Source organism: Triturus cristatus, chromosome 5_1 (assembly GCF_964204655.1).
Source record: "Triturus cristatus chromosome 5_1, aTriCri1.1, whole genome shotgun sequence".
Lineage (NCBI taxonomy): Eukaryota > Metazoa > Chordata > Amphibia > Caudata > Salamandridae > Triturus > Triturus cristatus.
The window spans coordinates 114,420,584-114,564,762 of NC_140587.1; positions in this window are offsets into that span (position 1 = coordinate 114,420,584).

Genomic DNA, 144,179 nt, shown 5'->3' on the forward strand with positions numbered 1-144,179 from the left:
CGAGGGCAGGGGGCCACCAGGTGTCAATCTAGGCATCAGGGTTTGGGCCCATGATGAGTACTTCCATCTTGTTGGCATTAAGATGAAGGCAGCTGTTTTTCATCCATATGGCGACAGATTTGATACCTTCTCGAAAGTTGTGTCTGGCGGTGTTGGGTTCGTTGGATAGGGAGAGGATGAGTTTGGTGTCGTCTGCATATGACACAATGTTGTGTCCGTAAATTCTGATAATGGGGCGAGCAGAGCCATGTAGACGTTGAAGAGCGTCAGGCTGAGGGAGGACCCCTGGGAGACTCCGCAGGAGGTTGGCACAGAGTTCGAGAGTAAAGTGGGGAGTCTGACCCGCTGCGATCTTCCGGAGAGGAAGGAGCTGATCCAGTTGAGAGCTTTGTCCTGGATCCCTGTGTCGTGAAGTCTGTGTATTCGGGTGCAGTGGGAGACTGTGTCAAATGACGTTGAGAGGTCAATGAGGATGAAGGCTACTGTTTCTCCTTTGTCCAGTAGGGTGCGGATGTCTTCTGTTGTGGTGAGCAGAGCGGTTACCGTACTGTGGTTTTTCCTGCAGCCGGATTGGGAGGAGTCAAGGATGTTGCGCTCTTCGCTGAATGTGGCGAAATGGCCGTTGATGCCTTTCTCGATAACTTCCGAAGGGAACAGCAGTAGGGAGGTGGATCTGTAGTTTTTTAGGTCGGTGGGGTCTGCCGAGGGTTTCTTCAGTAGGGGTTTTGACCACGGCGTGCCTCCAGTCATTGGGGAACGAGGCGGTCGCCAGGGAACGGTTGATGGTGTAGCGGAGCAGAAACCAAGAATAAGACACTAAGATCGGAAACCTTTGTTTTTTAGAAAATTGAATTTGTAGTCTTGTTCCTCAAATCCCAAGATAATGCGACCAACGCTGCTTGCTTAAATGGGTGTTTAAGTCATTATCCACAGCATGTGTGTATATATATATATATATATATTCACTGAAAAAACCATAGGTTTCACACATGTTATAGTTAGCGGAAATTTTACTGATAAAAAACCAGTGAAATTGCCCCGTTATAGTTAGTGCAGGCAACTATAACTCACGCGACCGCAATCCTCTGCTGATGCTAATACTGTATTTAGACACTTATTTGCCCATGTCTTCTTCCATACATTTTTAGCTATACATATATTACAAATTTTTTTTTTTCATAAAGACACATATGTCATCAGCAGAAGATTGCGGTCGCGTGAGTTATAGTTGCCAGCACTAACTATAACGGGGCAATTTCACTGTTTTTTTATCAGTAAAATTTCCGCTAACTATAACATGTGTGAAACCTATGTTTTTTCAGTGAATTTGCAAGGTTTTTTAAATGCTAATTCCTAACTATAACGTGTGTGAAACCTATGGTTTTTTCAGTGAATTTGTACGGTTTTTTAAATGCTAAGTTACTTTACGCCATTCGTGGCGTGCGCGCCCACTTAACGCAGTTCGTTCCGTGCACGGTTTTTATCAACGCAAGTAAGCCCTGCAGATTTGGTGGCCTTCGGCCACCAAAAGCACAGGGGGTGGGGTCAGTGTGGATAGTGTTTTTTTTATTTGGAAATTATAATTCCATGTTTACAATATTTCGTTTTTTAACACATGTCAAATGCCCTGTACATTTGGTGGACAACGGGCAACAAAAGCACAGGGGGTGGGGTGAGTGTGGATGGTGTTTTTTTTATTCCAATTTTTTTACCGTACGCGTACGGTACGCGTAATCGGCGAAATTGCCGAAAAAATAATAATTCCGTTTTTGCTCTTGGGGGATCTTAGGGGACTCCCTCAACATGGCTATGTGGGTGGGAGTTGTCAAAACAGCCCCTTTACATGTTTTTGGGCTTCATATTTTAAAAATCACTCTCAGTGCGAGAGACAAAATGGCGGACGCCGCTTCCTGGTTTCGGCCGATTCGAATGTTTACTAAGATCTAAGAGCCAATCAGAATCGCGCTCGCGCACGCCACCGTACGCGTACGGTAAGCGTACCGTAAGCGCACCGTAAGCTGGCTCAGATATATATATTGATTTAAAGGCTATTTTCTCAGATTCTACCGAACAGATTTACACCAAACCTACAAAAGGCACTTCCTTGACCTGAGGACTACCTCTCTGCCAAATTTCAAGTAAATCTGTTCAGCCGTTCGGGCTGTAGCCCTGTCTAAAGGTCCTATGGAAAAATGCATGGGAAAAACGCGTTTTGGGACCCCCCTTTTATCTCAGCCCCCGCTTGACGAATCCCCCCGAGACTTTCAGGGTAGGAGCGGAGCATAGTGCCCCACCTATTTTGAAAAATTCGCGAGGATTCGTCGACCGGCGCCAAAGTTATTCAAAATAGAATGTTGCGGATTTCCTATGGAAAAGGGGTCCTAACTATAACTACCTACTGGCGACCGCCAGTAGGTAATATATATATATATATATATGCACTGAAAAAACCAAAGGTTTCAGGGGCGTTATAGTTAGCTGGACATTCCCCTTGTACAAAACCCTAGAAATTCCCCTGTTATAGTTAGTTCAGCTAACTATAACTCTCGCCCCGCAATGCACTGCTGATGACGTCACATATTACATCACTCATGACATGGTTAGTGACATCACTCATGACATCACTCATGACATCTCAAATGACATCACTCATGACATCACTGATGAAATCATCCAGTAGGCATGTGTTTCTGTACAGTTTTAATATGTTTAATATATATAGGGAAAGGTCTGTTGAAGAATGAGTGGGTGTACAAGTGTGTGAATGGATGATTTTGTAGGTGCGTAACTAACTCTTTAAGTGAGTCATTAAATGTATCTTACTGCAGACTAGTGACTTAACTGTGTGAATGTCTGTATGTGTCTGTGTGTAGGTGTATAAGTGGCTGCATGGTTTTGTGAATAGCTATATGAGTGTCTATATGGGTTATTGATTGGTTGTCTGAGTATCTGTATGGGTGCCTGAGTGTTTGTGTGGGTAGGGTGTGTGTGACTCTATGCATAGATGTGTGAGTCGGTGATTCTATGGGTGCATGGTTTTAAGAGTGTATCAGTGATGGACTGTATGGTTGGGTGAGTGTATGTATGGGTGTGTTAGGGATAGAATAAATATCTCAGTGGTACATGTGAGACTAACTACATATGTGAAAGGCAGTATATATGTGTGTAAGAGTATATAAGTGGGTATATGTGAGTGTGTGTGATTGTGAGAGTGGCTGTATGGATGAATGTGTGCTTGTATCAATGATTCTATTAGAGCGTAAGAATGTGGTACTATTTTTATGAGTAAGTGAACTTGAGTGTGTTTAACTGCATAGGTGAGTAAATTGGACTGTGTTTAATTACTTGCACGACTGACTAGGTGTGTCAGTACCTCAATGGATGATTGGTGGTGTGTGAGTGTCTATATAGGTGTATAAATGCATATGATAGTCTTGTACGGAGTGACTGTAAGTATGAGTGACTATACAGGTGAGTGAGTGGAGGTGTATGTAGACCTAAGAGTTAATGAGTGGGTATGTAGTTATTGGTATTGGAGTATCTATGATTTTCCAAATGGCCGTCTGAAATTTTGAGTCGGTGTATCAAAGGTTATATTAGGGTGTGAGAAGTTGAACTAATTTATCACATGGATGATGTCATCAGTGAAGTCATGAGTGATGTAATTTGAGATGTCATCAGTGATGTCATCAGTGGTGTCACTGACCATGTCATGAGTGATGTAATATGTGACGTCATCAGCAGTGCATTGCGGGGGCCCGAGTTATAGTTAGCTGAACTAACTATAACAGGGGAATTTCTAGGGTTTTGTACGAGGGAAATGTCCAGCTAACTATAACGCCCCTGAAACCTTTGTTTTTTTCAGTGAATTTCTAAGGTTTTTAAAATGCCAATTCCTAACTATAACGCCCCTGAAACCTATGGTTTTTTCAGTGAATTTCAAAGGTTTTTTAAATGCTAATTCCTATCTATAACTTATCTCTGAAGATATCATGAAAAGCATTCTTTTTTAAAAGTAGGGTGCACATTAGTTTTGTGGAAAAGCATCTTTGTGATTGGTTAAGAAAAAGCAGTTTCAACGTGGAGTACATATCAAAGGATAAAATTTACTCAGATCAACCACACCTGCTACTTGCATTTGAAAGGCACTGTTCGAACTTAAAACAATCGTCAACTTTTAACCTGCACGTGACGTTAAATATTCAAGAAAATGTTACTAAAAAATATCGTTAAGTTTTAAAAAATTGATGAACTTTTAACCTGCATGTGTTGTAGAATGTTCTAGAAAGTGTGTTGATAGAATACGTTGCACTTCTGACTTCTATGTGTTGTTCAATATTAAAAAAAACGGTTCATATGGAAAATTAAAAAGAAAACAATAGAGAAGTTTTGAAACCTAAAAGAATCAAGGAACTATTCTAATTTATTCTTTACATGTATTTATGTGTGCAGCAACAAAATTATAGACACAACAACAGTAGAAAGAGGAAGAAGGAGGGAGTGGGGGGAGGGGGGAGATGGGCAGAATGGCACACATGCACAATTAAGTACAACACACATATAGACTAACAATGGTCAAAATGAAACACACCAACAAGCAGCACAAGTCACACAACCCGCCAACGTCACACCACTGAACGAGCATAGAAGTTAAAACCACGCTGCATTCATACAGGATGTGTACAAAGGCCAGTCGTTGGTGTTGTGGGATGTCTGCGTCCGTGGTCATCATGGATGAGAGGCCCAGCATGTGGCACATGGTCGAGTTCTCTGTGTGTTATGTTGCCAAATGGCTGCACCTCCCTCTCACGAGCCCCCACACTTTTGTACGGTGCGCTGTTGTATCTCGTGCACTTGTACAGCACACCATTGTAATGCCTATTTGCGCATGTCCTGCTACATTCCAACTACAACATCACAGTGCCGTTTGGAGGTGGTGCATGCCAGTTTACAACATCAACGGCTGCGGCTCTTGTAGCAGGCCACACCAGAATACAGAGACACACTTACCGCACTTCCTGTACACGGACATGTCCGAGACACCCCTTTCCCCTTGCCGGATAGGCACACCCCTGCACTGACCTGTGAACCCCAGACCAGCCCATGCCAGTTGTGCATGCAGGAGGATGCGTGCGTAGCTACACATCCAGGCTTACTGCCAACGCTGAGGTGACAGCACACTATGATGTTGCAGGGCTGGTGCCTATCATGCTAAGACAATGACCACAGGGACACACTTACTAAGATGTTGGTTTGGGGGGCATTGGCGGTCCTGGAGTTGTTGAGATGAGTCTTCTGTCCCTCATGGGTATCCCTGTATCATGCTCATTGACTCTATGGTACCTGTGGGTGTTCTGGTGTGGCTCTTGACTGTGTTCCCTTTCATGGTGCAGGTAGTTGTCCTGCTTAACACCAGCAGAAAGCAGGTGTAAAATCCCTGGTGCTAACGTGTCTTATTGCTGGAATTTGTTTCGCATTGCAATTGGTGTGAAAGTTGTGATGGGATTTTTTTCGTGTGCGAACTGAGCAGTGTATCTCATCAAGATCCAGCACCTGACGCACTATTCCCAATCAATATAAATACAATGAGATTTCTTAATAGATTTTGTGTGTACACTGTAACTGCAGCCAATACCTAGTGCAATTCAATACAGGATTTTAGTATTTAGAATAAATCGGAAAGGTGCACCTCGTGTCTTTTTGCACGGGAACGGCTACTCTCCATTTCATTATCAGCACTTTAACGGAAGTAAAGTTGAGATAAATCTAACACACTATTCAGAACTTAGTGCAAACTGCAGATATCACCAGTATTCCAGCGATAAGTCCCCTAAAATTTAACACCGTGGTGGACTCCATCAAATAACAGTAATAAGAAAAAGAAAGAGTCACACAGCAGTTAAGAGAACAACCAAAAACGTTATTAATTTTTTTTTCAAACTTTATTTTTTATAATAATAAACACATAAACGAAAAACTATTTTCAAACTTTATTTTTTTATTAACATATATATGAACAATAAACTTATAAACAAAATGTAACAACAATAATAAAAAACAACAAGGCGGAACACTACTGTGGGGACAATGGATGTCGACGACAGACCTGGTAAATAAGAAAGATTGTTAAAAAAAACAACAACATGGTATTCTCAACAAAATACCACAAGAAACAAATCACAGATAAATAAAATTCATACAGCTAACAAAATTTTATAAGTTTAACTTACAAAAACTGTAAATGTTGCAGCTTTAAAATATTTACCAAATCTGAAGAAAATGTTTTGCAGAAGGCACCACACAAACAACGTTTTTCTTCAGTGGTGAGGAAATGTTTTACTTTTTCCAAGGAGCACACAAAGACCAATGCCACCTTCGTCACTCGTAAGATTTGCCAAAGAGTTCTGTTACGAGGAGATCCTAACAAAAAATACTTGTGCGGCACAGCAAGTATGATGAAACACCTAAGAACCCTTCATCCAAACAATCTTGCATGAGAAGAGTGCAAACAGATGAGAAACACTCCTGTTCTGTATCTGTAAAAAAGAATCACAAATAAATGTATATTAATAACTTTCAAATTTATACTATTCCATTACTGTACAAACACATTTGATATAAAAACTGACTATGAAACTATAGCCCTGAACCACAAGTGTGACGATCATTAAAAAACTACATGCATAGTGCATACTACTTTGAAGCAGTTCATGCCCTAAAGCCTACCTCACTAAAACACTACATGCTAACTGACTAAATGATTACAGTAGTATAAGGAGACACACTCGGTGACTCACAGGGTGTTTGCTAGAAGAGTATGAATACTAACTAGGGAATAGAAGGTGTGAAACACAACTGTGTAGGTGATTAGAGGACTGCATCCATACTGCATAGGCATTTAAATCAGTCCATGTGCTAAGGCCTGGCTCACTGCATGATTACTTGGGTACTGACTGAATGATTATCGTACAGCAAGGAGAGTGCCTAGGTGAATTTATAAGTGCTTGGCTTTTCGCACAGAGAATAGATTAGTACTTGGTACTGAATGGGTCACTAGAGGAGTGCAAAGACAGTCACAAGTGCTGGACTGTATGGATACTGACTAGGAAATTGAAAGTGTGAAAGACAAGTGTCTAGGTGGTTAGAAGACTGCATGTATAGTGCATAGGGGTTTGAAGCAGTCCATGTGCTAAGGCCTGGCTCAGTGTATGAATACTTAGGCACTGACTGAATGATTAGAGTACTGCAAAGATAGTATCTTGGTGAATTTATAAGTGTTTGGGTTTTAGCACAGTGAATGGATTAGTACATGGTGCTGAATGAGTCACTAGAGGACTGCAGGGAATTTCCTGGAAGTGTATGGATACTGACTAGGGAATTGAAGGCGTGAAAGACAATTATGTAGGTGGTTAGAGGACTGCATACATAGAGGATAAGTGTTTGAATCAGTCCATATACTAAGGCCTGGGTCACTGGATGAGTACTTGGGTACTGACTGAATGATTAGAGTACTGCAAGGAGAGTGCCTGGGTGAATTTATTAGGATTTGGCGCTGTGAATGGATTAGTACATGATGCTGAATGGGTCACTAGAGGAGTGCAACGGCAGTGACAGGGTGTTTGCTGGAAGTGAACGGATACTGACTGGGGAATTGAAGGTGTGAAAGACAAGTGTGTAGGTGGTTAGAGGACTGCATGAATAGTGGATATGGGTTTGACGTAGTCCATGTGCTAAGAAGTGGCTCAGTGCATGAATACTTAGGCAGTGACTGAATCATTAGAGTACTGGAAAGAGAGTGTCTAGGTGAATTTATAAGTGTTTTACTTTTGGCACAGTCAATGGATTAGTACATGCTGTTGAATGGGTCTGTAGAGGACTGCAAAGGAAGTGACAGGATGTTTCCTGGAAGTGTATGGATACTGACTAGGGAATTGAAGGTGTAAAAGACAAGTGTATAGTATGTTAGAACACTTTTATTTGAAGCAATCTATTTGGTACTTAGAAACTGACTAAATATTCAGACTACTTCTAGGACAGTGCTTAGGTAAAACTTTAACATTTTCAGTTCTGCCACTGTGAACAGAATAGTACATGGTACTGCACCTTAGTGTCAAACCCTGACTCATTTTATCAATGCATAAGCAAAGACTAGCTTCTAATGCTACTAAAACTTGACAACATGAGAGATTTTAAATTAGTTATCTGTCAGCAAATACACGATGTTACCAAAAGCTTCTCTCACAGTGGTGCTCAAATGCAAACAGACTCACAGTGTATTTCTAGACTACAACCACTATACCTAGGAGTTTAACAAAAATCATTCACTACTGTAGAAGTGGTAAGCGAACTGCACACAATCTTCATATTTCATGACTGCACTTTTGTGTCAATGCCTGACTCATATAATGAAAGCACAAGCCATAACTGTCTTCTAATGCTACTAAAACTTGACAACATGACAGGTTTTAAAACAGTTATCTGTCAGCAAATACACTATGTTACCAAATGCTTCTCTCACAATCCTTACCCAAATGCACACAGACTCACAGTGTGATTTTAGACAAGCAACACTATTCTAGGAGTTTACCAAAACTCATTCACTAGTCTGGAAGAGTTAATGGTACTGCACACAATCTACATATTTAAGTACAGCACATCAGTGTCAAAGCATGACTCATTTAATCAACATATAAGTAAAGACTGGATTCTAATGCTACTAAAACTTCTCAACATGACAGCTTTTAAAACAGTTATCTGTCAGCAAATACATGATGTTACCAAATGATTCTCTCACAGTGATACCAAATACACACTAACTCACAGTATGATTCTAGACAAGCACCACTATCCCTATGAGCTTACCAAAACTCATTCACTACAGTGCAAGCGGTAAGGAAACTGCACAAAATCTACATATTTCACAACTGCAATTTACTGTCAATGCCTGACTCATATAATGAAAGCATAAGCCATAACTGTCTTCTAATGCTCCTAAAACTTGACAACATGACATGTTTTACAACACTTATCTGTCAGCAAATACACAATGTTACCAAACACTTCTCTCACAGTGGTTCCCAAATACACACAGGCTCACAGTGTGATTCTAGACAAACAACACTATCCCTAGCAGCTTACCAAAACTCATTCACTACAGTGGAAGTGGTAAGGGAACTGCACACAATCTACATATTTCACGACTGCACTTTAGTGTCAATGCCTGACTCATTTAATCAACGCATAAGCAATGACTGGCTTCTAATGCTACTAAAACTTGACAACATGACAAGTTTTAAAACAGTTTTCTGTCAGAAAATACACAATGTTACCAAACGCTTCTTTCACAGTGGTTCTCAAATGCACAAAGACTCACAGTGTGATTCTAGACAAGCACCAGTATCCCTAGGAGTTTACCAACACTCATTCACAACACTGGAAGTGATAAGGGAACTGCACACAATCTACATATTTCATGACTGCTCTTTAGTGTCAATGCCTGACTCATTTAATCAACACATAAGCAAAGACTGGCTTCTAATGCTACTAAAACTTGACAACATGCCAGGTTTTAAAACAGTTTTCTCTCAGCAAATACACGATGTTACCAAACGCTTCTCTCACAGTGGTTCCCAAATGCACAAAAACTTACAGTGTGATTCTAGACAAGCACCAGTATTCCTAGGAGTTTACCAAAACTCATTCACTACACTGGAAGTGATAAGAGAACTGCACACAATCTACATATTTCACGACTGCACTTTAGTGTCAATGCCTGACTCATTTAATCAACACATAATCAACGCATAAGCAATGACTGGCTTCTAATTCTACTAAAACTTGACAACATGACAAGTTTTAAAACAGTTTTCTGTCAGCAAATAAACAATGTTACCAAACGCTTCTTTCACAGTGGTTCCCCAATGCACAAAGACTCACAGTGTGATTATAGACAAGCACCCGTATCCCTAGGAGTTTACCAAAACTCATTCACAACACTGTAAGTGATAAGGGAACTGCACACAATCTACATATTTCACGACTGCTCTTTAGTGTCAATGCCTGACTCATTTAATCAACACATAAGCAAAGACTGGCTTCTAATGCTACTAAAACTTGACAACCTGACTGGTTTTAAAACACTTATCTGTCAGCAAATACACGATATTACCAAATGTTTCTCTCACAGTGGTTCCCAAATGCACACAGACTCACTGTGTGATTCTAGACAAACAACACTATCCCTTGCACTATATGAAAACACATTTCTTCATCTAGAAGAAGTACTACATTTTAGTATAGAAACTAAGCCTAGGCAAAGCACTACGCTACGCTTGCGTAGTTTGCGAAGTTCGCGCTACTTCGCACTACGCGAACTGCATGTAGCACAGTGCGGACACGCGTAGCGTAGTGTTGCGTAGTGCTGCGGTCATTTTTTGCTTGCTCGCGGTCCTCAACATCAAGTTGGCGACCGCGAGCAAGCAAAATGACATCCCGGCGAGACTTTTTCCTTGTTCGCGAACAGCAACTTCAAGTTGGCGATCGCGAGCATGGAAAATAAACCTTCCGGCGAGATTTCAACGCGAGGAGGTCAGGTTTCTCATTGCGAGTGGTCGCGTATGCTCGCGACTGCTCGCGATGAGAAACTACCAGTTCGCGTTGAGAAAGCTGAAGCTCGAGCAGCAGAAAACTACAGCTTGCACTGTGCAAGATGCCATTTTCAATGATTGCACAGTGCCGGTTGCTTGTCTGCACTGTGCAATCATTGAAAACGACATCTGGCACAGTGCGAACAAGGTACTACGCAGTTTGCGAAGTGCTACGCGTAGCTCGTGTAGTGCGAACTTCACTTTGCGTAGCTTCGCGAAGTGCTACTTCGAGAACTACGCCCAGGCCTAATAGAAACATAACATAACTCATTTCACAAATTCATAAACAATGACTGGTTTCTAATTCTACCAAAATATAAAAACTGCACAGTTATCTCTCTACAAACACATGAAAAACTCAAATGCCAATCACAGAATGGTTTCTACATGCACACACATTGTAGAGAAAAAAAGTACTCCCTACACTTTAGCAGGAAAAATACATTAGTCTGATTAAAATCAAAATAGTCCACATACATCCCCTCACAATTAAATAACTCATCTTTCACGTTCTTTTGTAGATTAAGGAGTATATCAATCACTCACCATATTTTCTTATACAGAATATCTACACTGTGCACCTCTCAGCAAAAGCAAAGAATGGAAAAGTTTCCCTTTCATTTTTCACACATATACATGTAAACATCAAATCATAATCCTTCGCACATAAACTCAAAAGCAAATACACATTTCTATTGGTTAAACATTAAAACCCTTCCCAACAGAAATACATTTCAACCCTTGCCCCAATCTGCCTTCTGCCTGTTACCATAGAAACAGGTCATGGAACACTGCACTGAGCTCACAGGTCACAAGTTCAGCACACAATGTTCCTACACAAGACAGGAAGTGTGCTTGACTTTTCAACATATCGGCTTATCATATATAATTTTCCTTACAATCTGTTTTGTAACAATAACAATCATACCTTTAAAAAACAAAAATATACACCCTACCTTTCAGTGTAGAAAGTTTAAAAAACGTTGCAGTGGATCCGCGCACCCACCGCGAGAGAATCCGTGCATCCAACGCGATAGGATGCACGCACCGTGCGCGCATTTCGCTGCTTTTTTTTTTTTTTTTAAAAAGGGGGATCGCAGGGGGTCCTTCTGGGACCCCCTAAGCACCTCTAGAGGGTCAGAGTATTCCCACTCTGCCCCCTTTATATGTTTTACGCACTTATTCCCCTTGCTTCTTCAGCCTCGCTTCTACCGTGGCAGAAAATGGCCACCAACAGTTCCTGGTTTCGAATGTAGAGAGACGCTCGACAGCCAATTAGCATTCAGCGCGCGATCGGGAGGGTGCACGCTCGGTTCGGGGAGGGTTCAGGAATGGTGTGGGTTGGGTCCACGGATTGTCCGCAGCCATCGATATCACTACCTTTTTACCCTAATTATCTCAGGAACTACTGAACAGATTCACACCAAATATGCAAAAGGCACGAGTCCGAACTGAGGACTACCTCTTTGCCAAATTTGGTGTCATTCCGTTCAGCGGTTCGGGCTGTAGCTGCGACAACAGATCCCATGGGAAATTGCATGGGGAAAACGCATTTTGGGACCCCCCTTTTTTCTCGGCCCCCGCTTGATGAATCACCACAACACTTTCAGGGTAGGACCAGAGTGGAGCTGGCCAAAAGTTTGGAGAATTTGGCGAAGATAAGTCAATCGGCGCCAAAGAAATTCCCAATAGAATGTTGCAGATTTCCTATGGAAAATAGGTCCTATCTATAACTATCTACTGGCGACCGCCAGTAGATAATATATATATATATATATATATATATATATATATATATATATATATATATATATATATATATATATATATATATATATATATATATATATATATATATATATATATATATATATATATATATATATATATATATGATTGCTCCAGTTTTGCCCACAAAAAAAAAATATATATATATATATATATATATATGTTTGCGAGGGGAGAAAGGAGGCAGCGCGTAGTTGCCTGAGAAGGATGCGGACGAGGATGTGAGCTGAATTGACACATCCAGGTGGAATATGCAGTTTGAAGTCCAGCGCCATGAACTGTGGGGCATTAATAGGTGTCTGTTTTCCCGTCACTGTATGAGGTACCACGTTGGACTACCAGTACCATCATGCAGTTCTCCTGGAGCCCAGCGGCACCGTCTCACTCACCTGACTGTAGTGGGAGGAGCTGAGAGACTGCTTATCAGGACAGATCTCCAAGCAAACAGTTAAATTCACCAGCCTGTGATACCGGCACTGATGATGGCCACGGAGGCCAGAAACGCGTCTGCCATTGCTTCACGGACTGTTTAGCCAAAGCTGGAAATTTTGCTCATTAAATTCTTTTCCGCATCCGGAGCTGTGTCCTGCTTGCTTTTGTGTTTAAGGTGAGCGTTGGATTGTATATATATATATATATATATATATATATATATATATCACTTAAAAAACCATAGGTTTCACACATGTTATAGTTAGCTGGACATTTCACTCGTAGAAAACCTATGAAATTCCCCCGTTATAGTTACTGTAGGCAACTATAACTCACGCAACCGCAATCCTCTGCTGATGACGTTAGATATTACATCACTGTATTTAGACACTTATTTACCCATGTCTTCTTCCATTAATCTTTAGCTATACATATATTACAAATATTTATTTTTCATAAAGACACATATGTCATCAGTGATGTAATATCTGACGTCATCAGCAGAGGATTGTGGTCGCGTGAGTTATAGTTGCCTACAGTAACTATAACGGGGGAATTCCATAGGTTTTCTACGAGTGAAATGTCCAGCTAACTATAACATGTGTGAAACCTATGGTTTTTTAAGTGAATTTGCAAGGTTTTTTAAATGCTAATTCGTAACTATAACGTGTGTGAAACCTATGGTTTTTTCAGTGAATTTGTACGGTTTTTTAAATGCTAAGTTATGTATTAATTTTTTTTTTTCAGGTTTTTCACCGTGCGCGCACCGTGAAATTATTTTTGGCGCGCACCTCGCGATTGTTTCACAAAAAAGAGATGTTTTTGTCTCCCTTGGGGGTCCTTCTGTGACCCCCTGACCAAGGCTAGGGGGTCAGGAACTGTCCACTCTGCCCCCTTTTCACGTTCTCCTCCTTTTATTTTCACCCCCTCAAACTGCGAGAGACAAAATGGCAGCCGACACTTCCTGGTTTTGACCGATTCGAATGTTTACCGACATCTAACAACCAATCAGAATTGCGCTCGCGCACGGCAGGGTGCGCGCACGGTGCGCGCGTATAGATATTGATATGCTTTTAAATGCTATTTTCTCAGGAAATACTGAACAGATTTACACCAGACCTGCAAAAGGCACTTCATTGACCTTATGGCTACCTCTCTGCCAAATTTCACGTAATTCTGTTCAGCTGTTCGGGCTGTAGCTGTGTCTAAAGGTCCTATGGAAAAATGCATGGGGAAAACGCATTTTGGGACCCCCCCTTTTTCTCGGCCCCCGCTTGACGAATCACCCCGAGACTTTCAGGGTAGGAGCTGAGCTGAGTTTTGAAAATTTCGCGAGGATTCGTCAGCCGGCGCCAAAGTTATTCAAAATAGAATTTTGAGATTTCCTATGGAAACTAGGTTGTAACTATAACTATCTACTGGCGACCGCCAGTAGATAATATATATATATAAATTACCTACTGGCGGTCGCCAGTAGGTAGTTATAGTTAGGACCCTGTTTCCATAGGAAATCCGCAACATTCTATTTGGAATAACTTTGGCGCCGGTCGACGAATCCTCGCGAAATTTTCAAAATAGGTGGGGCGCTACGCTCCGCTCCTACCCTGAAAGTCTCGGGGGGATTCGTCAAGCAGGGGCCGAGAAAAAAGGGGGGTCCCAAAACGCGTTTTCCCCATGCATTTTTCCATAGGACCTTTAGACACAGCTACAGCCCGAACGGCTGAACAGAATTACTTGAAATTTGGCAGAGAGGTAGCCATAAGGTCAAGGAAGTGCCTTTTGCAGGTCTGGTGTAAATCTGTTCAGTATTTCCTGAGAAAATAGCATTTAAAAGCATATATATATGTGGGCGGAGCCTAACCACACATCTCATCCTGAGATCTGATTGGCTGTCAGCACTTCATCCAAGAAGTGTTGGCAGCCATCTTGGGACCAATATACATGATAGCACCTCATTAAAAAGCATTGCAGTTAATAGAAGGTTTTAAGACTTTAGTTACATTATAAATCATTTGTTGATGGTACCATACTCATTTTAGGAATTGTGGTATGTTCTAAGGTGATTTCACCATGTGAAAAAGCCTTCTGCTGGGATATCATGATTGAGAGAAAAATATTTTCTCATGCTTTTACCACAGAGGTTTGGAAGGTGATCTATAGGCTAAACTGAGAGCTTATTTTCTGTAAATTCACATTATCTTTCTCAGTCATGTGAGAATGAAGTCTGACATTCTCAGTAAAACATGTACATCCAACAAGGGCAGAGACTGTCAGTTGATTCCTCTGTGTTCTACTGCAGCTTCCCAGAGTGTTCCAAAGAACTACTAGAGCGCTAACAGTCCTACTTATGATAAACGTATGGCACACCTGAAGCCATCTTGCTTGGATTAAAGTGGTAACTCTTAAAACATTTAATTTAAAAAGGAACAAAATGAGGGGGTTCATTTTTCCATAAAAAGTATGATTAGTGCTGCAGAAAGAAAAATTAGGGCACATTTTGAGTGACTTCTCAAATCCTCTTCTATTTCATAAAAAAATTCTGACATGCAGACTGAAACATGCACTTTCAATACCAGCAGCAGTTTTCCCTGGTGAGCAGTAGTTTTACTACAGTGATCTAATTAGCAAAAAGAGTGCTAACATTCTGAATTTATGGCAAATGTGTGACACATCTGAATGCCTTCTTGATGGAATCAAAGTAAAAAACTGAAAGTATTTCCTACTGAGGAGACTGCAGTAAATGAGGAAATTAGGAAACTTCATAACAAATAAGTCTCCCAAGATGGCCACCAGAGACAAAAGAGCCCAAATGTAGCCCAAATATCACCCAGATGTAGCCCAAGTATAGCCCAATGACAGAATGTCCCAGAATGTTCTTAAAAACAACTAGAGCGCTTACTGTCTTCATTATGACAAAAGTAAGGCACACATGAAGCCATCTTGATTGGAATAAACTGGTAACACTTAAAACATTTAATTTAAAAAGGAACACAATGAGGAGGTTCATTTTGCCATAGAAATTATGATTAATGCTGAAGAAAGAAAATGAGGGCACATTTTGAGTGACTTCTCAAATCCTCTTCTATTTCATTAAAACATTCTGACATGCAGACTGAAACATGCACTTTTAATACCAGGAGCAGACTTCCATGGTGCAGTAGTTTTACTACAGTGATCTAATGAGCAACTAGAGTGCTAACATTCAGAATTTATGGCAAATGTGTGACATATCTGAATACCTTCATGATGGAATCAAAGTAAAAAACTGAAAGCATTTCCTACTGAGGAGACTGCAGTACATGAGGAAATTAGGAAACTTCATAACAAATAAATCTCCCAAGATGGCCACCGGAGACAAAAGAGCCCAAATGTAGCCCAAAATCACCCAGATGTAGCCCAAATATAGCCCAATGACAGAAGTGTGCAAAACACTTATTATTTTGTGTTTTGCAGTGTTATATAGTGCAGACTTGTCAGGTATTGGAGTGCTTTACATGAGCATTGGTTACATCACACAAGAACAAATTCATTTTGGTTGTAGACATGGGGAGACTAAGTGATTTGACCAGAATCACAGAATGTCGAGCTGAAGCAGAAACTTCAACCTGGTTCCCCAGTTGCAAAGTCTGCAGTTCTGGAAGTAACACCACATCCTCTCCCCTAAGTGCAACATTTAATCAAGTGGTCAACTGGATAAAAAAACATAAAGATAACAAATAATTTAAAAGTGCTTTGTCGCTATTTGAAAACTCAGAAAATATGTCCTTATTTTAGTCTTTTAGAGCACTAACCATAATTTTGATGCCAATAAGACCCTCTCATATATGTAATTTCTAAAGGAAATGCTCTAGGTATTACAGTTTTGATTACATCAAGATGATGTCAGGCGTTCCACACTTTTGTAATAAATATAGAATGTTAGCAATCTAGTTGTTCATTAGGATACTGTTGAGAGGCAGAGGCCAGGGGCAGGGACTCTGAAAATTGAAGGCAGGTAGGAGGGTGCAAAGGCAACAATTTAACCACACTGAGCAGGCAGGAAGGGCCGTGGAAGCACAACAGACTATGGAGGGCAGTGGAAAGGGGGGCAGGGGCAACAAACCAACAATACAGGACTTGCAAGAGAGGCTGTTGGAGGGAAGATCTATTACGGGTCAAGGAAGCTAGGGGCGGTCCCCAGATCCCCGGGAGCCACCAGAGAACTGAGCAGGAGAGTGAGTCAGGAACAAAAGGGGCACCTTAATTTGAGCCGGGGTGCCTAGGAACGCTTGCTCCAAAAATGAAGAAAACAGACATATGAGACATGGAATTGGAGGCAGAATACAATGGCAGTTTAATGAGAAGATGCAACTTCAAAGAAACCGCAGAATAGAGACATAAAGTACAAAATACAGAATCCAGATAATCATACAGCTGTCATAATATTCTCTGTATCTCAATTAATGTACTGACAGAGAGAGAGAGAAAACACATCTATAAATGCATCATGAGAAACAAGTTACACCAAGGAAAATGTTACCTAGGAACACTCACGTTTACTCTTAGAGCAAGCATTCCTGCAATTACAATACAAAATCTTTTAAATGCAAAAGTAAAGAGAACAATGGTTAAACATAACATGACATTTCATATAGGTAAAATAGAATAAGATACTTCAAGCAAAGCAGAGCAAGACATTTTAAGCAAAGGAAGACAAGAGCTCCCAGCTCTTGGGGAAAACCTGCACTGCCTGTTAACCTACATACAGACGGCGAGGTAGTCCGTCGATATCTGTGGGTGCTCCCTTTTTATATCATTTTGTGGGCTCCTTTGCACGCTACATCTACCTACGTATGCTACCCAAAAGCTTCGTCTGCAGATTTTACCAGACATTTCGTCATTTACCCACTTAATGCTGACAATGGACTGGGTGAAAAGGTCAGTCTCTCAGGCCAATCGCTTATCGTAAGTTCCATAGAGCAAGCAGAAAATAATGGGTATTGTACGGGAATTCAATATATTCATGTATAAAATCTCCTCAGTTCTCCTAACTTGACGCTCTGCGGTTGCCACTTCCTTAAAAGCGGGAAACCTGCCCAGGAAGCAAGTACCAGTCCAGGATGCAGCCTACTGTATGTCGACAGCTTCAGGGGGATGTTGAACTTTGATACCGAGCACGGAGCACTCGGGTAGGGTGGGGGCTACTAGTTTGGATCAGAAGGCCTCGCAGACCTGCCTTCAGACTGCTATACACTAAAATTGCAGAGCTATGGTCAATTTAACAAAGAGGCCTACATATTGAACAGAAGGGCCTACACAGGGGTTTTATCCTGGCTGAGTGGTAAGGATGTCTCAGGATAATTATATAGCAACACAGGACCCGCTGGTCAATTTATTACGGCCTACAAATGCAGCTGGCAGGGCAAGGACAAGGGTCTCATACTTCAGGTGTGGACAGAACGGGCCAGGGGCCCCCTGTGATACAAAATCTACCCTCCTTCAAGGCTGTGGCAATGTAATAGACCATTGTGGGCAGAAGGAAGAGGCAATGGTAGTACAACCATACATGCCAACAGACCCGATTCAGCCAGGAAATGTCCAATGTTTTTAAGCTCAAATGGGCTTTATTTGATCTGTCTCCTGTCTACAATATCCTCTTTTTCAATGTAACTCAAAGGGGAAAATCAATACCCCAGTTTTTTTTCAAAATCTCCCTCTTACCAAGTTCAAAATGTTCGCAAGTATGGTACATTGGATCATGGAAGGAAATGGGATAGGGACATGGACTTGGATAACAGAGGACAGTAGGGACATGGAGAGGTGCACCAAACTGACCCTGCAGGGCAGGCATCAGGGTTTGCAGCAGCACAATACACCACACAGGGCATGCAGGACGGGAGTGCAGCACAACAATCCATAGAAAGCAAGAGGGAGGGGACAGGACCATGCACATGGACAACAGAGAACAGAGGGGCAAGAGGCAATGGTATCTAGCTGACCATAATGGACAGACAGGAGAGAAAGCTGCAGTATAACAGACCATAAAGGGCAGGAGGGACGGATCAGGGGCATTACAATGGAACAGACAAGCCAGGAGGGAGGGAGTAGGGCTGGGGGCAAGGGGGCAGGGCAGGAGCAGCAAGATAGCCATGGAGGTCAGGCAGGATGGGCACTAGAAGCAAGACACACCATGAAGAGCAACAGTGAGACTGTGATGGCATACACACAGACCATGGAGGGAAGGTGGGAGGGGGTCAGGGGCAGCTAACTGACCACACAGGGAAGGTGGGAGGGGCCATGGCAGCACAGAAGACCATGCATGGCAAGTGGGAGGGTTAGTGGCAGCACAATGGCTATGATGGGCAAGAAGGAGGGTGGAGGGGCATGCACAAAGGACGATGGAGGATAGAAGGAAGGGTGAGGACCTGTGCACAGACAAGAAAGTTCAGGGGAAGGGACCTCGCAACAGACCACACGGGGCAGGCAGGAGGAGCAGTTGCAGCACAACAGACCAGGGAGGGCAGAAGGGTGTGGCAGTACAATGGACCATGTAGGACAGGAGGAAGAGGATAGGGGCATGGCATGTGGACAGGCAGGGTGGAGGTGGCAGGGACAGGTTACAGTCATCTGACAATGCTAGGCAGGTGGGAGGGGAGTGGCAGCTCAACAGAGCACTCAGAGTAGATAGGAGTGGCAGGTCCATGGGACATGGTGGGCAAAAAGGATGGAGCAGGGGCATGCACAAAGACATCGGAGGGCAGGGGGAAGGAGAATAGGGGCAGCAAGCTAAGCACAGAGTTTAAGCAGGAGGTCAATGATGGGGCATAGAATTGGGCAATGGAGGGCAGGAGGAGTGGACTGGTACATCATACTAAATTGAGGGCAGTGGCAGCACATCAGACCATGCATGGCAGGAGGGAGGAGGCTAGTCCATGGATTCACACAACAGAGGATAGGGAGGAAGGGGATGGGGCAGCAAGCTAACTGTTCAGAGAAGGCGGGTATTAGGAACTTTATTGTTTTTAAAACATTGTGTCTGTGCGAACTACTTAAAATATGAACAAGTATGCAGCATAATCTCACTTTTATTCAGGAAGAAGAGGACGTTTGTGACTGTGACTCCGGGCTCACTTGGCAGAAACACCCCCTGACCCTCCACCCCCTATCTCAAAATGTAATGCCCGTGAAAAGGGTAGGTGAACACAGTGTTATATAGAACATAGTCCTGAGAGCACGATTGAAAATGAAAACTAGATATAGTGTATGGTATAAACTATGCACCAAAAAGTGTGATATAAGATGAACCGGGCGTGAAATATAATATGCAATACATTGTGCGCAATGACAGATTAATTGGAGAGCGCGAGATAGCACAGGCACTAGCGCGTGCTATGCGATATGCGCCTTGGAGTGTAATATGCACAGGGCAGTGTTGTGTAACCTAACTAGTCTCTAAAGTTGTAATATAAAATATGTGCTGGGGAGTGTAACGTTGCATATGCACTGTGACAAAGATATGGATCCCAGATTGTAATATGTATGGCATAGCACTGTGCGTTATAACATAGGCATCGAGAAAGGCACGTTAGATGGGGCAATATAACCCGTGCGAAGACAAGTGTGGCATGACATATTCACGGGGTGGTGTTACAGTGCACATGGGCTAGAGAGTGTCATAGCATATGCACTAGCTAGTGGAATACAACACAGAGGTGTGTGGCACTCAGCAGGCAATGGTGGGTGTAACACAGCATTGGGCTCTGTCAGGAGCACGCTGTGACTCTCAAGTGATGTTCGTCCCCTTTCCAGAGAGTAAAATAAAAAGTATTACACATCCGGCAGTGGATGTGTGTTTTATTAACCGTGAGGGGGGTTTCTTGCATAGTTTTGGTCGAATTTTTGTCGAATCCCCTTTGAATGGCTTGGTGTGCATGTGTATTAAATGTGCCCGTCAATAGCTACCCATGTTTGTATAAATAAACGACAAGGGTGTCTACCAGGATTAGGCACGGTAGGGCATCAGACATGTCAGAGCTTCACTAGTGGTGTAAATACATTCCACGTGGATTCATTGCATGCATAGTCGCCTTTTAATGAATATCACGCAAATCGTCATGGTAATAGGTACGTACGGTTTGTCCAGCATGTCCTAGGTGTGTCTATAAATATATATTTTTTAAAAATAATAAAAAACAGTGGCCGGCCCTGGGGATTGGGGTCAAAAAAATATAATTAGGAGACAGGCCCTGGGGGATGGGGTCATCAGGGCCAATAAATTAGAATAAGAAGGGGAACCAAACAGCCCCCCTTCTTAAAAAACTAAAATAAATAAAAGACTGGCATCGTGCCGGAGGCCATGCCCCCTCCGTGCAGCACTCTGCAAACACGCCCCCAACAGGCATCTCCAGTATGCGCCACGGAGCTGCGCTGCAGCCAGGTGTTCTGAGGCCAAGCCCCTTTTTACACCTCTCTGCAACGCAGCTCTGTGGCGCTTACTGGAGGTACCTAGTGGTCTAGTTTGACCCTAGGGACCCTTAGGATTCAGGGGGACTTAATCTCTCAACTTAGAACAGCCACAGGGCGTGTTTACACAGTGGTGAAGGGAGGGGACGGGGCCTGAGGTGACGTGTGCAAACACGCACTATGGCACGTTTTAAATTGGGGATATAATTTCCCTTCAATACTGAGGGCCCCTGGGGGCTAACTAGCCCACCAAGTGCTTCCAGTAAGCGCCACTGAGCTGCATTGCAGAGATGTGGTCCAGGCCGTGCCACTTTTTACACCTCTCTGCAACGCAGCTCTGTGGCACTTACTGGAGGTACCTAGTGGGCTAGTTGGACCCTAGGGACCCTCAGGATTCAAATGAACTTAATCTCCCAACTAAAAATGGACACAGGGCGTGTTTACACAGTGGTGAAGGGAGGGGACGGGGCCTGAGTTAACGTGTGCAAAAACGCCCTGTGGCCTGTTTTAAGAGGTAGTTTTAATCCCCATGCCCTATTATACACTAGGGGCTTACAGAGGAGGTCATGCTAATCACAGGGGGACCCCAACGCATAATGTTCCCTAGTGTATGTAGGTGTTTTCACTGTATTCTAAGTGTCTTTTAACATAGCACTGGCTCTAGGACTGGTTAGTCAGACTCAGTTACCACCAGTATCCGTCTGAAAAAGTTGAGGGTACAGGATGGTTTTGCAACAAGGCTTCTTTCTGCTCTTCTTTTTGTTCTTTCTGCACGTTATCCTTCTTCCTGCACTTATCTTCGTATTTGAGGACTTCTGTTGCTTCTTTCTGCACTTCTTTTGTTTCTTTCTGTGCATTTTTTCTTCTTTCTTCACATGTCCTATCTCTGTAGGCATAGTTAGAAATTAGCATTTAAAAAACCTTTGAAATTCACAGAAAAAACCATAGGTTTCAGGCACGTTATAGTTAGGAATTCGCATTTAAAAAACCTCAGAAATTCACTGAAAAAACCATAGGTTTCAGGGGTGTTATAGTTAGCTGGACTTTTCACTTGTACAAAACAATTGAAATTCCCCCGTTATAGTTAGTTCAGCTAACTATAACTCGCGCGCCCGCAATGCACTGCTGATGACGTCACATATTACATCACTCATGACATGGTCAGTGACATCACTCATGACATCACTGATGACATCTCAAATGACATCACTGATGACATCACTGATGACATCATCCTTGTGATAGAGTGGCAGACCTCCTCTCACCCTAATATAACCTTTGATACACACATTCAAAAATAGAGACTAAAATTTTCAAAACAATGGACATACCAATACCAGTTACAACAACCTCTTCAGTAATTCTAAGATCCACATACACATCCACTCATTCACCAACAGTCCTATACAGTCACTCATACATGTACTCACTCATCATATGTACTCATACACCTATACATCCTGTTACACAATGCCACTCATCCATAGAGTTACTCACACACATAGTCACTCATGCTAATAAAGAATCAAACATACATTTACTTGCATATACAGTTATACACACACCACCATACTTACTTCTACGGAAACTTACACATACTTAGTCTTTTAAACAATCACTTATAGAAACACATACTTATTCATACAGGATCAATCTCTCACTCTCACATATACTCACATATATACACCAATAGTCACATATACTAGTTTAAAACATATGTAGTTACTCATAAAGACACTATTGAGACAGTCATTCACTCACTAACACACCCATACACACACTCATCCACCCATACAGTCCTGCACACATGCTGTGTTCAACACATACAAACAGTGAGTCACTCATTCATGCACCTATGCACTACGTAATACCCCCCACCGAACCATGCAGACACTCAGACTGATACTCAAAAAACCAACTAATAACCTATATAGACACCCATGTAGCTACTCACCAACCCATGCAGCCACTTATACACAAAGTGAGAGACTGATACAGATATTTACATATTTAAACATTACTCACTAAGCCATGTATTCACTATGATACACTTAATCAGTCAGTTACACAATCAATTTTTCAAAAACAAATCATCCATTTAGACACTTATATACCCATTTATTCTTCCATCGACCTTGAGATATACATATATAAAACATATTTAATTTTCAGAAAAACACACATTCACTGGATGATGTCATCAGTGATGTCATCAGTGATGTCATTTGAGATGTCATCAGTGATGTCATGAGTGATGTCACTGACCATGTCATGAGTGATGTAATATGTGACGTCATCAGCAGTGCATTGCGGGCGCGCGAGTTATAGTTAGCTGAACTAACTATAACGGGGGAATTTCAATGGTTTTGTACAAGTGAAAAGTCCAGCTAACTATAACACCCCTGAAACCTATGGTTTTTTCAGTGAATATATATATATATATATATGCCACCAAACCTCCTCCATTCGAGAAAAGATCAGAGGACACAGCGGGGTTTTCTATGGTCGTTTAATAAAGACTGGACGGCATGACCGGTTTCGGCTGTGCGCCTTCTACAAATGCCACAGTTCAGTGCTGGGACTCCTGATAGGTGTATTTACATAGACTCCTCCCTACCAAAATAGTGAAGGGCACACCTGCATCACGTTTGCCTGCATGGCGTTGTTACAGTCCAATGTCAAAACTGCAATTCCCAGAATGCAGCAAACTGGTAGGTATTACGATGCAGCAGGGTAGGCTCAGCAGACTTGCAGGGAATAAACGACCTTAGGTCCCCTACCTCCAACCAACCCATCAAGTCGAGCCAATGCTGGAGACATAAGGACAATGCCTGTGCCTCTCCAAGAAGTCTTGGACCTCATTCCGACAGCAGCAACTCGATTCAGCATCCGGGTGGCGGGTCGCGGACATCCGATCCCTCGGAAAATTATATATGTATATGTATTATCTACTGGCGGTCGCCAGTAGATAGTTATAGTTAGGACCGTGTTTCCATAGGAAATCTGCAACATTCTATTTGGAATAACTTTGGCGCCGGTTGACGAATCCTCGCGAAATTTTCAAAATAGGTGGGGCGCTCCGCTCCGCTCCTACCCTGAAAGTCTCGGGGGGATTCGTCAAGCGGGGGCTGAGAAAAAAGGGGGTCCCAAAATGCGTTTTCCCCATGCAATTTTCCATAGGGACCTTTAGTCCAAGGTACAGCCCGAACGGCTGAACAGAATTACTTGAAATTTGGCAGAGAGGTAGTCCTCAGCTCAGGGATGTGCCTTTTGCATATCTGGAGTCAATCTGTTCAGTAGTTCCTGAGAAAATCAAAAGTAAATTCATATATATATGTGGGCGGAGCCTAACCACACATCTCATCCTGAGATCTGATTGGCTGTCAGCACTTCATCAAAGAAGTGTTGGCAGCCATCTTGGGACCAATATACATGATAGCACCTCATTAAAAAGCATTGCAGTTAATAGAAGGTTTTAAGACTTTAGTTACATTATAAATCATTTGTTGATGGTACCATACTCATTTTAGGAATTGTGGTATGTTCTAAGGTGATTTCACCATGTGAAAAAGCCTTCTGCTGGGATATCATGATTGAGAGAAAAATATTTTCTCATGCTTTTCCCACAGAGGTTTGGAAGGTGATCTATAAGCTAAACTGAGAGCTTATTTTCTGTAAATTCACATTATCTTTCTCAGTCATGTGAGAATGAAGTCTGACATTCTCAGTAAAACATGTACATCCAACAAGGGCAGAGACTGTCAGTTGATTCCTTTGTGTTCTACTGCAGCTTCCCAGAGTGTTCCAAAGAACAACTAGAGCGCTAACAGTCCTACTTATGATAATAGTATGGATTAAAGTGGTAACTCTTAAAACATTTAATTTAAAAAGGAACAAAATGAGGGGGTTCATTTCTCCATAAAAAGTATGATTTGTGCTGCAGAAAGAAAAATTAGGGCACATTTTGAGTGACTTCTCAAATCATTATCTATTTCATTAAAAAATTCTGACATGCAGACTGAAACATGCACTTTCAATACCAGCAGCAGTTTTCCCTAGTGAGCAGTAGCTTTACTACAGTGATCTAATGAGCAAAATGAGTGCTAACATTCTGAATTTATGGCAAATGTGTGACACATCTGAATGCCTTCTTGATGGAATCAAAGTAAAAAACTGAAAGTATTTCCTACTGAGGAGACTGCAGTAAATGAGGAAATTAGGAAACTTCATAACAAATAAGTGTCCCAAGATGGCCACCAGAGACAAAAGAGCCCAAATGTAGCCCAAATATCACCCAGATGTAGCCCAAGTATAGCCCAATGACAGAATGTCCCAGAGTGTTCTTAAAAACAACTAGAGCGCTTACTGTCTTCATTATGACAAAAGTATGGCACACCTGAAGCCATCTTGATTGGAATAAACTGGTAACACTTAAAACATTTAATTTAAAAAGGAACACAATGAGGGGGTTCTTTTTGCCACAGAAATTATGATTAATGCTGAAGAAAGAAAATGAGGGCACATTTTGAGTGACTTCTCAAATCCTCTTCTATTTCATTAAAAAATTCTGACATGCAGACTGAAACATGCACTTTTAATACCAGGAGCAGACTTCCATGGCGAACAGTAGTTTTACTACAGTGATCTAATGAGCAACTAGAGTGCTAACATTCAGAATTTATGGCAAATGTGTGACATATCTGAATACCTTCATGATGGAATCAAAGTAAAAAACTGAAAGCATTTCCTACTGAGGAGACTGCAGTACATGAGGAAATTAGGAAACTTCATAACAAATAAATCTCCCAAGATGGCCACCGGAGACAAAAGAGCCCAAATGTAGCCCAAAATCACCCAGATGTAGACCAAATATTGCCCAATGACAGAAGTGTGCAAAACACTTATTATTTTGTGTTTTTGCAGTGTTATATAGTGCAGACTTGTCAGGTATTGGAGAGCTTTACATGAGCATTGGTTACATCACACAAGAACAAATTCATTTTGGTTGTAGACATGGGGAGACTTAGTGATTTGACCAGAATCACAGAATGTCGAGCTGAAGCAGAAACTCCAACCTGGTTCCCCAGTTGCAAAGTCTGCAGTTCTGGAAGTAACACCACATTCTCTCCCCTAAGTGCAACATTTAATCAAGTGGTCAACTGGATAAAAAAACATAAAGATAACAAATAATTTAAAAGTGCTTTGTCGCTATTTGAAAACTCACAAAATATGTCCTTATTTTAGTCTTTTAGAGCACTAACCATAATTTTGATGCCAATAAGACCCTCTCATATATGTAATTTCTAAAGGAAATGCTCTAGGTATTACAGTTTTGATTACATCAAGATGACGTCAGGCGTTCCACACTTTTGTAATAAATATAGAATGTTAGCAATCTAGTTGTTCATTAGGATACTGTTGAGAGGCAGAGGCCAGGGGCACGGACTCTGAAAATTGAAGGCAGGTAGGAGGGTGCAAAGGCAACAATTTAACCACACTGAGCAGGCAGGAAGGGCCGTGGCAGCACAACAGACTATGGAGGGCAGTGGAAAGGGGGGCAGGGGCAACAAACCAACAATACAGGACTTGCAAGAGAGGCTGTGGCAATGTAATAGACCATTGTGGGCAGAAGGAAGAGGCAATAGTAGTACAACCATATATGCCAACAGACCCAATTCAGCCAGGAAACGTCCAATGTTTTTAAGCTCAAATGGGCTTTATTTGATCTGTCTCCTGTCTACAATCTCCTCTTTTTCAATGTAACTCAAAGGGGAAAATCAATACCCCAGTTTTTTTTCAAAATCTCCCTCTTGCCAAGTTCAAAATGCTCGCAAGTATGGTACATTGGATCATGGAAGGAAATGGGGTAGGGACATGGACTTGGATAACAGAGGACAGGAGGGACATGGAGAGGTGCACCAAACTGACCCTGCAGGGCAGGCATCAGGGTTTGCAGCAGCACAATACACCACACAGGGCATGCGGGACGGGAGTGCAGCACAACAATCCATAGAAAGCAAGAGGGAGGGGACAGGACCATGCACATGGACAACAGAGAACAGAGGGGCAAGAGGCAATGGTAGCTAGCTGACCATAATGGACAGACAGGAGAGAAAGCTGCAGCATAACAGACCATAAAGGGCAGGAGGGACGGATCAGGGGCATTACAATGGAACAGTCAAGCCAGAAGGGAGGGAGTAGGGGTCTGCACATGTAAACAGAGGGCTGGGGGCAAGGGGGCAGGGCAGGGCAGGAGCAGCAAGATAGCCATGGAGGTCAGGCAGGATGGGCACTAGAAGCAAGACACACCATGAAGAGCAACAGTGAGACTGTGATGGCATACACACAGACCATGGAGGGAAGGTGGGTGGGGGTCAGGGGCAGCTAACTGACCACACAGGGAAGGTGGGAGGGGCCATGGCAGCACAGAAGACCATGCATGGCAAGTGGGAGGGTTAGTGGCAGCACAATGGCTATTATGGGCAAGAAGGAGGGTGCAGGGGCATGCACAAAGGACGATGGAGGATAGAAGGGAGGGTCAGGACCTGTGCACAGACAAGAAAGTTCAGGGGAAGGGGCCTCACAACAGACCGCACGGGGCAGGCAGGAGGAGCAGTTTCAGCACAACAGACCAGGGAGGGCAGAAGGGTGTGGCAGTACAATCGACCATGTAGGACAGGAGGAAGAGGATAGGGGCATGGCATGTGGACAGGCAGGGTGGAGGTGGCAGGGACAGGTTACAGTCATCTGACAATGCTAGGCAGGTGGGAGGGCAGTGGCAGCTCAACAGAACACTCAGAGTAGATAGGAGTGGCAGGTCCATGGAACATGGTGGGCAAAAAGGATGGAGCAGGGGCATGCACAAAGACATCGGAGGGCAGGGGGAAGGAGAATAGGGGCAGCAAGCTAAGCACAGAGTTTAAGCAGGAGGTCAATGATGGGGTATAGAATTGGGCAATGGAGGGCAGGAGGAGTGGACTGGTACATCATACTAAATTGAGGGCAGTGGCAGCACATCAGACCATGCATGGCAGGAGGGAGGAGGCTAGTCCATGGATTCACACAACAGAGGATAGGGAGGAGGGGGATGGGGCAGCAAGCTAACTGTTCAGAGAAGGCGGGTATTAGGAACTTTATTGTTTTTAAAACGTGTGTCTGTGCGAACTACTTACAATATGAACAAGTATGCAGCATAATCTCACTTTTATTCAGGTAGAAGAGGACGTTTGTGACTGTGACTCCGGGCTCACTTGGCAGAAACACCCCCTGACCCTCCACCCCCTATCGCAAAATGTAATGCCCGTGAAAAGGGTAGGTGAACACAGTGTTATATAGAACATAGTCCTGAGAGCACGATTTAAAATGAAAACTAGATATAGTGTATGGTATAAACTATGCACCAAAAAGTGTGATATAAGATGAACCGGGCTTGAAATATAATATGCAATACATTGTGCGCAATGACAAATTCATTGGAAAGCGCGAGATAGCACAGGCACTAGAGCGTGCTATGTGATATGCGCCTTGGAGTGTAATATGCACAGGGCAGTGTTGTGTAACCTAACTAGTCTCTAAAGTTGTAATATAAAATATGTGCTGGGGAGTGTAATGTTGCATATGCACTGTGACACAGATATGGATCCCAGATTGTAATATGTATGGCATAGCCCTGTGCGTTATAACATACACATCGAGGAAGGCACGTTAGATGCGGTAATATAACCCGTGCGAAGACAAGTGTGGCATGACATATTCACGGGGTGGTGTTACAGTGTACATGGGCTAGAGAGTGTCATAGCATATGCACTAGCTAGTGGAATACAACACAGAGGTGTGTGGCACTCAGCAGGCAATGGTGGGTGTAACACAGCATTGGACTCTGCCAGGAGCGCGCTGTGACTCTCAAGTGATGTTCGTCCCCTTTCCAGAGAGTAAAATAAAAATTATTACACATCCGGCAGTGGATGTGTGTTTTATTAACCGTGAGGGGGGTTTCTTGCATAGTTTTGGTCGAATCTTTGTCGAATCCCCTTTGAATAGCTTGGTGTGCATGTGTATTAAATGTGCCCGTCAATAGCTACCCATGTTTGTATAAATAAACGACAAGGGTGTCTACCGGGATTAGGCACGGTAGGGCATCAGACATGTCAGAGCTTCACTAGTTGTGTAAATACATTCCACATGGATTCATTGTATGCATAGTCGCCTTTTAATGAATATCACTCAAATCGTCATGGTGATAGGTACGTACGGTTTGTCCAGCATGTCCTAGGTGTGTCTATAAATATATATATTTTTTTAAATAATTAAAAACAGTGGCCGGTCCTAGGGATTGGGGTCAAAAAAATATAATTAGGAGACAGGCCCTGGGGGATGGGGTCATCAGGGCCAATAAATTAGAATAAGAAGGGGAACCACACAGCCCCCCTTCTTAAAAAATTAAAATAAATAAAAGACTGGCATTGTGCCGGAGGCCACACCCCCTCCTTGCAGCACTCTGCAGACGCGCCCCCTGGCGAGTTGTGAGTTGGGTAATTAATTCCTCTTCAATACTGAGGGTCCCTGAGGGCCAACTAGCCCAACAGGCATCTCCAGTATGCGCCAGGGAGCTGCGCTGCAGACAGGTGTACTGAGGCCAAGCCCCTTTTTACACCTCTCTGCAACGCAGCTCTGTGGCGCTTACTGGAGGTACCTAGTGGTCTAGTTTGACCCTAGGGACCCTTAGGATTCAAGGAGACTTAATCTCTCAACTTAGAACAGCCACAGGGCGCGTTTACACAGTGGTGAAGGGAGGGGACGGGCCTGAGGTGACGTGTGCAAACACGCACTATGGCACGTTTTAAATTGGGGATATAATTTCCCTTCAATACTGAGGGCCCCTGGGGGCTAACTAGCCCACCAAGTGCTTCCAGTAAGCGCCACTGAGCTGCATTGCAGAGAGGTGGTCCAGGCCGTGCCACTTTTTACACCTCTCTGCAACGCAGCTCTGTGGCACTTACTGGAGGTACCTAGTGGGCTAGTTGGACCCTAGGGATCCTCAGGATTCAAATGAACTTAATCTCCCAACTAAAAACGGACACAGGGCGTGTGTACACAGTGGTGAAGGGAGGGGACGGGGCCTGAGTTAACGTGTGCAAAAACGCCCTGTGGCCTGTTTTAAGAGGTAGTTTTAATCCCCCTGCCCTATTATATACTAGGGGCTTACAGAGGAGGTCATGCTAATCACAGGGGGACCCCAACGCATAATGTTCCCTAGTGTATGTAGGACTTTTCACTGTATTCTAAGTGTCTTTTAACATAGCACTGGCTCTAGGACTGGTTAGTCAGACTCAGTTACCACCAGTGTCCGTCTGAAAAAGTTGAGGGTACAGGATGATTTTGCAACAACGCTTCTTTCTGCTCTTCTTTTTGTTCTTTCTGCACGTTATCCTTCTTCCTGCACTTTTCTTCGTCTTTAAGGACTTCTGTTGCTTCTTTCTGCACTTCTTTTTTTTCTTTCTGTGCATTTTTTCTTCTTTCTTCACATGTCCTATCTCTGTAGGCATAGTTATAAATTAGCATTTAAAAAACCTTTCAAATTTACAGAAAAAACTATAGTTTTCAGGCACGTTATAGTTAGGATTTAGCATTTAAAAAACCTCAGAAATTCACTGAAAAAACCCATAGGTTTCAGGGGTGTTATAGTTAGCTGGACTTTTCACTTGTACAAAACCATTGAAATTCCCCCGTTATAGTTAGTTCAGCTAAATATAACTCGCGCGCCCGCAATGCACTGCTGATGACGTCACATATTACATCACTCATGACATGGTCAGTGACATCACTCATGACATCACTGATGACATCTCAAAAAAACAACTAATAACCTATATAGACACCCATGTAGCTACTCACCAACCAATGCAGCCACTTATACACAAAGTGAGAGACTGATACAGATATTTACATATTTAAACATTACTCACTAAGCCATGTATTCACTATGATACACTTAATCAGTCAGTTACACAATCAATTTTTCAAAAACAAATCATCCATTTAGACACTTATATACCCATTTAATCTTCCATCGACCTTGAGATATACATATATAAAACATATTTAATTTTCATAAAAACACACATTCACTGGATGATGTCATTAGTGATGTCATGAGTGATGTCATTTGAGATGTCATCAGTGATGTCATGAGTGATGTCACTGACCATGTCATAAGTGATGTAATATGTGACGTCATCAGCAGTGCATTGCGGGCGCGCGAGTTATAGTTAGCTGAACTAACTATAACGGGGGAATTTCAATGGTTTTGTACAAGTGAAAAGTCCAGCTAACTATAACACCCCTGAAACCTATGGTTTTTTCAGTGAATTTCTGAGGTTTTTTAAATGCTAATTCCTAACTATAACGTGCCTGAAACCTATGTTTTTTTCTGTGAATTTATATATATATATATTCACTGAAAAAACCATAGGTTTCAGGGGCGTTGTAGTTAGCTGGACTTTTCACTCGTACAAAACCATTGAAATTCCCCCGTTATAGTTAGTTCAGCTAACTATAACTCGCGCGCACGCAATGCACTGCTGATGACGTCACATATTACATCACTCATGACATGGTCAGTGACATCACTCATGACATCACTGATGACATCTCAAATGACATCACTGATGACATCATCTTTGTGATAGAGTGGCAGACCTCCTCTCCCCCTAATATAACCTTTGATACACACATTCAAAAATAGAAACTAAAATTTTCAAAACAATGTACATACCAATATCAGTTACAACAACCTATTCAGTAATTCTAAGATCCACATACACATCCACTCATTCACCAACAGTCCTATACAGTCACTCATACATGTACTCACACATCATATGTACTCATACACCTATACATCCTGTTACACAACGCCACTCATCCATAGAGTTACTCACACACATAGTCACTCATGCTAATAAAGAATCAAACATCCATTTACTTGCATATACAGTTATACACACACCACCACACTTACTTCTACAGAAACTTACACATACTTAGTCTTTTAAACAATCACTTATAGAAACACATACATATTCATACAGGAACTCTTTCAATCTCTCACTCTCACATATACTCACTTATATACACCAATAGTCAAGTCAAGTCAAGTTATTCTTTATTCGGTTATTAATACAAAATAACCATAAAAGTACAAAAACAAAATTACATTTATATAAAAATTACAATTATAGGGCCACATATAATAAAAAACCGAGTAAGTTCAGATCTCAATTGTTTTCCGTAATTTAAAAACATTTTTAAGGAATGAGGAAATAAATACGACAGTTAAAATATTATCCAGTTTCTGTACAGCTAAAAAAGCAGGGCGACAGCGATTAATTTCCATCATTTTTAGCAAAGGAACAACAATCATTTGTCTTGGTCTAGTATAAAATTTACAAAAGAAAAGTATATGCATATCTGATTGCACTGATAAATCATCGCAGGGACATTTACTCATAATTTTTGACCAATTATTCATAGTTGGAAAGCTGAGTGATCTAAATAGTAGATTAAATCTAAAACGTGTCAATAAAAACCTTTCATAATCACTCATTTGTAGCTTTAAATATGGCTGTAAACTGTTGCAAATTACAATTTGCTCATGAGCTACTACCGTAGATTTCTTAAACTCTGTTTTCGCTCTGGTCTCTTGCAAATAGGTCATACATATATCTTTTAAACATTTCCTCGAAATATTGCAAAGAGAAGGCGGATCAGTATAATAATCCCCTAGTCCCAATAGCATGAGAAAATTATTGATATAATGCAGCCATCTAATTTTCCCACACTTCTCTAGACCCATTGCATTTCCCATAATCATTCGATTTAAACCAGATTCATCTGCGGTCCATATTCTATGCCATAAAAGTACTGGTGCAGTTTTTATTGTGTCTTCTAAGTATGGTTCCCCTAGTTCGATATGGCAAGAATATGTTGAGACACTCTGTGGGACGGCCAGGAGATATTTCATAAAATTGTTTTCGACAACTTGTAATATGCTGACGTTTGCATATCCCCATAGGCCTGCTCCATAAGTGGCAATAGCTACACAAGTTGCTTTGTAAACAGTCAATATTTCCTTAATTGGTTTCCTCCCTATTTTCCGACTAAAATTTTTTAAAGCCATGATAGATTTACAGTACAACAGTTTCCTTGTCTTAATAGTATTGTTCCATAGCCCAGAGCTATCAATTAAGACCCCTAAATAGGGGAATGTTAAGGTATCCTCTACTGGGGTAGTTCCAATATAGATTACTTTTTTTCTTCCTCTGCGCACCCGTCCCACAGTGCATGGTGAATGTCTTAGAACAATTTATGCTTAAATCTAGCTGGTTCATAAAATCCGAAAAGGAAGTGACTACTCTTTGCATAGCCTGCGGTGTTCTAGCCATCAGTACCGCGTCATCTGCATATAACAGAATTGGGATTGATCTATTTCCTACCATTGGTACGTCCCTACACTCTGTTATCAGAGTCTTTTCCACGTTATTAATATAAAGTGTAAAAAGAAACGGCGCAAGGACACAGCCCTGTCTTACACCCCTTCTGATTGCAAATGATCTAGTGCATTCACCATTTTTCCCATATCTTACTCGGGCCGATGCTCCTGCATAAAGGTCTCTCAGGAAGTCAATAATCTGCTTATCCACACCCAGTTTGTCCATTACTAACCAAAGTTTACAATGTGTTACTGAGTCGAATGCTGAGGTAAGATCCACAAAAGTTAAAAACATTCGTCCCTCTTTCACTTTGGTATATTTTTCAATTAAAATATGCAAATTCAAACACTGTTCAATAGTACCAAGACCTTTCCTAAAGCCATACTGCAGGTCACTTAAAATATTTGCTTCATTAGCCCATATATGTAACCTGTCTAAGAGTACCCTTCCTAGAATCTTAATAGTAGAATCCAGGAGTGATATTGGGCGGTAACACTTGCAGTTTTCACGGTCGCCCTTTTTAAAAATTGGGACTATCAGGGATTCACACCACGATGGGAGGAGGCCTTTTTTCAGAGTGGCATTAAACATACGTGTAAGGATTGGTGCCCAGAGTTCCTTGTTATTTTTAAATAAATCAACAGGGACTCCATCAGGGCCTGGTGCTTTTCCCGCCAAACTTGCATCAATACATTTCTGCACCTCTGTTATTGTTATTTCAGGTTCAAGTTGGATACTCCTCTGTACATGGTCTCTCAATTGATTATCATCATGGGTACTAACCATATGATCCTGTACAATGGAATACAACTTAGTAAAATGTTCGGCCCACTCACTCTCAGTGATTGCTACATCTAGTGGGTCCGTATCACTGAAATTTAAAAAGGGGGCATTGACAACTCTCCAGAATGAGGCAGAATCTTTACTTAGCGAGGCGTCACATAAAGCATCCCATGCTTCTAGTTTTAGTGCATTTTTCCTATTTTTAAGGGTCTGCTTATAGACACTCCTACACTTCCTGATTAGGTCAGCATCCTTCTCAGTAGCATGTATACACCAATAGTCACATATACTAGTTTAAAACATATGTAGTTACTCATAAAGACACTATTGAGACAGTCATTCACTCACTAACACACCCATGCACACACTCATCCACCAATACAGTCCTGCACACATGCTGTCTTCAACACATACAAACAGTGAGTCACTCATTCATGCACGTATGCACTACGTAATACCCCCACCGAACCATACAGACACTCAGACACTCATTCTGATACTCAAAAAACCAACTAATAACCTATATAGACACTCATGTAGCTACTCACCAACCGATGCAGCCACTTATACACAAAGTGAGAGACTGATACAGATATTTATATATTTAAACATTACTCACTAAGCCATGTATTCACTAAGATACACTTAATCAGTCAGTTATACAATCTATTTTTCAAAAACAAATCATCCATTTAGACACTTATATACCCATTTATTCTTCCATCGACCTTGAGATATACATATATAAAACATATGTAATTTTCAGAAAAACACACATTCACTGGATGATGTCATCAGTGATGTCATCAGTGATGTCATTTGAGATGTCATCAGTGATGTCATCAGTGATGTCATGAGTGATGTCACTGACCATGTCATGAGTAATGTAATATGTGACGTCATCAGCAGTGCATTGCGGGCGCGCGAGTTATAGTTAGCTGACCTAACTATAACGGGGGAATTTCAATGGTTTTGTACAAGTGAAAAGTCCAGCTAACTATAACGCCCCTGAAACCTATGGTTTTTTCAGTGAGTTTCTAAGGTTTTTTAAATGCTAATTCCTTACTATAACGTGCCTGAAACCTATGGTTTTTTCAGTGAATTTCAAAGGTTTTTTAAATGCAAATTTCTAACTATGGCTACAGAGATAGGACATGTGAAGAAAGAAGAAAAAAAGCACAGAAAGAAAAAAAAGTAATGCAGAAAGAAGCAACAGAAGTCCTCAAAGACGAAGAAAAGTGCAGGAAGAAAGATAACGTGCAGAAAGAACAAACAGAAGAACAGAAAGAAGCCTTGTTGCAAAATCATCCTGCACCCTCAACTTTTTCAGACGGATACTGGTGTTAACTGAGTCTGACTAACCAGTCCTAGAGCCAGTGCTATGTTAAAAGACACTCAGAATACAGTGAAAACACCTACATACACTAGGTAACACTATGCGTTGGGGTCCACCTGTGATCAGCATGACCTCCTCTGTAAGCCCCTAGTATATAATAGGGCAGGTGATTAAAACTACCTCTTAAAACGCGCCACAGGGCGTGTTTGCACACGTCATCTCAGGCCCCGTCCCCTCACTTTCCGAATGTGTAAACACGCCCTGTGGCCGTTTTAAGTTGGGAGATTAAGTTCATTTGAATCCTGAGCGTCCCTAGGGTCCAACTAGACCACTAGGTACCTCCAGTATGCGCCACAGAGCTGCGTTGCAGAGAGATGTAAAAAGGGGCACGGCCTAGACCACCTCTCTGTAACGCAGCGCAGTGGCGCTTACTGGAAGCCCCTGGTGGGCTATTTGGCCCCCAGGGTCCCTCAGGATTGAAAGGGAATTGTTTCCCCAACTTAAAACGTGCCACAGGGCGTGTTTGCACATGTCACCTCAGGCCCCGTCCCCTCCCTTCACCACTGTGTAAACGCGCCCTGTGGCCGTTTTAAGTTGTGAGATTAAGTCCCCTTGAATCCTAAGAGTCCCTAGGGTCAAACTAGCCCACTAAGTACCTCCAGTAAGCGCCACAGAGCTGCGTTGCATAGAGGTGTAAAAAGGGGCGTGGCCTCAGAACACCTGTCTGCGACGCAGGTCCCTGGCGCATCCTGGAGATACCTGTTGGGCTAGTTGGCCCTCAGGGACCCTCAATATTGAAGGGGAAATAATTCCCCAACTTACAACTGGCCAGGGGGTGCATTTGCAGAGTGCTGCTAGGAGGGGGCGTGGCCTCCGGCACGATGCCGGTCTTTTATTTATTTTTTTAAGAAGGAGGGCTGTGTGGCCCCCCGTCTTTTTCTAATTTACTGGCCCTGGGGACCCCATCCCCCAGGGCCTGCACCCTATTTTTTTTGTTTAAAAAACAAATGTGGCCCTCCCAAGGCCTTAATAGGCCCCGGGGACCCCAACCCCCGGGTCACGGCCTTTTTTTTTTTGTATTCTTTAGGAGGGGGCTGCGTTGCCCCCCTCCTCAGGCCACTTATGGCCCCGGGGACCCTATCCCCCAGGGCCGGCCTTTGTTTTTTATTATTTTTAAAAAATATATATTTATAGAAACACTTAGGACATGCTGGACAATCCGTATGTACCTATCACCATGACGATTTGCGTGATAATCATTAAAAGACAACTATGCATAGAATGAATCCACATGGACTGGATTTACACCGCTAGTGAAGCTCTGACGTGTCTGACGCCCTGCCGTGCCTAATCCCGGCGCCCCCGCCGGTGGGTACTCTCCAAGTAGACACCCTTGTCGTTTATTTATACAAACATGGGTAGCTATTGACGGGCACATTTAATATACACGCACACCAAGCCATTCACAGGGGATTCCACAAAAATTTGACCAAACTATGCAAGAAACCCCCCTCACGGTTAAGAAAACACACATCCACCGCCGGATGTGTAATACTTTTTATTTTACTCTCTGGAAAGGAGACGAACCTCACTTGAGAGTCACAGTGTGCTCCTGGCTGAGCCCAATGCTGTGTTACACCCACCAGTGCACGCCGAGTGCCTCACACCTCTGTGTTGTATTCCACCAGCTAGTGCGTATGCTATGACACTCTCTAGCCCATGTGCACTGTAACACCACCCTGTGAATATGTCGTGCCACACTTGCCTTCGCACGGGTTATATTGCCCCATCTAACGTGCCTTCCTCGATGCCTATGTTATAACGCACAGCGCTATGCCATACATATTACAATCTGGGATCCATATCTTTGTCACAGTGCATATGCAACGTTACACTCCCCAGCACATATTTTATATTACAACTTTAGAGACTAGTTAGGTTACACAACACTGCCCTGTGCATATTACACTCCAAGGTGCATATCGCATAGCACGAGCTAGTGCCTGTGCTATCTTGCGCTCTCCAATGAATCTGTCATTGCGCACAATGCATTGCATATTATATTTCACGCCCCGGTTCATCTTATATCACACTTTTTGGTGCATAGTTTATACCATATACTATATCTAGTTTTCATTTTCAATCATGCTCTCAGGACTATGTTCTCTATAACACTGCGTCCACCTACCCTTTTCACGGACATTTCATTTTGCGATGGGGGGTGGAGGGTCAGGGGGTGTTTCTGCCAAGTGAGCCCGGAGTCACAGTCACAAACGTCCTCTTCTTCCTGAATAAAAGTGAGATTATGCTGCATACTTGTTCATATTTTAAGTAGTTCGCACAGACACACATTTTAAAAACAATAAAGTTCCTAATACCCACCTTCTCTGAACAGTTAGCTTGCTGCCCCATCCACCTCCTCCCTATCCTCTGCTGTCTGAATCCATGGACTAGCCTCCTCCCTCCTGCCATGCATGGTCTGATGTGATGTCACTGCCCTCCATTTAGCATGATGTACCAGTCCACACCTCCTGCCCTCCATTGCCCAATTCTATGGCCCATCATTGACCTCCTGCTTAGCCTTTGTGCTTAGCTTGCTGCCCCTATTCTCCTTCCCCCTGCCATCCGATATCTTTGTGCATGCCCCTGCTCCATCCCATGGACCTGCCACTCCTATCTACTCTGCGTGTTCTGTTGAGCTGCCACTTCCCTCCCACCTGCCTAGCATTGTCAGATGACTGTAACCTGTCCCTTCCACCTCCACCCTGCCTGTCCACATGCCATGCCCCTATCCTCTTCCTCCTGTCCTACATGGTCCATTTTACTGCCACACCCTTCTGCCCTCCCTGGTCTGTTGTGCTGCAACTGCTCCTCCTGCCTTCCCCGTGCGGTCTGTTGTGAGGCCCCTTCCCCTGAACTCTCTTGTCTGTGCCCAGGTCCTGACTCTCCCTTCTATCCTCCATGGTCCTTTGTGCAGGCCCCTGCACCCTCCTTCTTGCCCATCATAGCCATTGTGCTGCCACTAACCCTCCTGCTTGCCATGCATGGTCTTCTGTGCTGCCATGGCCCCTCCCACCTTCCTTGTGTGGTCAGCTAGCTGCCCCTGCCCCCTCCCACCTTCCCTCCATGGTCTGTGTGTATGACATCATAGTCTCATTGTTGCTCTCCATGGTGTGTCTTGTTTCTAGTGCCCATACTGCCTGACCTCCATGGTCATCTTGCTGCTCCTGCCCTGCCCCCTTGCCCCAGCCCTCTTTTTCCATGTGCAGACCCCTATTCGCTCCCTCCTGGCTTGCCTGTTCCATTGTAATGCCCCTGATCCATCCCTCCTGCCCTTTATGGTCTGTTATGCTGCAGCTTTTTCTCCTGTCTGTCCTTTATGGTCAGCTAGCTACCATTGCCTCTTTCCCCTCTGTTCTCTGTTGTCCATGTGCATGGTCCTGTCCCTCCCTATTGCTTTCTATGGATTGTTGTGCTGCACTCCCTGATGCCTGCCCTGTAGGGTCAGTTTGGTGCACCTCTCTATGTCCCTCCTGTCCTCTGTTATCTGAGTCCATGTCCCTACCCCAATTCCTCCTGCCTACCATGATCCAATGTACCGTACTTGCAAACATTTTGAAATTGGTAAGAGGGAGATTTTGAAAAAAAACTGGGGTATTGATGTTCCCCTTTGAGTTACATTAAAAAAAGAGGAGATTGTAGACAGGAGACAGATCAAGTAAAGCCCATTTGAGCTTAAAAACATTGTACGTTTCCTGGCTGAAACGGGTCTGTTGGCATGTATGGTTGTACTACCACTGCCTCTTCCTTCTGCCCACAATGGTCTATTATATTGCCACAGCCTCTCTTGCCAGTCCTGTATTGTTGGTTTGTTGCCCCTGCCCCCCTTTCCACTGCCCTCCATAGTCTGTTGTGCTGCCACTGCCCTTCCTGCCTGCCCAGTGTGGTCAAATTGTTGCCTCTGCACTCTCCTACCTGCCTTCAATTTTCAGAGTCCGTGCCCCTGGCCTCTGCCTCTCAACAGTATCCCAATGAACAACTAGATTGCTAACATTCTATATTTATTACAAAAGTGTGGAACGCCTGACGTCATCTTGATGTAATCAAAACTGTAATACCTAGAGTATTTCCTTTAGAAATTACATATATGAGAGGGTCTTATTTGCATCAAAATTATGGTTAGTGCTCTAAAAAACTAAAATGAGGACATATTTTCTGAGTTTTCAAATAGCGACAAAGAACTTTTAAATTATTTGTAATCTTTATGTTTTTTTATCCAGTTGACCACTTGATTAAATGTTGCACCTAGGGGAGAGGATGTGGTGTTACTTCCAGAGCTGCAGACTTTGCAACTGAGGAACCAGGTTGGAGTTTCTGCTTCAGCTCAATATTCTGTGATTCTGGTCAAATACCTGACAAGTCTGCACTATATAAAACTGCAAATACATAAAAAATAAGTGTTTTGCACACTTCTGTCATTGGGCTACATGTGGGCTACATCTGGGTGATATTTGTGCTGCATTTGGGCTCTTTTGTCTCTGGTGGCCATCTTGGGAGATTTATTTGTTATCAAGTTTCCTAATTTCCTCATTTACTGCAGTCTCCTCAGTAGGAAATGCTTTCAGTTTTTTACTTCGATTCCATCAAGAAGGTATTCAGATATGTCACACATTTGCCATAAACTCTGAATGTTAGCACTCCAGTCGCTCATTAGATCACTGTAGTAAAGCTACTGCTCACCACTGAAGTCTGCTGCTGGTATTAAAAGTGTATGTTTCAGTCTGCATGTCAGAATGTTTTTTATGAAATAGAAGAGAATTTTAGAAGTCAAAATGTGCCCTAATTTTTCTTTCTGCAGAACTATTCATAATTTCTATGGGAAAATGAACCCCCTCATTTTGTTCCATTGTAAATTAAATGTTTTAAGTGTTACCACTTTATTCCAATCAAGATGGCTTTAGGTGTGCCATACTTTTGTCATAAGTAAGACTGTTAGCGCTCTAGTTGTTCGTTAGAACACTCTGGGACATTCTGTCATTGGGCTATACTTGGGCTACATCTCGGTGATATTTGGGCTACATTTGGGCTCTTTTGTCTCTGGTGGCCATCTTGGGAGATTTATTTGTTATGAAGTTTACAAATTTCCTCATTTACTGCAGTCTCCTCAGTAGGAAATACTTTCAGTTTTTTAGTTTGGTTACATCAAGAAGGCATTCAGATGTGTCACACATTTGCCATAAATTCTGAATGTTAGCACTCTAGTTGCTCATTAGATCACTGTAGTAAAGCTACTGCTCACCAGGGAAGTCTGCTGCTGGTATTCAAAGTGCATGTTTCAATCTGCATGTCAGAGTTTTTTTATGAAATAGAAGAGGATTTGAGAAGTCAAAATGTGCCCTAATTTTTCTTTCTGCACCACTAATCATAATTGCTGTGGCAAAATGAACCCCCTCAGTTTGTTCCTTTGTAAATTAAATGTTTTAACTGTTACCACTTTATTCCAATCAAGATGGCTTCAGGTGTGCCATACTTTTGTCATAAGTAAGACTGTTAGGGCTCTAGTTGTTCGTTAGAACACTCTGGGACATTCTGTCATTGGGCTATACTTGGGCTACATCTCGGTGATATTTGGGCTACATTTGGGCTCTTTTGTCTCTGGTGGCCATTTTGGGAGACTTATTTGTTATGATGTTTCCTAATTTCCTCATTTACTACAGTCTCCTCAGTAGGCAAAACTTTCATTTTTTTACTTTGATTCCATCAAGAAGGCATTCAGATGCGTCACACATTTGTCATAAATGCAGAATGTTAGCACTCTAGTTGCTTATTAGATCACTGTAGTAAAGCTACTGCTCACCAGGGAAGTCTGCTGCTGGTATTGAAAGTGCATGTTTCAGTCTGCATGTCAGAATGTTTTAATGAAATAGAAGAGGATTTGAAAAGTCACTCAAAATGTGCCCTAACTTTTCTTTCTGCAGCACTAATCATACTTTCTATGGCAAAATGAACCCCCTCATTTTGTTCCTTTTTAAATTAAATGTTTTAAGAGTTACCACTTTATTCCAACCAAGATGGCTTCAGGTGTGCCATACTTTTGTCATAAGTAGGACTGTTAGCGCTCTAGTTGTTCTTTAGAACACTCTGGGAAGCTGCAGTAAAACACATAGGAATCAACTGACAGTCTCTGCCCTTGTTGGATGTACATGTTTTACTGAGAATGTCAGACTTCATTCTCCCATGACTGAGAAAGATAATGTGAATTTACAGAAAATATGCTCTCAGTTTAGCTTATTGCTCACCTTCCAAACCTCTGTGAGAAAAGCATGAGAAAATTGTTTTCTCTCAAACATGATTCATGATATCACAGCAGAAGGCTTTTTTTTTTAAGTTTAAAATAATTTTATTAAGCAAAGGAAAATGAGAATGCAATACAGAATATCAGATGTGGAGGGAAGAGGGGAGGGAGGGGAAGGAAGGGGATTGCAGAATACAACATGTCAGAGAGAGTTTACAACAAATTAAAATTTGTGAGAGAGAGACTACAACAAAATAATAATATTCATGGGCAAGTTAAAAGAAGCGAAGAGATTGCATCAATCATAACTAAACATCTAAGTACAAAAAAAAAAAAAGTAAAGACAAAACAGTATAATTGAAAAGTTATGGACACTAGAAGGGCATCATGGGGGTTTAGGAACTTCTTGTTGAGCAGGCGATGGACGAGAGGAATGAGCAACACAATTATCTAAATATAACGTAATGGGGTGCCATAAGTCTGCACGTTTGGTTGCTGAGTGAACAGAAGAAACAAAAGCATTGTCAAGTCTATGATTGTGACAGACATTGTACCACCACGCTTTGAAAGAAATATTGGTCGCATTTTTCCAATTAACCGTGATCTGCTGAAAAGCAATGGCAAATAGCAAATCAACAATACGAACATGCATATCTACATTGTCCCAGCTAGGGGATAAACTACCCAAGAAAAGTTGAGTGAGAGAAAAGGGAATACAAGTGTGGAAGATAACATTAACTTGAGCCCAAACCTGTAGCCAAAAATCATGCACATGTTTACAAAGAAATAGCATATGAGGTAATGTAGCATTAGGAGAGCCACACGACCAGCAATTGTCTGAGGTACTGGGGAATCGCTTGTGTAGTGTGGAAGGAGTGTAAAGTAGTCTGTTATAAATAAAAAATAAGGATTGTGTCAAGGAAGCTGCTCTAGAAGTTTTACGGATTTTTGTCCAAATTTTATCCCATAAAGATACCGGCCAGGTTATTCCAAGATCCAATTCCCACTGAGATTCAACCTTGGATTTAGGTCTGGGTAGCTCGTGTGCATGAAGGTGCTTATAAATAGAGGATGCTTTGGGAGTAGTACACAAGATAGAGTGAAGTTGAGAAATGGGGGTGGACGAAGCAGGAGAGGGAGGAGAAACCGAGAGCCGCTTATAAACCTCCAAAACCGCAGTCTTGAGTAGAAGATACTTAGAGAGAAAGGATAAAGGCAAATCAAAGGAAGAACGAAGATCAGGAAAAGAGAGGAAGGTAAAACCAGAGAAGAGCTGCGAGATCCAAATCAATCCTCGGCTTCTCCAAGATTTCCAATAAAAGGGCTTGCAACCAATTAAGAGAAATTTATTATGCCAGATGGTAGAAGAAAGGAAATCAGTGACAGTTGTAGGGGGACCGGGTGTAGCAGACAGTAAAAGCTTAAGGGTGTATTTATGAATAGAAGTAGGGAGCAATGAGGGTTTGCGGGAAAAAGCAAGATATTCTGCGAAAGAAAACGGAGAAAGGAGAGCACGTTCAACCTTAGTCCATAGAGGACACGGAGAAGCGGGATCTTGCAACCAGAGGGAAGCTTGACGTAACAAAAAGGCCTTCTGATAAGCAGGGAAGTCAGGGAAATTGACACCGCCCTCAGAGGTGGGACGGATCAGTCTGGCAAGGGACATTCTGGGTTTTTTAGAGTTCCATAAAAATGAAGATAACGTTGAGTTGACCTTTTTAAAGAATTTCAGTGGGATGGGTACAGGAATATTACAGAGTGTGTAAAGAATGATAGGGGAGATCATCATTTTAATAGTGTCAAGACGACCCCACCAGGACAGGTATAAGGGATGCCACCTTACAGTGAGGTCAGCAATCTTTTGTGCGCATTTGGACATACATAAAGAGACAGTGTCCGAAACAGAGGGGGTGATATATAAACTCAGGTTTTTGATATGGGAAGGACACCAAGTGAACTGAGAGTCGCTGAAATCTTGTTTGAAAGTAAATTTGGTTAGGGGATAGATCTCACATTTGTCATGGTTAAGTTTATACCCAGAAATAGAGGAGTAATTTCGGACTTCGTTCAGAAAAGCCGGAATAGATTCTGCAGGGTTAGAGAGAAAAAGTAAAATATCATCCGCATAAGCAGCAAGTTTAATGTGAGAATCTGCAATCTGAAAACCACGAATAGCAGGATTTTGACTCAATTTGGACAGGAACGGCTCTAAAGCAAGGTTGAAAAGAAAGGGGGACAAAGGGCAGCCCTGGCGAACGCCTCGACCTAAATCAAAATAGGAGGAGATTTGACCATTTGCAAAGACAGCAGCTCTGGGGTGAGAATATAACAGGGAAACTAAGGAAATAAATCAAAACCAAACCAGGTAAGGGTGTGAAAGAGATAGCGCCATTCGACCCGATCGAACGCCTTTTCGGCATCAAGGGCAATCGCTGCCAGTGAGTGTTGACAACGGGAGGACTTTGACAGGATGTTGAATAAAAGTCTGGTGTTGTCTGTAATATGTCGGCCCTTGACAAACCCAGATTGTTCTTCGCCTAGAAGATCGGGGAGGAGGTGATCTAATCGGATCGCTAGCGCTTTTGCGAAGAGTTTGTAGTCAATATTAACTAAGGATATGGGCCTGTAGTTTTTGCAATATTTTACATCTTTCCCAGGCTTAGGTATTAGGCAGATGTGGGCATCCGAAAAAGTCCCCGAAGAGGCGCCGCGATCAACAAAGGTATGAAGAAGGGAATGAAGCCGTGGAATCAATAACTTAGAGAAATGGAGGTAAAATTCGACGGTAAAACCGTCAGGGCCAGGAGCTTTATTGGGTTTGAGATGTTGCAATGCAGTGAACAATTCCCTTTGTGTGAGGTCAGATTCTAAGGAGGAAAGGTCAGGGGGAAAATTAGGTGGTGTGTGAATGGTGGAGAAAAAAATAGCAAGGGAGCTGGGAGAGGATTGAGTTTCAGATGTATATAAAGACTTATAAAAGCGTGAGAATTCAGCAAGAATATCTGCATCCGTGTGTTTCAAGGTGTCATCAGGGTCATATACAGATTCAATATTTAACGTATTATGTTTGATCTTCAAATAATTAGCTAGGAGCTTCCCTGCTTTATTCCTTCCCCCATAGAATTTAGCAGAGGACTTCAGCAAGTACAGAGAGGCGTCCTCCGTGGACTTCTCATTGAATTTCATTTTGGCAGCAACAAGGGCATTCAAGCTGTCGGCAGAGTGAGATGTAAAGTAGGCATGTTCCAATTTCTTGATGTCAGAAAGGAGCTGTTTGGTGAGGCTACGCGCAGTCTTGCGTTTATCTGCCACATAACGAATAATGAAGTCACGTGCAGCTGCTTTAAAGGCATCCCAGATAATGTGATCAGGGAGGGCATCGTCTGTATTAATCAAAAAATATTCGTCAAAAAAGGAGGTAAAAGAGGTTGTAAACTTGGGATCGGCGAGGAGGGAATTATTAAATCGCCATCTTCTGGGGGCATCAATTTTAGGAAGTATGTCTACACTAGTAAGAACAGGGGCATGATCGGAAAGTAGTATTGGCCCTATCTCAGAGTGTAGAAGTGATTGAGCGAGGTTGTGTGAGACAAAGATGTAGTCAAGTCGTGACTGGGAATGGTGACAGGGAGAGTAAAAAGTGTACTCCCGTAACTTTGGATTACAAAGGCGCCAGGAGTCTACTAGCTTATGCTGTGAAATAGCAAGGGTAAACAACTTGTGAGGTCTATTAGGAATGTGGGGGGTCGTGGACGCCCTATCAACAAAGGGGTCAAGAGGTTGATTACAATCCCCTGCCAAAATAAAATTGTGGTCCACAAATTTTGTTAAAAGTGGAGAGAAATCAGCCCAAAAAGAAGGTTCACCTGTTGTTGGGCCGTATACATTGAGCAGAGAAATTGGAACACCTCTGAGTGACAGCTTGGCATAAACCCATCGACCAGAGGTATCCGATTCGTGAGTAAGGATCTGAAAGGGGAGAGACTTGCGACATAGGATTGCCACACCATTTCGTTTGCCATCACCCTGTGAATAGAATAGTTCACCCACCCATCCACGTTTAAGCTTAGCAGATTCTACATCAGTTAAATGCGTTTCCTGGATAAATGCAATATCAACATTCAATTTGGCTAGATGTGATAAAATCCGTTGACGCTTAATCGGAGAGTTGATACCCTTCACATTCCATGACAATATATTCAATGACATAACAGATGCTTAATTTCAAAAAAGATGAAAACCAGAACCAATGAAAGAAAAACCCATGAACAAGGAGAAGAGACAAAAAGAAAGAAGAAAAACCAATAAAGATATGCTGAGATAGAGGCTCAAGAATAGAAAATCGACAATGTGAGCAATAGCAAGGAGGAAAGAATGAAAGGCAACAGTATCAAAGTTAGCCAATGAATCTGAAGGTAAACGAGGAATAAGCATAGTCAAAAGCAACAAAACAAGAACCAGCTCGACAGAAGGAGAATGGAGAATACTTACAAGGGGTAACTTAGGGAGGATACAATCAGGAACAGAGACAAGCAAGGACGGACGTGAAGACGGGGAAGGGAGGTAGGGCCAACTGGATAAGGCAGGCACTCCGGGTCAGTGAGACGTCGAACTGGAGGAACAGGCGGAACGCAGAACATTGATCTGTGAAGGAGGAATGGTAATAAGGTTAGACAACAACAGGAGACAAAGTCATGGGACAGGTGATGAGTGGAGTATAAAAAGGAACCACAACATGAATAACAAACATTTCAATGAAGAGTAAGACCCAACAAGAGAAACATGCAAATTATAAGATCCAATAAATGAGAAAAACCAGCGAACATAAGAGAGAGGACATCATAATACATCTTCGGCAATAAGTCATGTTGGGAAAGAAGATGAAGGTCCAGAAAGCTCCATGTCAGCATGGCCGCAGGAATTCAGGAAGCTTCGAAGGCGCGCAGGCTCCTCATAGGTCGTAGTCTTATTGTCGTAGGTGACTTTGAATAAACAAGGATGGAAGAGACCGTATCTGGCACCAATGGAGCGGAGGTCCGGTCTCATGTCCAAGAAGGCCTTACGACGATTCGCAGTGGCTCTGGCATAATCCTGCGCAAAGAACAGAGTGGAGCCCGACCATGCAAGACGAGGAGAAGCTCTGGCAGCTGAGAGGACTTTCAGCAGATCTGTGTATTCCAAAAAATACATTATTACCCCTCTGGGCTTTACTGATGAGGCTGAAGAGGAGTTAGCACGACCAAGTCTGTGGGCGCGTTGGATGTTTAGATAAGTATCCTCGGGCAAGTGTAAAATCTTGGCAAGAAAAGACTTGAAAAAATTGACAGGATCATTCCCCTCACAGCCCTCCACCAGGCCGTAAAGGCGGAGATTATTGCGCCTGTTGCGATTTTCCAAGTCCTCCACCTGCTTCTGGAGATACGAAATCTGCGTATGCATGTGGGTGACCTTGGCCGCAGAATCCTGAAGAGACGAGACATCACGCTCTACCAATGACACTCTATCGTCCATTGAGGCCCAGTTGTCAGTAAGGACTTGCAACTTTGCGTTGGTTTCTTCCATAAACGGGCGCAAGGCCCGTATCTCTTCAAGGATTAATTCCATCGAAATGACCGAGGAGGACTTGGGAGGCGAAGGCGGATCTTTTTTCAATCTCTTCGGCGTCGTCTTCGCTGAAGATTGTGAGGAGGATTTCATGTTCGACGACACTTCACTGAAAGGGAGAGACTGAGAGGCTTCTAAATGGGCTAATTCCGTAAAAAGCTTGGAATTTTTAATGTAATTGCGCTTGCAGACTTTGCCAGAACAGTCAGCCATCGACACGTCTGTAAAATGCAGGAACACCAAGAGCACACGTGCAAGCTGGGAGCAAAAGAAGTAATACTAGCCAGGAGAAACGAATTGGAGAACCTAAAATGGCTGCCTGATATGAGGAGAATAAAGGAAGTCCATTAGGGTCATAAAAGAGTCATTATAATAAATAAAAAGTCACCTGTATGAGCTGGTGCATAACAATTATGCCGCTGGGGGTGCTGGAAGCATTATAATGTCACCATAACAGCTGGGGGCCATTGTGCGGTGAAACGCGCTGCTGAGGAGAGTTCGAGCGCGGCCAAAACAAAATGGCGGCCGCGGCCGAATCTGAGCCGCCACCGAGATCAAAATGAGCAGCCAGACTCCTGCAAAGCCACCTCGATGACGAAAAGGCACTCAGGGCATGCCTGACAGCATCACACGACGGAGTCCTCCTTTTGAAACTCCTGGAAGGAGCGCAACCGCCTGCACACTCCGATGCGGGCGGAGCTCCTACCTCGGTGCCGCCATCCTCTTCGGGCGCCTAGCCACGCCCCCCCAGCAGAAGGCTTTTTCACATGGTAAAATCACCTTAGAACACACCACAATTCCTAAAATGAGTATGGTACCATCAACAAATGATTTATAATGTAACTAAAGTCTTAAAATCTTCTATTAACTGCAAGGCTTTTTAATGAGGTGCTATCTTGTATATTGGTTCCAAGATGGCTGCCAACACTTCTTGGATGAAGTGCTGACAGCCAATCAGATCTCACGATGAGATGTGTGGTTAGGCTCCGCCCAGATATATATATGATTTTACTTTTGATTTTCTCAGGAACTACTGAACGGATTGACACCAGATATGCAAAAGGCACATCCCTGACTTGAGGACTACCTCTTTGCCAAATTTAAAGTAATTCTGTTCAGCCGTTTGGGCTGTACCTTGGACTAAAGGTCCCTATGGAAAATTGCATGGGAAAAACGTGTTTTGGGACCCCCCTTTTTTCTCAGCCCCCGCTTGACGAATCCCCCCGAGACTTTCAGGGTACAAGCGGAGCGGAGCGCCCCAACCTATTTTGAAAATTTTGCGAGGATTCGTCAATCGGCGCCAAAGTTATTCCAAATAGAATGTTGCGGATTTCCTATGGAAACACGGTCCTAACTATAACTATCTACTGGCGACCGCCAGTAGATAATATATATATAAATTTATATATTCCACAGCAAGCTGGCGCACCGGAAGCCAAGGGAAGCCATAGAACACGTGGAGGCAAGATGCAGGATGGTTAAACAGAGTTTCCGACACGGCCTCTGAGGAAGAAGCTGAAAGTGCTTTGAAATGCGTAAGGCCGATGAGACTGAAAACGAGATGGGAAACTGCATGTGCATGGAATAAAGTATGTTACTTACCTGCTACAGAGTGCGGCTTCATCTCTGGGCAGCTTGTTGTGGAATACAAAATCGCGGCAGTGCCAGGCCGCGGAAGCGACGCACCACCTATACATTTTTAAAGGACCCGCAGGAATGGCAAAGTCCGGTTCTTGGTTGGGCGCAGCAGGTGGCTTAATTTACATGCGCTATCCCATCCCGGAGCCCAATGGAGGGTAAGAATTGTGTCTCAACATGGGTGCCAGAAGCCTAACCCCACTGGATGGTAATTATTTGAAATTGACTACATCTACCAGCGTGCAGTGTTAGTATGGAATTATTCAAATTGGCGCACCGGAAGCCAAGGGAAGCCATAGCACACGTGGGGGCAAGATGCAGGATGGTTAAACAGGGTTTCCGACACGGCCTCTGAGGAAGAAGCTGAAAGTGCTTTGAAACGAGTAAGGCCGATGAGACTGAAAACGAGATGAGAAACCGCATGTGCATGGAATAAAGTATGGGGCACATGCATCAACAATGCCATTTGCGATTCCTTATTAGCGAAAATTAAGGAATCGCTAATAAGGAATAGCAAAAGGCTATGCATGTAGGAATCGCTATTCAAATAGCGATTCCTTAACTTTCCTTAATTGCGACTAGCAAATTGCGAGTAGCAATTAAGGAATGCCGTCCCAATCATTCCAATGGGCCTCCAGGCCCATAGGAGTGAATTGGAGATTGCATGAGCAAATTGCGAGTACCAGTAGGTTCTCGCAAATTGCTCATGCAATTTCAAGGGTGCAAGGGTGTCAAAATGACACCCTATTGCACCCCTAAAATTGATATGTGCACATATGTTGCACACACACATGCTCTAAGGGCATGTGTGTGCGCAACATGAAACTTTGAAAAATGCACAAAAGTGCATTTTTCAAACTTTTAGCAAATTACCATGCAGTTCATCTTCATGGTAATTTGCTCCCCCTATTAGCGAATTCGCTAATTTTTTAACTTTCATGCATTGCATTTAAGGAATCTCAATTTGCGGTTCCTTAAATGCAATCACAATTTAAGGAATCGCTATTTAAGGATTCCTTAAATAGCGATTTTTGTATTTGGGTTGATGCATTGGGATTAGGTTTTATTTACTCGCTAACGGGTGTTATTAGCGATTCGGTATTTTACCGACTGGATTTTGGCTTGATGCATGAGGCTGTATGTTACTTACTAGGGGTGGGCGGAATTTGTGAAAGTGACTTTCGTAAATTATCACGAAAATGTTAAAAATCTCCGCAAACAAGCGGAAATATCGCGAAGATGCAGAAGTTTTTTTCCCGCCCGTTCGCAGTATTTTCTGCTTTGTCGCTGCTCGCCAACTTACCCATGTGGTTGCTCGCGGTCACGGCCATCTTGTTTTCTCTCTTCTCGCGGTGCATGATCGCGAGAAGAAAGACGTGATCACGCGACCAATGACATTTATGCGGGCGCGAACTGTCGCGAGACAGCGCAAATGGCTACCAACAATCCAACATCTCGTGGAGAACGCGACCGGATCGGGAAAACTTGTCGGCGAACGCGGAGATTCAGGTAAGACGGTCGCGCGCGCGCAAGAATGTATTATTTTACAGCGCGAGCAAGAAACAAATTATCGCTAAGCTGCGGAATGCGGAAATTTTGACATTTTCGCGCTCTCCACGGAACGCGAAAATGTCAAATTATCGCAATTTCCGCGAGCGGAACGGAAATTTAGCCCAGGCCAATTACTTACCTGCTTCGGAGTGCGGCTTCATCTCTGGGCAGCTTGTTGTGGAATACAAACATCTACCAGCGTGCAGTGTTAGTATGGAATTATTCAAATTGGAACACCGGAAGCCAAGGGAAGCCATAGAACACGTGGGGGCAAGATGCAGGATGGTTAAACAGGGTTTCCGACACGGCCTCTGAGGAAGAAGCTGAAAGTGCTTTGAAACGCGTAAGGCCGATGAGACTGAAAACGAGATGGGAAACCGCATGTGCATGGAATAAAGTATGTTACTTACCTGCTACGGAGTGCGGTTTCATCTCTGGGCAGCTTGTTGTGGAATACAAAATCGGGGCGTTGCCAGGCCGCGGAAGCGATGCACCACCTATACATTTTTAAAGGACCCGCAGGAATGGCAAAGTCCGGTTCTTGGTTGGGCGCAGCAGGTGGCTTAATTTACATGCGCTATCCCATCCCGGAACCCACTGGAGGGTAAGAATTGTGTCTCAACATGGGTGTCAGAAGCCTAATCCCACTGGAGGGTAATTATTTCAAATTGACTACATCTACCAGTGTGCAGTGTTAGTATGGAATTATTCAAATTGGCACACCGGAAGCCAAGGGAAGCCATAGAACACGTGGGGGCAAGATGCAGGATGGTTAAAAAGGGTTTCCGACACGGCCTCTGAGGAAGAAGCTGAAAGTGCTTTGAAACGCGTAAGGCTGATGAGACTGCAAACGAGATGGGAAACCGCATGTGCATGGAATAAAGTATGTTACTTACGTGCTACAGACTGCGGCTTCATCTCTGGGCAGCTTGTTGTGGAATATATATATATATATAGACACCGGCGAGAATAATGAGTGACGAGGAATGTGCAGCGAGAGAGCAAGAAGCTCTAAAAATCTTTGAGGAGAATGCTCTGCCTACACAGAGTACGAGGGGAGCAATGGCACCCGCAGTGAGCAGCGACATAGCTAGACAATTACAGGAATACGAAAAATTGAAGAAAAGAGAGATCTCACGCTGGTGGGAAGTGGCATCTCTGCGACACTATTTACAAGTGGGACGTGTGCCTCGTGGACTCCGTATTATGATTACCCCAACATACGAAAACCCTCAGGTTGAAATGCTTAGTGAATGGGCAGATAACAGTGCAGCCAGCTCAACTAACATGATTCGCATTCTAGTGAAGTATGCGGAGAAAGAGCGCCTGGAAGTGGTCACCAAAATTAAAGAATTGAATGATAGCCTGGAGAGAAATGAAGACAAGACCCGAGTTAATAAGTTTAAAAGTGATCTGAAAAGCAGGCTGGAGAAATACGAAAAGCGTATTAAGGACAGAAAAGCCACAAAATTCCTAAGAGACCGCATAGACTATGAATCAGGACGGATTTATACATTCGCCAGAAAGTTTGATTCAGAGAGGCGACAGAAGATATATAGTGGCCAAGTAGACCCTCAGGAAAATACACGCAGTGAAATCAGCTCTGACACGGGCTCGGAACAAGAACCAGAGGAGCATGGGAGTAGAGAAATGCGAGATGTGAGGCTAGCGGTAACCGAGGAACTCCGTTTTATGCTTCTGGAACAACAGACAGATCATCGCACGGCGAGAGGACGCGGAAGAGGAAGAGGCAGAGGAAGAGGAGACAAAGGAGAGGAGCTGAGGGATACAGAAGGAGCACGAGATTGGCAAGCAAAAAGATCGCTGCGCTCCAATACGAAGAAACAGAACAAGAAGTAACGGACAATACAACAGTGATCAATCTGAGTAGTATGAAGCTTACAGAAGACGAAGAATCAATCCTGAAATTAGGCATGTCCTTCTGTAGCAGTAATGAATATAATTATCCGAGCAACAGAATGGACTTATATCGCTTCATCAGAAAACTCAAACTATCAAAAATGCATCTGAACCTTCGTAAGACCAATCAAGGAACACAAGCAGAAATGCTAGAACCATTTAATGATGAAATCTCCCTAAATGTGAATGATATCCCCAACTTAACAGATGTAATCTCACTGGCTAGTGAAGATAACCCACCAGACAATGAGGAACAATCAATGTCGTTCCTCACAGGGATGAATAAGGAATACCATACTCCATTTCGGCCACCATCGAGATTTTTGCCCCAATCTATGAAAGATAACCTCGATATTTTCGGGGAAAATGTAACCAAAGACTTAAAACAGTTGTACATTGTTGCTAATCAGAAGAAAAAGAGAATGTGTCTGAAAAAAGCGCTTTTTCACAAGACAGTGAACAAACTCCAGAAAGAAGAGGGAGTATTAATTAAACCCTCGGACAAGGGAGGGAATATTGTTCTGTGGGGGACGGAACTGTATAAAAAAGAAGCCCTCAATCAACTGAACAATAGTAACTGCTACATCCGAATAAATATGAAAGAATATGAGAAAACAAAGGAACTATTCTTCATGAGGTTGGATGAGTGGAAGGATAAAGGCTTGTTGAGTTGGGACGAGTATAAATTCATCAAAAAAGATAAACCAGTGATCCCGGTGTTTTATATGCTCCCCAAGGTGCATAAGAGTCTCACCAGTCCACCGGGGAGACCAATTATTTCATCATGTGGAAGCCTCTTCGAGAATGCATCACGTTATATTGATTATTTTTTAAATCCGATTGTAAGATCCTTATCTTCATATATTAAAGACTCAACAGATTTTTTAAAGTGCATTTTCGATGTACATTGGGATGAAGAGAATATGCTGCTCCTGACACTGGATATTGCAACACTGTACACCAGTATAAGACACATAGATGGTTTAAAGGCAACTGAATATTTCCTAAACAGGAGACCAATTCGACTCTTGGAGCACAACAAAATGATCTTGGAACTAATGGAATGGTGTCTAACCAAGAATATATTTCTATTCAATGATGAACTTTTTCAACAGGAACAGGGGACTGCGATGGGCACCTGTTTCGCCCCCAGCTATGCGAATTTACATCTTGGCTGGTGGGAGGAACAGGTGCTCAGAAGCAGTCCATTGGAGCACTGGTCAGAAAACATATTACTGTGGGTTAGATTCATTGATGATGTCTTCGTGTTGTGGCAGGGCACGGAGACAGACATAGAATTATCCATCAGTGATCTGAATCAGAATACAATTAACCTAGAATTCGTAGGACACCACAGTAAAACCACCATAGACTTTCTTGACATCCGGGTCAAACCGATGGGAGGGAAGTTGGAGACTTCAGTGTTCCGTAAGGCTACTGCCGGGAATACAGTTCTTCACGCGGGGAGTGCTCATCCTTTTGCGTTAATTAGGAGCATTCCCTTCGGGGAATTCTATAGAGCAAGGAGAGCATGCAGCAATCAAGCTGAATATGATAAAATTGAGAGTGAGATGACCCATAGATTCATTCAAAGGGGGTACTCTCCAGCTGTAATAAAAGGAGCTGCATCTAAGGCAAGAAACCTTGATAGACAAAAAATCCTGTTTGAACCATCAAGAACAAAACAGAGAAAACTACAGAGAGAGGGAGACAAGAATCAACTTAATTCTAGATTCATAACAACATTCAATGAAAAACATAAAGAAATAAGATCTATCTTAAACAAACATTGGCATCTAGTAAGAAACGATCCCGTAATAGGTTCTAAAATGAAAAAACACCCGGACATCACCTATAAAAGATCAAAATCGCTAAAGGATTTAGTTGCGAGGAGCGAATATCAGGAAGAGAAAGGGCGAGCTCCAACCTGGTTACATCAAAAAACCAGGTTTTAGAAAATGCCCAAAATGCAAAGCATGCCAGCATGGCATGAATTGCACTGATTTTAAAACTTTTTTTAATAAAACTATTGCTATTAAGAGTTTTTTGACCTGCAAATCTAGCTATGTTGTTTACCTGCTGCGATGCCCGTGCCCCAAAGTATATATAGGGAGTACAACCCTTCCTGTGTATAAACGAATTTTACAGCACAGGAGAGCTATTGTTAATCAAGACAGAACATATCCTATAGCACGTCATTTTGAATCCCATCACCAGAGTAACCCAATATTTTTGAAATATTCCTGTATAGCGGAAGTCCCGAGGAGAAAGAGGGGAGGGGACAGGGAAAAGGAATTAAGGAGATTGGAAACATTCTTTATCCTAGAATTTAACTGCAAAGAACCGCAAGGGTTGAATGTGGATGAGGATTTGTATACGTGTTTGTCTTGAAATGCTCAAAGAGATAAGAAATGAGAAATTCCTGCTATCATTACTTTTATTAGTGAAAAAACAATCAATATAGAGGGCAACTCGACAAAGATAACCGCTCTGTATAGAAATTTCAAATATGATTTTATTATTTATGGATATGTATGTACGTGTGATATTAATCCCTATCCTATAGGAACTAATTGTGCTAGAGCTGAGAAAGTAAAAATGGATACTGTAATTGAGAAATGTCTAAGTTTACATAAGCACTTGCACTTTAGGATTGTCATGAGAATTTTGATTAAAAGAATTGGTCTTGACAAATTTTTACAGGTATATAGATCATGAACTTGTATACATTAGGAAAGGGTTTCTCTGCGTTATTTGCACAGTAGGCATTAGTACCTTTGATTATTAACTTTTGTGAAATTTTTTAAAACAAAACTAGCACTGGCACTTTAGAATGCGTAATTTGCACAGTAAGCACTAGCACTTTGAATTACTGAATTTTATAAGAAAACGTTAAAAAGGCACTTGCCGAATTCATTTCCCGAAGATTAATACCATTTGCACTAGCATGTTGAAGAAATTTAAATCTTTTAAAACTGTATGACAGACTCTGATTTTAAGTTAAATATACGCAAGGAGGTATCCTGCGCGAAAACATAAGAAATAACTGTAATCATTGAGCCATGTAATACAGCAATATGTGCAAATTGAGTATAAATCGTACTAAAAAAACATGTGAAACAAATAGGAATGAACATGTTACAAGATGGCGGCTAAAGTGCATTATACAGAGCCGGGGAATATGAAAGTTGAGTCCCTCTTTGTTGTCAATCACTAAATGAAATGTATTTTAATGAAAAAAAGTGTGGCACAAAACATCGTGAACAAGGCAGCGCGAGTCTGCTGAAACGCGTTGATGTGATACCTCGTTTATTGAAAATAAAGACCGAGTGCCCATTCTTTCACCGGAGTGCTAGATGTTTATTTCCGAAAAGGAATATACCTATAGTTTGATATATATATATATATATATATATTCACTGAATAAACCATTGGTTTCAGGGTGTTATAGTTAGCTGGACATTCCCCTTGTACAAAACCCTAGAAATTCCCCTGTTATAGTTAGTTCAGCTAACTATAACTCGCGGCCCCGCAATGCACTGCTGATGACGTCACATATTACATCACTCATGACATGGTCAGTGACATCACTGATGACATCTCAAATGACACCAACAAGGAGCACAAGTCACACAACCTGCCAACATCACACCACTGAACGAGCATAGAAGTGAAAACCATGCTGCATTCATACAGGATGTGTACAAAGGCCAGTCGTTGGTGTTGTGGGATGTCTGCGACCGTGGTCATCTTGGATGAGATGCCCAGCATGTGGCACATGGTCGAGTTCACTGTCTGTTATGTTGCCAAACGGCTGCTCCTCCCTCCCACGAGCCCCCACACTTTTGTACGGTGAGCTGTTGTATCTCGTGCACTCGTAGGGCACGCCATTGTAATGCCTATATACAATTCTCTGCAATGGCGCTTACTGGACATACATAATGGGCTATTTTGCCCCTAGGGACCCTCAGGATTCAAATGAACTTAATCTCCCAACTAAAAACGGCCACAGGGCGTGTTTACACAGTGGTGAAGGGAGGGGACGGGGCCTGAGTTAACGTGTGCAAACAAGCCCTGTGGCACGTTTTAAGTTGGGGAAATAATTCCCCTTCAATCCTGAGGGTCCCTGGGGGCTAACTAGCCCACCAGGTGCTTCCAGTAAGTGCCACTGAGCTGCATTGCAGAGAGGTGGTCCAGGCCGTGCCACTTTTTACACCTCTCTGCAACGCAGCTCTGGGGCACTTACTGGAGGTACCTAGTGGGCTAGTCGGACCCTAGGGACCCTCAGGATTCAAATGAACTTAATCTCCCAACTAAAAATGGACACAGGGCGTGTTTACACAGTGGTGAAGGGAGGGGACGGGGCCTGAGTTAACGTGTGCAAAAATGCCCTGTGGTCTGTTTTAAGAGGTAGTTTTAATCCCCCTGCCCTATTATATACTAGGGGCTTACAGAGGAGGTCATGCTAATCACAGGGGGGCCCCAACGCATAATGTTCCCTAGTGTTTGTAGGTGTTTTCACTCTATTCTAAGTGTCTTTTACCATAGCACTGGCTCTTGGACTGGTTAGTCAGACTCAGTTACCACCAGTATCCGTCTGAAAAAGTTGAGGGTACAGGATGATTTTGCAACAAGGCTTCTTTCTGTTCTTTCTGCACGGTATCCTTCTTCCTGCATTTTTCTTCGTCTTTGAGGACTTCTGTTGCTTCTTTCTACACTTCTTTTTTTTCTTTCTGTGCATTTTTTCTTCTTTCTTCACATGTCCTATCTCTGTAGGCATAGTTAGAAATTATCATTTAAAAAACTTTTAAAATTTACAGAAAAAAACATAGGTTTCAGGCACGTTATAGTTAGGAATTAGCATTTAAAAAACCTCAGAAATTCACTGAAAAAACCATAGGTTTCAGGGGTGTTATAGTTAGCTGGACTTTTCACTTAGCACATTATGACTGATGACATCATCCTTGTGATAGAGTGGCAGACCTCCTCATACCCTAATATAACCTTTGATACACACATTCAAAAATAGAGACTAAACAATGGACATACCAATACCAGTTACAACAACCTCTTCAGTAATTCTAAGATCCACATACACATCCACATCCACTCATTCACCAACAGTCCTATACAGTCACTCATACATGTACTCACTCATCATATGTACTCATACACCTATACATCCTGTTAAACAATGCCACTCATCCATAGAGTTACTCACACACATAGTCACTCATGCTAATAAAGAATCAAACATACATGTACTTGCATATACAGTTATAAACACACCACCACACTTACTTCTACGGAAACTTACACATACTTAGTCTTTTAAACAATCACTTATAGAAACACATACTTATTCATACAGGAACTCTTTCAATCTCTCACTCTCACATATACTCACTTATATACACCAATAGTCACATATACTAGTTTAAAACATATGTAGTTACTCATAAAGACACTATTGAGACAGTCATTCACTCACTAACACACCCATACACACACTCATCCACCCATACAGTCCTGCACACATGCTGTCTTCAACACATACAAAGAGTGAGTCACTCATTCATGCACCTATGCACTACGTAATACCCTCCACCAAACCATGCAGACACTCAGACTGATACTCAAAAAACCAACTAATAACCTATATAGACAACCATGTAGCTACTCACCAACCCATGCAGCCACTTATACACAAAGTGAGAGTCTGATACAGATATTCACATATTTAAACATTACTGACTAAGTCATGTATTCATTATGATACACTTAATCAGTCAGTTACACAATCAATTTTTCAAAAACAAATCATCCATTTAGACACTTATTTACCCATTTATTCTTCCATCGACCTTGAGATATACATATATAAAACATATTTAATTTTCAGAAAAACACACATTCACTGGATGATGTCATCAGTGATGTCATTTGAGATGTCATCAGTGATGTCATGAGTGATGTCACTGACCATGTCATGAGTGATGTAATATGTGACGTCATCAGCAGTGCATTGCGGGCGCGCGAGTTATAGTTAGCTGAACTAATTATAACGGGGGAATTTCAATGGTTTTGTACAAGTGAAAAGTCCAGCTAACTATAACACCCCTGAAACCTATGGTTTTTTTCAGTGAATTTCTGAGGTTTTTTTAAATGCTAATTCCTAACTATAACGTGCCTGAAACCTATGTTTTTTTCTGTGAATATATATATACATATATATATATTTGCAGGACGACTCCTGCATGTTGTCTGATTTGCACGAACAAGGAGTCACGGACCCAAAATTTTGTGGCTGAAACTTCTTTATTCAGTAAGCCATATGACGCGTTTCGGGCATACAAAGTGCCCTTGATCACATACGGAAACGCAGTTCTCTTTCTGTTTTTATGTCTTTTACTGAAATTCACCCGTGATAAACATAAACAAAACACTATCAGTCTTAATGTTGTTTACAATTGACAATGCTGATAATTCGCCATTGGTATTGTCGTGGAATTTCATATTACCACGGTAATTGGTTGGTGAACACAGTTGAATATACATATATGCACATAGTGTGAATTTTCGCCACAGTCAATATATTACACACATATATCTCATTTGTATAGATACAATAGTCCTTTAATTGTTTAGTAATAAAAACTGTTTGATAAAATCATGGTTAATATAAAATCAAAATTAAATTGATATAAATACATATACATATATATACATACATATGTAAACAGATTTATCAATATATACTTTATGTGTTAAATTTAAAACACATAGTGCAACATGTGCCTATTATTGCTTAAATGAATGAAAAACTTATGGACTATAATTAAGTGAAAAGAATTTCTGTGATTGATTGGTTATTCAACTGGTTACTGCCTATTAGATTGACGTAAAGTGCATAAATGTCTCACTACTTATCTTTGTAGATTGTCCTGACTCTATTAGTATGATAGAGTGTTATGATTAAAGTGCTAAGTGCTGCCTTAATAACTTACAAAGTGCTAATACATAAATGCATACCGTTCAGGTGCATGACTGTAAATGTAAAAAAATAGAAAGAGAAAGGAGAAAGTGAAGGGGAATAGCAGCTGCTGGTGAACTACAATAAACATTGTAACTTCATGTTTATTTCTGGTAGATTTGAATATTATGTGGTTTGTGTTGCTTCTTACCTTCGGGGAAGCTAACTGTATTGCAAAGTGATCAGTACATAAGCGATAGAGTTGTCATTCTGTAGGAAAATTTTAGAAACTTCATATACACCCAGTTTACCAGGTTATAAAAAGAGATTTTATTATTTTATAAAAAGTTGTGAAGGTCTTCTGTGTTATTCAGACCGTTCGGATGTTAGCTATCTAGCTCAATAATGAACCGAGATTCAGATTGGCGGAACAATCATTCTCTGTTGCCACCTCTGTGGGGTTTCGATACTGAGCTAATTACAAAATAGCTTAAACAACTCAAATTGTTGTTGTGAAATTGTTTAAAAGGACTGGCAACTGGGTAAGCATCATCATTATTGACAATTGCTCGGATATGCTTCAGTATCCAGCTTTGTGCTGCCCACGTATCTTAAACCACAGGTGCAAGACAGGACATATACAGCAAACTCGGTTTTGCAATTGTAGTGGCCTGTAATTAACTTTGGTCTGGCATTGAATGGGGTAACATAACTGGTAGTGTTAATCCCAAACTTGCAAGCTCTACAACTCGGGCATTTAAAAAATCCCTGTTGTGGTTGCAGCCACATTTTATTATGGCAGATCTCCGGACTATTTTTAACCAGCTGTGTTCTCATGGATCTGCCTTTCCTAAATGGGATTGTAGGGTTATTAGACAGTTGTGGTGCCAGTATATATATATCACTAACATAATACAACACTTCTAGGTCAGTTTCATGTAAAATTGATGTTAGTCAGCCAGAAGAAAGACCTGGGCTATGTTGACCCATTGAAATGTCCCAAGTGCTTTTATATTCTTGACAGTTCAGAAAGCAGGAGGAAAGCCTTTGGAGATCACAGGGAGGGAAGGAAGAGACCTGCTCTTATTCAGAGTCAAGGAGCAACAAGCAGAAATGCAGTCTTTCTAGCAAATGCAGTCCAGTTGAGTCCTTTAAGTAGCACAGCAGTCCTTTTGACAGAGGTTAAGTCCAAGATCCAGAAGTGCCTTTTTTGTGAGGGTCAGAGACCAACTAATTATACCCAATAGGTTCCTTTGATGTAGGGGGGGACTTCAAGGTAGCTCTCAGAAGTGCACAAGGACCCTTTCAACCCAGTCCTGTCTGCCAAGCGGGTATATCAGTGCTTTGTGTGTGGACAGGACACTACCTACTGAAGTGTAAATGTCAGCCCCTGCATTACTCACTGCCTAGGAAGACCCATCACAATGCACATGAATGGAGATGATTGCTCAGAAATCAAATGAGACTCACCTTCCTGTGTTTGTGACTCTCTACATGGAACGCATAAAATGTAGCTTTCACTAAACCCAAATGTGTATTGGAGACAGACTGTAAGGCACTAAGAGCAGTAAGTGCATCGAAAGTCCACTTTCTAAAATTGTAATTTCAAAAACATTAATGGTAAGTCAAACTTCACCAGTAAGGAAGATCTATCATTAACATCCCAAAGGTAGGAAACATAAAAAAAATGACTCCTCTATGATCAGGAATTACAGCCTAAAAGTGTATTAAGGAATTCTTAATACTGGCCTATTAAAGAAATAGACTTCACAATAGTGAAAAATGAAATAGGCTGTGTGTCACTGCCAGGACATGCAAAACATAAAGGTACATGTCCTACAGTTTACTTACATACCATTGTGCCCTTAGGGTTACTTATAGCCTACCTTAAGGGTGACTTAAATGCAATTAAAGAAGAGATTGAGGCTTGGCAAGTAGTTTTAGATGCCAATTGGAAGTGGCAGTAAACAGTCCACGCTGACACTGCCGTGGCTGGCCTGGGACAGGTTTGAAGGCTACTTCTGTGAGTGGCAGAATCAGAGCTGCAGCCCACTTGTGGCATTTGAAGTACAGGCCCTGGCTATATGGTATACCACTTTACATGAGTACAAAAAATATGCCAATCAGGTATTCACCAATTTCATTATGTTCAGGGGAGAGCACATAAACTTCAGCACTGATTAGCAGTGGTAAAGTGCTCAGAGTCCTATAGGCAACAAAAAGAATCAGCAAAAATGAGAGGCAACAATTAAGAGGTTGGGGGTAAGACCACCCTAAGCTCGACAGGTCTAACAAGTGTCCCCCCCCCAGGTGAACATCTACACAGCCTCTAAGAAGTTCTCATCACTAAGACAGAAACACCTGGACAGACCATCAGCATTGGCATAGTTTACTCCCAGTCTTTGTTGCATCTGTAGGGAGATGGACCACCTCAACAATTCTAAATTCTCACCCCTAATTTGCATGAGCCATCTGAGGGGCCTGTGATCTGTCTGAATCAGGAAGTGAGTGCCAAACAGGTATGGTTGCAACTTCTTCAGTACCAGGATCGCAGCAAAAGCTTCTCTCTCAATAGCACTCCACCTCTGTTCCAAGTGGTGGACCCTGTGGGAGATAAAGGCTATTGGCTGGTCTAGGCCCCACTCACTAAGCTGGGGTAGTACTGCCCCCAGGACATCCTCTGCGAATTCTGTCTGAATGATAAACTCTTGGGAGAAGTCAGTGGCTTCAGGCAAATGAGCTGTGCACATGGCTTGCTTCAAGGAATCAAATCACACTTCTCGACTGTTTCTCAGAAGTCAGGTCAGTCAAGGGGGCAACAATGGTGTCATATCCCTTGACAAACCTCCTAGTACCCAGTGAGGCTCGGCGATGACCTTACCTTTGTCTGGATTTTTGGAGGCAGCCAGGCCATGGTGGTTTCTATCTTGGCCTGAAAGGATTGCACCTTCCCCCTGTCCACCAGGTGTCCCACATACACCACAAACCTCTACCCTATCAGGCACTTACCTGTCTGGTAGTCAGGCCTTCCGGTTGCAGAGCCTGAAGCACTTCCTGGAGGTGAAATAGGTGGTCCTTTCAGCTGCTAATGAAACAGCTATGCCATCACGAAAAGCAGCAGTAAAGGGCTCAATACATGCAAGGGCCTGGTTCATCAGCATCTGATTTCACCCTAAACTGATAATGGCCCTATGGAGTGGAGAAGACTGACCTCTCCTTTGGTCCCTCTGTTAGGGAGATTTGCCAGTACCCTGACATATGTTCCAAGGAATAAATACATGGGCAGCCCCTAACAAATCAAGTAGCTCATCAGCCCAGAAGATGGAGTGAACATCAGTCTTGGTTACAGAATTTAGCACTCTGTTTTCCACACAGAACCTCAGTTCAGGTGTGGTGCCTGCTGGGACAGCTTTTGGTAGCAGAACCATAGGAATGAACTGAACGCTACGGGAGGGTTCTATCACCCCTACTCCATCATTTTGGACACTTCAGCCTTAATGCTGGACCTCAGCTTATCTGACAACCTGTAACATTATTTTTTAACAGCGAGATTAGTCACAGGGATAAAAAAGTGGGTCTACCTTCCACATGCTATCAAGTAAGCTCAGGCCGGTCACCAAGAATGACACCTTTCTGGACACAATGGTGCTGACCCAGGGCCTGCCTCCTCAGCAAGCTTCGGGGCATCAGTAAACTTGCTACTAACCAAGGTATTGGTGCAGCTCTGAAAAATAAGTATCAGGAATGTGCCCCTTTAAAAACAAGCTGTACAACCCTTCATAATCATTAACTTTGCACATTAATTTTTAAATGAATGTCTGTTCATCTGAATGAGAAATCTCAGTTACGCCACCTACATTGTGCATTTATTTGCATCCTTTCTCTTGTAGACACAAAAGAGGAGAAGATGGGTATTCACAGGGGGTACTCATGGGGCTGATTTATTCATTAGCAAAGATTTTGCGATTATTTTTGTAGTTTTTTTTTCAAGTGCAGAACAAATTTTTCAGACCAGTCATTTTCTGTCTAAAGTTCCTAGAACGTAACAAAAGATGTCTTTGTATTCGTTTACCAACAGCATATATGTGTGTAGGTGTGCAGACATGCCTTCAAACTTTTTAAACATGACTTTTTAAGTACTCTCTGTATTTTGCATGACACCACTTGGAAACTTTTGCTAAGCTAACCTGCAAAATGAAGAACGATTTTTACTAATGGTATAGTGTTCTGCTACAGCAAGCTCAGCGATATTTTAAACCACAATTTATTTCATGTCATTTTTCTGTTACTCTTTTCAAATGTTGTGCAGCCTACAGCCATCTGATTACTATTGGCTTTTAAATATAGTGGGAGGGTCATATGTTTTCAAGAGTGCAATTTCTTTAAATAGACCTGCTGATAAGACATTACTGACACTCTCTAAAATGCTATTTAACAGTGAATGCAAATGATGACGGTCCCCCTGTGCACTGATTGGTTCACCAGTTTGGCACAGAACTACGTAGTCTTTCACATTCCAAGTGTTAGCTTATAAATGGATTGTCTGCTGTTTAAATGATCAGAATACTTTACAGTCTTACACTTAGGGGTCTGTTAGGATGTCGGGCGGTGGCACCATCGCGGTACAGGTGGTGTGGAAAAATGCATTTTTCCACACGCGAGCAGCGGTTCTCACGGCCGCCATATTAGTATGGCCAAACATAGCCCATTTCCCGTCCGCCGCGGTGTGACGTGCACCGCCATCAAAGTTCGCCCGCCACCGCGGCGATGGGAGCCAATGAAGACTCAACCGGAGTGCGGAATGATGTCTGCCCCGTTCCACAAAATAGGATTCCCCAAACAAGCAGACACACCGCAGCAGAGAAACCGCTCAAACAGAGACGGCGGAAGCTCGACAGCGGAGCGTGAAACCAGAGTCCCGGTCCCTTCCACCAGGTCCCGACCGCCATGGATCCAGCTCTACAAGTTTTTCCGCTGCTGTACCTGCTACATCACCAGCATCTCATGGACCGCCGTGGACGCTGCCACAGGTACGCAATGACACAAACACAACACACAACACATGGGCTGACACAGGGTCCACATCCACATCAGACACCCTGGTGGGAACAGGACACATCCACAAGGGCACCGACACATGACCCACCTGCCACCAAGTCACCCCTCTGCATCCTGGACACACATGTCCGGCGAGCATGCAGCAATGTCCCGGTCACGTCACCGCAGCGGTGAACACAAGGGAATACATGCACACAATGCAGAAGGCAAAGCCAGCGCCAGGCATGGGCAGGGCATAAAGAGCACAGGGTCACACCTCTACCCACCACACACTAGCACACCCCCTGAAGGCACCTCCTGTGCACCTCCATGCACAACAACAAGCCAGGTGAATCAACATCCCTGCACCACACAACAAACAACCAGAGAGACAGCCACTGCATGAGTGGCTAAAGAGGAACACAGAGCACAGTAGCACAGGGCCAGGGAAAGACACACCACAACAACACCACACTCAGGGCAAGAAAAATGAGTATAAGCACCAAATGAACACACACAAGGAACAAACATCCAACTGGACACACAGCCTGCCAAGTCACACATACATACCCTATACTGACACACAGACACATACACACACCACATGCATACAGCAATGGAGCACAACAAATAGGAAAGCCAAAGTGGGGTGCACACAAATGGAAGGCCATGGAGACAAACAACAAGCATGTGTACATCACATCAAGACAAGGAACATAGAACAACACCCTCAGACCATCAAAACACACATGGCTGGTACAGTTAGTGTAGTCAAACCACAGACAGCACAGTGCAATAACACACGGAGAAAGTAAGGCAAACCATGTATAGGCAAAAGGATGAAAGAAAGGCCCTGAAGTCAAACTGTGAACAGCCACACATATATACAACTACTTCACAGGAGTACACCATCAGCACAACACACAGGGTCCATTGACACACACCATGACTGCCAAAGACCAGTAGGAATCTACACACATACCCCCCTCCCACCAGCAGCACACAACAAGTGTCAAATACACTGAAGCCTGCCAATACTTGCCAGTCAATACACAGACAAACAATCACACACCCTGGGGGTAGCCACAGACATCACACACACACAGGATGCCAGAACAAATGTTTGCACAAAAACAACACACAAACACATAACCCAACAGAAACACACACAGAATCACAACAAGAACAGACAAGCCCTGTGCAGCTAAACTGTGGAAAGGCAATGGGACCACAGACACAACAGGAGTGCACAACCTCATCACTCAGGAACAATGCACAGACAAAATACCACAACACAGACAAGAAGTGCACCATCACAGAACAACACAGCCACATCAAACAAGCAACAGATGCACAGGCAAAAAAATCACATAGCAAACACAGCAGGACATCAAGGGATACACACCAGTCAATGACAAGGCAACATACACACACAGCACTGCATGCACAACAAGCAGTGTGTGCACACCAAGCATACCAGCCCCACACAGACATGAGTGATATAACATCAACCCACACAACACCAATCAGCACAGCACAAAGACTACAGCACACCCAGGAAGTGAAGCAATAACACAGCCAACACACATATATCCAACTCAGCACCAACAGATGTACAAGTCTGGGACAGAAAGGTAGAAACAACTTGACCAGAGGACTGGGCAGCACACACAGTTGAACTGCATATGAGCAACCATGACTGCCAAACAGCACAAGAACATCACATACAACTCATTGGTGAAATCCCCTGAGTGACACATTGCTCCTAGCCAAAGAACTGCACCACAAAGCACAGTGTCACAAATGAAGTGATGGGGAGGCACACACACATGTAAACCAAGGGGACAGCTGACATCAAAGTGAAGTGTACTACATGTCAGTAGGGGACATGGCAGGAGTGTACTATACACAAACAGAGGGAGTGCAGACTCACAATGGGTAGGCATCTGAAGCACAGATGGGGGATGGTATGACAACCAGCCACGGCTGCTGCAGGTAAGAGTGGTGGGGCGGTGGGGCCGGCTGAGGGGGTATTTCGAGAGATGACCACAAGGGAAAATTAAATAAATTATTTATTTTCCCTCGTGGTCGTCTCTCAAAATCCCCCCCAGCCGGCCTCACCGCCCCACCGCTCTTACCTGCAGTGGCCGCGGCTGATGAAAACACACACAACATACCATACTGGAGGCAAAAAGGCACCATGTGACAGCAATGCATGAGAAAACACAACCACAATGGCAGTGTGGAGCAGAAGGTCTGCACAGTCTCCACAAACAGTATCAAGACACATGGATGATCAACAAAGTACAACACTGACTTGCCAGCCACACACTCTGCATACTCACAAGCGAAAACAACAACAATAAGGAATCAGCCAGAACTGCAAGAACACACCAAAACACTGCACAGTGCACAACATACAACTCACACATATGCATACAACCACATCCACAGAGCTGAAAAATCAAAACAACAGGCATACAACTCCTGGGTGACACGTGTGTAGTTGACAATTCAGGGTCATGCACACATCAACACTCTCGACAAACTTACCCCCTTCACACTGCACACTTCCTGACCATATAAGAGCACACATTGAAAGGAAGCCATGGGACTAGGATGACTGGCCATCACAAGATGACCACACACATACACCACTGGGTACACATGAAGAAAGAATACACATACATGATGACCCTGGCCAGCATGCCTGCAATACTGTGGATATAATCCCACTCTGGCTGGCAGTGCCTCCAACCTGACATGTGTACAATCTAGAAAACATGAACAAATCAAGACAATGACAACTGCTTCCCATTTTAAATTGACATCGTTGCCACCACAAGTATCTGGGTCAGGAAGAACTGAAGTCCCTGTCACCCCTGTAAACAATAAGTGAGCCATGAAATTGGCTATGTTGAAGTGGCACAAAGACCATGTGGCACAGTAAAACATACACACACAGAAAAATATCTTTATTCAGAAAGGACACTGACAAAACAGACAACAGGAGCAACTGTCTTCATTCACATATTACACAGATAGGCACCATGAGAAGAGAAGTGCAAGGCACAAAATGCAGAGCATGTCCATGAGAAGCTGTACAGGCATGGTCAAAACAGCAGTGAACAACAAGGCCAGTGGCAGGGCAAAGTGCAGAGTATGTCTATGAGACGCTGCACAGGCAAGGGCAAAACAGCAGTGAACAACAAGGCCAGTGGGCAGGGAAAAGTACATAATATGTCCATGAGAAGCTGCACAGGCATGGGCAAAACAGCAGTGAACAACAAGGCCTGTGGGTAGGGCAAAGTGCTGAGTATGTGCATGAAAAGCTGCACAGGCAAGGGCAAAACAGCAGTGAACAACAAGGCCAGTGGCCAGGGCAAAGTGCAGAGTATGTCCATGAGAAGCTGCGCAGGCAAGGGCAAAACAGCAAGGCCAGTGGCCAGTCCAGGGTGCAGAGTATGTCCATGAGAAGCTGCACAGGCAAGGGCAAACCAGCAGTGAACAGCAAGGCAAGTGGCCAGACCAGGGTGCAGAGTATGTCCATGAGAAGCTGCACAGGCAAGGGCAAAACAGCAGTGAACAACAAGGCCAGTGGGCAGGGCAAAGTGCAGAGTATGTCCATGCGAAGCTGCACAGGCAAGGGCAAAACAGCAGTGAACAACAAGGCCAGTGGGCCGGGCAAAGTGCAGAGTATGTACACGAGAAGCTGCACAGGGAATACTTGAACACAGCAAAGAGCAACATGGCCAGTATCAAAAACGGAGTGCAAGGTATGTTCAGGAGAGGCTGCACAGGGAATGTGTGTGACTGTACCTTTCCATGGTCAGCAACACAGTCAGAGAGTAACAATGTGCAGTACAGGCCCACCTGTGTGTGAGACAGGTGTGTGAGGGTGACTACCACTCAGACTTGGCTGTCAGGCAGACTGGGAGCTGGCTGTGTCTCGGGGACTGTCAGGGCACTTGAGGTAGAGCTATCAAGGCCGAAGGGCTGCTTGGACCAGGTGGTGTAGTGGCACGTGGAGGCAGAGTCATGCAGACAGGAGACATGGTGTGGCTGGGAGATTGTGGAGGGGTGCCTTTCCACTTCTTGGGCATCCTAAATGGCTTCCCAGCATTGGTATCAATTGGAAGTGGTGTGAATACAACAGGAACACTCAGCACCAAAGCTGCATCAGGTGCAGACGCTGGTACCCCCTCTGGTGATGTGCTGGACCCAGTGGAACGCTTTGCCTGGCTTTGCCTCTGCCCCCCCTTCCCCTGTTTACTAGGTGTTACCCCTACAGTGCCCTCCTTCCCCTGCTTCACTGAGCTTAGAATAGGAGTCGAGGTGGTGAGTGAACCTACCTTGGAGCCCTTCCTAGGTGTACCCTTGGCATGCACCACCTTCTCGGTGGGTACAGAAACTGTATGCTTCTCTTTGCGAGATGCTTTAGGGACAGGAGAGTCCTTGGATGGGGATGCCTGTGAGGCATGTGTGCCTGAGGTCTGCTTCTTTGCATTTTGTCCCCTGGTGTCTCCTGACGGGCTTGGCTCTCTGCGCTCTGGGGTGGCTTTGGTCTTCTGTGGGGATGGTGCCTGCGCCCGGGACCGCTTGGGTTGCTGCTGCTCTGTGCTTCGTGTGCCGTATCGTGACTTTGATTTATGTGTACCATGGTCACTATCGTCAGACGTGGCCAATGCCAGAGGGGTGGAAAAAGGGACCGGAGCTGGACTGTGAGTATGTATCTGTTGAAGGGCAGATGTCACTGTGAAGGACAAAGCCTGGACAGTTCGGTGCAACCCACCCACTTCTGAATGTATGCCCTCCATGAAAGCAACCAACTGTGCCAATTTTTTGACATGGTCATTGAAGGCATTGAGGAGAGCTGTCTGGCCTACACACAGCTGACAAAAAAGGTCCACAGACTCAGCACTGATGGCAGCTTGGGGCACAGGGGCAGGGGCTGTGGTGCCAGGGGTTAAGGACACTCTTTCCCTCTTACTGAGGCGGACATGGGCAGCATCAGAGGAAGTGGCTGGGAGGGTGGGCACTGGCCGCTGTGTGGTGGAAAATGATGCAGAGTCCCCGTTCCCTGTGCCCGCCAACATGGATGCATCCCAGCTGGCATCAGGTGATGTAGTACTTTGCGTCTCAGGCTGGGATTCCTCCTACAGACTCCTGTCCTCCTCTGAGACGCTGGTGACATCTGTGTCACTGGGTTCCTGTGCAACTGTTGTGCTTGTTTCACCCCACTTGTGTCCGTCTCCTGTCCCTCCATGATCACAGGACATGCTGCATGAGAGAGAGATGTAGGGTCAGGTCAGTGGCAGCAACAGAACAAACATACGCAAGCAATGCATAACAAAAGATGACCAAATCTACATGTTGCACACCACCCAGTGCAATCACATCGTACCAATTCACTATATAGACTCAAACAGTGTGTAGAAACTGGAAATTGAGGCATAAGTTAGCCATTTGATGACCAGACAGCACAACACCCTGCTAGTGGCTCTGTTCAACCAGACACACAACTAGCTCTGAGCACACCTAGGGACATGATGGGGGCACACTACTTGTTGCCACTGACAGATCTGGGTGGAACAGGAGTGGACAACACAGACACAGACTTCAACATGACATTCCACAATGGCCATGAGCCCATGCCACCCACCATGTTGTACTTTAGGGCCCAAAAACTGGTGCACATTGTTGTCAGATGTCTAGGCCTCCCAAATCTGAGTGCATGCAAGGGATGCATTGATGAAGGCACATTCAGATCGAGAACACTGCCGTTCCCTCCCAAGGGATTCCCCAGACTACCCCAATGCAGACAAAACCTGAAGACCACGACTCAGAATGCAATGGGAATGCACAGCATTCCAATTACCTTTGTAAGTACAGGTAGGGCAAATGTGTAAAACTGGCACCCAGCCCAGCAGCCACTTACATGCCACTGCATCACACTACCAACATCACATAGGCCAGTGCTGGCACAGGCTCTGTGCACATGCAGCCACTCCCAGCCAAAGTCACCCTCCCCGAACGCTTATCCCTGACTTGCTGCTGATGCTCCTTCAAACTTGCATCCAGCTCAGGCTGTGTCACCACCAAGATGCGGCCCATTAATGGTGTCATGCTGCACCATGCCAAACGCCCAGTGCAAGGAAGCAGCCCCAAGGTCATCTCCGCCACATTCTTTGCCAGCCAGCTGATGTCATCCCACCTCTTGTGGCAGGGGTGCGCCGTCGGTTGGAGACCCCCAGAGCTCGCACCTTGGCCGCAATGGCCCTCCACACGGCCTTATGCTGGTGTACCTTGAGCTGCAGGCATGGAAGACAAGAGGGGGAAATGATCAGTGGCACAGTGTTATGTACCTACATATATCAGTAAAGCAGCAAGATATAAACTCATCAAGAATCCAAAGATATGTCTAACAGAGACAAGAATACATCTCACATGGTACATCTGCAGGGGAAAAGCTGATGTAAGTGCATGCAGGTGTGAGGGTGAACACAGTCCCTGCACATCTCACACACATGCATGCAGCACTGAAACCCCTATGTTGCCTGCCCACTTCTCCAGTCCATTTTCAGGCTGAGCAACACAGACATCACATATCAACCTGTTTTTGGGGGTAGACTCACTGTGTCCAAGACTGTGCAGCCCTCAATGTCCCTGCCCTGTGAATAGATAACTGTGTCATGGAAGTCACATTGAGGGACATGATCTCACAAATCAAAAATCCGCATCACAGGGCCGGTTGTGTGCAATTTACAGTGCTGAGATGGCTCATAGCTGGAGCGCAATCAGAAAAGAATGATGTAATACTCTGTAAGTGAAGTGATGTGTACTTGTGGGTGGGGACTGTGCAGGCCAGCTGGGCTCACACTGAGATGGACAACAGGGGCACACACAGCCATTCAGCCAAGCAATCACTGTCCTGACTCCTGCATGAACAACTTTCTGTGTCACTGTATGGCTGACAACACAACACAGGTCAATCGTACATTCATGTGCAGGCAGGGAAACCTCTGGCATTGGGTACACACACCTTCCCCCTGGAGACAGCATGTTATGCAGTGTATGACACAACCCTACACTCTCAGGCACATACTGCATCAGTTCAACTACATGTTTGTCCCCCTGCTCTCCCCCCACTGTTGAGGACTTACCACGACATTTGGAGCACCATATAGCCTTCGGTACTGTGTGAGCACCTCGTCCACCAGGACCTCCAGCTCCTTGCTCTTGAAGGTACTGTCATGGATCTTCTCTGTCCTTGCCATCACTCTGGACATGAGACAACAGTGGTGGAATTGGGTGGTGAAGGGTCTCTGGCAGCAGTCCCTGGAGGCAGCAGCAGGTGAGGATTCTCCGGCAACAGTCCCTGGAGGCAGCAGCAGGTGAGGGGTCTCTGGCAGCAGTCCCTGGAGGCAGCAGCAGGTGGGAGGTCTCTGGCAACAGTCCCTGTAGGTAGCAGCAGGTGAGGGGTCTCTGGCTCTGGGAGCAGTGGAAATGTGAGGCTCCCTCCCACACATATATATCCCCCTGGGGTCGTTTCAAAGGTGCCAAGCTGCAGCAATTGGTGGTCCAGGTCAGCCTCTTTCAACTGCATCCAATGACTGCCTCTGTGGTGGCAGAGCACCCCTTCCGCGATTTTCAAAATTGCATCATGCCACCGCAATCAAGGTTCCCATTGGCTGTAAGGGCATGCTCCATGGCGGTGACACACCGCAGGGGCCCGGTGACATGAGGCACTGTGATTTGGGTGGCGGAGCATGCCAACCGCCATTTGGGCATGTCTCCATGCCTATCACTACCACACTTGTGTGAATGGGTGGTGCTGGTGACACACCGCTGGGGCCAGGCGATAGCTACCACGATTTGTGTGCCATACAATGGCAATGGCCATCTGGCAAACATTAACAGTGCACAGTGCCCACATGGTCAATGGAACATCATTGTGCACATGATGCCAATGTTCCATTTACTCCACTGGTGACTACACATGCCATGTTTCTGTATGTGATTTCGTTGATAGGCCTGTACTCCCTCACATGTCACTTATGGTATTGATGGTTGTGTACGCAGGACAGTGTTGTTCTGGACTCTACAATGTGTACACATGTCAATGTGTTGAGGTGCAGTGACAATCACAGAATTGTTCGTCTCAATGAATGATGATATTTTTTGCATGTCCTCTTATTGTTGATCATGTGCACAATCGTCATTTTTGCTCCGACTGTGGTCATTGTGTTGTGAATGTGTGTCAGGTTCAAATGACGCATGAAGATGTGTCAGGTACAGCAGCTTGATATTAGACTGTGAGGTTGATTTGTTACACACATGCTGGATGCTATAATCCCAGGTGTGCCCATGTGAAATGTGGCCATATCCCTATGTGTGTTCACATTGACCGAGGTGGTGTTTGAGGTACTTGTTTTGTGTAAGTTGACAGGTGTGCCATTTGTGTAGCTGAAGGTGTCCCTACATGTAAGCTGGTCTATAACTCAATTTTGATGACAGTCATTGTTGGCATTGTATCATCCAGAACGTGAGATGCTGTGCCCATCTCATGATGTATTGCATTGACATGTGTCTCCTTTCATCTCAATTAGGAGGAGACAAAATCTGCTTTGTCACTTGACATTGCTGGAGGACATGGAGGATGTTGCGATCATCCAGAAATGCTGTCTGGATAGAGCCACCATAAAAACCCTTTGTGACATGTTGGAGCCCTACCTGCAGTCTCGCAGGACATATCCAACAGCTTTCACCGCAACTTATAAGGTGATGGTGGCCATGCATTTCTTTGACACAGAATCATTCCAGCAAATGGTGGCCAGCACAGGTGGGATGTGACAACCGATGTTCAGCATGGTGCTGCATGATGTTCTATCCGCCATGATGATATACAAGGACAGATATATCCATTTCCCCAGAGGTCCTGAATTGGCAGCTGTGAAGGGAGATGTCTATCCCCTTAGACAAAACCCCCATGTTGTTGGTGCCATTTATTGCACCCATGTCGGGCTTGTGCCACCACAGGCACGTGAGCACATTTATAGTAATCGTAAATATTACCACTCCATAAATATGCAAGTGGTGTGCCTGGCAGATATGATCATCTCCCACAAGTGTGCAAAATTCCCAGGCTCAGCCCATGACTCCTTCATCCTGCGGAACAGCATTGTGCCCCAGCTGATGGCTAATCTGCTTCCCGAGCGTGCATGGCTTGTGGGTGAGTATGCCTCATCGTATGGCGTGCTAGGTGTGTGAACTGCTGCCCTCTGACTCAACGTCATTGCAATCTCTAATTGTGTGTGTAATACCTAGGTGACTCTGAATATCCCAACCGTCCATGGTTGCTGAGCCCACTGCGGAATCCCAGGACCACGGCTGAAGTCCGCTACAATGATGCCCATGGGAGGACACGTTGTGTGGTGGAGCGTACTTTTGGTCTGCTTAAGTCACATTTCCGCTGCCTGGACAAGACCGGAGGTGCACTGACATACTCGCCCAGGAAGGTGTGTCAGATTTTAGTGGCATGCTGTATGCTCCACAACGTAGCCATTCGCAAGGAGATTCCCCTGCTCCTGGATGATGATGAGGACCCAATGCCCCCGCCTGCACACCAACCCGTGTCCAGTGATGAGGACAGTTGAGAGGAGGAAGGTGTTTACCTGCGTGAACAGCTCATAACCCGCTACTTCACTTGAAGTTGGGTGACAATGTACAACATACCCATTGTCTGATGATGTTGCTTTTGTCGTGAAGGGGTATCTGAGAATTGTAACAGTAGCCAGTTGTAGACTCAGTGGTGTTTGGCAATGTTTCTGGGACAGGTCATTTAGGAACATCTACAGGATGTGTATTTTGACACTTGTTGCCCAATGTGACTTGTGCCTGTTGGATTATCTTGATGGTAGGTGTTGTGTGATGTCTGTGATGCCACACCCAGACCAGTAAATGTTGCTCTGTTGTGTTTTCCTAGATGCCATCAAATTCTCCTTGCCTACATACAGTCCATACTCCTGGTACATTGTGATCATGTTGAAGACTGTACATCCTGCAATAAAGACGGAGCAGACACAACAACATGTCTGTAAGGATCTTTTATTTACAATGGTGACGTGAGGGGGGTGTACATTTACATTGAGGTGGTGGTGGAGCAGTGAGTTGACAGTTATGGTAAATGAGATAATCGAGTAGTCACCACATTGATGTGGTGACCCAATCCAACAGACAGTTGCCATTCACAAGGCAGTGTGGGCAAGGACAGTCCAAAAAGTCAATGCATTGGTGAAGAGGGCTGCCATCAGGGCTGGCTCCGTGACTGGAGTTTGGCAGGTGCTTTGCCTCCGGATAATCCCGTTTTTTTTTTAGGATGGCCCCTTTGTTGCTTGGCAGGGGGGGGCCCTGCTGCAGGGCCAGTGGGGTCTGAGGACTCACCCCTCTCTGTGGGCTCAGGGGAGGATGCTGAACTGTCATCCTGCGGCCCACCAGAGGGAGGTGGAGGTGTTGTTTGTGTTGCAGGCCTGTCCCTCAGTACCGCCACTTGCTGGCCCAAGAGGTCCACAATTTGTCCCATGCGGGTGTCAATGGACCTCATCAGCCGAATGAGCTCGCATAATAGTTCGTCCGACCGCCCCGTTCGTCACTGGGCCTGTTCATATGCCCCAAGGACTCTGGTGATGTGGTCCAGGGATTGGGTCCCAGCCTCTTGGTGTCTGTGTGTGACCCTGCCCCTCCCAACTACCCTGCTGCCACGGACCGGTTGCCTCACCACTGTGGGCACCCACATCCTCTCCCTGCCCTCCTCAGTCGGTGGTGTGGGGTGGTCATCTTCTGGGACAGGGAGGGTGTTGCAGGCAGCATTGGTGGTGGCGGTGGTGGTGGCGATGGACGCAGAGGCCGTAACAGCGGGGTCTGCAGTGACTTTGTTATTGCAGCAGATATGGTGGGGGGGACGATGGGGTCCTGGGACCTGTTGCTCCCTGGCATACCAGATGGGCCGGCTTTGAGCTCATCGTCTAGAGAATCCTGGGAGTCAACATCCGAGAGTCGATGTACCGGGGGGAGGCTGGCTCTGCAGGTTGCTGGTGTTGTCCTCTGCAGAGAGTTCTTGGTCAACTGTGGGTCAGATGGGAAATGGTCATTGTAGTGCACTCCACAAGCTTTGTGTTGGCTGTGTGTCATTCACTGTTCGTACACTACACTGATGACTGATCATCACATTGTTTTCTATGTGCACTACTGTGCCTCATGACATGATGCAGTGGTCCATGCATTACTTGTCCATGATGTGAGGTGTCAATACATACCATTCGCCACGTGCATAATTTATGATTACAGGGACCTGTTGACATCTAGGGTCTGGCACAACATGTTATTTCATTGAGGACTCTTTGTTGATTTGTCTGACCTGGCAGACGTCACATCTGGCCATGGACTGTCCATTGTCATCTCCTGCATACCTTTGTCCTGTCATGTGCATATCTTGATTTGTACCACCAAACATGCTTTTTTGTATTTTTCAAATGGTCCTTGTTGCTCTGGCCCCATGGCACTGCACATGTCAATATGTGCTGTGCATGATTGTACCCAGACTTTCGTCTACATGTGCATTGGTGTGTCAGACATTGGTATCTGTGACAGTTTCCTTTGCTTACCTGTGTGCACACTGTGCTTGGGGTAGGTGTGCCTCTTTGTGCAATGAGAGGGCTGGTGTTGTCATATGGCACCATTTATTTTGTGACGAATGGGTGGGTGCACGTGCTGGCTACTAACTTCTTATGTGCTCATATTTGGCTTTGTTATGTGACACATCTGTGTGTGCCTGGTTGAGGCTTACATCGGGCTCAGTGGTGTCACAAGACAGAATAATATGTCTACCTACCTGTTAGTTTGTTTGAGGTGGGCCATTAGATGTCACATGCATCTGTGTGGTATGGAGAGCTCTATCTTGCTGTACTGGGGGACAAGGGTGCATGGTGGGAGTAGTGGTACAGGCCTCCCACCCCCAGACACCCTCCCAAGGAAGATGGCTACCTACCTGTAAGTTTGATGTGGGTTGTGTAATGGCTGACACATGTTTCTGGGTGGGGCCGGGGAGGGAATCATCTTGCTCGGCTGTGGGACAGGGGGCATGGTGGGAGAAGTGGGAGTCGTGATGCAGGACTCCCACCCACAAACACCCTCCCAGGGAAGATGGCTACCTACCTGTAAGTTTGTTTGGTGTACTGCAATGGATTCCAACTGCTTCTGGGTGGGAGTGAGTGCTCCATCCTGCTCAGGTGTGGGACAGGGGACATGGTGGGAATTGTAGTGCTGGGCTCCCACCCCCAAACACCCACAAGGGAAGATGGCTACCTACCTGTTTGAGGTTCTGGACTTTTAAGAGTCCAGAGGTGTCAGGGAAACAACACCCGAAGACCCCTGAGTTCCTTCCTGTCTCGGTGCACAAATAAACAGAGACGCGGGTTTCTCGATGGTGGCGTCAAAGACGAAGGTTTATTTACTGCAGGGACACAGAAGTCATAGGAACCACACAGAGGCAGAATCTACGAGACTGTTCAAATTGCATTAAGTGGGTTGCTCCTTAAATACACGAAAAATGTCTTTAGGCAATATTACACGAATATTTCTCATGCCCAACCCGGTATCCCAAACAGACAATAAATATACATCAAACAATAATTAGTCGTAGGTTTTCAGTATTCGATCAGGTCCCCTTGTCAGTTCTCCATTCTTTGCCCGATCCTCCCCATCATAAAAATCGTAACCTCCCCATTGTAAAAGCCCAGAAGGAGAGGAGCAGCACCAGGTGCAAAGGATTGAAAAGTAGGATAAGAGGTGTTTATGGATCATAAACGGGCATGGCTACCGACTTCGGCCTCTCGGTCAGGACAATGGACACGAGAACCAGTATAGCAGGACTGGCCTCAGGCAAGGGAGGCAGCTGGATTCTGCCTAGTCATGTAGCGTCAGCCTTTCTCGGGCTCGAACTTACGTGTCCTTAACAAGGTGATTCTGCCGGGGTCATCGTCCGTTCATTGACTATGTGAGGGCAAGAAACAAAATGGACGCCGTATCTAAAATGGATGCCATGACTTAACAACAGAATGCCCTATTCTTCAGTGAATTCAAGCTCGTTGCGTAGCGAAAATACTGTCATGTATATAATGGATCATTTGCGGTTCATTGGTACCAAAATCGTGTCAGTACTACGATACCGAATACACGGGTTCGGATCGCTACGGAACCTCAGACAGTCCTTTTGCCCTTACATAGGCAATAGCTTACTCTATGTCAGAGTCCATTTCTATGTTCATCAGGTCACTGATATGTTCCTGTAGCATTACTCTATCCCGTGGCGTATCTCTAAAAACAGGTGGTCTTCTTACGCATGACGAAACACAAATGCTACATAAGGCAGGACCACACTGAACGATGAGACAGCACGAAAATAAAAATACCAACGCAACACCAGTGACCATCAGAACCTTCCATCCCCACGCAGATAACAGACTCCAGAACCATCCCATTAATGACCAGTCACCTTCCTCTACATGAATGGAGTCAGAGATTTTGTGCAACTTAGAGATGGCTTTGTATACCGTTGGCGCATTATCTGGGATAAAAACACAGCAACTTGATTGGATCATCTTACATACCCCACCTCGATCTGCAAGTAACACGTCAAGGACCATACGGTTCTGTAACGTCATGAGGCGATCCGCTTGAAGCTCAGCTGTTAGGTTACTAAGGGCACCCGCAGTTTCGGTAATGGTGGATTCAACTACCCGTGTTAGTTGACGTAAGTTTCTACTGTTGGCCATAGGCCCCCAGAACGGGAGGAAACCTTTGAAAAAGTCTCCTGCTTCTTGGCCAGCAGTATCTTCTTTACTGAAAACACCTCTCACAACTCTCGTTTTGTGATAGTCCGGTGCAGCAGTGTATGTCGGAGGTAACAGTTGAGCGGTATAACATGAGCCTGAGAAATCAGCGGGCAGCCATGTGTATGCTCTGTCTTGACAAACAAAATAGGTACCCTGAGCAGCTAAAAATGCAGGGGAAGACTGTGACGGGAAAACGTATGTTTCAATACAGTCACTCTTCCCTAGTCGAGCTTTCGGATTCCTCCCATTTCCTTGCAAGCAGACTTGACCTTGGTGGGGTACGACCCAGATCGGAGTCGAGCTTTTACGCTTGTTCTCACCCAAAGTAATGCCATATTCCGTAACGTTCCACCCCATGTAAACTCGCAATTCATCCTTGGGAATAAACGGAGTGTTATTGACGTCTCTAACCATGTCAGTAATTCCCTTTACCAAGGCTCTGTTAGCGGAGTTATACCTAGTGGAACGCGGAGGACGTGGGGGATAGGTCTCTAGAGCATAGGCGAACATGGTCTGAAATGCCCAGAATGATCCATTATAACTAAAGGGCAGAACTAGATAAGGGATGCCTTTATCCATGGTATGTGGTATCAAGCCACATACCCAACAGTTTGTTGTGTTTACCACTAGTTGATGTTGGTGCAAGAGCTGAATGAAAGTCTTATTTATAAACTCGGAGCGTCGAGCTTGCTCGTGTGCAGGAAAAGGATGGAAAGAATGAATAGAAACAATAGTCGGGGAAACAGAAATATGGGGAGATACTGTAGACGTAACAGGTGCAAAGATCAATTGAATACCAAAAATAATTCCGCCTACCAAAGTTATAAAAACAATCAGAAGTGTCAGGGCACATTGCATTAGGAAACATTTGCTATATAATATATCATATAGTTTGGTCTTGTGCACATTTATGACGTTAACCCGTCGCAGTTCAGGAAGCTCCATCTTCTACAACCGTTCGCAACGGATGGTTTGTACCTGTTAAAAATTGCCTCTGTTTACCTTGGGGGTTCCCAAAGTAGACAGAAGAAACCGACCTTGTGTCTGGTTCCCTGCAAGTTTAAAACAAGGCACACGTTACGACCCTACGGTAACCCAGACGGCAAGGTGAGAGAACAGTAAAAACGAAAAGATAAAAAATTAAAGCAAACTTCCTGACTGAATGGAATGCAACAAGATCAATACAGTTTTCAAACAGAAAAGTAATTAAACAACGTCATTAGTTCATAGCATGAGAACGTAGATTATATCTGTACTTTCCAGGTCTTGTCTGGTCTTGAAATAGCTGGTCTACAGGTGCAGAAATGTTCGACTCCACAGGTGATAAATGTTCACTTTGTACAACACTCTGTTCAGAGTTTGAAAGAGCAGTTCCTGCTGAGGTGTCAGAATTTTGCGTTTCAGTTTGTTTGTCCGTTATGTATTCTGCATCACTGAAAGGGATGAGCCTAGGAACAGGTTCTGTCTCGGATACACCAAATCCCTGTCTAACCCAGTTGTCATAGGGGAGTGGGAGAGGGACACGTTTCATATGGCTAGCGTGTACCCAGTTCTTTTTTCCAGCTAGTCGTACAGCAGTTCTCGTTGCCAGGAGCACCTGGTACGGGCCCACAAATCTTGGCTGGAGGTTCCGAGTTCGTTCGAAATTCCGTACAACCACCTGGTCTCCTGGTTTCAGCGTGTGGCCTGGACTCTCTGGCAGTTTAGGCAAGGATTCAAATACCTGTTGACGAATAAGGCTTAATTTAGTAGTCAGATCAAAAAGGTAATCAATTAACATAGGATATTCGATCTGTTTGAATTCCTTTGGCCTAGGGACTCCCCAAACATTGGCAGGACGACCGAACACAATCTCATATGGGCTAAGCCCTACTCGAGAGTGTACAGTCGCTCTGGTGGACAGTAGAGCTAACGGCAGTGCGTCTGGCCAGGAAAGACCAGTGGAAGCTTGAATTTTAGCAAGTTTCAGCTTCAAGGTACCATTGTACCCTTCAACCAAACCTGCTGACTGTGGGTGATTCGCACTGTGAAACTTCTGTACAATCCCCAGACCCGCACACACACTCTTCATAACTTTCCCTACAAACTCACTTCCGTTGTCTGACCAAACAATCCGTGGCATACCATACCTAGGGAAGTACTCTTTGAGGAGGATTTTGGCAGTGGACATAGCAGTGTTATCCTTTAATGGGTATGCCTCAACCCATCTTGAAAAGGCACAGACTACCACCAGGACATACTTAAGATTGTTACACCTTTCCATGTGGATATAATCCAACTGAATCACTTCAAAGGGACAAGAAGGGGGAGCAAAATGACCGACTGGGGTTGGGGTTCCCTTGCCAGGATTATGCATCAGACATATCATGCAATTTTTCCCCACTCTTTCCGCACACTTAGTGATTCCATCATTCTTCCATACTGGAGCTAACATTTTACAGATCCCTTTCGAACTGATGTGCGCCGCTCCGTGCGCCATCGTGACTACTGCAAGCACATACGCATCAGGTAACATCCAACGCTGCTGTTCAGACAGATCAACCCAACATCCACTCGAATCCAATTTACCCGTTCTCTCCCTCCACGCATTCTTTTCATTTTCAGTTGCTTCATTCTGGATTGCCTTCACACTTTCAATCGTGTTCTCACACATCCCTGATTCAGCAATCCATCTCGCAGATGTTGCAACGTACATTCGACTCATCATGTTCTTGGCCGTCTCTTTGGCGACCTCATCAGCAAACGCATTCCCACGGCCAACATCATCCGTAATCTTTCGATGTGCACTGCACTTCACAATCGCAACTTCATTCGGTAGGGTCAGGGATTCCAATAGATCGCTGACTAACTGTCCATGTTGGATCTTAGTCCCATGGGACGTGAGAAAACCTCTTTCTTTCCACAGGCGTCCAAAGCTATGTGCTACGCCGAAGGCGTATTGGCTATCAGTAAACACATTCACTCTCTTTCCCTCAGCTAAAACACACGCTCTTGTCAATGCAATTAATTCTGCAGCCTGGGCAGAATTCTGACTCACTCTTGCAGTCTCCACAATTGTACTCAAGGTCGTAACTGCATACGCGGCCGTCACATCACCATTCTGTAGTTTGAAACACGACCCATCGACATATAAAGTGCCGTCTGGATCTAGTACCGGAGTATCTTTTAAATCAATCCGACCTTTTGTCTCTTCCTCAGTTCTGAAACAACAGTCATGGGGCTCTGAATCACTCGACTCCTGAGTAGTCGGCAACAGTGTTGCTGGATTCAGTGTGTTGCATCGCCTGATCTGAATGTGGCTTGCCAAAAGTGTCAGCTCATAGCCTGATAATCTAGCACTGGTGAGGTGCTGAGTTTTCGTTCGATTCATGACTGTATCCACAGCATGTGGAACCATGACTACTAACATGTTGTTCATGACTAGTCCAGCAGACTGTCGGATAGACACTGCAGCTGCTGCTGTGGCTCTCAAACAACTTGGCAATGCTCTGGCTACCGGATCTAATGTGGATGAGAAATACGCACAAGGCCGCTGTTTGTCACCAAATTGTTGTGTTAATACACTTAATGCACAACCTTCTCTTTCATGGACATATAGTGTAAACGGTTTACTGTAGTCAGGAGTACCCAACACAGGAGCTGAGCACAGCGCATCACGTAAGTCGGAGAAGCTCTGTTGGCATTCATCAGACCATGGCAAAGGGCTCGGAACACCTTTTCCAGTCAGGGCTACTAATGGTTTTGCCATGAGAGAAAAATTTGGGATCCATTGCCTGCAGTATGACGTAATACCCAAAAACGCACGCACTTCTCTCTGTGTGCTTGGTACAGTCATCTGCAAAATTGCTTTGATTCTCTCTGGGGTCAACCTTCTTCCCTCCTTTGACAAAAGATGACCTAAGTAGGTCACTTCTTGGCAACAATATTGCAGTTTAGAAGGTGACACCTTGTGATGTAAGTCGGACAAATGACATAATAAAGAAATTGTAGCTGTTTTGCAAGTTTTCTTGTCATCGGCAGCTAGTAAAAGATCATCTACATATTGGATCAGAGCAACACCAGGAGGAAGTACAAGAGCATCTAATTGACTTTTCAATGCTTGGCTGTAAATTGAAGGGCTCTCGCAATAGCCTTGTGGAGCGCGTTTGAACCTAAAGCTGCGACCTCCTAAGGAGAAACCAAAAATGTCTCTACTTTCCTCGGCTATCGGGATGCTGAAAAATGCATTTTTCAAATCGATCACTGTAAACCATGAGGCCGATGCAGGAATCAACGTCAATAATGCAGTGATATCTGGTACCACTGGAAACTGCGGAATCACAATTTTGTTAACCTCTCTGAGGTCGATCACAAATCTGTAGATTGGAGGTTTGGAAGGGTCAGTGCGTTTCAAAATCGGCAGGACAGGACTATTGCAGACATTTCCTCTTGTTTCCTCTATCACATCTTTCTGTATTAAGTCTTTCACGATCAGTAAGAGTGCTCGTTCACCCTCATTCGAAATCCGATACTGTGGGATTCGTGGGAATCTAACATTCGCTTTCAGACTTACCACATAAGGGGGAATTTCCAAGAGTCCTACATCGTTAGGACCAGTCGCCCAAAGAGTATCAGGGAGAGAATGCAGCTCCGGTGGGAGCTTATCCATCGACATGTACATTGGAGAGATGACTCTGTTGCCTAATGTGAGCTGTACTCCCGAAGGAGAACAGTACAGTGTCGCATGCAGGCGTTTCAACAGATCTAAACCAAGCAGATTCTCATTACAACCGGTTGTTAGAATAAGGGGTGCTTCTAGTTCGCATGGCCCAACAGAGATTGATAAAGGATTAGAAACAGGATTGTGAACAGGGGCGCCTGAGAAACCTACTGAAGTGTTCGTTAAGCCAGACAAAGGTGCGCCAGGGAGTTTCGCACGCATGATTGAACTTTTTGCCGCACCAGTATCCAACAGAAACGGTTCGATCACACCTGATGTAACTACTGCGACATAAGGTCCACTCTGATCAACTGGAACTGATACTACTCCCTCTCTTTGCCTGTGGCTGTCCTAGTACTCGCTTCTCTGAATCTGTTCATTATGATCGTAGTAATCCTCAACATGATATTGTGAAGATCTACCTGGTTGTGCAGGTTGTACATTTCGCTGATCGAAGTAATTTGATGGGCGATCAGCCTGTGGTATCATAGTACCATGTCCTCTACCTCTAGGAGCTTGCATAGACCCAACACTACCTCTCTGAGCTGGGACACCACTGGTCTGTGCGTGCAGTACTGGACAATCGTTCTTATAATGGCCCTCCTTTTTACAATAGGCACACTGATTCCATGCTAACTGTTGTCGAGGAAAACCATAATTAAATCTTTGGGACGTCCCTTGCTGGAATTGAAACGGGGATCGCTGCTGTAAATCTGACTGATTCGAGCGAGGCGGATATGCCTGTTGCAATAGTACTTTAGTCTTTAAATCTTTTGTTTTCTTTTCTGACTTTTCCTTCTCTTCTTTCTCTCTATTCTCGTAATACTGAGCAGTTGCAAGTATCTGTGCTGTCGTCGATACTGCCCATGCGCTTTCGGAATCCTTTAACTTATAACTAAGCTCAGGTAGTAAATTAAACACGAACTTATCGACAAACAGCCTCTGACCTCCCTCAGTACTCATATCTTGCCCACTGTGGTCTACGAAGGTCTCTTCAAATCTAGTGAAAAAGTCAGAGACGCTTTCGTCCTTCTTCTGTTTGCATGCCGATAGTTTATCCCAATTTACCCGTAACGCTGGCATCAGCGTTTTCATTAAGGGTGGGCGTAGTTCGCGAAGTAGCGCTTCGCGAAGCTACGCAAAGTGAAGTTCGCACTACGCGAGCTACGCGTAGCACTTCGCGAACTGCGTAGTAACATGTTCGCACTGTGCAAGATGTTGTTTTCAATGATTGCACAGTGCGGACAAGCAACCGGCACTGTGCAATCATTGAAAATGGCATCTTGCACAGTCCGAGCTGTAGTTTTCTGCTGCTCGAGTAGATTTTTACTCGAGCTGCAGCTTTCTCAACGCGAACTGGTAGTTTCTCATCGCGAGCGGTCGCGAGCATACGCGACCCCTCGCAATGAGAAACCTGACCTCCTCGCGTTGGGAATCTCGCCGGGAGGTTTATTTTCCATGCTCGCGATGGCGAACAAGGAAAAAGTCTCGCCAGGATGTCATTTTGCTTGCTCGCGGTCGCCAACTTGACGTTGAGGACCGCGAGCAAGCAAAAAATGACCGCAGCACTACGCAACACTACGCTACGCGTGTTCGCACTGTGCTACGTGCAGTTCGCGTAGTGCGAAATAGCGCGAACTTCGCAAACTACGCAAGCGTAGCGTAGTGCTTCGCCCAGGCCTAGTTTTCATCAGATTAATTATTCTGCCAGGTAAGGCAGCAATCAGAGGTTCAGGTTTAGCACCGCCAACTTGTTGTGCGTCTGCCGCTACAATAGCTGGCCAATCACCTCCTAGGGCGACTGGGTGGTTCTCTTGCCGAATCTTGGCCCATATAGGCTGTGGCACTACGTTGCCAAATAGCATTTCAATATCTGCCAAATTCATGACACACGCTTGGACTGTTTGCGTCAACTCTTTATAATAACCAGCAGGATTTTTATGCGGGTCTGGTAACGCTTGTTTTACTGCTAATTCTTCAGCTCGCTTCCAAGGGATGTGTATCCACACTCTCTGGAATTGTGCTGGAGCAGCTACAATACCCAAGTTCGCATCAGCTTGAACTGCGTCACGCCATATGGGCGGAACTTCCCTCATTGGATACTGACCTCGTCTTTTCTTAGTAATCGGTGAACCATCATGGTCCCTTGGCGTTCGAAGAGGGGAATCATCCCTATACGCTAAAATCAGTTCTATCGCTTTCCCTACTTCTGAACCTATCACCATTCCTGCGGCGAATTTCTGCTGAACATTTATCAGATCGGAGGGGACAGAATTAGGCCTGGGCGAAGCACTACGCTACGCTCGCGTAGTTTGCGAAGTTCGCGCTACTTCGCACTACGCGAACTGCACGTAGCACAGTGCGAACACGCGTAGCGTAGTGTTGCGTAGTACTGCGGTCATTTTTTGCTTGCTCGCGGTCCTCAACGTCAAGTTGGCGACCGCGAGCAAGCAAAATGACATCCTGGCGAGACTTTTTCCTTGTTCGCGATCGCGAGCATGGAAAATAAACCTCCCGCCGAGATTCCCAACGCGAGGAGGTCAGGTTTCTCATTGCGAGGGGTCGCGTATGCTCGCGACCGCTCGCGATGAGAAACTACCAGTTCGCGTTGAGAAAGCTGCAGCTCGAGTAAAAATCTACTCGAGCAGCAGAAAACTACAGCTCGCACTGTGCAAGATGCCATTTTCAATGATTGCACAGTGCCGGTTGCTTGTCCGCACTGTGCAATCATTGAAAACAACATCTTGCACAGTGCGAACATGTTACTACGCAGTTCGCGAAGTGCTACGCGTAGCTCGCGTAGTGCGAACTTCACTTTGCGTAGCTTCGCGAAGCGCTACTTCGCGAACTACGCCCACCCTTAGACAGAATCTAAGTCATCATCATCCCATTCTTCACGCACAAGAGAACACATCACGTCAAAAACATAACGTTGAGTTGGTTCGTTCCATTGTATAAAGGTGTCTAACACCCTTCGTGCATCATACTTCGCAGCTTTCGACATCCACCTAAGAGCTGTCGAATCTAACATTTCTCGTTCCTGGGGACCAGGAAGCTGGCTACGTCTCTGTATAGAGTCAGAAACGGGGGTCCCAATTAAAGACCTGTAGAGAGGAGTTAAGATGTTAGTTACAGAGTCGGTTATCTTCCGACGAACGGAAAGCGGAGTCAGAATGACAGGGCTTGGGGACAGGGCAGCTGGAGCAGATGAAATAGTAAGGGTGGGAGTAGTAGGTAAAGCAGTTTGCGAAACGACAGGCAAAGGCGGAATAGGCGACCCAGGAAGAGGGGGTGCTGTGGGATCATTAACCACGGGAAGGACAGGAGCTGGAATCAAAGGAAGTGGAGCACCTATTCCAGGCTGACCAGCAGCTGGCTGTACAACAGGTAGTAACTGTGGTGCTGTAATACCCTGTGCATACGGTGGAGGTGAGCTCAACAGATAAGACAACAGAGGATCCTTTTCAAGGTCCTCTATCGCCTTAGCAGGACAAGATGGCAATGCAGGGTAACATTTATCAATTGCCAAATTATATTTTCTATTCGCCATCTCCATTGCTTTCTCAGTCTCGTTGACATGCAGCTGCCTAGCAGACTCCATTAAAGTCAACCCTTTCTCTTTCTGTTCTTTCTTCGTCTTCCTAATTTCTCTCTGTTTGGCTTCTTTACGCCATACGCGAAAAGAATCAAACATTGCCGGCCGGGCTTTCCTTTTAAACAACTTCATTTCTAGATTGTCTAGAATTTCATTTTCGAAACTACCATGCGGTGGCCAGCTAAGGACACCATCTTTTCTGGTATAACGAACCCATACTTCATTATACGCAATAGGACCTACACCATGTTTACAATAGAGCTCATAAGTAGGAGTTCCAATCGGAGGAACCGAACATGAATCCTCCAACCGGGAATCCCCGTTGCAACGTAACCAGGACAAGAAACAATTACTACTTTTAGTCATGACAAACGAAGACAAATTCTAACCAAAATGCGCAGAGAACTTAGGCCTACCAAAATGAACCAATACCAAAACAAGGATTATCCTAACAAGAGCAACCAATGATAATCTACGAATCCAAAACAAACGTATCCAGACAACCAAACTGAGCACGACCCACTTAATACTTAACTGAAATGTGGAAGACGTCACCAAGGAGAACCCGTCTACGTCTCGCCGTACTAAGGTCTGCACCTCGGGTCCAAGACAGGGCGACAGTCAGGGCAGCGGTCCTCTGTAGCCGTCTGGGAACGGGAACCCTCGTGGAAGAGATCGTCGGGCCACTTTTACGACATGCAGGGATCGATGAAGCGGGGTACCTCCCTCCGGAATCTTCACACGAAGCTCCTCGAACTTTTCAGGCTTTGGACCGGTACCGGGTGACGTCGCCCCACGTTGGGCGCCAAATTGAGGTTCTGGACTTTTAAGAGTTCAGAGGTGTCAGGGAAACAACACCCGAAGACCCCTGAGTTCCTTCCTGTCTCGGTGCACAAATAAACAGAGACGCGGGTTTCTTGATGGTGGCGTCAAAGACCAAGGTTTATTTACTGCAGGGACACAGAAGTCATAGGAACCACACAGAGGCAGAATCTACGAGACTGTTCAAATTGCATTAAGTGGGTTGCTCCTTAAATACACGAAAAATGTCTTTAGGCAATATTACACGAATATTTCTCATGCCCAACCCGGTATCCCAAACAGACAATAAATATACATCAAACAATAATTAGTCGTAGGTTTTCAGTATTCGATCAGGTCCCCTTGTCAGTTCTCCATTCTTTGCCCGATCCTCCCCATCATAAAAATCGTAACCTCCCCATTGTAAAAGCCCAGAAGGAGAGGAGCAGCACCAGGTGCAAAGGTTTGAAAAGTAGGATAAGAGGTGTTTATGGATCATAAACGGGCATGGCTACCGTCTTCGGCCTCTCGGTCAGGACAATGGACACGAGAACCAGTATAGCAGGACTGGCCTCAGGCAAGGGAGGCAGCTGGATTCTGCCTAGTCATGTAGCGTCAGCCTTTCTCGGGCTCGAACTTACGTGTCCTTAACAAGGTGATTCTGCCGGGGTCATCGTCCGTTCATTGACTATGTGAGGGCAAGAAACAAAATGGACGCCGTATCTAAAATGGATGCCATGACTTAACAACAGAATGCCCTATTCTTCAGTGAATTCAAGCTCGTTGCGTAGCGAAAATACTGTCATGTATATAATGGATCATTTGCGGTTCATTGGTACCAAAATCGTGTCAGTACTACGATACCGAATACACGGGTTCGGATCGCTACGGAACCTCATGTTAGGTGGAGGTGAACAATGCAATGGATGCCACATGCTTCTGGGTAGGAGTGAGTGCTCCATCCTGCTGAGGTGTTGGCCAGGGGGCATGGTGGGTATAGTGGTGCAGGCCTCCCACCCCCATACACCCTCCCAGGGAAGATGGCTACCTACCTGTGAGTTTGATGTGGGTTGTGTAATGACTGACACATGCGTCTGGGTGGGGTGGGGGAGGGCTCCATCTTGCTGATGCTGTGGGACAAGGGAGCCTGGTGGGAGTTGTAGTGCTGTCTGCCTGAACACATGCCCTCATGGTAATGTTGCTAGCTATGTTTGGGGTGAATGGGAGTGAGTGAATGTTGGATCTGTGAGACATGTTTTGTGAGTGTGTGGTGCAGGTGAATGGAATTTGTCCTAGGTGGTGTAGCTTTGTAGTTGTGCAAGATAGTACATGGAAGTGTGGTGGTAGTCATTTGTTTGTACTTACCAGCCTCCACTCCCCCGGCTACTCCTGTGAGAATCTCTGGATGCAGTATAGCAAGCACCTTCTTCTGTCATGGTGTGAATGGTTTTGGTGAGCCAGCTCACGGTTCTTGTTTTTCCTTTCTTTGACAACCCTCTTCAGATCATGCCACCGCTTCATGATCTCCTTTTTGGATCGCAGGGTGGTCCCTACTGCATTGACCCTTTTGACTATCCTTGCCCACATTTGTGTCCTTGTGGCTAATGGTGTCTGTTGGACCAGGCTACCAAACAGTTGTGGTTCCACTCTGACTATCTCATTTACCATGACTGTCAACTCACTCTCTGTGAATTTGGGCATGTTATGTGTTGACATGGTGTGTGGTGTGCAAGCTGGTTGTGGGTGCAGGGGTGTGAGTGATAGGTGTAGTTGTGTTGTGTATGGTGTGTGATGTGCAGGGGGTTAGTTGTGCAGGTGTGGTGATGGTGGTGGTGGTGATGTGTGTGTGCTATATTCTTTTGCCTCTCCTCTCTGATCTGGTAAATGCCCTTCTCCTCTGGAGTGTTGCAAAGTATTGTGGTCAGGGAAAGGGCTGGTTTTATATTCAGCTGTGTGGGTGTGTCCAAATGGGGGAGTGCTGTTAGGTGTGTTGTGTGGGTTGTCCTGGGATTTGTATTTTTCTTTTTGCCATGTGGTTGTGTCATTGGGGTGTGTCTTTGGGGGGCATGGCTAGTTTGCTGTGTGCACTTTTTAGCCTTATTGTGGGTTTTTTAATTCGTCCACCATATTTTTCACAGATTGTCTACAGCGGTGGCTATGCTGCAGCTCTTCCGCTGGCTCTCCCATTCATTCCTGTGTGCGACGGTCGGTAACAGCGGAACTTACCGTGGGACCATTGGGATATCCTAATTTCCCGTGCGGTGTATCCGCTATACTTGCGGTGGGTTGTTTTTTTTCTGCTGCGAAACTGATCGCCACGGACAGATTTTGGCCATTTCTGCCCGCTACGGGCAGTTTTTCTTGGCCCCGTTCCGCCGCGGTCGGTGTTTTATGGCAGATGATCCTAATTTGGCCGCCGGTTTTTCCACGGTACAGGCGGGCAGTGGTTTTCCGCTTCCATATCGGTCGGGGTGGTTTTCCGACTGCCATCCTAATAGGGCCCTTAGTATAGAAATGCACAGTTGAAGCCTGATTCCAAGTTTGGCGGTGAGGCGCTAGGTCCACCTTGCCAACACATAACCAAACCTGTGGTCAGGCGGCCTGCCAGATTTGTAGTTTTTTCCTGTTCGGCAGTCTTTTTTTGGTGTTCCCACGCAGGTGACTCAGAATATGGGCATCGCAATGGGAATGCCAAAACAGCTCCTGCATGGCATTGACTGCATAGTCCATGCTGTTCAGAAACTGCTGCGCATGCACAGAGGGGGCATATGTTGTGCACCCTTGTCTGCATCCACATGGCATAAGGCATCAGGGGACATTGTAGGACCCACTTTGTTTCCTTACCACCATGGTTTTCCAATGAGAACCATAGAGGAGACATGTAAAATGCTGGCAGGGCCACTGCAGTCCCACCAAGCCTATTACTGCCTCAAGATCACTGAAACACTAGAAGAGAATTATAGATCCCTGGTGGCTGCAGCGTGGCAATGGTGGTCCATCCGCCCTGATTGTAGTAAGGTGATCAGGGGACCACCACCTCTGTGCCTCCATGAGTCTGGCAGTCAGTGGACGACCAGACTTGTAATCAGCCCCTTAATCAGTTGGTGGTGTCATTCTAGCTGTCACCGTTGTAGCCATGACATCTAAACATGGCTTAAAGCAAACAAAAAAATGCTAGGATGTAGTAAGCACTGGCTTTGCTGGGTCATTTTATTTTTATTTACTTTGAATCATGGTGCACAGGAGCTCGTCCTGTTGTCCAACATCTTTAGAATATATTTACAACAGCAATAGGTCATACTTAGGCAAAACCTTTTGGCTTTGCCAATGCTTTTTCTCTTTGTTCTAGTGATGCTATTCCTCCCTACATTGGTTTATGTGTGGTGTTACTGCAGTTCTTGTGAGTGGCCATTGAAAACTAATGATGTGTGGGATCGACCACTGAAAAAGCTGTAACATCTGCAGATTATTTTTTTTATGAGGTACTTTAAACCCCTCTTACTAAAGTACAATTTTAATAACAAAGGACCTGTCAGAAATCTTTATGACATCTAGGCAACCGAAAAGGTCTATCTCGGACCACATTGCAATTGAAGATGCTCTCAAGAGAGAACACCTAGGGCCATATGTAGATAGCTAAATACCGGTAGGTAACGGGCGAAAATCAGTAATTTTCCCGTTACCGACCGGTATTTAGCCCTTTCTAATGTAGGAGGCAAGTTTTAAGGATTCGGTAATTTACCGAATTGGTATTTTAAGAAATCGGTAAAATACCGATTTAGTAAATTACCGAATCCTTAAATCCTATGTAGGGAGCACTCAAGTGAGTGCATTTTTTGTTTGAGGATTCGTTATTTACCACCAGCTACAATTTGATGGTAAATACCGAATACCTTTTCAAACGCAATTGTGTGCTTTTTTAAAAGTGCCATGTGGGCATGTATGTGCGCCACATATGCACACATGCACGATTCAGGGGTGCAACAGGGTGTCAATGTGACACCCTGCCACCCTTGAATATGCTTCCCCTATTACCGATTCGGTATTTACCGAATCGGTAATAGTGAATGGCTACCCATTCATTCCTATGGGCCTCCAGGCCCATAGGAATGAATGGGAAGGTATGCCTTATTACCGATTCGGTAAATACCAAATCGGTAATAACGAATATTACCGAATCGGTAAAATTTACCGATTTTTTACCTACATTCTATTTACCGATTCTTAAATACCGAATCGGTAAAATTCGGTATTTAGGAATCGGTAAATAGAAATTACCTACATATGGCCCCTAGTCCTAGTAGACTGCTTAGAGCATCACTGAATTAATTTCAACCTCACAGAAAAAAATGCCCAATAAGGAGCACACTAACAATCTGAATAGCTCTACCCTAGCATCAAGCTTATTGTCAACACTTAAAAACGTCTTAATGAGGAGGTTATAGTATTCCAAGACCAATCAACTAACCATGAAATCATTAAGGTTACTGTGGACAAAAAAAATCTTTCAACTGTGAACCTGCTCACCTCAAAAACAAAAGAAAGAAGTATGAAAACAGCATTTTTGGAGCAGCGTCCTCTTTTTTCAGGTATTCTTTGGGCCAAGTGAAGATGTTTTAATAATGTTTTACAACTTTCTAGACCATGTCAAAATTACAAACAAAGCTCTTCAAATTCCAGTTCCAAAAACAAAATGGTCTCAAACCAGTTTAGAGGTCTTACAGAAAGTGAACTGATTAGGACCATGTAGGAATGTAGGATCCTTCTGCAGGTGTACCCCCGCTTTTCCCTGGTGCTAAGCTGGTTTTCAACTAATCTGACTGGGATTGTGCTTATAAGGACCCCAGTCTATCTGCTTTCTCTCTAAACTGTTATGCAATGTACTTAGGTATACTCGAGATTGGATACTGGGGTACCCTTGTCAGTCCCTAGTATATGGTACCCATGGTATAGGTACCCCAGAGGCCTCCCATGAGCTGAAACATGTATTATGCCACCCATGAGAGGCCATGCAAAATGCCTGCCATTTCAGCCTGTGTAAGTTGGTGCATGCACCACTTACTTAAGATATAGTTTTACTATAGCTAAGGGTCACTGCAATTAAAACCTATGGGTCACTCCTTGAGCAGGCCTTTACACTCCTGAAGGCAGGGTGCTTGGTTCTACATGAGAGGGTGCCACTGCATGAGCAGAACACCCCTGCAGCCTACGGCATCTATTCTCCCTGGTTGTCAGTGAGGCAGCCTTTTACGACATATAGATTGGCATTTTGCGACCGCTTGATGACCAACTCTAAAACGGCTGAAACTAATCCTATTGTGTTCGGAGTCAAACATTGTTGAATCATACCCCTACACTTGTAATTGGTGTGGGAGGTATGATTCCACCCCTGGTGTTCTCAGTACAAGCCGTGCTCACTACACCACTGGATTCAAGCTAGCCTGGCTGATGAAGGGTGATGCCCTGAAACCGGTCCCGGGATGCTTGTTTCCGGTCCAGGGAGGACCTGGCTTGCCAGTTCGGGCTGGACTGTTCCCAGAAGGAAAAGGGTCTAGACTGATTTGCATATGGCTGGGTCCAAACTGGGGTGGTGTGGTGTGCAAAAGAATGATGGCTTAAACCCAGATCCTTGTGACTGGGGATGAATGTCTGCATTGTCCAGCATTCCGTCCATCAATTGTTTCTTTTGCATATGTCACCCTAAGTGGGAAGAGTATGCCCAGACGTGGGTTTTGTGCTCACTACACCAATGGATTCAAGCAAGTATGGCTGATGAAGGGTGGTGCCCTGAAACTGATCCCAGGATGCTTGTTTCCGGTCAAGGAAGTACCTGGCTTGGCAGTTCGGGCTGGACTGTTCCCACAAGGAACAGGGTCAAGACTGATTTGCATATGGCTGGGTCCAAACTGGGTCGGTGTGGTGAGCAAAAGAATGATGGATAAACCCAGATTCTTGTGACTGGGGGTGAATGTCTTCATTATCCAGTATTCCATCCATCAATTGATTCTTTTGCTTCTAGTCCCTGACAGCACAAAATGGTTGCTGCCGACCAGAGCCATATTTCTGTGCTACTGCTGCTGAGCCAAGATCAAGCAGGGGAAGGCAGAACAATTGGCATCCTGTCACAGGGAGGTGTGATTTAGTGTATTAGGGCTGGGTAGGTGCGCTTGCAAGCGACTGAAAGTCTGTATGAGGGGCACATTTGGTGTCCCTGTACATAGTCCTGTTCAAACTAGTCCTTGGAGCCTTTGCCTGCTGCTCTGGCGCGAAACTGGTCATGGAGTAACATCCCCACTGTCCAAACCCTCTCATGGTAGGGTCCCCTGAATCTGTCCAACCCTCACCTGAGGGTATTTTATGGCTTACCTGACTGTAAGACCCTAGATTCGACATGGACAAGATTCTGAACCAGAAAACACTAAACTTTGACTGTCTGGACACTCTGGACTTTGCTGGGCTTTGTTTGGGCCTGACTTCATCTACCTCTCAGTCTGAAGCATCTTCCGTGCCTGTGCACCATACAAGCTCCGTGCAGGACCTGTGGAGCATCAAGGATAACTGAAGAAATCTCCCAAGGACGACTGCGCCAACACCTTAGCCCTGCTGAAAGATCCCACCAACAGAGACACCAGCAAGAGAGCCAGCTGGTTCACCCCGGAACTCCTAGCTTCAAAGTGCACCTGCCAGAAATTGGATAACAAATGACACAGCGACAAGATGCCGGACAGCCGCGTTGCCCACAAAGATGCCATCCGCAACCACCACCACCTCATCAGGACTGCCAAAAGGACCTCATTCAAAGACTGCCTTGACAACAACGCACACAACAGCAAGGAGCTCTTCAACATCGTGAAGGAACTCTCCAACCCCAGCTCCAACGCCAACGACATCCCGCCATCGCAAGCCCTGTGCGACTCCCTCGCTACCTTCATTCACCGAAAGATCACTGACATCCATGACAGTTTCAACCCCCGGATGACCCCCACAGGCCTCGACAAGCCGGACCCACTGCACACCACCGACCACGACTCCCTGAAAACCTGGGCTAACATGAGCATCTGGGACACAAACAAGACTATGGACACAATCCACTCTGGATCCCCGTCTGAACCTCTCCCACACCACATCTTCAACAAAGCCAGCAGTTCCATCGCACCCCACCTGCGCAACATCATCAACCTCTCCTTCGAGACCGCTACCTTCCCTGAGAGCTGAAAGCACGCAGAGATCCACGCCCTTCTGAAGAAACCCAAGGCGGATCCGAGCGGCCTCAAGAACTTCTGGCCCATGTCCCTGTTTCCGTTCCAAGCAAAAGACATCGAGAAGATAGTTAACATCCAGCTCTCCCATCACCTCGAAGACAACAGCATCCTGGACCCCTCCCAATCAGGATTCCGCAGCAACCACAGCACCGAGACCGCCCTCATTGCCACCACAGACAACATCAGGATCCTGCTAGACAACGGCGAGACGGCGGCCCTCATCCTCCTGGATCTCTCCGCTGCCTTTGACACCGTCTGCCACAGCACACTACTCACGCACCTCCACGACGCAGGGATCCGAGACAAGGCCCTGGACTGGACCACCTCCTTCCTATCCGGCAGTACTCAGAGAGTCCGCCTCCCCGTTCCGGTCTGAAGTCTCTGAGATCATCTGCGGCGTCCCACAGGGATCCTCCCTCAGCCCGACGCTGTTCAACGTCTACATGGCACCACTAGCACGAATCACCCGACAGCACGACCTCAGCATAATCTCCTACGCCAATGACACGCAGCTGATCCTCACCAAGGACCCCCTCACTGCCAAATCCAACCTCCACCACGGAATGAAGGCCATCGCCGACTCGATGAAGGAATGCCGACTTAAGCTGAACTCAGACAAGACGGAGATCCTCATCCTCGGGCCCAACCCCTCAGCATGGGATGCGTCCTGGTGGCCCGCATCACTGGGGACACCCCCGGCTCCCACCAACCACGCACGCAATCAGGGAGTCATCCTCGACTCGAAACTCACCATGACCAAACAAGTCAACGCAGTCTCCTCCACCTGCTTCAACACCCTCCATATGCTCTACAAGATCTACAGATGGATCCCGACAAACATGAGGAAAACAGTCACCCAGGCCCTAGTCAGCAGCAGACTCGACTACGGAAACGCCCTCTACGCCGGAGCCTCGTCCAAGCTCATCAACAGACTGCAAAGAATCCAGAACGCCTCTGCACGCCTAATCCTCGACGTCCCGTGCCGCGACCACATCACCCCCCACCTGAGGAACCTGCACTGGCTCCCCGTCGACAGAAGAATCTCCTTCAAGCTCCTGGTCCACGCACACAAGGCACTCTACAAAACCGGCCCAGCCTATCTCAACAGCCGACTCTCCTTCTACGTACCCGACAGGAAACTCCGCTCTGCTGACCATGCCCTGGCCACGGTCCCGCGCATCCGTAGAACCACATCCAGAGGCAGGTCCTTCTCCCACCGCGCCGCCAAGACCTGGAACACCCTCCCCCTCAACCTTCGACAAACCGAAGACATGCTGACCTTCAGGAGACGACTCAAGACCTGGCTCTTTGACCAGAAGCAGCAGCACCCCCCCACCCCCTTCAGCCCCTTGAAACCCTCACAGGTATGTAGTGCACTTTACAAATGAACTGATTGATTGATTGATTGATTGATTGATTGATTGATTGATTGATTGATTGATTGATTGATTGAAAAAGTCTCTATTCTATATTCTCAGGCACCACAGCACAACTGTCCAGTCTACTGATCCCAAGCTCCTAAGGACTCTCAAGGTTTCAGCAACACAGGAGGTGGGTTTCCAAGTCCCTCAAGATCCGAGCTGCTCTCTCACCTATTTTGAGGTCAGAATCCATTGTGGGGCCTGCAATACACGACTCATGTGCACCATGTACTTTTGCAAGTGCATATGCTTGTTGGTGTTTTCCGAACATGTGTACTGGGCTCCAAGTAGCCCAACCATTGGAACCATTTCCTACAAAGAACTATGGCCTCCTTTCACAGAGTGCTCCATGGGCTGCTGCTTTGTGAAATCGATTTAGGCCCCTTTGCAACTCCTGTGCCTCCAGCCTGTGAGTCCACTTGAGGGTCAACTTTACTTTTCTTGGGCTCCCCTGGTTGCTCCAGTATTGTCCTGACTCCCCTTGCTGTGGTGAGTCTCCTTGACCTTCCTGATATAAACCATAACCCTATTTGACCTTCTGCATGGGTTGCTGTTTCCAAGGCCTGTTGGTGTGTCTGCCGGACACCGACCCCTCAGCATTCCACGTCCTTTGTGGGACAGTTCGTATCTGGTTCCTGGTTGTCCACAACGTCTCCTGGTCCCCATAGCTGCAGAGTCAAGAACTCCCTCAACACACCTGAAGCAGCCTGCATCGGTGGGCATTCGACTGCTGAGAACCTGGTCACTCATGAGTGATCCAGACTCTGTCCCCTCTGCTTTCAGCTACTCTTCAACAAGAATCCACCTTTAGATTCCAATGGACAATTTTCTTCTTTACAGCAGTGGCACTTTCTTGAAGTCCTCCATAGAGATCGATTGCTGTAACCGAGGTCACTTCAGCCCTATGCACTTGGCTTTCTTGGGATAGGTAACACTGGTACTTCGGTATCCACAGGTGGGGTGGCTCTGCAACCTTCTATGATCCACGGGGTTTTCTCCAAGTCCTTTATTGACAAAATCCCTAGCATACATCAGAATTAAAGAAGTATCAAATTTGACAGCAGTAGCTAAGTAAGTCAACACAAACAGATGTACATGTCAACAATTAGAATCTTCAATCTTTTATATTTTCTGTTGAATCTTCGTACTCGAGGAAGCCGGTGTGAGGGGTGTTGGAAGATACAAATAAGAAATTAGACGTTTTTGAAGCCAAATACTGGAGAGCGAGCGTCTACCTTGGCGACCCTATTAAAGGCATTTACCCATGCTGGAGGGTCGTGTGGGTTGGAAATAACACCACACGGTAATTGATACAAAGTGAAGCAGTTTGAGCCTTTGAAAAAGTTGCATGTATATTAACAGAAGCGACAAAACACATGTTAGCTTTGGATCTCGAACTGTCACAGTAACTCACACATGAGAAGATTCAACAGAAAGAATAAAAGATTGAAGATTCTAATTGTTGATATGTAAATATGTTTGGGTTGACTTACTCAGCTACTACTGTCAAATTTGATACTTCTTTAATTCTGATGTGTGCTAGGGATTTTGTAAATATTTGAGTTGCAGCTTAGGCCTCAGGGTTAGGAGAGGCAAGTGGTTCTCTCTTCCTTTTAACCCCATATAAATACATAAAAGCAAACACTAGTTAGTGAATATTTCCTGTGGCGCCTTCTCTATGTCCAATACAACCAAATCTCTTTTTTAATATATATTTCTTCCAAATCCACTGGGAAGATTTGTTAATCTCTAAAACTTCAACCGCAACTTTCCCATACAATTGTAAAGCTGAAGGTTAGGACCAGGTTCCCTGTCACCATGGTGACACTAGCCACATAGTGGCTATTCTTAACCGAGAAATATAGGCATGTTTGTGATAGGATGAACAAAAATACTTCACTTAGCACACTCAACTGGTTATAAATGGCACTGCTGGTCATAATTTCTAGAAAAACCTATTCCATTTAATTCAATTAAATCAAATTAGCAACATTCAAGCGTCAAATGTGATGAGAGGAAATAACTTCCATTGCTTTAAAGAGCACAGTAACTCTGTGAAGCTGAGTTTTCCAAAGGTGTATTTTACAAAATTATATCTCTTTGCACTCCAATTTTAACAACAGAAATTTAAGAATCGATTCATCACTGTATTCTAACATGTGATAATATAAAAAACACCTAGGCAGGATTATCTGGAGTCTGCTAGTAGCACTGAAAATCCTGAAAAAGACCGGGCAAAGTGGTCCCCAAGAGTAATGTCTGACTTACATCTTTAGGTAAATCTAGAAAATTGATCTACAATATGAAGGATGGGCTTAATTGTAATGCTAGAAGAATGCAAATACATCAGAGTGGATTTGGCTGTGCAGTGTGTTCTCTTCGGAGGCAGAGCTTCTCCTGGAACAGGATGCTCAATGAGTTCATGTGAGCTGAAGAGGCCTTCAAAGTGGACGGGCAGTGTTTGTCTTTCTGAGGACAGTCTAGCACTTGTACTGAAATTTATAGTTCTGTTGACGTGTTCAGAAGAAGTCTGTACCTAATGTTTCTCACCCAGTGAAGAGTATTTGTACTGTTGAACCTATTAAATAATATATCTCCATTTCTCTACGGATACTAAAAGAAAGTCTATCAGTAAGGTTTGTGCCAGAAGGATATAGTTTTTGTGAGTGTTGGAGTTAAATACATACACGCCTCTCAAAACTGTCATAGATTGAATCCACTTGATTGTCAATAGATCTTGTTATGTGTTAGAAGTGTTAGCCTTACAGAAAGCCGTAGACAGAGATATTCCAAGATAATTTGGTTTCTATTAGTAAGTTTGAAGCAGCATTTATTTATAGACATTTAATGATCCCTATCTTCTTCTCGATATCCACCATGGTCAGCAGAAGTTGAAGCCCAGAGTAGTGATGCGTCAGAGTGGCAATATCCTGTGTCATCGTTTTCTATCCTAGCCTATCCTCCTTTATCCAGGCCTACAGATTAAAAAAAGAGATTCCTATTGTTTGTGGTTGACCGTGAATACGAAGAAGTGTGGAATCATTCATCATCCCAGTTGGATGCAGAGTACAAGGTGTGTAGGTTTCTGACAATTCAATTATTCATTGGAGGGGCCATCCTAATTCAAAAGATTGTGGAGGTGTCTAGGGTGATTTCACACTGTGAAAGTGCTGCTCCTCTGCTGAAATCTAGAGAAAATATTTTTGTCATGGAAATTGCTTCAGAAGCAAAAATTGAGACATTTCAATAAATTATCAAATGTCTTCCTCATCCATGTGTTGGGTACCGTCTTTCTTTGAAATAAATTCTGGCATTTGTTTATAGTTTGCTATTCTGGAACATCCAAGAGCCGGTAGGTGAATAAGAAAGTGTGTAAAATTGGCAGGATTTTGTAACATAACAATTTTCCCTCTGTGACCTCTAATAAATATTCCACAATTATTTATAAATCTATCAAATACTTTTTAACTCCATTCTTTATGTGTTTTCAGTTTTCGCTTAATGTTTCAGAAGGGAAAAATATTCGATTTGATCTGCATTCCGAATGTTTTTATTGGCTGGAACCTAAACCTACAGGCTGGACTAGTACAAAACCGGTTAGTTGACAGCAATGTTGTTATGAAATAAATGCCTAACACACCTACAGCATCTGTGTCAACTGACTACACAATTTTGAGAGAGCAAGAATACCATACATATATTATAAAAACAAGTGCAAAACAACATTTTTGGGAACATATGCATTTCTAGACCACGTTTCAGTAAAGATGGGAATCATTTCAAGCACACATTCAGCCATCACTGTAGAAAAGTGAATGATTGTGAGTCTGTCTTCTATGACAGCATGCCTCCTAGTGACGGCACATTTTGTGAGATAGGCGAACACTCAAGTTCTTAATTGGAGCTCTATGATCTTCGCTTCCAGCTGTTAGAAGAAGAAGAAGGCATAGTGAAGTGTCTGCTGATACTGTAACTAAGCTTGTCTGGATTAATAGCTCTGAATCTCCTAAACAGACATTGATAAGCTAGGAATCAATCAAAATGCAGCATTTTTGAAGAGTTCAGCAGTCTGATTTTGAAGAACACTTAATAAAATCAATATTAAACTTTCGCTTTTGTTTTTAGTTTTACAACAGAAAAGTAATTAATCAAATACCTGAATGCTAAAGACATTATAAATGTACACAATAAAAGTGAGGACTCTAATGTATCCTGAAATAAAGATAATTGCTGTTGTTGTTGCCACAGGGTTCGCAGTGTAAATGTCTGTTCTGGGTCCCTAATGCTAGTATTTTGTCATACGTAAAGACATATCATATGTGTGCACTGTGATATAGACCTGTCTCATGGATTGCAAACTTCTGGTATCAGAAGGAGTGTACAAAGTGCTACCCTCATAGCAGTGAAAGGCTACTTCCATCACCAAGAGTTAGGCAGAATGATTGCGGTGGTGGCAGCATACTGTGTAGTGCTAAGTAGTAGTGAACAGAGCCTTATTATCCTGTCTCACTGGAGTGAGGCCTATAGGTTCACTCAGCTTTTTAAGGTTCCTCTGCTGTGTGCTTAACTCACCGTTGGTCTTCATTACATAAAATGGAGTGTTACACAGTGTAGGAGTTGAGAATCTGTACTGTAAGTATGTGTGCCTGAGAAGGATGTAGTACAGAGATGGAGCAGTACTGTGTAGTACATGTGGAATTAGTGCATGTGCTAAGTGTACACATGCCTGGTAGGAATACATGACAGCATCAATGTGGTACTGTGCAGTGCATGCACAATAAAGGCCTGTGCTGGGTTAATGTGTACAATACATGATGAACTGTTGAGCAGAGGGCACGCAGTGAGTGTGTGTGCTGGTAGTGTTTGTTTGGAAATACCACACATTGGTACAGTATAGAAAAGCTTTAGGGCCAGATGTACGACCAATGTGTTTTTGCGACTCATAAATTGCGACAAATTGCGACTCGCAATTTATGAGTTGCAAAATGTAATGTACAACAATGTTTCAGACACTTTTTGCGATTCCCAATGGGCTTGCAAATTGCATGCCTCGAGACTATTAAAGAGGCTGTTGCAATTTGCGATCCCATTGGAAATGGCTGGTACTCCCGGGGATGGTGGCCTGCTGGGGTCAGCAGACCACCATGTCTTGGACTGCTTTGTCAATTAAGCAGTTTTTTTTTTAATGTAGCCCATGTCCCTTACAGGAAAACAAGATGCATTTAAAAAAGAAAAATACAATTTTTCAGTTTCATTTTTTAAGGGCACAAAGGGGACCCATTCCTGTTTGTGAGTGGCTTACCACCCTTCGGAGAAGGGTGGTAAACTTCGAGTGTTTTGCAACCACAAATGCAGTCGCAAAACAATCATGCATTGAGTATGGACTCGCTGTTGGGAAGGGACACCCTTGGCTGCCCTGTCCTAATAGCGAGTCGCTAACCCTATTTTGCGAGTTGCTAATAGATGAATGACTCGCAAAATGGGGGTTATTACATTGTACATCCCTTTTTTGTGACCGCACACAGCCTAAATGCCCCTTTGCGACCCACAAAAACGGTTGTACATCTGGCCGTGAGTGCTAAACAGTGCATGCAAACTTAATGTGTGCTTGAATTAGAACAATGCTAGACAGTACGTGTACTGTGAATGTACACTGAGTAAGTGTGCCTGCAATGGTACTTTGCAAGGAGGACCCTGAGTAACATAAAACTTCAAAGACTCGGATTCTAAGTTACATTTTGGTGTCTGGAAATTAAATACTAGAAGGGAGGTTGAGATCCCAATTTCCGCCATATGCCAAGTGGCCACATAGACTGTGTAAGATGGGGAAGCTCTGCAAGACTTCTGCCTGTGACAAGGACTGGGGGCCAAGGCCCGCTAGTCTCCCTGGTGGGTGAGGGAATATCACAGAGGAAAGACCAAGGTCACTTTCTCTGGAGCATAAACACCTGCCTGCTCACCAAGACTTATGGACCCTTTGAGGAAGAGAGACGTGGAGGAGGATCTAGGTCCAGTGGGGAGCCCTACAGGTAGGACTCTCAGATTGAGGTGTTAGGAGAATGGCTGCACACCGATTGGGTTGCCACCCTGTGCAGGAACAGTTTGGTGACTCTTGTATGGCAGAAGAGGGCCGCACTGATCTCGACCATATGCAGAGCACTGTGCTGACATCCTCAGGCCCGCACCGCAATTCCGCATGACCCCGTATGCCAATGGGCCCCATGCGCACAAGCTTTGATTCTTGTGACCACCGTGATCAGTGACCCTGTATGCCTGGAGGGGCCAGGATAGTAGGGAAATACCATGGGAAGGGTCTGAATTCGATTGTGCGTAACTCAACAACTCCAAATGCCAGGACAAACTGGTAGTACTCCTGTGGCCAAGTGCTTGGGCCGTGGCCTGGATGAGGAGACCACTGTTGTGACCAGTGGGTCAAGCATGTGAACCGTATCTTACTGCTTCCCCAAAGATTGCTGAAACTCCATTTGGGAGCCGAGAATCCCCCCCTTGTTAGGCGAAGAGTGGCTTACCCCATGTTGGCTGAGCGGGATCAGCTCAGATTGCTGAAGAAGCCAGCAGCAATGCTCAGAGGAGAAAGCCTGCCTCTGCTGCCATGTAAACTGTGCATTTACCATCTTCTATTAACAAAATCTGGAGACAAGAGACCCCACTGGGAGGGCACTCGCTGCATCGCTGAAAACTCTTTAATACTGCAGGAGCCGGTAAGATGGGATTTGGTTCTGTGGGGACTCACTGCTAACAGTGCTGCAGAAATATAGACACTTCTGACTATTAACGAAGGAGTGAAAGGGGAACGTTTGAGTATGGCCTAACTATGCACATTCCTTGGAAGTAGCCACCTGTGAATGGGGAATAACCACAGACGTATAACAAGGTAGAGGGTGGGACAGGGATTTGCCTAACAAATAGTAGAGCCCCGAAATCAAGGGGAGTGTGTTATTGCATTTGAGTATTGTTATTCCTTTGCATGTGCAGAGTTAGAAATACAGTACTTCTTTTTCATATAAAAGCAAGTATTTGACTAGACATTGATTTATTGTTCGTACTGTGTGCAAGAACTTCCTGGACTAGAAATTGTGTTTTTCTCCATAAAACAGTCTTTATTTCTGTACACGGAGGGATGCCACAGCAATAGACAGGATACATTATTGGCAGAGCGCCTAACCAGTAAGCACACCCACTACATGTTAGTCAAATGTTTGTGTGCCGGTGTGTTTGCAGCCGTGAGTCATTTTGTGCAGTAAGAAGAGAATAATTCTACAACAAGCAGGTTCGTGCGTTCTGTCTCTCAGAAACTTCTAGATCTGTACAGCAGGTGGGTCTTTTAGAAACTTTGAATGAAATTGTGTTTCTGCACGTTGTCTTGTTTTCTTGAAGAGAGCATCTTACACCTTCACATGATCTGTTGTTACCAGTTGTCAAGAGGGATGGGTGATGCATGCCATCTGTGTCAGTTTGTCCATGCCCTCCGCTCGTACTGTCTTGTCCAATGTACTCCAAAGATGCCAGTCACAGCCCTCACTGCTTCCAACCAGGATCCAGGCTCCCTCTGCCAGGCTGTTCTATATGGTTATGTGTGGAGTTAACTTGGTATGAATGGGACGCTTCAGGAAGGAACTGAGAATCACCCTTCACCTCCTAGCCTTCCCTGGGAATGGACTCTAGGACCCGCCCGGATGCTCGTTCAAGTCTCTTGCTGTAGTTTTCTTCCATCTATTGTCAGGTCTTTCGTCCTTCTTTCGCCACCATCTGCTTCTGGAATGTTCCCGTTGGATCGTGAAGTGAACCTGACCCCTCTTACATCACTGTCCTCCTTTGGCTGTGGCTCTTTGCATTTCTCCGTCCTTTCCTCTCCCTTGTGAGTAAATGTGAAGATGTAGGACTGAGGAGCTAGAAAAGGGGGTGCAGCACAGATGTATGTACACCCTTCGCTATCTGTAGCTCATGCGGGCAACATGGGCCACTCTGTGTGAAGCCCATCTTGAGGCTGGTGACCGTACCTCCTGCCACGCCCCCCACCGGCACACATTTCATGATCTATTTTGCATAACATGTTAGTAGAGACATCACTTTGACTCTGTCGCAGACCTCTTGCCCTGTCTGAGGCTCTACCAGAGGCCAATGTCCCTGTAAGCCTGCAGGAAAAGTAGGACTGGGCGGCAAATTCCGTTTCGTTCGCAGAATTTAGGTAATTCAGCATTCAGCGGAGAACACGGAATTGCCCAAAATTCTGCGTTCTGCGGCTTCGCGGAATTTTTTGCATGTTCGCGTTCTCAAAATGCGTGTTCGCGAGATATTGCCCCCCGAGGACACAAACAGCGCTCGCAAACAGGAAAAGAGCATCGCGAACAAGCAATTCCGCGTGTTTGCTGAATTCCTGCGTGCTCAGAGAGATTTTTTACCGTTTCGTGGAGTTTTGCGTAGCGTGATTATGCTAATTCTACTCACCCCAATGAAAAGTCAACGTTCCATCCTGTAACAAAGGGCGCAGTTAGCAAAAGTGTGACAGGTGCAGCGGCACCGGGGCCCAGGGCCTGCACTTATGGCTGTCACCAGTACTAACCAGAAAATGGGGAGCCCAGTTCATTGTTTGCCTGGGCCCCTGGCATCCTCACTATGTCACTCTCTGTACCCACCAAGTGCCACCATGACACATTTTAAAAATGCATTTCCTATATTGAGGCCTCCCAAGTCCCAACCCCGCCCTTCCCTACAAGTCCATTATTAACTGCAATGGATTCAGCGGATGTTAGTACCCGAGGGACTTTACACGTAATTCGAAAGTGTCGATGCACATGCATTGCTGTGTCCGTTTACATGAAGCACCAAGCCAGTGCCAGAACCTGATAGCTGTTTATTTATTTGAAATGCATAAGAAATGCCAGGGGTCCAGCTTCTAGGCGCTGTGGAGCCGACAGTGACCTCAGCTCGGGATCAGTAAAGATGCTCTGAGATGGAGGACAGACTGCCGGGGCACCTGGATTTATTCCTTCTCAAGTAGGGCTCCTGCTCTCCTCTCCTCAGCTGGCCAATTCCATTTCTAATAGATCGGTTCAAGCTTGGATCACGGGTCGGATCACTCGCCGATAACCTCTATTACGCCAGGTCCAGTCTACCTCGTCACATTCTTTACATTATGAGCTCCAAACTCCAATGGGAATAGCTTCCATCTTTACTATAGAACAATAATGTAAAACCCCATTCCGATGTATCTAAACCTCCCCCTCTCTCCTGTGCCCCTGAAGGCGGCATCACCTCCCCGTATGTCTTTGTTTTAGAGGCCTGGCACGGGAGAGTGCCCGGTGTGGAGGGCCCTCCCCGGGGGAGTTCAGGAGGCCACGCCAGTGAGCCCCGGTTGTGACCCAGGTGCCATCGGCCATACCTGCTGCTAATCACCTGCATGACATCTATGGGGCGAGTCAGCTGGACCCCAGAGATGTAACTTCCTTTACCAGCTCCACTGGGATTAATGGAGCCCTCGTACATCGGCCCAATGTCCTATCACTGCTCTGCATTCCACCACAGGCGCAGGGAACCCTGAAAACCCAAAAGGGCCCAGTCACAACAACGCTTTCTGCCGCCTCACGCACTTGTTCTAAGCACCGGGAAGCGGGGGCCCTTTGGGGACACAAATGTCACCTGCTGCACAAACTTGTTGAACTATCGAGCCAGGCCCAGCCTTTGTGCACAGGTCCAGAGATGCCACTGCACCCGAGGTAAGGGGATTTAAGAGACATGCTTACATAGTGTTTTCATGAAGGAAATCAAAATGTAGACAAACTAACATAGAACTGAACATAGCTCTCTATATCACATAGGAATTAAACATGGAATATAATATTTTGTGGAATTTAGACGCCCCTTGCTTTCTCATTACGTTTATCACACTGAAGAGTCTGTTAGTATTTGTACATGTCTGCGGCGTGTATGAAAATGGTGACCCACATTTTATAGTCACCGCTCGGTAAGGATGAAAGGTGGATTGTGTGTGACCAGCAATGCTTTCCTGCACGTGCTGTTCACCATTCTCACAGATGTTTTCGACTAAAGGTAGAATCAGCTCCGAGAATGGAGACACCGTACAATGTTCAATTACTAATTCGTTATTGTCATTCCTTGTGTGTTTTATCAGTTTCTATGCATTGTAAATACTTCCACTGTTTGTCTAACAATTCCCTTCATCCCATAGGATGGAAATTATTCAGCATCTTCTGCTTCTGGGCCGGGTAAAAAGTGAAACAGTCCATACCACATGCACTTCATATATAGCCTTAAGTGCACTTTTCTTTAGTTAGTTACATTATATCTCACAAATACATAAGGCCTTAATATACATATGTGACCTTATCAATAATAATGATGGTAGACTCACTTATATGCTCCAATGTCACTGCTTATGTTTCAGCAGTTTCGATACATTTTAAATACTTCCAATTCCTTTTATCCCATAGGATGCAGATTATTCCAAGTCTCGTGCTTTGGAGTCTGTTAAAGAGTCAAGAACCAGTCCCAAGCTGTAATCCACCACCTTCAGGTAGGAGCGGCTACCATCATCATCAGAAACGTTATTTCGCTCATTACGACCATAAAATTGCAAATATGCATACAGTACAGAATTACGAAATTGGATACCTGGCAATAATAGATTCAGTACATTACGACAGTAAAAGTGCAAATGCGTACAGTACAGAATTTCGAAATTAGATACATGGCAAAAATTCACTAGATGCATCACAACAATTATTGATAAAAAATGTGGCAATCAGAGAAAAAAACAATTAAAACAGCAGCTAAAAAAAAAAAAATCGGTGACTGAGGGAAAACCCACAGTAAAGTGCATGAGAGAACCCACTGTAAAATCGTAATAAAAAAGTTTAAACCACATGCTACATTATAAAAACCTAACATAACTACCTCTCTCATTAAGAGGGTTGGGAAAGTGGAGAAAGAGAGCCATGGGGCATGCCATATCACATCTTTAATGCGTGCCTTCTAATTATCCACATTTTACCAAGAAACTTTGCAATTGGCAACAAACTACAGAAAGGTGCTAACTATATGGGTCTCGGGGAGTTAAACATCAGACAAGCAAAGAGGATGTGGGTAATTGACTCAACAGAGCAAGGGCAACCGCGACATGGCAACTGCGCAGATGAAGGCCGTCGCCCAGCAGCTTTAAAGAAGTTCACAAGAAGGGAGCCAAACCTAAATTGGATGTAAAGCTTCCTATCCTATATGATCCTAATGGCCTCCGTGTATTGCTCGTCTGCGCTTAGTAATTTAAAATCCATAAATTCTAATGTTAGGCATCCTCCAGGTGAATGTGTTGCAGTGGACTTGGCCACCCAGTCCCAGTAATGGGTCTTAACCAGCCCTTTGCTTGGTCATAAACTGGGGTCTTTAATGTCCCATGAGCTCCTTAAGCCTATTGCTGACAGTAGTGACCTGACTTTGGTGAACCATCCAATTTTATTAAAACGGTCAAGTTTGCAGACTTCATCAGATGCAGCAGGGTAATGAGAGAGCTCTGGGGTTAGTTTCAAGTACAGCGAAAAAAGTTGCGCTTTGTCCACAATAGATGGTCTGCCCATTTCTGACCGTAGAGGAAGGAGCGGAGTACTTTGGGGAAGTGAACAGAGGGATCTCAAAAATTTGTTCTCAGTGATAAGGTCACCCTCCAAGTTTTCAAATCCCCAGAGTTCAGCCCATACAGAGCAGAACCCACTACTTTGTGGTCGTAAATCTGAAGTGGCGCTGATATTGGTCTTGACTGGGAGCATCTGTGCTACTTCTGTTGAAGAATTTGCTTTGTAATGAGGTGCTTCCAGGCCACTTCCTCACAGAGGGTCATGCCCAAATAGACAAATGTTACTAGTCTCGGGAAGGGAGACTCAGCTCCTGAAGGACATATCATAATTTGTGCCTGGGTCGATGAATGCTATGTAGAGACTAGCCCTTTCTATTGTAACTGTTTTCCAGGCCAATGATGAGAATCGGAAAACTTGATCGATGGTGCTAACTTTCTTTCTAAACCCTGCTTGGAATGGGGATGAGATGTTGGTCTCCTCCACCAAGCCATGATCTTCGTAAGAAGTACACGGGAGAAGGCCTTTTGAGCACCATCGATCAGGCTAATTGGCCTTTATTTGGATGGTAGCGAGCGATCACCCTTTTTAAATACCAGGATAACCTCGGTTTCCTTCCACAAAGGTGGTATTGGAGCCCCGGCAGCAATTCCATTAACAAGTGCCCAGATATACTTAGACCAGTTGTCAGTGTCATTAAGAAAAACATCGCAGGAAACACCATTAGACCCAAAGCTTTATTCCTAACCACTGAGTTTATGCTTTGTGAGATCTCAACTAAGGAAAATAATTCAGAGGTCTGGGGGCTAATGCAGTTGGCGATTGAGCCTTCACTAACCATGGCTCCTGTTCCAGTAGAGACTGAGGAGAAGTGTTCATGCAGGTGGAAATGGCAATGTTATTAGTAAGTGGCCTCGGTCTATCGGTGTATCCCCTGGTTACAAGAAGCCAGAACTGTTGTGAATCCTTACTCTGGCAAGCATGCTTAATCTGGAGCCATTGGTTCTTCTCCTACTCCTTTTTGGCTTTGGCCAGAAGTTTTTTTGTAGGATCTCCTTGCTTCTTTTAGATCCACAACGTTGTTCGCTCTAATGGCAGTGGCCAGTTGTAATCTTCATTTTCTTCACTCCTGGTTAAACCAGGAGAAATGTGATCTAGCTGGTTTCAGCTTGCTCTGAGGCCTAAGGGGGGTAATAAAGTATGATGCTAGCTGATTAAAAAAGTGTTTGTGGCAAGACGTAATCTTTTTAAGCCCATTGTACTGCTCAAGTAGGCTGAGTAGCTCACTATATTACCCTTCACAGCTTCTAATTTTGAGGTGTCAGTGGCTACACGTGCCCACTTGAGTTGCCTGTTATTATGGCTGTTATTATTAGTCAGGCATACCTCCTTGGGAGAAAGTCTAAAATGTGGGTGGCCAAGATTTTTCTCCCACAGTGGTGACACAACAAGCTCAAGAGTGTTGTGGTCACTGCCAGTGGTCGACCCAACTACAATGTCCATCATGCCATACCACAATCTGACATTTAACAAAATAAAATTGATGCAGCTCATATTAGTGGTTCTATTAAAGGTATTTTCCCCCAACTTATCGGACTTGATACGGCCATGGGCAGCCCTAAGCCAATACTTGAGAGTTTGTGCATGAAGTTGTAGCGCTGTTAGATTCAATTTTTTAATAGGTGGCAAGTCTAGGGGTGGAACGAGCCACATCTCACCCATTTTGTCACTGTCTGTTACATCTTGAGAGTCTAGATGTTGAAAGGTGACATTGAAATCCCCTGTTACTATTAACAGTGACTGTGGCTCCCTCTCCTCTAGACAATTTTCCAATACCAGAAGAGTTAGAGAGCTATGACCAGCCTCGAGACCCTGTACATAAAGGTTTCAAAACATCAAGCCCTGTGCCATTCCTACCCTGATATGAATTGCTAGAATGTAGGGGCTTTTGGTCTTGAGTCCTTGGATGGTACACTGAAGATTGATTTTTAAAAGCCCCCCAGCAGGCCGTCCTTTTCTACTGGTGACTGCTAGGCAGCAATAAGTGACATATCCGGTGATGAAGACATGGGTAATGAACCAAGTTTTCTGCAAAAATCAGATGTCAAATTGCTCTATATACTGGGTCCAAAGAGTAAATGTTTATGTTTATGTTTAGATGCTTGTATAGCGCTCGAATGCCGAGGCGTCTTGGCACTGGGGCGTGAGGCAAACCTAAGCCTCACTCCAGTAACATTCCATGATAGAAAATGAAACTTAGGAGGCAATCCTCCAAGGGCTGGGCAGGTAGATTGGGTCCAATTCATTATATAGCCTATCTCTGGGCCTGCAGTGGTATCTCGCCATGTTAAAATCCCCTCTCTCGTGGTATTGCTAGTAGTCTGCTGTTGGTCATGTGGCCAGAACTAATAGGCTTTAGAGCTAATAACGTTGGGTCAGTATGCTGCCTCAGTTTGATTCCTAAATGCTCAGCCTTTTTCTTGTAAAAGAAAGTGACATATGGTCTGGGCTGGCTTGACTTGCCAGTCAGTAGTTGATAGCGAATGGTGAATCAGAGCCTGAAAGAATACCTTGCCTATTGGTTGCTGACGGCTGTAAGGTGCTGAAGGGACTGTATTTTAATTGAATGTCCATCGGGGTGGGTGAACATGGTCTTGCCTCTAGGGCTATAACTTTGTGGACTAAATTCACGTCTTTTAGATGTAATTCTATACAGTCAGTTTGAGAGGTGTGATGTGATAGCCTTTTTGTTAAACACAAATGGGGCTGCTCCTGGTGTTATAACCGAAGGTGCTTAAGGTTCAATTGTGAGTGTGAATTTGGACATCTCACAAAAAGTGAAGGACTAGCCTCACACACCACCTGGTGTCATGCTTCATCATCGGCCGCCCTCGCTCTCTAAAAACTTGTTTTGATAGAGGGCGGGCATTCACCTGACGACAGGGATGCACTTCTAAACTAATTGGGGGCCAAAGTGAATAAGTGAGATAGCCTTTTTGCCCATAAAAAGTCATCCATAATTACAGATCTGTACCCCCCCACCTTGCGAATCCAGTGTAAGTGTTTATCAAAGAATCTTTGCCCTCATGTTTTGTGTGGGGGAATTGTGGGCATATTTGACATATTAATAGTCCTAACTCAACTTTGGGCCTAATTGTTCCTGTGACTTGGTTGGTGACCGATGTGTACAGTCTCTGCTATGCATCACATCTAGTCTACTCTTATCCACAGAGATTGCAGGAGGGAAAGTGGGAATAGACATTAGAAGGACAAAACTAATCAAAGAGTGTGATGGTTCCTGTGTGGGTCCCTTTGCCTGCTCTAGGTGGCGTTCTTCCAGGGTACCTCTGTCTAGCAGGAATTTAACTTGGTCATTAAGTGACTTCGGCCCTCAGATCTGATATAATCCTAAAAGTCTCCTCACACTGCGAGGTTATCTCTACAGGAAGGCCCTCAACCTTTCGACCAGTTGGGTCTTTCTCTATTGGTTCCATGGTAACTCTTGAGAAGGGGGGATCTACCTCTAACTCCAGCGCTTCCTACTGTAGAGAGCATGTCTGATCTTGCAGTGGTAGAAACCTATTTGATAAGTCAATATTGATAATACTATCAGTGTCTGTGCCTACTAAACATTTATCTACAACAACAGTGGGAAATAGGAGTATCCTTGTCTCCAAATCACTGGTGACGGCTATAGATTGTGCAACAGTGGCTTAGCAAGGAGGCAACATTTTTGTGCTCTGCGTATTCCGCTTTATAAACATTGTGGGAATGTGTTTTACAAAGTTGAGAATGGGGCTAGGGGGATGAAGTGGCTCATCAGAATGATGTAGATTATCTGTTGTAGCCATGTAAGTATCGGGAGCTAGGTTTCCCTGGTATTCCACTATTAGGTCATCAATGCGATTCAGCACACAGTTATTGGTTACGGTCTTTCGAGCCAGTTTACTTCTGCTCGATTTCGAACGGGACCGATCAGGCCCGCCCCCTCCCTTACAGATGAGTTTGTTTTCCCCACAGCATTCACCAGTGTAGTTAATAGTTAAAAAACAGTAATAACTGCTATAATGTAAGTAAAAGCAATGTCACAACAATGTTCAATTGGCACCTGAAGGTATTGATGCAGCGTGGAATGTCAAATCCTCCCTTCGTCACAGACCAAATATCATGCTAACACATTCATACAATGTATTCATTGGTGGGGCCCATGACACCAACATTTACCTTTCATTGATCTGCTCTTACGGGAGGGATACGTTTTTCCAATCGCTGACATGAAAGGAATACCTTTTCACCTAAAGAACCTAATATACATAAATATACATTGAATACCTTTATTAATTTCAAATCCTCGTGATGCTCCCCTCATTTGGCGTTGAATCAGTTAGTTGAATCAGTAATTTGGTAATTCAGTTCTTTTATTCTATATTCAATCTTAATTCTAATCACTTCAATAACAACCCAACACATTTAATTATTAATCAAGGCTTCTTTATCTAATTAATTGCAAATTTTAGTAGATCATCGGCCAAACCATACAACATCATATTTACCTAATCTGGCTATTATTCGTCCTCTAAGTCAATCAAGTCGTGGAAAAGTCTTTAGTGCGTCAAAGTCAGACCGGAATTCTGTCTGTCAAAGATTCAGGGAAACAGCTGTCCAGCAGTGTCACCGTCCTCTCCGTCAGCATAACGTCAGGGAATTCGCAGCAAGACAAATCAAACGAGCGAGCGCATCAACTCACTATTCTACCTTCTTTTATAATGAATTTAATGTCAAAAATGTATCAAGAATGAGTTTTAAACAATTCTGATTGGTGGGTTTGGGGTCGTTCGGTAAAGTTCTCACAGAGTCTATTCGATTAGGTCATCACACTTGTTGGTTCCGGTTTAAAGACAGTCCTTTGTTTGGTGATTCTGGCAACTCTCCCAGTGCGTCCTTGGTTGGTACATCTTCGCCTGGGGTCAGGACGAGGCCACTGTTGCTTGCTGTGGCGCAGGCGCACTTCACCCGAATCCTCGTGGAATGGTGACTAGTCCAGTCGTGTCAAAAGTCGGCCATCTTGACGTAGGCCCAATTGGTCAAGTTAAGCAAAACAAACACAAAACGTAATTAAAACATGGAAATAGCTAATAAATGTTAACCCTCACTAATTCCCCTATGTGTATGTAATTATCTAGCATAATAGCAACATTCAAAGCGTTTATATTCACCCAACGATGTCATCTGGTGCGACTTACAATTACGTCACAAAAGCAACATATATCATGCAATATTCTAATTCTCTAGCATTTAATATACAGACATACATTAATTTACAAATTAGTTTAGCCATGCAAATGCAAATCCCACGTGTAATTCTTTCATTAGTTTGATTGATTAGAATTCACTTCCAACAGATTAGTATTATTACAATTAATAGATTATTCAGATTAATATGTATATGCAGGAATGGGGGGTGTATACAAAATGTTGTATTACCCGCTCCATCAATCCCCCCTTTGGTGATTATATCACCACACCATCAAAATTTTGTATCCCTTTTACGAAATTTCAAATTGATTTCTTGTTTTTATTCATAATTCAGTCTCACCTGTCTCCTCTCTTCTTGCTGATTTGTACATGTTCTCCTTAACCTCCTCCAATTCTATCTCTTCAAACTCTCTCGCGTGTTTCTTATCACTTTTCCTTAAATTTTCTCTCTTCAACTTTTTCTGATTTTTATTCTTTTTACGACAGATACACCCTAATCTAATTATTAATACTATGAAAATCACACATGTTAATGGAAATAATATCTTACCTAAAAACGTACTACCGAAATTTACTAAGAAATCTTTAATAGCTGATATTTTCTTTCCAATCTTTTCCCAAACACCTTCAACCTCCAGTGGTGTAATTTCGTCATGCAATTCTGTAATATTTTTAATATAAATTTTCAAGTCTTTACTTTCATCAGGAATGTAAGCAGAACAATATTGGACTTTGAGCATTCCACAGACTCCACCCTCTTTTGCCAATAATATATCAAGGGCAAGTCTATTTTGCATTACCCTAGCCCGCATGGTAACCATTTCAGTATTTACTAATAAAAATCCTCCAGCGGTGCTTGTTGACAAGCGATCCACTACTGTTGAAAGTCTTCTAATTTTGTTTGCATTCAGAGATATTCCCACTGCCGGTATCAGTGCACCAAAAATGTCACCCACAATTTCTGACCAAGATTCTCTCTTACTACGTGCTAAGTAACTACCTAATCTATGTACACCATCTTCTCCTCTACCCATATGAAAAATCTTTGGAAAAACCAGGCCTACATAACATGTGCCATACCAATAGTCTGGCAAACGATATTATGCCCTGCTCCCACAAATGAAATATAACCCAGGAAAAACTGGATCTTTTCCACCTTTAAATCCCCATCCACCCATGATTTGGTATGTATCATGGCACTCACTATTACTTACAAAATAATTATCATATGCAGTTTGATTCCTTCTAATACACAATTTCCCTGCCTGAGGCCAATCTAAAGCCATAGTTGGACTAGCTTCACATTTCAGATGTTTTTCCATTTCTCCATCCCAGACTGTCTTCTCCACCTTTCCATCAGATGCCTTTCTTTGCATTTTCAGTCTCCTTTCTTCAACCATATCTAAACACGTCTTTTCTACTTTCTTTAAACTGCATTTCAAATTGTTCTTAAAAATATATTCTAATGTTAGTTCTTTAGTCTCTAAGAAAAATTCACCTAATACCTTTGCAGGTTTCACCTTGTTTAGCTTGTTAATTGCTGGTATTTGAGAAAATATATTATCTACATCTGAAAAATAATACTCTAAGTTCCCTGTTTGATAAAATAAACTAGCTATTACACTACATGTTATTCCATATGTTACTGGAAGGTGGTGATAAGTCACTCCCTCCGATACAGAGGCAGTTAACTGCATACAAACGTAGCAGTCCCTTACGTCCATTGTCTTACCATATTCATACAACAATTTTGAAAACACATTATAAGAAAAATCAGTTATAGACCTATCCTTATGTAAGTAGTTTTTATCTATTCTAGTCCGAACTACATTTTCAAGCCTTTCAATATTAGGTTTTTTTTCACTATGTCCTTCTATTGTATCTATAGTAACTTTAAATGAGATCAGAAGAGCAAGTATGCTCCATAGAAGCATTAGTAATCCCGTACAACAACAACACATTCTATGCCATCTCTTTAAAAATATACATCTACCTTTTCTACTATCTATGTTTGCCATCTTTGCTAAAATGGACTGTGTCTTTTGACTTACCCTCTTCTACTTCACAACTAGTTTTCTAACCCAAGGCTCTAAACACCTACTTGGTTCTACCAGTTTTTGGTCTTTTTCTGTATTTTATTGTCTTTCCATCAGTAATTTTCTTTTCTCATTCAGTTTTGCATTTCATCATCTTTCACCTTTCCTTCGTGATCTGAATACAGAATGTCCTGAACATCCGCTTCTTCTCCAATATCGGACAAGATAACTCTCAGGATTTCCGATTCTTCGTCCTCCTCAACCACTTCTGCTACAACCACTTCTGGATTTCCTTGGCTATCCGCTTCTTCTTTTATTTCAGGCAGGACCACATAGGTCCATTCTGGTGATTTATACTTCTGGTTAGGTTTTCTTGTTCTATGCTCTCCTTAATTACAATGGTTTCTTCGTCTTTTGATTTCTCCTGACTCGTCACTTCATTCACCTGTTCAGCCCTTGGTGAATTTACTCGTGTCAGTCGATATCTCAATTTCTTTATTTTATTCGGTCAAACGTCGTCTTTTGCAGCTCTTTTCAATTTACTTCCTTTATCGTTCTTTTCAGTTCTCCAAGCTCTCTTTCTTAGAACTCGACCTTCAGGTATTTCATCTTCGCTTTTCTCTGACTCTGTTTCAACTTGCCTTTTACTCTCAACAGTTTCTTTTTCCACCACTTCTTTTGTTTTTCCTGCTTCTGTCCCTCCTCGAATGTCCGTCACGCAATCTTCCTGCTGACTACTTGTCCCTACTCCTAACTGGAAGTTGGAGTTCCCTACACCTCCTCGGGGTTCTTCTGCAATAATCTTTCCGTCTCTCTCTGCATCTGGCACCTGTCCATCTAAATGTGTTGTTGCAGGTGGAATTTCTCTGAAACTTTCATCTGGCACTTCTCACTAATTTCTTTTATTGTCTCTTCATTGTCTTTTTCTTTGTTCTTTCCTTGTTTCTTCCTGGAACATTGCACTCCTTGTTCAGTCTCTGAGTTTGAGCTAGTATCAGATATCTGTAACCTTCTTCTCAGGGAAATACTTGGGGACAAATGTCAGACTCTGTTCTGTTTCCCCCCTTTCAGGATTTTCTTTTGTTTTTGACTCTCCGTCATCTGACTCAGTACTGGATTCTGATTCATCAAAATACTCCTTTTCTGTGCTGTCCACTGGATTTGGAATTCTCAATGTATGGCTTGCATGGATCCAGTTTTTCAGTCCAGCACACTTTACAGCTGTTGTTGTGGTCAAGATGACTTGTCTTGGTTTTCCCCACCTTGGAATCAAACAGTTTCTTCTTCTGTGAACTTGTATCCTCACCCAGTCCCCTGGGCTCAGATCATGGGCTGGCTTCTTTTCAAGGGTGGTGGCATCCGCTCCAACCTGATGAAACACAGAATGAACTGTGTAAGCCAGGCTTTTACAGTATTCCAACACCATGTCATCAGTTATAGTCATCAGCTTGTTGACTGGTAGAAACACGTGATGCATGGCTCGTCCCATGATGATTTCATGGGGGCTTAACCCTGTAGTTCTGTCTGGAACTGATCTAATAGTCATGAGTACTAGAGGCAAGACATCAGGCCATTTCATACCTGTGGCAAAACACATTTTCCCTATCCTGTTTTTGATAGTACCATTCATCTGTTCCACTACACCAGAAGCCTCTGGTCGATAGGCACAATGTAATTTTTGTTGTACATTCAATGCTTCACAAATCAGTTTTATGATCTCATTATGGAAATTTCCTCCTCGGTCTGATTCAATTGTCACTGGGACCCCAAATCTAGGGATAAATTCCCTCAAAAGTAATTTTGCCACTGTCATCCCATCATTTCTTCTTGTTGAAAATGCTTCCACCCATCTAGAAAACAGACAGACCATAACCAAAACATACCTCAACCTGTTACAGGGAAGCATCACAATGAAATCCACTTGCATTCTGGTAAATGGCCCTCCTTCTCGACCTATTGTTCCCAGACTCACTACTGCCTTCCTCCCAGGATTGTATTGCTGACATATTAGGCATCTCTGACAAAGACTTTCTGCTACAAGTCTGAATTTTGCATTGTACCCGGTTTGTTTAAAGGACCTGATCATGGCATCTCTCCCTATCTGTCCCTGACCATGATACATCCGGGCCATGGCAGACATCATGCTATCAGGCATAACTGGTCTTCTGTCCCGATAGACCCCCACATGGTCCTTCCCTCTGGGTGCACATCCTGCTTTTACCCACTGCTTCTTTTCCTCATCTCCTGCTACTTCCTGCAATTGTCATACTTCTTCCCATGTTCCCACAGTGTTAGTAAACATCAAAGAATAAGAAATCACTTCTCGTTCCTTAGCCCGATTGATGGAATTCTGATTTCGTGCAGAGTATTGGGCCATATTATTTGCATATTTGTTGCCATTTTCGATGTAATAGCCACTTTGACTATGGGCTGCACACTTCACAACAGCCAATTGTCTAGGCAGCTGTATCGCCTCAAGCAATTCTCCAACCACTTCTTAATGGGAGTTCCACTCGATGTTAAAAATCCTCTCTGTAGCCATATCTGGCCGAAGTCGTATACGACTCCGAAACCATACTGGCTGTCAGTTATCACAGTCACTTTCACACTTTTCCAAATCTTGCACGCTCTAGTCAGAGCAACACGTTCTGCTACTTGGGCCGATTTTACTCCTTTCAGATATGACGCTTCCATTACAGCTGCAACTGTACATACTGCATATGCTGCACTCAACACTCCATCATCTGTTCTCAAACAAGACCCATCAACAAACATAACAAAATCACTTTCCGGCAAAGGTACATCTTTTATGTCAGGTCGTGGTTTTGTACAAAAATCAAGTACATCCAAGCAATCATGATCTACGTCATCTCTGACTTCCACATTCTCAGTATCAGGCAGTAATGTTCAAGGATTCACATTCAAACATCTCACAAGACTTACATTTGTTGCACCTAGTATGACCTTTTCATACTTAGTCAGCTGACCATGTGTCATATACTGAGTACGACTCCTTGTTAAAAGGATCGCCACATCATGAGGTACAAACACTTTCACAGGATACCCCATCACGATTCCCTCACTCTGTTCCAAACTTCGGCATGTAGCAGCCACTGCTTTCAAACACACAGGTAGGGCCACAGCTACTGGGTCAAGCATTGATGAAAAATATGCAATTGGTCTCCTCAGTTTTCCAAGCTTCTGTATTAGCACAGAGAGTGCACATCCATTTCTCTCACTGCAATACAACTCAAACTCCTTCTCATAATCAGGCATAACTAATGCAGGGGCTTCACACAGTCCATCTCTCAATCGTTTAAAAGCCACCAATTCTTCCTTGTTCAATTCAATAAGATCTTTCACATCACTTCTCGTCAGACGTACCAAAGGTTTTGCAATCAGCGAAAAGTTGCTGATCCATTGACGACAATATCCAACCATTCCCAGAAACATTCTCACCTCTCTTTGAGTCATGGGTGCTCTCATTCCTTTTATGATTCTGATTCTGTCTATTGTTATTTTCCTCAGTCCTTTTTCAATGTTATGTCCTAAATATTGTACTTCTTTCTTACAAAATTTCAATTTTGATGGTGACACTTTAAGTGCTCCATCTGCCAAATGATTCAGCAAGGCTATAGTGTCTAGCTCACAAGCTTCACGGGTTTTCGACGCCACAAGGAGGTCATCAATATATTGAACTAACACTGAATTTTCAGGCATTTCTAAACTTTACAAAGACTTCTTCAATAGCTGATTAAATATCGAGGGGCTTTCTGTATACCCCTGTGGAATTCGGCACCAGGCCAAAATACGCTCACCAAAATGAAACGCAAAATTTGCTGGCTGTAATGGTGCAATGGGATGGAAAAGAAAGCATGGCATAGATCAATTACTGTATACCATTCTGCATCATGTGGAATCTGATATAAAATCACAGATGGATTCGGTACAATGGGACAGCATGACACAACGATTTTGTTTATCTTTCACAAATCTTGCACTATCCTGAACTTCCCATTAGGCTTTTTCAGTCCCATTATTTGTGAGTTACATGGACTACTCATTATTTCTCTCAAAAGTCCTTGTCTTATCATTTTCTCAATCACAGGAGAAACCCCTTCAATTATTTCAGGTGTCAATTTATATTGAGGGACATTTGGATAACTTACTCCTTCTGTTACTGTTATTTTTACTGGAGCTACATTTCTCATTAATCCTACATCTTCTCCTTTGAAATCCCAAACTTCTTCTTTTACATTCTGTTTCAATTCTTTAGGTAATTCATCAGGGTTAAATACAGCATAGGTTTCAGTAACTTCTTTCTTCCTGTTTGCTATGGTCATTTTATACAACACATCTTCATCCGGGGTCTCAAATGCTATCCCATCCGGGGTACAAAATATAGTGCAGTTCATTTTGCACAACAAATCCCTACCTAATAAATTCACAGGACTAGTGTCGCACACGACAAAGCGGTGCATTTCAGAAAATTTCCCTATGCTTACTTTCACCGGCTCTGTAAGATAAGTTTTAATCTGTCTGTTTGATACACCAACAACTTGGATTGTTTCGTCCGAGAGAGGAAGATTCTTAACATCAGCTGACCTAACAGTTGATCGAGTAGCACCAGTATCTACTAAGAAAGTAATACTTTCATTATTGATTTTCCCATGTACGAATGGGCCTGTCTGGTCTACTTCTAGAGTTGCGCCAAGTACGCACTCTTCTTCCTCCCTTCGGCACCGTCAATAACACTCTTCCGAATCACTCTCATGGCGTTGTAGCCAATATGGCGAAACAGCGCTTGCGGGTGGCAGCTTATTTACCTGTTCTTCATTGTAGAATCCCACTTCGTGACTAAATTTCTGAGAGTTTTTGCTCTGTGGAAAAGGTGGTTTTGGCACCTGATTCTGTTGTGTTACAACCTGCTGCTGTCGCTGCGGATGACCACTCACCTCATTCTGCACCTGTGGAATCAATGATGGATTTTCATTGTTAGTACTTGGGGGAAATTTACACTCGGATTTCCAATGCCCTATTCTACCGCAATTATGACATGGAAATTTCTTCTTAGCTTCTTCTATATTTCCTTTACCTTTCCCAGGACTGAATTTTGGTCTTGATCCTGTATTATTAGCTTGTTCCGCTAATTGAGCTTCCTGCCTCTCCGCTACCTTTACCTGGGCCCACATAGCCTTTTCTTTTAATTTTCGCTGCTTTGCTTCAATCTCATCACTGAAATATTTAGCATGTCTCAAAACTTCGTCTATTTTCTTATTTTTCCAATCTACAGTATGTTGTTTAATCATTTCACTGATTTCTGGACGTAGACCATATACAAATCTGTATACAAAATGACTTAAATCCTTTTCACTCAGATTTTCATCTCCACTAAACTGTTTAAAGGCCAATATCAGTCTTTCATAATAGGCATGTACCGACTCTTTACTTTCCTGATGTGTTCTGTCAATTTTCACCCAATCTGTCTCTTTAGGAGGAACCTTGTTTTTCAAAAAGACAATAACCTGTTCATATTTCTTCATTACCTCAGGGTCTGGAGCACCTGTTTTTGGATCCCTAGGGTATTCTTGCGTTGGCTAATTTATCAACAGCTTGCACTCTGTCCATAAATCTGCTGGTACTATTATATCAAATAGGCTATTTAGATCAATCCATAACACTTTGGACAACTTCACAAATCTGTCTACCTGTCTATACCACTCAACAGGCTTTTCACGTAGTCGAGGGAAATCATTTGTAAATGACAAAATATCCTGTCTTGTCCATGGAACATGCACATAACCTCCTCCTGGAATTTCTCTCATAGGGCATTCTGTTACTACCTTTTCTTTTTCTCTAACAGGGAATGCTGCAATTGTTTTTTCTGAGGCATCATCTCTTTTTCGATACCACCTGCTTCTCCATTCATCCACATTTCCCCATTTTCTCAACAAAATAATTATTTCCTTCATCTGACTTATCCGTCCTGTGGTGTTCACGTTTTCAATATCTTTTTCAGTGAAATCTATTTGATATGGCTTCTGCAAAGCCTTCACCCTTTCAATATCTATGCCCATCTCATTTGCTACTTCTTCGAGTCGTTCATGCAAATTCTTCACTCTCCATGTCACACTTTTGCATAAAAATAGTAATTCCTCATCTTGGTAAGTTTTTAATTTCTCTGTGGGGAAAGTTCCTACTATTAATTCTTCCAATACCATTCATAATTTAGCCACATCTATTGATTGGGATTCTTTGTCTTTTCTCTGGAAGCTTCTCAACTATTCACTTAGTTCTTCTGTAGATGGTCCTACCGGCTTCTCTACATTGCCTTGTTCTGAATCCTTTTGTGTTTCTAATATTGACTCCACTGTTGTTATACGATTTTCAGTAACATTTTGGCCTATAAATGGGTTGTTTGAAATATTTGGTTTGATCATACTTATTGTCTGTCTCCATGGATTTTGATTTTGGGTCAGCCTTGGCTGTTCAACCTGTTTATTGCTTTTATAAGGAACTGTTAAACAATGTTCGCTATCTTTCTGTTTATCAAAAATAGGTATTATTGGACCTATCATCACTGGAACTGTTACAGCTTCCAAATTTTTAGTCAATTCTCTTATCTTCTCAGTTAATTCTAAGGTTGTCTTCGCTAATTCTGCTGAACTTTCACCATTTATTTTACTTTCTGACTTCTTCTCTACTTCTCTAATGGAATTATTTTTCTCTAAATCTTGGGACACTGGCTCTGAATTTATAATTCGTAAAGTTTCTTTCATTGGGGCACTTGGTGTTAATATTTCTGGTTCTGGTCGATACAGGGGTGGATTTTTATAAAACATGTCATCAAGAACATCATCCTCTGATTCATTCACTCCATACCCTCTCGACTCCACATTATGTCTTTTTTCTGTACATTTTCTTCCTCCATTTTCGTCTGCCGTTCTTATGGGAAACAATCCTTTAGTCATACTTGCATTCCGCCACCTTCTCATCCGATCATCATGATTCTCATGTCCATATGGTCTACCAAACATGTACCTATACCTTCCGCCACTCCTTTGTCTCTCTCGGTCATGCATCTCATCTTCCCATTCTGTCAATGCTTCAAATTGTGTCGGTCTAGGTCTTGGTTCTAAATTCATCATTTTTTCTCTTAAATTTCTCAGAACTGCCAAATTAAATAAACCATGTTCTGGGAAAGCCAAGACTCCATCATTTCTGTTATACTTCACCCAATTGTCTAACCAAATACAAGTGTGATATCCATATTTCGCAACCATAAAGGATGCGGGGGTTTTCGGTGGAGGAAGTAACTGTCCTTCTCTAATCACAATCGGTTTGTCCTTCTTAAACCACTTTTTAATGATCCCAAACCAAGACTTTTTCTCCTTTTCTGGTGCATCGTAATACATCTTTTCTGTCTTCTGAGCATCTATGTCACTTTTGCAATTCTCCAATCCCAGCGCGACTCACACTAATGCTCCAATCAGCAGCGTTTTACGTCACCTTGTGATTCTCCACTCCTAGCGCGACTCACACTAACGCACCAATCAGGAGCGTTTTACATTTCCAACCGACTGTCCAATCGCAGCGCGGTCGTTCTGACCTCAGCAGCAGCTGGCGCAGCTCCTGCTCCTCTCTACCCCTCCTTTACAAAATTCACTCTGTAAGTTTTGTTTCAAATTTACAAATCAGTTAGTAACAACACAGAAACACCACCATTGTCTGCTTCGCTAACCAAAGAATAGCAAAAGACCTTTCTCACAAGAATTCCGTCTTTCCCGAGAGCAGCGCTTACCTCTGCCCTACTACAGAATCATTACTTCCGTTGGTAAAGTAGCACATCCCTCTACTTCACCCTTCTAACAAGCATCAGCTAACAGCTTTTCCAGAATTAAAACACTTAGTTGGAGATCCAATGCTCCTGAGAAATAAAACCAGAGTTTCGCAATTAACCGGAATGCCTTTTTCATTCACGCACTTTCACAGGGAAAATGTAGTTCACTCACACAGAATTCTGTCTTTCCCGAGAACAGCGAACAGTCTGTCCTACTACAGAATTATGACACTCGTTAACAAAGTAGCACTTCCCTCTACTTTATCCTTCTAGCGAGCTTAGGGAACACCTATTACCTTTCCAGTGATAAGCGTAATCAGAGTGCCTTTTGGACTCCTGGTAACTAAGACCAAAATTTCACAGGTGACCTTCGCTACCATACACTTCTCTCATACAGAAAATTTCCCTAATGGCAACACATGACGATGTTACCAAATCGAACCCAGACAATGCGTCATGCAACTCCAATCGTCGCATGTTTCCCCATGTGCCAACAGGGTGACAACAATTCAGTCTTTCCCGGGAGCAGCGCTTACCTCTGCTCTACTACGGAACCGTTAAACAAACTTCCGACTTCCTTCATCCCAGAAGCCGTGCAAACAACATAGAACTCGACGCAACTCAACATAGAGTGTTAATACATAAACCAATACCAAACAATAATCAATAATCAATAAGCAATGTACATCCAATAATTACCAAACTGAGACAATAACAACCATCATCCACCTACCAGAAAAAACTGATGCAGCGTAGAATGTAAAATCCTCCCTTCATCACAGACCAAATATCATACTAACACATTCATACAATGTATTCATTGGTGGGGCCCATGACACCAACATTTACCTTTCATTGATCTGCTCTTATGGGAGGGATACGTTTTTCCAATAGCTGACATGAAAGGAATACCTTTTCACCTAAAGAACCTAATATACATAAATATACATTGAATACCTTTATTAATTTCAAATCCTTGTGATACTCCCCTCATTTGGCGATGAATCAGTTAGTTGAATCAGTATTTTGGTAATTCAGTTCTTTTATTCTATATTCAATCTTAGTTCTAATCACTTCAATAACAACCCAACACATTTAATTATTAATCAAGGCTTCTTTATCTAATTAATTGCAAATTTTAGTAGATCATCGGCCAAACCATAGAACATCATATTTACCTAATCTGGCTATTAGTCGTCCTCTAAGTCAATCAAGTCGTGGAAAAGTCTTTAATGCATCAAAGTCAGGCCGCAATTCTGTCTGTCAAAGATTCAGGGAAACAGCTGTCCAGCAGTGTCACCGTCCTCTCCGTCAGCATAACGTCAGGGAATTCGCAAATCGAACGAGCGAGCGCATCAACTCACTATTCTACCTTCTTTTATAATGATTTTAATGTCAAAAATGTATCAAGAATGAGTTTTAAACAATTCTGATTGGTGGGTTTGGGGTCGTTCGGTAAAGTTCTCACAGAGTCTATTAGATTAGGTCATCACACTTGCTGGTTCCGGTTTAAAGACAGTCCTTTGTTTGGTGATTCTGGCAACTCTCCCAGTGCATCCTTGGTTGGTACATCTTCGCCTGGGGTCAGGACGAGGCCACTGTTGCTTGCTGTGGCGCAGGCGCACTTCACCCGAAACCTCATGGAATGGTGACTAGTCCAGTCGTGTCAAAAGTCAGCCATCTTGACGTAGGCCCAATTGGTCAATTTAAGCAAAACAAACACAAAAAGTAATTAAAACATGGAAATAGCTAATAAATGTTAATCCTCACTAATTCCCCTATGTGTATGTAATTATCTAGCATAATAGCAACATTCAAAGCGTTTATCTTCACCCAACGATGTCATCTGGTGCGACTTACAATTATGTCACAAAAGCAACGTATATCATGCAATATTCTAATTCGCTAGCATTAATATGCGGACATACATTAATTTACAAATTAGTTTAGCCATGCAAATGCAAATCCCACGTGTATTTCTTTCATTAGTTTGATTGATTAGAATTCACTTCCAACAGATTAGTATTATTACAATTAATAGATTATTCAGATTAATATGTATATGCAGGAATGAGGGGGTATGCAAAAATTTTTATTACCCCCTCCATCAGTATCTTACAACTGTGACTGCCAGACAGATGTGGAGTGGTCGAGCCCAGGGTCCAAGTCTCACTTTCTAGATGTATGACATACACAAAGGGAGCTTAAGAGTAATAATGTGGAAGCCCTACAACTTGGCTTTTAGAACTGAGGGGGAGATAATGGTTATGTCTATATGTCGTATGTGTCTGGGCTAATGTGTGAACATAAGGAGTACTCAAACCAATGGAGGTAAAACTCGACAGATCAATCAATAATTTTGTCAACAGCCTCACATCAAAATCAGTTAGCTGCAGTTATAAGGGGGGCCAAGCCCATCCTCTTCCAGGCTCCTACGGGCATGGACAGGTCGGCCCTTCGACTGGGCTTCGCGTGGTTATGAACTCCTCCTGGCGTGCTCGTAGTGCTAGTAACTCTGCGGAATGTGGTCCAGCTCTCCCCACCGGCACAGCAACAGGAGTACAGGAAAACTGGCGTCTAAATTATCTTAATGTGTTTTAGTACATATATACATTTTATGTGTTATTATTGTTATTATAATTGTTAATAATGATTGAAAATCCATTCAGTAGTTTTGGAGTTTTTAAAGAAATTTGAAATTGTAGATATAGGGATGCAATGGATCCGCAACCCCTCCCAATCTCGTGCTCAAACCAGGAAGTGTTGGCAGTCATCCTCGGACTTGGTTGAACCGGGTCACAGATAAAAGATTTAAACAAAGAAAAGGTTCTAGGTAGGAACACCCTGACCCCATAGGCCTCTTGGTAGAGGTGTCCTACAGGGACCCTTGAGGACCAAAAACACATTTTTTTTTTAAAGTTTGGCAGCAGTCACGATGGATTCATGGGATTTGACTGAAATATTCTGTAACTATAGGGCCCCAAGTGGGCCAGGTCCCAGGGGCATTTGTAACTAGAGGAGGGGGTTATGGGCCCCCGCTCCTGGGGCTTACCAATGCCCAGGGACCACCAGCTCCCGGGGGCTTCTTTTAAAAAATGCATTTTAGGCCCGTATGGCCTCTCCCTCTGCCCCTGGAACACCGCCTCATCAGAATTTTTTATTTTATAAATGGGAGCCTATTGGCTTTCCATGCCCAGGGACCACCACCTTTGCTTAGCAGATGAAGAGGGCTGAGCGGATCCCCCGCAGCCCCAGGGGCCTCCATATCCCCAAGGCTTTAACTTTAAATAATGCAAAGGGCTGCAAACACCCCCCAACAGCCCCAGGGACCGCCACCTCCATGAGGCTTTTGTAAATTAAACTGGTACCTGCATTGCCCCCAGATGAGCTGGGGACCAACACCTACCTGTGGCTAAATACACATTGGATGAGGGCTCCGTGGCTCTCCTACTCTCAGGAGACCCCCCTGGAACCAGCTCATGCAATAACCCAGGGTGCCCACCCAGGGACATTGCAGTTTGCCATCAAGCCATAGCAAACAGTGCTCAGCTTTGAGCAAACTTACTCAAAGTGGAGCACAATTTTCTTTTACACACAGGGAGCAGTAGAAGACAGCAAGGCCCACTTGGGCCTTTAGGCTCACCCTGTCGACCCCATCAGTGGCAGTGGGTACCCTGGTTTGGACCATGGTACCCACACTACAGGGTTGGCCCCCTCCTCTTACTTAAATAAATAAATACATAAATAAATAAAATAGGGTGGTCCCCGGGAGATTGGGTACCCTGGGCTGAAATAGGCCTGAGAGCAGGGCCCCTCAGCCCCCTCCCTATATATTATATAAATCAAAAAAGAATATTGTGGTCCGCAGTGCCAAAATTGGCATGCAAGGGAGGCTACGCAGCCCCCTCCCCTAGTGAAAAAAGGTTTGGCCTTGGGGGATCGGGTCTCCTGGGGTAGAAAATGGCCCAAGGAAGGGGGCCACACGTCCTCCCTCCAAATCAAATGTTTTTGTTTTTTAAATAATAAAAAACCTCCTGACAAGTTGCTGGAGCCAACGCCCACTTCACCATCACTCTTCAAACACTACTCTTGGCATAGTTGTGGTTGGGGGATAAGTCCATTTGGCCACTGACAGTCCTTGGGGTCCAGAAACCCCTTGTGGTAGCTCCAGTAAGTCCCAGTAAGTAGGATTGCTGAGAGAACTTGAGGCACCACCCCTTTTCTCCACCACTCTGCAAACTTGTCTCCTGGTGCGCTGCTGCTTGGGAAGAGCCTCAGGACTAAAGTGGACTTCTTTCCCCAAGTCACCAGAAGTGTGCAAGGAGGCATGTTTGCAGATGGGTGGAGGAAGGAGAAGTGGACTCAGAGGACCTCTCTGCAATCTAGCTGTGTGTCTTAGTAGAGGCAACAGGAGGGGTAGTTGGCCCCATGGACCCTCGAGAACCAAGGGGACTTTATCCCCCACCTAGTAGGGCTTCAGAAGGTGCATTTGCAGAGTGGTGGAGAAAGGGGGTGTGGCCACCAAAAACCACTCAGGAAACCTATTGTGTGGGACTTACTGGAGGTAACAGGAGGGTTAGTTGGCCCCCAAAGACCCTCAATAGCATAGGGGGCTTGATTTCCCTAATAGTAGTGCATCAGGAGGTGTGCTTGCAGAGTGGTGGATAAAGGAGGCATGGCATCTGACAACCTCTCAGCAGTCCTGTTGTGTGGGACTTACTGGAGATAACACTCCTCTTACCATCGATAAGTACCACACAGCAGGATTGCGAACAGGGCTTTGGTAACCCAGGGCATGTGCCCATAGATATTTTAAACAAGGCAGGGTCTTGTGGATGCCCTTGTGGCCCGGGAACTGCCACCTTCCTGGGACTATTTATCATATCAGTGCAGGGGAAACCTGCACGGCCTCCCCTTCTGCCCTGGGGACTGCCGCCTCCCCAGGGCTATTCAAACAGAAATCAGGGAGCATCGTGGACACCCAATGCATCAGGGATCACCACCTCCCCAGGGCTGTCTAATTTTGAAATGAGGGGCCTCGTGGACCCCCAGTGCCTCAGGGACCACTACCTCCCTGGAACCAAATTCTATTTTTGAAAATGGGAGGGGGGCCACATTGCCCACCTCCCGGCTGGTCTCGGCCCCAGGGACCACCATCTCCAGGGGCAGGCCCTAATACAAGTGAGAAGGAGAGCCATGCAGCCCCCTCCTGGAGTCATCAATGGACCTAGGGACCAACACCCTTGAGGACAGGCTCCTGCTATGTCCTCAAGGATGTCCCCAGATGCCCACCTCCAGGACATAGCTATTTTCTGTGGCTTGATGGGAGCTTTACTACTCCTGCCAAGCCACAGCAAAGGCTCTGCTTCCAGCTAGCGAGAGCATTCAAAATGCACTTGCTTGCTGGAAGCAGATCAGAATTGCTTTCAGACACAGGGAGCTGCCTTTTCCGCCACCACCTTATGTGAAAACAATGCCAGGTTCTGCATGAGCTGGCAGGGACCGTGGAGGCCTTCAGGCTTAGCCCGTTGCCCTGTTGACAGTGGGTACCCTGGGGGCACCCACAGAAAATGGGCAGGCCCTAGGGGATGGGACCTGAGGGACAAATTTGACCTTGGGAGGTGGAGGCGCAGCCCCCTTCTCCCATCACTTAAGGGCATGACCTCGGGGATGGGGTCCCCGTGGCCTAAATCAACTCTGGGAGGGGGACCATGCAGCCCTCATTCACGATGCAGGTCAGAGGATGGGGTCTCTCAGCCTGAAATCTGCCAAGGGAAGAGGGGCCACATTGCCCCCTCACCTAATAAAACAAAAATATTTTTTTAAAGCCAGCTTGGAGAAGTCACCGGAGGCCCCGCTCCCTTTCACTATCATGCTGCAAACGCACCACCAGGCACACTACTAGTTGGGGTAAAGTCTCCTTGACTCCCGAGGGTTGTTGTGGCAAACTATCCCTCCTGTACCTCCAGTAAGTCCCACACAGCAGAATTGCTAAGAGGTCATCGGAGGCCAACCCCTTTCTTCACCACTCTGCAAATGCACCTCCTGGCACACTACTGGTTTGGGGATGAAGTCCCCTTGGATGCTGAGGGTTCTTGGGGGCCAGGAACCCTTCCTGCTACCTCCAGTGAGTCCCACACAGCAGGATTGCTGAAAGGTCTTTGAGGTATTTATCTTTCCTGTACCACTCTGTTAATGCATCTCATGGTGCATTACTGGTTGGGGGCTAAAGTCCCCTTAGATGCTGAGGGTCCTTGGGGCCAACTACACCTCCTGTTACCTCCAGTAAGTCCCACACCACTTGATTGCTGAGAGCTGGTTGAAGGCCACACCCCTTTTTTCCACCAATATTTCAAAAACACAAGAGCAACCCATATGTCCCTGCAAGCTGGGTATTAGCTATTTAGCCTTCAACAATTGCTCACAAGGAACTCATTTTAAGAAAATTACACTTTGGCAAGTTTATGCTTTCACAAAGATTTATCATAAATCAGAAAGATAAGTATTGAATACCTAAATAAACTAGATGCATGTAGTATTATTCAATATTTACAAAAAAAGTTACAAAAATAATGAAGTAGCCTAAGGTGTTCTTCCTCACTTCTTTCGGAATGAGTAGCATTTTTATTCATTATAGCAAAAAAATATTAAGGAAATGCCTGAAAAATGTTCACACACCAAGTATGTCCAGTACATTAATATTAATAAGAAACATGTGATGTTTGTGACCCCAGTGAAGTGACCATAACCAACTTGTAGTCAAACAAAGGTCACTCTATTCAATTTTCCAGATCAAGGACCAGATTATTTTCTAGTGCTTTAAAGACTATCCATAATAATTGTCGATGACATTTTCACCCAGCTGAGGGTTCAGGACAAGGGATTCCTGGGGAATGTGCGGAATTGTAAATATTAGTAGGTGGATTGCCTGGTGTGTGGTGGCTACTGAAGGAACTCAATTCACAGAGGTGCTCCCCTCGGGATGCTTCAGTGTCTGTATCATGCGCTGAATCAATAATGTTCAAGATTTTGCTAGATAGCAAGGTCACAGCTCTGTTATCCAATAATGGCAGGTTAGATGTGGAAGAGTAACAGTCCTTTGTAGACATCCTGTAATCCTATATTTCAGTGTGGGATCAATACTTAAAGATTTAATGAAAATGGTTCAAATAAGAGTTTTTCAAGACAAGTAGTGTACTAATAATGAGGCGTGTTAATACACTCACCGAGTAGTAATTGTAACTCGAAACGCCAATAATTGCAGGGATGATCCATATCTGTTCAGAGTGATTTGTCCAGGGTGAATATACACTTAATGACCAAAGGGTGCGGGGTACTTTAAGTTGGAACTCACCATAGCTCTGACAAGGTGAGGTCTCGTGACAGGATAATCTGGGACAGCATAGAAGTAACATTAATAGTGTTAAAATTAGGGACTCAATCGGTACTGTGCTCATAGTCTCTACTTCTATCAGAGAGCAGAAGGAGTGATTCCAATCAGCGACATGATGGAGAATTCAGTGATCCGTGCGAGTTGACATGATGCAATGAACATTGATTGATTTACATGCTCGGGAAGCCTTCTACAGACCAGAAGCAGTAACCTGAGCAACCGGATCTATACCCAGGGTAACCAGACCTCAATGGTGGCCATCTTTAAAGGGAGTGTGAGGGCAAGAGTCTCTCTTTGTATATAAAGTTCATAAATTTCAATTCCGCAAAGCGCGCATTAAGCCAAAAGAAAGTCTTGTAATGCAGTTGGTTTAGGCGAATACTTCATATACTTTAAGAATCATGAAGGGGCAATAATGGAATGTGTTAAAATAGTCTGCCTAATCATGATTTGCATATTATATTGTTACAGTTACTTGTATTTACTGCATAAAGGGTGATAATTACAGGAGCAATACATGTAAATCTCATCCTATACCACCCAGCCATATTCAATCTAATCCCCATCTTAAATATGTAATATAATTAGAGTTTTAGTGATGACAATACATGAATAATAATGCAAAAACAATTGACAGTAATTGCTTTTACATATATCTTCACTGGTGACATAAAGGTAAGTGATATTCACCCAGAATGCCTGACACTATTGGATGAACATCTTCAACATCAACTTAGTAATAGTTCTAGCTTGGGGCAAGGTTAGTGCAGACTTATGATTGAGTTATATTTCTCTACCACTCTGTAAATGTGCCTCTTAGCACACTACTGGTTTGGGGATTAAGTCCTCTTGGATGCTGAGGATCCTAGTGGCAAATAAGCCCTCCTGCTACCTCCAGTAGGCCCCACATAGCAGGAGTGCTGAAAGCTGGTCTGAGAACCTACCTCCTTTCTCCACTACTCTGCAAACACTAATAATAGTTGAAAAACCATAGAAATTCACTTACAAAAACAGAGGTTACAGGGACATTATAGTTAGGAAATAGAATTGAAAAAACCTTAGCAAATTAATAATAAAACATATAAAATGTTTTAGGCAGAAAGTAACAATTTTTAAAAACATAGAAATTCACCAGGACTTTATAGCTAGGCTCATATTTCAGTTGTAAAAAAACATAGAAATTCAGCATTTATAGTTACTAGAGCTGACTATAAATTACTTGCCAGCACTGCACTGCTTATGACCGCTCATAATACATCACTTATGAATGGCCAGTGACATCAATTATATCATCACTGCTGACATTTCAAAACACTTCACTGATGACATCACCAATGACATTATCCATTGAGTGTGAGTGTTTTTGAAGACGTTATGAGCTTTAAACATACATATTAAGCTTCTATATTTGTTCATTTAGAATACTAGTTGTACTACTAATGAGTGATACTATTTTTAACATGTAATATGTGAGTGGCTGTATTTATCCATGTGTGAGTGGGTGTTTGAAAGACTATATGGGTGTGTGAGTGGGTGTATGTATGTGAGTGTGAATAGATGTGTGAGTGAGTGAGCGGCTGTGTGAGTGACTTTACTGGTGAAGAAATGGGTATATCAGTAGATGTATGAGTGGGTGTTTTAATAACTGTATGAGCGAGTGAGTGAGTGGGTGTCTGAATGGCTGTATGAATGAGTGACTAGGTCTGTAAGTGTGCTGTATGGGTGAGTGAGTGGCTCTGTGAGTGAGAGTTTGTTTAAGTGAATTGGTGTGTGAGTGTCTATATTGGAGAATATGTGTTAGAATGGCTGTATAAGTTAGTTACTGGGTCTGTAAGTGTACTGTATGGGTGAGTGAGTGGCTCTGTGAGTGAGAGTTTGTTTAAGTGAGTTGGTGTGTGAGTGTCTGTATTGGAGAATATGTGTCTATAGTATTGCCAGTATTTGTATGGATGTGTGAATGGATATGTAAGTGGTTGTGTGAGTAACTGTGTGATTAGTGAGAGGCTGTATGGATAGGTGAATGGGTGTGTGAGAGGCTGTATAGGTGAATAAGCAGCTGTATGGGTGAGTGAGTGGCTATCTGAGTGGCTGTATTAGTAAGTGAGTGGGTGTGTGAGTGGTTCTGTGGATAAGTAAGTGGATGTATGAGTATTTGTATGGGACAGTGAATGGGTATGTCAGTGGTTATGTATAAGTGGGTGTATGAGATGTATGGGGTAAGTGGGTATGTGATTAGTTCTGTGGGTTGGGTATGGACTATAACATCCCTGTAACCTTTTGTTTTGTCAGTGATTATACATATTTACATGTAATTATTTATGAAGATTACTTTATAATGTGAACTTCAGAGAAAATACACGTGGTTTATTTGTGCATCTTTGTTTGGTGAAGATGTGATTGCATTCCTAGGCATAAAGACCCCAACCCCAAAATCAGGGGGCAACATGCTTTGGTGGCCTTTTAGTAAGCTGTTTACCATCCTTGGAAAAGGGCTGGAATGTTAAATGATTAGAACATGATCTCTGGTCTCAGTGGCAGATGACAAGAAAGATCCCCCTCATCAAAGACCCTACCTGAGATATTGTGCACAAGAAAAAGCCAGTATGCACACGCCTCCCTCACGGATTACAGATAACTTTTCAATGGAAATGCAGAGAGAACACAATGTCTTTGCTTTGGCCATGGGTTCGAAGTCAGGAGGATTAGTACCTTACAGAAGTGGAGCTTCAATGTGGGTACCTGCTTTGTTTATCTCTGTAAGTACATGCCAGAAGGAAACCTTCCACGCGCATTTGTTGGAATGGGTGAATATGATGTCAATGAATGTCAGGATATATGCAGGCCTCACAATGGCAATATCATTAAAAGCAATGTGAACATATGCCATAGCCTGTACCCACATAACCAAGGCAATGCCTGCCAATGTCAATGTATACCGTAACTTGTGGCCGCACAGCCACACCTACATCAGCAATAATGACACCAATGTATGTTATAATCCATGCCCATACAATAATATTATTCTTATCAATAAGAACAATATCAATGTATGTTCAGACCAAATTAAACATAACTTTGTCGATACCATTAAGAACAATGTCAATGTACAAGACGACAGCTGTATGCGCAATGTTGATATAATGTTGATAACATTTACACCAATTATTCTTAAAAGTTCCAGTTAACTCTCATTATTGCTGTTGACTATACTTAAGGTGACCTCTTCATCAACCCCAAGTCAGAGATTCGTGGTCAGGCAGGTCCTGCGAACCATGCCCACACCTATCAAGTAACAGGTCACAGGTGGGGTCCCCAAAAAATAAAGGCAAGCATGCACCTATGGAAAACCCTGATCAATTCCACAGATAGATAGCTGCACCACAGACAATTCCAAAGTAATTGACCCCCCCAAAAAATGTTTAGCCAAAGGCTTGTGATCCCCAGAAATACCACAAAGCTAAATACTACATGTACATAGATACACTGAACCAGTCAGGACACAACATGCACACCACATGGAGTGATTACAGGCTCCTTATGCTGGACATCTAGATACATACACACTGGCACACATTCGCTTTCCCCAAGGTCAAGAGCAATATGTATCTTTATCAGATGCACACATTTGATTGATTTATAACGAAGATGCTCAGTACGAATGTAGATAACATTTTATTGTATCTCATGAGCTGTATAAATTGACTGGCAAAATTCTGTACATCATTAGATTTTGAGCAGAAGCACTCTGCCCATGCTATCCCAGCCACATCATTTAATTAAACTAACTTGTTCCTGATTTGCTAAAAATGCTCTTGTATTTTAATTTATTTAAGGTAAATTCATATCCGAGCAACATATTTATTCCAGAAAACCCCATTGTTTTCTGCAACTCCTCTACCCAAGTAGAGTACTTTCTATTGGCTAATTAGTAAGTGGCACCTCATTGGGTAAATATATAGTTAATCTCATACACTACAGCTGCATAAAGGATGATGAGGAAATGTAACTTTACCAATGTAAATGTTCTTCGAGCATCTTCATCAGATAACTTTAAAAGGTGAAACTGCAGAGAAGAAAAAAACTTGGATGAATTGTACTTTACAGACGTAAGTGCTTCTTTTGTTTGGTGGAGATGCGATCGCATTGTTTGTTAGGCATCAGGAACCTGTTGCCAAAATTCTCAGGAAATATGCTGGGGGGATTTCAATAAGCTGTCCATCATCCTGAGCAAAGAGCGAGAAGACGCTTCATACCGCTAATGTTGATGGGGAGGGGCCAAACAGGTGGGTTTTCAAATACTTCTACATTTTAAAAGTTTAGGACACAATCTCTGGTCTCAGCAGCAGATGGTAAGAAAGAACACCCTATTTTCAGCCACTATGTGAGATATTGTGCTCAAGAAAAACAAGGATGCAAACACCTCCAACACCATTTACGAATAACTTTTTAAAGTGGAAATACCAAGAAAACACACTTGGATGATTTGTGCTTTACAGAAGTTAGTGCTTCTTTTGTTTGGTGGAGATGCAATTGTATTCTCTAGAGAGCTATACTGAGAGTAAAACATGTTTCAGGTGTTGCTTTTATACATTTCAAGTTGGCTTGGATGGTATTTGAACAATCCAAAGTTGTAATACTGTTGCATAACGCTAGCTCTTGGTCCAGTAAGAACACGTTTTGTTATTTTGTTTAAATCCATTAAAAAGTTTTGAGATAATAAACGAAAACCACATTTGTTTATTTAGGGATGCAGATTCTTCGAAGATCGGACTGTCCCTTTGCTGATATCTGATTGGCTGCCAAAACTTCAACAAGTGTTGGTGTCCATCTTGGGACTTGGCTTCAGTGGAGCCCCCCCAAAAATGTTATAAAAAATTGAAAAGTGGTCTGGATAAGAATACCATGATCTCCTAGCACTGGTCCTGGTGTCCCCAGGGAACCCTGCCGGAGCAAAAAGACCATTCCTTTTTTATATTTTTGTTGTGAAATCACGGTTTCCGACCGTGGCCAAATTTGTTAAAAACAAGCGCATTCTCCCATGCTTATTTATAGTAATAGCTCCCAGATGTGCCAGATTCTGGGGGCATGAGGGTCATTATAAAAAAAGGAGGGGGCCAAGAGGCCCCCCTCCTAGTACTCTTTTTAGCTCCAAGGACGACCACTTCCACGGGTCTTTATTTAAGTACTGGATGGGGGCTGCGCGGACTCCCCTACATTGGGTTTTTTGGGCCACCTCCTCCCAGGGGCTTTATTTATTTATTAAATGTAGGGGGGCACTCGGACCCCCCTGCTTGGGCTGCTAGAGTTCCCAGGGAACACCACCACCCTGAGGCAAAAAAGGTAATTAAGGGGGCTGCGCAAACCCTTTAGGCACTGGTACCACCACCTCCTGGGGGCCAACCTAGTATTCAAACTGGGAGGTGGGCCATCCACCCCTCTCCTGGGTCATATATGTCCCCATGACCTCTACCTTCCCAGGCCCAACCTGTGCCTTTGACTGGAGAGGGTGCAATGTGGCCCCTTTCATCGAGCCTTTAAAGGCCGTTGGGGTCACCACCCCACATACGTAGCAGTTTGCATTTGCTTGTCAGGAGCTGTGACTGTCAGTAGGAGCAAACACTAACACTGCTTCTAGCAAGCAGGACTTGTCAAACTACTCTCACTTGCTGGAACTGGAGTTTTCATCTGATTGCCTGCCTGATGTAATAAGGGAAGAGAACCAGATGTGAGATTGGTCCTCCATGCAGGGAGCTGCATATTTATTAGCTCCCTATGCCTGAGAGGAATGCCAGTTACTGTAGGAGGTGGGTATCATGGTGGGTATTGTAGGGAACTTGAAGTTCACTCCGTTCCCTGGGTGGGCTCCAAGCTACCCAGCGAGATGTGACTGGGCACTAGGTGAAGGGTCCCCAGGGAGAAAATCAGCTAGGGGAGGGGCCACCCGGCTCAACTCTACCATTGATTTTTGGCCAGGGCCTGAGGGATGGGGTCATCAGTGCCAAAATAGGCCCCCTTCCCATTGGAAAAAATTAAAACAGAAACGATGGGTCTCAGTTTGAATTACCCTGAGCAGGCAAATGCTAAAAATCATCTGCAACCTCCTCCAGTTTGGCCATCCTTCCTTTTCCTTACAAGTATGTAAAGGTCTTCCTGCCTTTTTCCACATTGATTGACAGCTTAGCAAAAGGCCCACATTGATTGACAGCTTAACAAAAGGCCCCCACACGCGTTTTCAGACAATTGTGATTATGTTTTATTGTTGCAGATGAATCCGAGGACATCTCCACCAAACAAAGAAGCACTTACTTCATTTTGTTAAGAGGTAGAACCTCTATTTGTTGGAGATTCACGTTGTTGTCGTCTCTTGACAAGGATTCATGTCATCACAGATTTGTGGATGAAGATGTTCAAGGAACAATCACATTGCCAATATTACATGCACATAAGGTCACTGAAAACATTACGCTGTGGTCCTTTACACAGCTGTAGTGCTCAATATGCACAAGACACTTACCAAATGAGGTAGCACTTATTAAATAGCAAAGGAAGCTTTGGGAGAGAGGTGTGGAACACAGGCCCCAACAGTCCTTCCAGCAGGAGCCACTAACACTCTCTGCTTTGTGCACGGAGGTGCCTACATATTGTACTTTGGCCTCCTGCTGTGCGGGAAGCTTACTACAGCTGGAGTCTGGGGCGGACCACAGGCCCCAAGAGTCCTTGTGGCAGGAGCCACTGACACTCTCTGCTTTGTGCCGAAAGGCGCATACATATTGTACTTTGGCCTCCCGCTGCAAGGGATGCACCCGGGCGTAAGACCGGGCCAAGACAGGACCAATAACAGGCCCATCTGTGTCAGTCAGCAGCTGGACGAGGCTGGGCTGGCACAAAATCCCCTTCAGTTGTGATTCTCAGGCCAAACAGCTTAGGGTGAGTGATACATTTTTATACTACTCTCTGTTCAGCTTCCGTCTCAATGGCGGCACCACATAGACCCACAAGTATTGATACCATGCTGACATTGGGGGTAGTGAGCTCTGAAATCACCCTTACTGAGTGAAGGCTCCTTCTTGGCCAAGCATGCGGTTTAAGCAAAATCATGCACACTGCCTCTAATTCTGAAACTGAGCCCAGGGTCTACCCAAGGGAAGCACAAGATAGAACATTGATTGGTACATCGGAGATTAATATGATGCCCAATGCAAATACCAATGCTGAGGTGGTCAGTAATCCCATTCTAACCCCAGAACCAGTTATTAGGAGAGTTATACTCCTTGTAAAAACATTTAACCCCTTAACAGAGTGCCTATTCAATATTGAAAAGTGCTTAGTGTTATTGATGAAGCCCCCAGCAATATCACCCCTCTCCATATGCTCAGTATGTGCAGCACCCAACCATCTGTCTGTGATTACTTCGGGAAATATTCCAGGTAGAGGCACGGCAATTGGCAACCCCCAGAGGATTAACAGAATCCTCATGGTAGGACTTAACACAAGGTACTCATCAGTAACAACAACCATGAGATGGTGTAAGGGTAATCAAGGGTGGCATGGTTGCCTTAATTGAGGCTTCTATGAGCAAGGAGAGGGATGGCTTACCAAAAATAATTATGCAATCTCAAATCACCAGTGGTCCAGTGTACTTTCGAACAATGTAATAACACAGGATGTAAAATCTGTCACTTTTAGCTTGCACCTTCCTCCAGAGGCATTTCCTTATGTTTTCGTTATGGCTGGGGAATGGACAAACAGTTATAGGAACAAGTCAGAACAAGGTGATTCATTGGCTTGGGGCTAACAGGAATTTTAGGCCACTGGATGGAAATGATATTTCAATGGTCAAATGAATAAGTTGGGTTGGGATCGGTCCCAAAAATATATCTGGTGACTTTATCATAGTGAACTTTTGACGGTCCAGTATTGTGGAGAAATTGCTATGCCACAAATCTCGAAAGCCCTTGTCAAAATCAGCCATTTTCACACTTACATTGGTCTACTTTTTTAAACCCCTCAAATGCCATCTCACATTCTCCCTTGTGATTACTATTCAGTTGTTCTGTGAGTTTATGAAGTAGCAATAGATATTCACTATTGGCTGACTGTAACTAGGTTGATTGACAGGGTGTGCCAAAGCCAGCTAAGTCAGACACCTTCACTGTAAGTCCTGGGATCGCGAACTCTCAGGCTCCTGCAGTTCTGTCACCACAGACAGAGTTGTCCCTCAATGATTTAACACTGTTACCAAATTTACTATGCAGTAAGGAGGGCAATATTGTTCCTTTGAGTTGAAATATCACTGTTTCGACAACATAAGCAGAGATGGTCCACGATATTTTGATACTGACACCAAATTTTCCATGCCTTGAGGAGGCTAATAGCCCACTATCTATTTTAAGTTGGAAAATTGCTGGTATATGCTCAAAGATCTCACTCCCAGAGAGGCAATCTTTTATAAAAACGTACAATATTTTGTTATTCCAGGGAACGTTGGATCCTACCCTTTTTGTTTTTAAGGGTTTTGCATGTTGTTCTCCACCAGCACTACAATTTATGTTTGAGAGACCACCTGGTGGATGCTATATTTGGATAAACTTGTGAATTTTTATAAAAGTGATTTCCACAATACTCCTAATAAAAATGTTCAGGCTAAAAAAAGGTAAATGCGGGGCTACATTTATATGTTTGTTTGGCAGGAGATTTCTACGCCAAACCCAAATTTAAAAGTAGTGGTAATATTGCAATGGCTGATGTGTGAGGGGACATAGTGGGCAAAGAGCTGGAGGTATTACTCAATCTGATATGCATAATTCCTTAGAGGTAGCTGGTAGGGACTGTGTAGGGATTCCCATGTTCAGAGGAAGAAACTGCTCAACGTTCATAGATTACTTATTTGTTTAACATAACTTGATTAATCTATGGCTCCATCATATCTACCCAATTTGGTGACCATAAATCTGTTGTAGAAGTACTTGATATGTCAGCCAGGAAGATATATATATATCTGTAGCAAGTTCCAGCCACATACAACCATCTATCGATAATCTGAGAGTATATAGGAAACTGTCCACATCCAAGCAATTTTTTAAAATGGTCAATGTGAAGAACACCACCTTAGCTTTGAGCTGCTTATCAGACTATGAGGAACAGGGAAAGGTAATCAGTGCCACTGTAGGCTTCTGTGAAAAGATACAAATGACTCTTAGCAAGCCCCACAGACCCATGCTATAATGCCCTAGGTAGTTTGCCCATGCTTGCTCACTTTCCAAACAATCACTAAGTAGAGCCCTGTGTAAGAACCCAAGAGACCATTCTGAGGTGGCTCACGTGAGGAAAAAATATAAAACAACGGTCTCTCACAGAAGAATAAGGTTATCACTCTGCAGTTTTGAAAGTAGCTTGAAGCTTATTTGCATAAGTTAATTAAAAGCATTGCATAACCAAAAAAAACTGTAAAAGCAAACAAAGACCGATTGATTAAACATCAATTGTATTTAAAAGACAGATACTCTGCTATCCATTTAAACAAAAAAATGTTATTTAAACCATTATAATTTGTCCTAACATTAAGGTTTATTCATAGGGGTAATGCAAAATGGGTTTAACACAGAACAATGGCCATTGGTCATCACTTAATCCCCAGTAAACATGTCACCAGTTAGTGCCCCATCAGTTCTCCATTACTCATCCATGTCCCTTTACCAGCACTTATTTGGCCCATGGTCATATCTCTCTGGTAAAGTGCATGTGCTTTGTGCAATCCTGAAGTCTGAAGCTAGCATGTGTACGTATTTAAGGATAGAGGCAGCTAGAAGACTTCCTTCAGATGGAGAGAAATATGCTAAAGTGCTGGCACTGATTTACTGTCTTTGGGATCAAAGGTAGGCAAGATAAGATTGAGGATTCCTGTTGCTGTTGTTCTTAACTCAGAAATGGTACTGTATCAGCATGGTTGTGTGAGCTAAATATGATTAGATTCTACTGGATATTTGAGGCCTTCATAATGGAACGAGAAGAGGTTGGTAAAGATAGGAAAGGAGGAGGGAAGCAAGGTGGAATGCACAAGCTCCTAACATGGATAGATGAATGTGGGAACAGTGGGAATACACACGAGAAGGGGGGTCCAGACTATTCTGAGTGTCAACTAGTGAATATAGTGAGACTAGATCCCGTCATGTGTCTTAATTTGCATGGTGCAATGAAAAAAAGAATCGCCACTTAGGGAATACCGGGACTTTGATAAAGTAGTATAGCAGCCAGGGATGGACAATCATCTTGGACAGATTGACTCTACCCGCCAGGACCAGTGGAACCCCCTGCCAAAACCATATTTGAGACTTGAGTATTGTAAACACCCACTGTAGATCGAATAAATCCTGCAGAGAGTGATAAAGGTGGAGCCTGAGATACAGGATCTCTGCTATTGCCCAGGTCAATGATTCCATTTGAATAACCCAGAGTGGGGCATCATGATTAAGGAGGAAAACACATTAATTTCCTCAGTTCATCCAAATCCCCTCCACCTGCTCAAAATTTCAAAAGACCACCGAAATGGGGCCCCATCAGTCATTGCGTCCTGAAGATATAATAGAGGTCGTCTTTATATAGGGACACCACATGCACTGCACCGTAACATTGTTTTGATGTCTATCTATCCCACTACCTACATATTTTGAAAAGTACCTTTAATAACTATCTTTTTACCTGAAGCTAAGTTATTTGTGAATGTTTAATGTTACCAGATTCCCTGTATGAATCACTCCCATAGCTGTTCTGTAATGATTTGGTAAGGTATTTGGACAAAATATCGATGCCCTCATTGGGGTAGGGCAGTGCCACTAGTCTTCTTGCTGTGCTGACCTACACCAATGTGAAAAGGCAGGAATGCATCATATTTATGAAATATGTTGCATTCCTGACCTTTACCCCTGCACTGTAGCACAATTTGCTGCCAACCACCAATACAGACACCCCAAGGGTGTCTGTGTTGAATGCAGGATTGTTTTTGTGAAGGAAAGGGCACCTTCCTGCACAAAAACAATCCTGAGCGGTGTTTTCCTCTTTCTAAATGTGCCTTAGAATCCAGCATAGATGGAAATAGGAAAGAAACGAGAAGTAAAAATGTTTCTCCTGGTTGCACCTCCTTATGCCTTCTCTGGGGAGGTGTAAGGTTTTGGCCGTGCCACAGGTTTATATGATCAAGTACATTTGGGGCAGTGTCAACATCCAGGGGTTTTGCGTGGAAAAACCCACCGCAACGCCCAAGGAATGCCTCCCTGGTGCAGAGTAAGACAACGCTGCGACTTGCGCTGCTTAGTATTACTCCATATCTATGAGGCCATGATTGAGAGGCATATAATGCTAGAGCATCAAAAAAAGTAAAGGTCCGGCGGAGCAAGCCTCTCATAAATATAGCACTGAGCTTTAAATATTGGGAGACAGAAACATTAGAAAAAAATATTGTGATAGAAAAATATCATGATGCACGTATATCGTTGTCAAGACTATTGATTTTTTTAAGATATCTAATATATAGTTAAAAATAGCATTGTTGTTGAGATCGTTTTCAATAATATTGTTGTGAAAAATATAGTTTTTTAATTATCTTATTGTGTTTTAGTACATATAATAATTTAATGTGTTATAATTGTTAATAATTTTAAATCTATTCAGTAGTTTTGGAGTTATTTAAAGAAATTAGAAATTGTATATAAGGATGCAATGGATCTGCAACCCCTCCCGATCTCGTGCTGAGAGCTGGTTTGCTGCCAACACTTCAAACCAGGAAGTATTGGCAGCCATCCGGGGACTTGGTTGAACCGAGTCACAGAAAAAAGATTTAAGTAAGGGTCTGTGTAGGAACACACTGACCCCCTAGGACTCTTAGGAGAGGTGTCCCACAGGGACCCCTGATGGCCAAAAAAGCATTGTTTCAAAAAGTTTGGCAGGAGTCATGATGGATTCATGGATCCAGCTGAAACAATTTGTGATTATAGGCCCCCAAGTGGGCCAGGTCCAAGGGGCATTTGTAGAGGAGGAGCGGTTGCGGGCCCCCTCTCATGGGGCTTATCAATGCACAGGGACCACCAACTACCCAGTGCTTCTTTTTTTAAAAAATGCGGTGGAGGCCTATACGGCCTCCCCCGCTGCCCCTGGAACCACCAACTCGACACAATTTTTTTATTTTATAAATGGGAGCCTCTTCACTTTCCCTGCCCCGCAGCCCCCGGGGCCTCCATTTCCTTTAGGCCTTAACTTTATATAATGTGCGGGGCCATTTTAGATGTCATCAGTGATGTCACTGACCATGTCATGAGTGATGTAATATGTGACATCATCAGCAGGGCATTGCGGGCGCACGAGTTATAGTTAGCTCAACTAACAGGCAAATTTCTCTGATTTTATATGAGTCAAATGTTCAACTAACTATAACGTCCCTGAAACCTATTAATATTTAGTGAATTTCTAAGGTTTTTTTAAATGCTAATTCTAACTATAACGTCTGTAAAGCCTATGGTTTTTTCAGTGAATGTTGAAGGATTTTTAAATGTTAATTTCATATTTTAATGTTTATAAAACCTATATTTTTTCTATTATATTTTTAAATATTTTAGAACTCTATTATACTTCTTGTTTTTAACTTTAAAAATTGTGTAATGTTTTATATCTTCCCCCAAAAATATGTATATATTTTGTTTGGGGGGAGAAAACTGCACTCCCATACCGGTAGCGTACCAAGCTCCATCACCACACGAATCCTATCTGCCATATTGCTAAACTCATAAATGATACGCATTTTGTATCCGACGAGTTCGTGGCACCGCGTCACGCGTAACATCATATACGCAGTAAGTAATCAAGAAGAAATTACAATAGTTCCTTGATTCTTTTAGCTTTCAAAAATTCGCTCTAATACTGTCTTTCTACTTTTCCATATAAATAGTTTTTAAATATTCAAGTACACATCGAAGTCAGAAATGCAACGTATTCTATCATTACACTTTCTAGAACATTTTACAACACGTGGAGGTTAAAAGTTCATAATTTTTTTTAAACCTGACAATATTTTTTGCAACATTTTCTCGAACATTTAACGGCACGTGCAGGTTAAAAGTTCACAATTGTTTTAAGTTTGAACAGTGCCTTCCAAATGCAAGTAGCAGGTGTGGTTGCGTTGAGCAAATTTTATACTATAATGGTGCCGATTCCGATCCTGTAAAACCCGGGTACAAATGGTCGTACAGAGCGTTTTCTCCGTACGACTCGTACCCGGGAAATCCACCGTACAAACCAGCAAGTACGATTCGCACAGAAATACCATTTCCGTACGAATCGTAAAAAACACAGTGTGGCTAAAAAATACATACAATTCCGATCCTGGACAGCGCGTACGCGAGGTCCGCACGGAGTCAGGCAGTGTTTTACGGACCAGCAAATACGATTCGTAA